At 37.1% G+C, this 144,179-nt stretch overlaps 1 protein-coding gene across 1 annotated transcript; it reads right to left on the bottom strand.

Annotated features, from left to right (window-relative positions):
* Window positions 1–26,876: 26,876 nt before the first annotated feature.
* LOC129739822 (protein similar) lies at window positions 26,877–143,753 on the bottom strand. Its single transcript, XM_055731353.1, has 6 exons — window positions 142,996–143,753; window positions 98,873–99,060; window positions 98,426–98,646; window positions 97,974–98,362; window positions 89,793–89,899; window positions 26,877–27,028 (listed from the first exon to the last, which is right to left on the bottom strand). The coding sequence occupies exons 1-6, from the start codon at window positions 143,466–143,468 to the stop codon at window positions 27,024–27,026; spliced, it is 1,383 nt and encodes a 460-aa protein (XP_055587328.1). The 5' UTR covers window positions 143,469–143,753; the 3' UTR covers window positions 26,877–27,023.
* Window positions 143,754–144,179: the final 426 nt, after the last annotated feature.

The raw sequence follows: 144,179 nt of genomic DNA, 5'->3' as shown, positions 1-144,179 counted from the left end.
CAATGATGATTTGAAAATAATTAATCATATCAAACCGGTAATTTTTTTTAAATTAGTGAATGTTAGTTGGTGATAAGGGTTTAAAAAAAATGAGAATTTAATTTTGCATTTTGCAGCTTAAATCAGAGTTTTTATTTCTAAGAAATTTCTAAAGTCTTCCTCAATGGTTGCACGTGATTGATTACCAATTTTTATTGGAAGATTTTTTGTCAAAAGTGTTGTTCTTTGGAATTTACTGCCGAACTCGATTAAGAATATTTCAAATTTAAGTACATTTAAGAAGCAATGTTCAATGTTATTTAATTAGAACACTGTAAATTGTAAATCGTATTAGGGTAAATCGTTAGAGAAATGTAGATTAATTTTCAAGTGCATTCCATCATTACTATATCGCCATTGTGGCATCATGAAAAGACAATTGTCTTACGCTACTTTTGAATGAATAAACTAAACTGAACTAAACTACCAGAAACTATGTTCTACGCAGACAACATGGCTATTTGAAGATAGTATACTGCTCTCATCTCCATTTTTTTTACACGTTCGAAAGGTTTTGTATTTTCTTTTGAAAAAAATCGAATTTTAGGGGCCCCCCAAGAAAAATTGCCCCGGGCCCCCCGATGGCTTAATCCGGCCCTGCTGCTCGTTCATCCTCTCGCTGTTATTTATTTCTCTCTCTTTGTGCATCAGGGATTTTGTATATTTGACTATATTTCATCTCATTCAGATGCCGATTGAAGCGTTTGCGCTAGAAACACTTAAGCAAATTCTTTTCTATTTCTTATACAAACAATCATTCAATATACTTATGTATTACCAAAAACCACCTTATTCACAACGTTACTCTCCTTCTCTATTCCAAGTTAATATAAAACTATTATTTGAATTAAATAATACATTCTTCCAGACAGACTTCAAAATTACAGATTTTTTTTTGAAATCATTAATCATTCATAGAAATCACATGATTTGATCAAAAATTTTTTATTTATTCTTTCCAACACGCTTTTAAAGTAATCAATATATTTGAAAAGCGAATATTTTATTTAAAGCAAAGATCTTTTGCTTTGATCTCTCGATCTATTTTTATTTTTGTATCTGCATATACTGTTATCCTCATCCTAACTACCTCTATTTATTACGTATGAACAACAAAGACCTCACTTACATGACAAATCAAAAATCCATTAACTCTCCAAAGCTGCTCGGGTCAATATGACCCGAAGCGCTCATTTCAAACATCTCTATCATCATTCCGATATACTTGAGAACTGGGAATTCTGACAGACCAAGTGTGTTCTATGAAAATATTGATCAAATTAACGACAAAATATAAAAAAATTGAGTTTTGATAATCGGTTAATTGGGAAATGATATACAGCTAGCAAAGCCAAAACTGGATGTCGTTTTCTTAAAGTAAGATTTTTTTCTTCCGGAAGATCTGAGATAGCGGTAAAAACTTTCATTGAACCCCAACATATCTATACATTGTCGGATAGATGGATTCTTGACGATTTAAAACATCAATGAAACACCTAAATACAGAAAAGCTGTCAAAAGTTATAAGTATTTTATAAATAAAATTGATTTTTTCGGACTTTTTGCTTTCTAAACCAGTTTCTGACAAGCTGGTAATACAAACTGACTTTATTTTAAAATGTTGAGTTTATAGAATAAAAAACCTACACAATGAATATAATATCATCAAAATTGGTTAACATTTACAGCCAGGAGAACGAAATCAAACCAAACTCAAATTTCCCCGAAACGAATATTTAGCGAACGACTTTGGAAGGTTGAACAACCATTTATTATAATTTCTGAGTAACGTTTTTTATTTTACATCTTACAAACCAAAAAAACTTGATCATTTAGCCAGGAAATGAAAAAAATGTTTGTTTTGGTAACAATATTGAAAAGATATTCCTCTCCCTTACTCTTTTTTTTCTAATATTTGAAATTCGGTTAGAACGGTTATTTTAGATTTCTCTCAATTCAAGTTCAAAATAAGTCTGTGTTACACCGGCCTAGTCATGCTCTACATAGCCTATTATCTACAAACAACTTTTTGTTTCGAGAATGTTTGCCATATTTTTTTCTGCAAGTTTAGTGTAGAGCATGAATATATTATGTTATTAGTATGACGTCGGAATTGAGACAATCCACAAGACAATATAGCTTTCATTGGTTGAATACAGCGAGGGTGGTATTTGATAAATAAAAGATTCTAATTCTCATTTTAAATTGATACCTTAACCACTCAAAAGTCAAAAATTTGTACTGAATATGACGTTGTAGTTAAAAAAAATATTCCAAACATCAGAACCAAAAGAATTTGTACTTAATTCAATCGGAGGCTTATTCATCTGCAACATTTTTCAAATGTCACAATAAAATGATTGTATAATATTAATTACGATAATAATCTTACCAGAAAACACAAACACCGTACAAACGATTAAAAATTTCGAAAATTCACTTTGGAACCAATCCATTTAGCTAGAATACTACACGGAGAAAAAAGACCACAGTTGTTCTAATTATTTCAGCTGGTTATACCAATCATCAAAGCGTAGTTGATTTTTTCGCGTCCAACTATAAATATAATAGACTCAATAACAAACTGATGATTGACTTTACGCAATCAACTATGAATATAATGGATTCAATTAACTATAAATATGAACGATTCAATTACAATTGTGTAATTGATTTTAGGTATTCAACTATAGATATATTTGATTCAACTACAAACTGCTGATTGACCTTACACAATGAACTATGAATATAATAGAATCAATTGTAATGGTATAATTGATTCAATTGTTTATATGATAGATTTAACTACATTTGTATGATTGATTTTAAGCATTCAACTATAAATATAATAGAATCAACTATACATTCCAGGTTGACGTCTCACATTTAACTATAAATACGATAGCTTCAACTGTAAATATGATAAATTTAGCTACAATTGTATGATTGATTTTAGTTATTCAACTATGAATATAATAGATTCAACTATACATTGCTGGTTGATCTCTAACATCTATTATATAAAATTCTCTTGTAACGGTGTTTGTAGTACTACTCCTCCGAAATTACCCAAAAGATACAAGTGAAATTATTTTTAGAATATTCTGTGGGCATGCGAATCGGTTTATATTGAATAAAAACAACAAAAAGTCGCTTTAATTGTCCGTAATCATTAAATTTGTAATAAATTGAATCAAATTAAAGTCATGGCCTTCAATTTTTTCGAGATTTGCTTTACTTTGGGCGCCGGGCGGGCGGTTTGTTTTTCGTCTCTATGGTCAAGGCGTCGCAAGCAAACGTCGTAGGAGGTTAGTAACTATGGCATAGCATACTGTTTAGTGGGAATATTTGGGCGCGCATTTCTCAACCAAGCACAATTTCGATGCATGTGGTGACCACATGAAGCCTAGATGTGTTTTTTCTTCTTGATTCTTAGATCATAATTTGTACAGCACATAGTAATGGATGACGCCTAGATGTGAACCAAATAGAAATTTTGCCGATCAAATCAAAACCATTTAAAGATTAAAAAAAAAAAAAACATTTTCGTGTTCGTGTTAATAAGAGAAGGCATTTTTGTCTGAAAAATATGAATTTAGTATGTACTCATGCAAATGAAATAATAAAATGACTCTTTGCGGACGTTTGAGAAAAGAAAGTTTTTTGAACATTTACAAATGTACTTAACTGAATCGCCATTAAATTTTTAGAACAACAACAAAATCCGATGAAAATGAACCACTTTATCAAAACAAAAAGTGAAGATATGCATTTTTTGGAAGAATTTAGAATTAATAAGTTAAGAAGGTACACCAGACCAAATGCAAAAGTTCAACATTTACTTAAAATGTATCAACTATTTCTTCATTCATAAATGGTTGGGCCCAACTCACCTTTTTTCTAAATTATTCCCCGAAAACTGTTTACAGGTTCCCTGTTTGTTTACACACAATTCAATTACGTACGTAACATGAAAGTGTGTGTTTTGTTTTGCATCTTTTAGCTATTTTGGCTTCTATGAAAAGACATTAGATTCGCTTTTTTGGTAAAAAGTTTTTTTTTGTGATTGATATTCCCGAATCATTTTTTTATAATGACCTGAAAGAAAGTGTTGAAAATAATATTAACTTCTGTCATTTCACACGGTGGCACAAGTACCAACGCTCCTTTTAGCCATGAAACATCTGAATCTGAAGCGGGTATTCAAAATTATTGAATGTCGTTGTTAATCAAGGTCTTTTAGTTTAAGCGTGCTCAGTTAAATTGCAGTACCAAGCAACTGTAGATTTATCAGTGAACGTTGTTAAAAAAGGTAAACAGGAACAAGTATTGAGTTCATTTTAAAGTCTTTATACTGACGCAACTGAAAAAGAGCAATTTTTTTACTTGCACCAATAAATGAGACAAATGTATACTAAGATATTTCTTTTTGAAAGAATATGAAAGTCGAACTGTGACGATATCCGTTTGCACTTGCCCGATGTTTTTTTTATTACAATTTACAATTAAAAAAGAAACTTGATTTTTAAATAAGGTTTCGAGGTATGTTTATATGAAAATTTCCAGAGAATAGAATGAACATTTGAAATCATCGTAGCCTTAACAGATTACTTCTTTTCAATCAATTTAATTTTTTGAAATCTGCTTTTCAATCAAATGTTATTGAATCTTGAAAATATCACCAAAACTGTTCAGGAAATTATGAAATCGGAACACCTCAATGCTTCAGTTAGAAATTTAAAAAAACAATGGGCTAAATTGGACACATTGTCCTTCAGGATCAAAAAGAAAAAAAATGCTGTGATTCGGTTGAATAACAAAAAATCTAAACATATTTCTAAACCTTTTGTTTCCTTGGGTTGAAGTTCAAAGGAATTTAATTTGAATTTTTTGCTGGAATAATAAAAAAAATGGTGAACCTTTTTTTCGGACATAATTTTGGTGGAAATATTGATATCAACTCAAACTGCTTCGGAGGTTGAAAATGGTGAACAAACAGCTGCTTGAAAATATTTAGTAAAAAATCTTCTCATATGTTTTTTTTTTATTTCTTCAGTTCTGAAAAATATACCATCCAAAGCTAAAAGGGTGCTGAAAGTGCTGCGTTAGGCAGATAATTGAGCAAGTACTTCCAAAATTGTCCCGATATTCAAAATTCTTATTCCATTAAGTTTCATATGCAATAAATTCCAAATAATGAGAAACTTTTGATTTCAATTTAAACCTTCAAGTGAACTCGAGCGAAGGAGAGTAATCAACTAAATGGTTTTCAATAAATGAAACATAGATATTATCAACATATAGTTATATTTGGAACAAGTTACAAACAGTGGATTTAGCACGAGGCTTGCCAAGTTCGACAGTTACGTTGAGTGCTGAAAAAAGCGAATTTACAACGGAAAGCTTAGCTGATATCATTCAGCAATATTCAAAAAACCGAAATCAAAGAAAAGTAAATAAAAAAGTATTCATGTAAGATGCATAAAAGAGTTATTTAAGGTAATTGTTTGATAATTTAAGTAAAGACCCGTAGAATCGAGTTAAAATGCTAAGGTTTGATTCCGATATAATTCAGCGGAACAATTCGAGTAAACCGAAAGTAGGTAAAAAAAGCAAGGACATGTTCACGAAAGCGAGTTATTAATACTCAACATTTGATACGTTTTGAAAGTTAAACAGCGAAGAAAATATGGACAATGTTCGCCAAGTTTAAAATGGTAAGACGAAGTTTACCGGGTCTGCTAGTTTAACTATAAATATGATAGATTAGACTGTAGTGGTATAATTGATTCAACTGTAAATATGATAGATTCAACTACAATTGTATGATTGATTTTAGGTATTGAACTATAAATATAGTAAATAAAACTATATTTTTATGATTTATTGTGTGATACTTGAATACTATAGTGTTCATCCGTATTCATCAGCAAAAAAAAATCGTAAATGTGAAACCAGAACGTGTTGGGGATGGGGAAAAATTTTCCTCCACCAGTTCCTGGAAGCAGTTACTACACGACTTGCCGACAGTTCCAGGAATAAGGCATTTCCCCACTTGTCAGACGAACAGCTGATTTCTCTTGTTTACACTTTCTTGGCATATCGTGCTAGGGTAAACATAACAACAACACTACGCATGTTCAATGACCAGATAGTAACGAAACAAAATTGGCGATGAAATTGTAGTGGTTTTGCAAGCGCACCTTGCACCTGAATTCTTTATTTCATTAGTTGTACATTCATAACAAAAAGTTAAGACATAAAGATATGTTAATGATTTTAATAAAATAAGTTTTTAAAAGAAAGCATTGAACAACCTAAATTCTTTATTTCATTAATTGTACATTCATAATAAAAAGTTAAGACATGAAGTTATGTTAATGATTTTAATAAAATTAGTTTTTAAAAGAAAGCATTGACAGTGCTTATTTGGTTGGTTGGTGTTTACATTTTTCAAAACAAAAACAAAAAGTTACCCTACCACAATCTGTCTCAGGAAATACTCTATTGAGAAAGGTACTCCTATTCTAGTTTCCCGCGAAATCAACGTGGGTCTTGATATTCTTTACGTGATCCTGGCAGGATCCCACAGGAAACTAGCATTGGTAAGTCAGCGTATGGTAGATTGATGTCATGATATTGACTGAATTTAATAAAGGGGGTCATCCATACAAGACAAATATTGTTTTCGCGTTATTGACGTTATTTTTCGTCGGATTGTGCTGAAAATTTGCACGTAGAGGTTTCGAGAGATGGGAAATTTATTTCAGGTATTAAATTTTGGGTCAGGGGTCGGCCAAAGGGGTCGTCCATATTAACTCTGCAATGTTTTTGTAATATTGACGATATTATACATCGGATTGGAATGGAAATTTGCTCTATGATATTTTTAAGGAGGGAAATCGATTACCGGTACCAAATTTTGTGTAAGGGGCCAGCCAAAGGGGTCGTCCATATTTCCTGTTCGTTATTTTTGCGATATAGACTTTATTTATTTATTAATAAATCAACGGATCACGTTTTGATCCCAATGATTAAATAGATACAAAACTTTACTTATTATAAATCGGATTTATATGAAAATTGGTACAAGAGAGTTTTGAATGACGTGCAATCGATTTAAGTTATCTAATTCAGAGTAAGGTGTCGGCAAAAGGGGTCCTCCATATTACCTTTTCAATATTTTAGTGATATTGACGTTATTATACATCGGATTGAGATGAAAATTTTCCCATAGGAATTATCAAGGACGGACAATTGATTCCAATCATCCAATTTTGGGTCAGGGGTCGGCCAAAGGGGTCGTCCATATGAACTATTCACTGTTTATGCGAAATTGACGTTATTATGCAACGGATTGCTTTGAAAATTTGCACTCGGGAGTTTTGAAGGAAGAGCAATCGATTTCACATATCACAGTTTGTAAAAGAGGCCACCAAAAAGGGTTTAATTTGTTGGCAATCATTCCGTTTTCATGCAACGATCGTGTAGAAATTTATACACAGGGGTTGGGACGGTCAATTGATTCCTGATTTTCAATTTAGTAGCATACGACAGAAAAAGTGATCGTCCATATTACGTGTTCAACAACTTTGCAATTATCTCTCTTGTACCAATTTTCATCTAAATCCGATTTATAATAAGTAAAGTTTTGTTTCCATTTAATCATTGGGATCAACATGTGATCCGTTGATTTATTACCAAATAAATAAATAAATAAATAAATAAGGTCTATATCGCAAAAATAATGAACAGGAAATATGGACGACCCCTTTGGCTGGCCCCTTACACAAAATTTGGTACTGGTAATCGATTTCCCTCCTTAAAAATATAATAGAGCAAATTTCCATTCCAATCCTATGTATAATATCGTCAATATTACAAAAACATTGCAGAGTTAATATGGACGACCCCTTTGGCCGACCCCTGACCCAAAATTTAATACCTGAAATAAATTTCCCATCTCTCGAAACCTCTACGTGCAAATTTTCAGCACAATCCGACGAAAAATAACGTCAATAACGCGAAAACAATATTTGTCTTGTATGGATGACCCCCTTTATTAAATTCAGTCAATATCATGACATCAATCTACCATACGCTGACTTAACAATGTATCTCGGAAAGGCTTGGCAATTGACATGTATTCAAACTGTTCATTACATATTCTAAATTAAAAGCGAAATGGAGTTCGTATGGGAACAGATAGTAATTAATAAAAAAGAAAACAAAACGTAACCATAAAATTATATCCAGAAAAAAACATCTTAAGATATGATAACTTCCAATATAAACAATCCTTACATTTAAATATTTATAGTTGACCTCATTCAATCAATAATAGAAATAAAATTGAATCCATCACATTTATAATTAAATCAATCATTTTATTAAAGTTGAACCTATCATATTTATATTCAATGAATCATATTATTATAGTTGAATCTATCATATTTATAATCAAATCGATCAATCTAATATAACCAGAGGTGCAAAGCATCGCATCATTTTGTATGCAGCGTTTGACTTTTTCCCGACCACATCAAACTAACTTCATCTTCGGAAGCGTCGGCTTGCGAACATAGCACGCCGACTTTTGATTGCAAATGAACGCATCGCAACGACGCTGTGGCACGATTGGTTCAAATGACTGCATCTCTTAAGTTCATTCCGATGCTTTGCGAACAGTTCGCCTACTGATTTTAAGGCGACGTCAACCAAAGGATCCGTTCGTTTCAATTTATCGGGGATAAGTTCAAACGACCTTATCGAGATAGGGTCGTTTGAACATTCAATTGTATGTTCACTTTTGAACGTTCAATTGAATGTTCGTCTGATGCGTTCGGCAGCCTAAGGCAAGGAGCCGAGCCGTGTTAGGAGGATGGGATGGATTATTGATATGGTGCATGGCTTGCGTGTGGTTTTCGGTCGTCGCTGGACGATAGAGGGTGTCGGGTGTCTTGTAGCGCGCGGATGACTAGGTAAAGAGAATGAGGCGCAGTTACAGTTTCATTTAACGGTCCAATTTTACTGAATAAATGCAAACCGCCCAACTACGGTTGGGCTTGTAAGGCTTGTAAGAGATTGTTTATTCTTTTTCATTCCATGTTAGAACTGAAGCAAACCATCAATATTCGCTAAATTTAATTTCAGGATCAGTATTCATGAATGTAAAAAGTTTGAAAAATCTGTTTTCAGATTTTAGATTTTAGATTTCAGATTCAGATTCAGATTTCAGATTCAGATTTCAGATTCAGATTTCAGATTCAGATTTGAGATTCAGATTTCAGATTCAGATTTCAGATTCAGATTTCAGATTCAGATTTCAGATTTAGATTTCAGATTCAGATTCAGATTTCAGATTCAGATTTCAGATTCAGATTTCAGATTCAGATTTGAGATTCAGATTTCAGATTCAGATTTCAGATTCAGATTTCAGATTCAGATTTCAGATTTCAGATTTCAGATTCAGATTCAGATTTCAGATTTCAGATTTCAGATTCAGATTTCAGATTTCAGATTCAGATTTCAGATTCAGATTTCAGATTCCGATTTCAGATTCAGATTTCAGATTCAGATTTCAGATTCAGATTTCAGATTCAGATTTCAGATTCAGATTTCAGATTCAGATTTCAGATTCAGATTTCAGATTCAGATTTCAGATTCAGATTTCAGATTCAGATTTCAGATTCAGATTTCAGATTCAGATTTCAGATTCAGATTCAGATTTCAGATTTCAGATTTCAGATTCAGATTTCAGATTTCAGATTCAGATTTCAGATTCAGATTTCAGATTCAGATTTCAGATTCAGATTTCAGATTCAGATTTCAGATTCAGATTTCAGATTCAGATTTCAGATACAGATTTCAGATTCAGATTCAGATTTCAGATTCAGATTTCAGATTTAGATTCAGATTTCAGATTCAGATTTCAGATTCAGATTTCAGATTCAGATTTCAGATTCAGATTTCAGATTCAGATTTCAGATTCAGATTTCAGATTCAGATTTCAGATTCAGATTTCAGATTCAGATTTCAGATTCAGATTTCAGATTCAGATTTCAGATTCAGATTTCAGATTCAGATTTCAGATTCAGATTTCAGATTCAGATTTCAGATTCAGATTTCAGATTCAGATTTCAGATTCAGATTTCAGATTCAGATTTCAGATTCAGATTTCAGATTCAGATTTCAGATTTCAGATTCAGATTTCAGATTCAGATTTCAGATTCAGATTTCAGATTCAGATTTCAGATTCAGATTTCAGATTTCAGATTCAGATTTCAGATTTCAGACTTCAGATTCAGATTTCAGATTCAGTTTTCAGATTCAGTTTTCAGATTCAGAATACATATAATTTTAGAATGCCCGAAATTTAGATTGGCCCGTTAGTTCAGAAAGTTGCTCACCCTGGTTTATACGATTAGTCTCCAGGGAGTTAGTCTTCTTAAAGTTCTGAAGGACATACTGAACCGACGATCATGGCCGTTTTGCTATTCTATGCGTAATTCGAAGACAAGTAAATAAATAAATTTCGGACAAGCTTTTGTCGTCATTCTTCAAGTCAACAATCAGCTTTCGGATGTCAACGGGTTTTTTTTTTGTGGAGAGCAGACATTTTCGTGTTAATTTAATCCACAAATTGTTGAAATCTACTGATTTATGCTAAATAAAGTTCATTTTACCGTATTAATCGCTCATACCACTGGAAATTGTCTTTGCTGAGATTCAATTTGCGTTTCTGCGTTTGACAGACTGACACATAACTGTTTACTTGACTTATATTTGACAAAGGCCTCGTTTTTGGGACTTTCTATACAAAATGAAATTGATTATTTTTAAGGTTTAATTCATAAACATTTTTAATACTGATCTACAAAAAGGATTAGTTTCTGCAGCGAATGATGTAATTGTAGTATTTTTATTGACTGAAAAACTGCACTTTTTGATTGTTTGGATCTCAAGGTACGTGCTGTTCGGACAATTTTTTGATACAGTGTATGTTAAACATCAACTCATAATGAGCGGTAGTCCATTTCCAATCTGAAATTTGAATCTGAAATCTGAATCTGAATCTGAATCTGAAATCTGAATCTGAAATCTGAAATCTGAAATCTGAATCTGAAATCTGAATCTGAGATCTGAATCTGAAATCTAAATCTGAAATCTGAATCTGAAATCTGAATCTGAAATCTGAATCTGAAATCTGAATCTGAAATCTGAATCTGAAATCTGAATCTGAAATCTGAATCTGAAATCTGAATCTGTAATCTGAATCTGAAATCTAAATCTGAAATCTGAATCTGAAATCTGAATCTGAAATCTGAATCTGAAATCTGAATCTGAATCTGAAATCTGAATCTGAATCTGAAATCTGAATCTGAAATCTGAATCTGAAATCTTAATCTGAATCTGAAATCTAAAATCTAAAATCTGAAAACAGATTTTTCAAACTTTTTACATTCATGAATACTGATCCTGAAATTAAATTTAGCGAATATTGATGGTTTGCTTCAGTTCTAACATGGAATGAAAAAGAATAAACAATCTCTTACAAGCCTTACAAGCCCAACCGTAGTTGGGCGGTTTGCATTTATTCAGTAAAATTGGACCGTTAAATGAAACTGTAACTGCGCCTCATTCTCTTTACCTAGTCATCCGCGCGCTACAAGACACCCGACACCCTCTATCGTCCAGCGACGACCGAAAACCACACGCAAGCCATGCACCATATCAATAATCCATCCCATCCTCCTAACACGGCTCGGCTCCTTGCCTTAGGCTGCCGAACGCATCAGACGAACATTCAATTGAACGTTCAAAAGTGAACATACAATTGAATGTTCAAACGACCCTATCTCGATAAGGTCGTTTGAACTTATCCCCGATAAATTGAAACGAACGGATCCTTTGGTTGACGTCGCCTTAAAATCAGTAGGCGAACTGTTCGCAAAGCATCGGAATGAACTTAAGAGATGCAGTCATTTGAACCAATCGTGCCACAGCGTCGTTGCGATGCGTTCATTTTTTTCAACCACAAGTAAGGCGTCGTAGCTGATCTTAACCTTTTCTAGAAATAATCAGCTTGCGACTTTTTCTCGACGACGTTTGCGCTGAACGTTCATTTGCACCTCTGAATATAACTATCGTCGAATGTATGACATCAATCGTACATTATAGTTGAATCTATTATATTTATTATTGAATGCACAAAATTATTCATACAACCATAGTTGAATGTATTTTAAATATTGTTGAATTTTCCACATCAATCAGATTGTCTATAATATGTATTGTTTAAATTTTGATAATTATAGTTGGTCGAAAATCTATCAGATATATGATTGAATATAAGTAAATTGTTGTTGGAAATACCATACTTTTTTCTCCTTTTACCTTTGCATGATGTTGCAAATTTGCAAAAAAAAATTATTAAAAGCCACCAAATCAGAGAAGAAAACAAAAAAAAAATCCTCAAATTTTTATCATTATGTGAATGAATGACATTACTGAAAATATGAAAAAAAAATCCTGTTAAAAATATTTCCCAATGTGATTAGGACTAGGTTAAAAAATTTGAAAAATAAATCTTTTTCTATATTCCATATTTTTTCAGATTCAAGTTGATCTCATTTGCACATTTCTACGCTGGAATTCATTTTTCTTTATATAAGGGGCCGTTAAGATACCACGTGGACAGAAAAATGAGATTTATGACCCCCTCCTCCCCCTCCATGGACAAGCTTGGACACATTTGAAAAAGTTTTTATTTTAAATACCTATAATTTGACAGTTAGAAAGCACCACTTTTTGCCTCTTTGTTATAGAAATGGCTGATTTTGTAAAACCGATTGAGACTGTCCTGATATAAAAAAAAACTCAAAATTTAAAATTTCTTTATTATCATATTTATCACTTGCTTTCAAGTAGCTACTAATTGTTTAAACTTAAACTGGAAAAGTATGCCATTTTAAGATTTTGATCTAAACATCTTAATATTTATTCACCTTTAGAAAATATTTTGAAAGTAAGTTTGTCCATCTGGACATGACCCAAACCCCTACTCCCCTCTCCGCGGACAAGCGTGGACATTTCCATGTTGTCCACGTGGTATGTGAACGACCCCTAACTTGATCTTGAAGTTTAAAATATTACTGTCATCATTAATAAAAATTTGACTACATATATAGCTTTAGGCAAAAGTTAGAAGAGCTTTTATTAATTGTTGCAAATTTGTTACCTTATGAAAGAGTTGATACAACCAAAAAAATTACCGAACTTATCCGAACTAGAAAGATGCAGTTATTTAAAAACAGCGATATTTTTAGTGTTTTTTTTTTAATAACAGTTCCATTTGAGGTGACTCAAAGCTCTTTTAACATACTTTACATGTTTCAAATCTGCCTAAAACGATATTGTTGAAAAACTGACTTTTTTTGTTTGCAACTCTTTTAACTTTTTTGGATAAGCTTCTATGATGTTGACGTCTTCAATAAAATCATAACACTTTTGACACTCTAAAAACTTGCCAAACACGTACATAGTTGATCTTAAATGAAAACTCCAAAACAAATCCAATTATCTCACTGCTAGGTGTCTGAATTGCTTTTTTCGAAAGCTCATTTTAAGGTGGACAAAATGTCGCTTCGTTTTGGCGTAAACAATTTGTATTACCTTTCGATATTGTTTGCCTCTGAGTGCGTCCTTTCAAAAGGCTACTGTTGTTAATTTTCCACAGAAGATAAAGCTTCACTCATCTGTGCACCTAAAAATGCATTTATAAACAGAACAGCACAAAAATTGCAGCCCATTTGCTCGAAGCAACCGAGAATACAGAGGGTTGACCATTCTCAATTTCGAGTGTGTTGATCCCTTCCGAGGACTCCGGATTTGTCCTTGAGAGGAACCAAAACAAAAAAAAAACACCTTCCTAATTTCCCGTGCACCAGTTGTTCTACTGTTTTCCTCTCGCTCTGTTACTATTTTTATTCCTCTAAGGAAACCTCAAACACCCGATGGCACGAAAAGTGGCGTTCCTCGTCCATCGAATGTAAGTAAGTATAGCGTGCTTCAAATTTTCCTCTTTTATCGTGTACCCCTAGATAGTTCCCCAGAGGCTCCAACGAGGAACGAAAAAAAAAACAAACAGAACTATTGGGGAGGAGCAAATGAAATTAAATGACTGTCCCTCCCCCAGGGCCGCGACGGGTGAATGTTGTTAGTTGCCTGTGGTAGGAAGGAACCAAAATGCTGCTGCTTGAGAATTTGGAACTCGCTTTGGAATAAAAGCCACCCGCGTTTGGATACATTTTTAATGCCAACTGCTTATTTGATATTTCTTCTTTTCTGTCATTTGAGAAAGCTGGCAGAAGGAACCATTTTCTGGCACCGGGGCCATTTGGAAGCCAATTCCCCGAAGCTTCTGCTTTGACTTAAAGCTAGTTCGAGCGGAATGAAACACGGGACAAAGTTTTCCCTTCCACTAGACTCGCAACTTGCAGATGTTTCGGTGCATTTTCGAGCCAATGTTCACCTTTCGGTGCTCACCTGTAAAAAGGTACTTTTTATGCAAATGCACTTTTCGCCAGTTGGATCTGATTCGCTGTTAGCAAGTGTACATTTTCCATACAAACACCCCGAGCCTTTTGGAGAGAAACTGCTCGTTCAGATTTTCCAAAAACTCAAGCCAAACACACCCGAAACTTTGGTATGCATGGCTTTGTTCGGTTTTATAGCCGCCTGCCATCATCATCATCACGTGTTGGGAGGACAAAAGTAGGTATAAACAGAAGCTAGCTACTCGCCTCCCTCATCAGGTTGCAGCATATTCAAATCAAAAACTGCATCTATGAAAAGTGCAACAACCCGGTTTGGTGACACAAAATTAACCTTCCCCACTATATTGGCACATCGTTGCATGGTGGGTGAAAATTTATAACCTGACATCAAAAGTATATTAATTCAAACATCAAATTTTATCGTGCACTCGATTGAATGATGAATATAATAGAGGATCCACGGGTGATTTTAACCCTTTCAATAGCGAGCGATTGATGAATTTGCAGAGGTTTCTAGATCAGCTTGTAATTAAAAACTAAAGAAGACGCAATATTGACAAAATTATAACAGAGGTTTGATTAAAAAATGCAACACTTTGTTTTGTGAATAACTTCTTCAGGCATGGATAGAAATTGATGAAATTTTTATTGAATCTACCTACTACCTGAAATAATACACTATTTACATGTGCAAATTTTTGTGACGTTCTGTCAAGTAGTTTTTGAGTTATCGTCCAATACAGAGGGTCATTGACTAGATTTTTTGGACAGAATCGCGAAAAATTCAGAAGAACCCTTGTGGGAGACCTAAATCAACCGGAAATCAACTTTGAGCTGATTCATTCCGAATTTTAATATTCATGAAGTGAAGATGAATGATTCCATGAAGGTAAGAAATGTTAGAGATTTTATAAAGAGCAAACCAAAAATTTCGATTAACAAAAACATTTTGGCTCGCCTAGCCTGACTTCATTTCAGCAAGGTAAAAAAGCTCTTCGCCGTTAAAATAAACCAAATACGGTGGTCAAATCGTGCGCAAAATATTGGAACCACTAGCGGGGAGATATTTAAAAATTACGAAACGGACAGGAAAAAAATTCATTAATGGGCACCTGTCTGGTTTTCTGCTATAAACTTTTCTTTGACAAGTCTCACCTGGATGTTCCAGAGAGCAATTTGATGTCTAGAACTTTAGGTGGCTGACGATCTGTGAAAGCTGCAAATCAATCAGTATTACATAATTATTGTCACAATAAATGGCTAAATATACAAGGAAGGCTACATCCAAATTCGACTTTTTTCCCTGAATAACACTCTTATAGGTCCTACAAAGTTGATACTCAGTTCGGTAGGATCTTAATAGGTGCCATACCTCGAAAACAGAGATAGAGTGATAACAAGTCAAATATGATGTTTTTTCTGCCAGGAAACAAAAAAAATACTTAAAAGTAGCCTTTTTATGGAAAATGTGTAGTTCAGTGTATGCATGTAGATGGCGCACGTGGTGCACAAAACACCCGAATACAGTTCCACAAGTCTAGCGAGCGGATTAGGGTTAATTATTTTGTAAAAAATGCGAAAATTTACACTATTTCCAGAAAAAAAAAATGTATCCAAAACTATGTAAAACAAATAAGCACATTTTTTCCGTGTGTTTTTTTTATTTTAATTACCAAAATTATTTACAAGTTTGAGATGACAAAATCCGGGTGTTATCAAACTTTTACTGTTCCTTGATAAAGGCAAACGAACATACCGAAACGTCGAATGTAGTGAGTAAAGTTTTAAAGATTTAAAGTTTTTTTTTTTGAGTCGAAATAAACCCATCCAATTTTTTAAATTCAGTTGTTACCAAAACCGCACTCACTCAGTTCTGACCAAGGTCTTTTGATACACTAGGTTCTCCGACTTTCACAGTAAGTAGGCGAGGAGTGAGCGGGGCTCTCAATGAGTTTGTTTATTTTTTGCTCAGCTTTTCGGTGGTTTGTTGGTAAACAAACTTCATGAGTTCCGTATAGTTGCATAGCCTACATAGCCAAAATGGCTGAATCGGGAATTCGATATTCGGTAACACCTCCTGAATATATACACACCTTGGTTCTGACTAACCGGTCTTTACTCAGAACTGACTAACAACCCTTTTCGCGACTTCTGAGCCTTCTGAGTCGAGGTTACTCAGAATGCTCGAGTGATTTCAAAACGGGTTTTGACTGGATTTTTTATGCTGGAAATGTTAAAACCTGTATAACTGTTGGGAAAAATGATTTATTTCTGATTCAATAAATAACAAGTCGAAAAATTTCTCATAAAGATTTATTTAAAAAGAATCTTTAATGTTGAACCATTTCATTTTTCTATTTGTCCCTGCTGGGTTATACGCCTCCTGTAGGGCATATTCTGCCTAACCGGATTGTAAAATATTTTTAGAAATCATCGCAATTCCCTGTAATATGATCAAAAGTACGTTATTAAAATTAGATTACCGTATAAATTTATCATACAAATTTCCCAATTCTTTGTTGTCGAAAACAAACAAAGTCGACTGACTCGCACAAAATGGTCCAAATATACTCAGTTGTCGCCTTCAAGGACTCGAATTCGCTGAGTGCCAATTTTCGAGTCGTCTGAATAGCCGTTACTCGGAAAAACTGAGTTGTTTTAGATCAAGCGACGGCTGCGCCATACAAAAGGCGATGTCTGAGTAAAATGGAGTCGGGCTCTGAGTATTTCAAAACTAGCGAATTGTAAAATGTAAAAGCGAACTTTGCAAAATGTGTACCTACCGTGACACCATCAAACAATGCGAAGTTTTGATAAGAAAAATGAGAATTATAAGCAAAACATTCAGAACTATAATAAGCTTCATTATTTCCTATTCTGGTTTGTTTAATGTGCTTTAATACAATGTCCAAAGTCACACCGACGACAAGTGAGTAGGTACACCCAACTAAAGTTCAATTTTGGCTGTAAGTATATTTTTGCATCGCTTTCCCCGAAAAGCTGGAAATGAGTTTTTGCCTTTTTTTTTATGCCACAATTTTCTGCCTTTCGGATATCGCAGTGACGTAGATTCGAACTACATATTTATATGGTAGTAGACAAACTTTTAGAATTCTCTTTGTCTGACACTTATAAACTGTGAAATAAAATCTAATATGGCCAAAAAAGTCAATGGAACTTTTATCTTTAGAATTTGCATGATTTTTGCAAAGCTTAGGGCACCCTTATCAAAGGATCAAGTCTTCTTCAATAAAGGATCAAGTCTTCTTAAACTTCCAAACATCACAAGTCCCACGAAAACGCTTCTAGTTCAGATACGGGTCATAGCCACATACCAAATTCTTTGTCCCGCACCAATTAACTGTATTGAAGTAGTACCCAATAGAGGAGGCACTACGTTTTTCGGCGATTGGGTACTACTTCTTCAATACAGTTAATTGGTGTGGGACAAAGAATTTAGTATGTGGCCAAGCTTCTATTTCAAATGCTCTTCGCTCTTTTCACCACCTTAGAATTTTCTTCGGATCTTCTATCCGTCTTTCATTTCAACTCTTTAACCCTCACCGATAAAAGCCGCAAATTAATTTCACAAAACAAATTCACGGTGATTTCTATTCTTAAATTTGTTTATATTTTTCGGGGATTTTTCTCCTTCCGGATCATTCATCACTTAAATGTAATTTATTTCTGTTTGATGTTGAGTATTTTAACATTTGGTTCGTGAGTATAAATGTGAAATTCCTGAACAACAATCATTTTTGCTAAGTTAAATGATAGTTGATTTGATTTACTCCATGATACTACATGCTTTCTCTTACCATTTGGCACAGGTGAATCTACATAGTTGATAATTGAGAATGTTTACCTAAAAAGAAAAAAAAGAGAGATTTTTAAGTACCTATGAAATTTGTTTGGATTTGCCTGGGTGTTAAATCTATTAAATATGTAATTAAAGACCGACCATGCATTTGATCCGTTTAAAGTTTCGTTCTTTTTCAAAACTTTTTCAAGGAAATAAAAAAGTGGTAATGGTTAAATGGTAAATCTTTTCCATGTGTTTACTCTTCTGATAACTATAAAGTAATGTTTTCAATAAGTCTGAAAATTCTGCGCCAATGCCACGGTATATACCCACACAATTGCTAGAGAAGCAAACGAAAAAACGAAACGATGACGAGTCTATCAACCTGTGTATCTTTGGGTGCTGCACGTGCTCGTCCATGCAAGAAGGATCAACTTATAGATTCCCTTTTCATTTGGCTCCGGGTTGAGCTGCCAGTTGACGACAGGTTTGGGTTGCATTCCGAGCACACTTTACAGTTTAAAATAAAGAGAAAAAAACGAAAGAGAAAATATTTGACTGAACAAAAGCGTCCGGGCGAGGTTTTTCTTTTTGAGGAACGGGAAATTCGGATAACCGGTTGCAATCGAGCATTATCGAGTAAGGTTCGGTATCTTCTTTGTGTGGTTCCTCCCCTTATGAAATAGCGACACGACCTACGCTACCCACAAACAGTTTAAGAATGCAAATTTGGATTCCCGAACTGCTGCTACGAATACTTTATCATTCACGATTTAACGACACTATACTTTCAGTATTCTTGAGATATGTAGATATAGGGGGTCCCTATTATGTCTATAGGCACGATAAAAAATGAGCAGTATAAACACCTCTAAGGAGCGAATTAAATGTTCATTTCACTTCCATGTTCTTTATAGTCTTTTTGCAGTGATTCGTATTTTTTTTTTTTTTTTTGAGTAGTGAACTGATACCAAATCTGACCAACACAGTACAGTAAGGTTTATTTTACGCGGTAAAACGTACCACGTAAAAAAATCCGCGTTTATTCCCGAAAATCGCATAACAACCGTGCTTATTGCGGAAAAGCGTGTAAAAAAGACTTGAAGCTGGGGCAGGGAGGATCTGACATGAATGACATGATATGACATTGACAATGACATGACATTGACATGATAATGACATTGAGACCTAAGATATGGGACCTGAGACAAGAGACATAAGACCTAAGACAAAAGACATGAGACTTGAGACCAGAGAGTTGGATAGTACAAGCGACTAATTTAAGTACCGCTAGAATGAAGTTTTACTTCCGGTTTCAACTATTTTTCATCATCTATTTTTTCGTCAACACTATTTTTCTTCACCTACAAGTCAAACCGGAGATCGGGTATCCAACCCCGGTGGGTGCTTTGGTCGCATGCAGTCTGAGAAGGTGGCCGCACACGTATGTTCCCCAGGTCAAGGGCGGCTCAAACAGCATCTGCCTCGCAGCGAGCGGCTGAATTTATCAAATGCGGTTCCCGCCAGCTAAATCCAAGATGGCAGCCCTATCGCGGGATAGGGACTTTAGGCTAACAACCTACTGCTCTTGATTTATCGAATTGTTACAGAAACTGAGAACAGAGATAACCGAGGTTTGGCAACGACTTTTAGCATGAAAACACTGACCAGAGCTGGAACTTGAAATGTTTTGACCCTTGCCCAGCCAGGAAAGCTGGCTCAACTTGCTAGAGAAGCTAGCTGCCTCAAGCTAGAGATATTGGGACTGAGCGAAGTCCGTTGGCCTAACACTGGAGAACACAAGACACAGTCTGGGCAAGTACTGCTTTACTCTGGCATACGAGAAGAACACGCTACTCGAGAACGAGGAGTTCGATTCCTGATAGCCCGCAGGCCCATGCGGCCCTCATAAGATGGGAACCGATAAACGAAAGAATAATCGTAACCAGATTCAGAACACGGGCTAGGAACCTTACAATGGTCCATTGTTATGCGCCAACTGACGTTGCTGCTTGCAGGAGAAAGAGCAGTTTTACAGTCAATTGAACAGCGCGAGCGTGGTTGAGAAAATTCCGAAAGGTGACATTCGAATCCACTTAGGCGACTTTAATGCAAAGATTGGCTCTGATAATCAGGACTTTGAGCGCATCATGAGGCGCCATGGTCTAGGACAGATGAGCGAAAACGGAGAGCTGCTCGTAGAGTTTTGTGGCAACAATACCATGGTGATCGGTGGATCGCTCGTCCCCCATCAACCAGCACATAAGGTAACTTGGGTATCCCGAGATGGCCGAACAGAAAATCAAATTGACTACATCTGTATCAGTCGAAAATGAATAAGGAGCCTTCTTGATGTCCGCAACAAACGAAGCGCAGACATTTGACCATCACCTCGTCCTTGGCGAGATACGACTGAGAGTTGCGCGTGTCCATCGGCGCGAGGAGAAAGTTGGGTGTCGATACGACGTCCGCCAGTTGGAGAATCCAGAGGTGAAAAGGGCATACGTTGAACAGCTAGAATCCCGAGCCTCGGAATTGCCGACAGACGGAACAGTCGAAGAACAGTGGTGTGGAATCAAGAATGCCTTTATCACGACGAGCCATGGTACTCTCGGTAAAGTTTGTGGAAGACGAAGTGAATGGATGTCGGATGAAACTTGGAGGATGATCGATGATCGGAGAAAGGCGAAAGTCGGAATTGAGCAGGCATGTACCGAGTCAGCCAAAGCAGCCGCCCGCTTACGATATGTGGAGCTGGAAAAGGCAGTTAAACGAGCTTGTAGACGAGACAAGAGAGCCTTGACAAACTCCATAGCCGAAGAGGGAGAAAGAGCCTCCGCCACTGGAGATAGCCGATTACTATATGATATTTCTCGCCGCCTTAGTGGTGCAGGGACTAATGGAAGAATGCCGCTGAAAGACCGAGCAGGTCAGCTGCTGACAGATCGAACAGATCAGCTCAAGCATTGGACTGAGCATTTTGAACAACTTTTCCGAGTCACAAATACCGATGGCCAACAGAACCCGCAGCTCTAGGCGCCAACAGTAAGTCCCATTAATGGCGTCAACTCGGAAACGCCCTCGCTGGCTGGAATAGAAGCGACAATCAAGGACATGAAATCCAACAAAACGCCTGGAATTGATTGAATTCCTGCTGAAATGCTCAAAGCCACACCCTGCCTTGTCAGCACAAGTGTGGCACCGTCTTTTCGCTGACATTTGGGATACTGCAACATTCCCGGCCGACTGGATGCAGAGTATCCTCGTAAAGGTCCCGGAGAAAAGAGGCCTGACCGAGTGCGGTAACTGGCGTGGCATAACTTTGATCTGTACAACTCTCAAAGTAGTCTGCAAAGTGATCCTGAACAGGATCCAGGAGAAAATGGACGCTACACTGCGACGGCAACAAGTTGGGTTCCGATCCGGGCGATCATGTGCGGACCACATCACAACGCTACCTATCATACTGGAACAAATCAACAACTTCCAGGACTCTCTTCTGCTGGTGTTCGTTGATTTCGAAAAAGCATTCGACCGACTGAGAAACGAAAACACCTGGACTGCTTTTAGACGATGAGAAGTCCCAGAGAAGCTAGTCCATCTAATCGAAACACAGTACGAGACATTTTCATGCAAAGTCGTGCACGACGATGTCTTGTCCGATCCAATCCCGATAACTGCTGGAGTAAAAGATGTAAGGAGTAAGGATGTATTTTATCACCGCTGCTTTTTCTCATCGTAATAGATGAGATCTTGACTGGATCGATTGACTGTAGATCAAACAGAGGATTGCCGTATAATCGTTTGACAATGGAGCAGCTAAACGACCATGACATGGCAGACGATATTGTTTTGCTCGTCCAAAGACAACAAGACATGCAGAGCAAAATCGACGATCTCACCGGAAGCTCCAAGGAGCAGGTTTCATGAACAATGTCGGAAAGACCTGCTGTTTAAACGTCATCCGGAATGAGCTGGGTTGTATCAAAATTGTGCTTAGACATAATGGGAGACCTTATATTTTTTTAAAACGCAGTCTAACGGAACCACAGGCTCTCAAATATTAAATAATTTATTTTGCAACAATTTTCTACATCCAAAACCTATTGATTGAACTAATTTTGAACCATCATACAACAGTGGTAAGTCAGCGAAAAGCATCCCAGCTGCTTGAAGAATTTATAAAAAGAAAAATGCATCTAACTGAATTCCAAAAATCGCCCGAAGCCCTGCCAAAACAAATAACCAGATGCTGCATGGAATCTGTTCCACGGATCCAGTTTTTTTTCTATTCGTTTTCCTCGTTCGGCGCACTCGATGTTCAAACAACGAACAGTACGTAGGTATCCAAACGATGAAACGTTATACAATTTCATTGGCGCGAATTAACATTTCGAATTCAATTGATTTAATTTTCTTCCCGACACGTTTCGTCCCAACTGATTTCGTTTGGCTGGCTGCTGCTGCACATGATGATGTTTCCCCGGTAATGCTCCGGGTGCACTTTGCTGAGTTTGTGAGTCAACCAACGAGAGTAGCAACGCAGGGATTCTCAAACAAATGTTGACATATTCATTCATCACTTATCTGCTAGGTACCATTACAGCAAAATACATAGTTTTGGAAATGAAAAACGGTGTGTATATATTGTCACGACTCACGTATCAAAGTTGAAGGAATGGATGAAAAAGATTTTACCGTAATTTCTAAAAACACGCAACGCTTGTTGGGTAAGTTGTTCAGAGTTAATCCTTGGAAAAAACGTGTCAAATTTTTGTAAAGAAACCTCCAAGTCTCACGTAAAACGCTATTAACTTTTGTGTATTGATGCAATATAAAAAAAAAATCAAATGGGTGTGTGTGTTAGGAAAAGCAGATTACATATCAAGGAATTGTATTTTGAATGATCGTGCCTTTGTTAACGCGTTTGGAGAAGACAATCTTTTTTCAAGCTGTTCTAAAGAAAGGAAAATTTGGTCAAGGAAAACGCGTGTAAATTAGTGAAATCGTTTATATAAAAAATCAAATTAAATTTCTTTTTCAAGTTTAATTAGTATAAAATTCAGGAAAAATATTCAGTTAGGCTTCCGCTTTTCCAAATCCGAATTGCCGGGCCTCATGCTTAACCCCTGCCATCAGATATTGTACAGCCACCTTGTCCACCTTCTTAGCCGCAGAAAGCCAGTTTGCCTTTAACTGCTGCTCGTCCTTAGCAGATTTTTTGGTCTTCTTTAGGTTCCGCTTGACAATAGCCCAGTATTTCTCAATTGGGCGGAGCTATGGCGTGTTGGGAGGGTTCTTGTCCTTGGGAACCACCTGAACGTTGTTGGCGGCGTACCACTCCATGGCCTTTTTACCGTAATGGCAAGATGCCAAATCCGGCCAAAACAGTACGGAACAACCGTGTTTCTTCAGGAAAGGCAGCAGACGTTTATTCAAACACTCTTTCGCGTAAATTTCTTGGTTGATAGTCCCGGAAGCTATGAAAATGCTGCTTTTCAAGCCACAGGTACAGATGGCTTGCCAAACCAGATAATTCTTCGCGAACTTTGACAGTTTCATGTGCTTGAAAATATCTGCTACCTTTCCCCTTCCTTTTGCCGTATAAAACTCCTGTCCTGGAAGCTGCTTGTAGTCGGCTTTGACGTAGGTTTCGTCGTCCATTACCACGCAGTCAAACTTCGTCAGCATCGTCGTGTACAGCCTCCGGAATCACACTTTGGCCGTCGTATTTTGTTTATCATCGCGATTTGGAGTCATTTAGGCTATGATCATTTAGATTCCGGGCAGTTACAAACGTGTGTATTTTAAAAACTATTCATTTGATCGAAAAACTGTTTATGGAGGAAATGAAGGTGGTAATATGACATTTAATGTAAAAATAAAAAAAAATTATCAATGATTTCAAGAAATATTCTAACTTTTTCATAAAATCTCTTTTTTATCTTTGCACACTTTTTTCAGTCATGTATTGATCTTTTATTTTTACCACAGAAGCAAAACCTTTGCAAAATCATGATATTTTACTCAAACTCACCCAGAAAAAGCAATTGGAATCTGGTTGGAATTTTTTCATGAGAAGGCATCTCGAAGAATTTGATCTCTGAAATCAGGTTTTAACATAATTTTGTTTTGTCCATCAGAACACATCTGTCATATTGCGTAAAAACCGGATGCACAGATTGTGATCTTTGGAACTGATCATTATTATTTATTTACTTGGTGTCTACTAGTCATGCAACACTTTTTGCCTGCCGGAAATGGATTTTTTGCATTATTTAAGGAGTCTGCATTTAGTTATCCCCAATAACCATAGACTTTTTACCATATTTAAGATCAAGGGTTGCACTTCGATGGTTGGTTTGAACTTTGTGTGGATACTAGAGTGGCTCCTTATACTTCTTAATCATATGGTCCGAAAAAAAAATCAGAAAAATCAACAGTTCATGAGCTTTCAAGTCAAGAATGAAGAATTTTCGAGGCGCAAAATGCGTAAAAGGAGCAAATTTGTGCAAAATTATTTTTACCATGTCTTTTTGCATCGTAAATTTCTCAAACACACGTTAACTTAAAAGTCTATTAAAAAAGGCAAGACAGCCTTTTTCATAACCAACACAACGCTATAAAAGTTTTGCATATCCGAGCTCTTTTAAAGTAGTTATCAGCGAAATAAAGTGCCCGGATACAAAATGATCATAGCCTTACCTTCTTGTAAGTCGATAGTCCGGCTCGTTTTTTGGCTTTTACACCCAGCTTATTTGCGGCATCTCGGAGAGAGAGGTTAGGGTTTCGCTTGAAACTACCGGCAACTCTCTTTGTCGTCCCAGCGGCTTCCGGTTTTCGATTTCCCCCCGATCCAGACTTTCTGGCTGTCGACAAACGTTCCCCAAACACTTTAATTACATTTGTAACAGTTGATTTGGCAACTTTTAGCGATTTTGCCTGCTTTGCGTGCGAGTAGCTCGGATTTTCGCGATGCGCGAGCAAAATCTTGATACGCTGCTCTTCTTCCTTGGATGGCATTTTGACAACTGAAGAGTGAATTCCAAAATCAAAATAGGAGCAACATTCTACACACACACACCTTTAAAATGAGGGGTGTTCAGGTTCTTTAAATGCAAAATTGAAAGAAATACGTCAAGTTGATATTGACCAAATTTTGACCGTATCACCCTTTAATTGGTATTCTGTAGGTTGTTTTTTGATTTCAATTTGTAGGTTGATTTGTATTTTTTTTTGCTTTCAATAATTCAATGTTTTATTATTAGCTTGAGAACCTGTTCGGAAAACATCCCGGCTACATCATCGCAGTCCTGCTTCGCCACTGATACGGAGTTTATCGTTTTGGACGTACTGTTCGGTTTTATTTTTCATTCGGGCTCCCACTCTATTATAAGTGACTCGTAACGTAACATCCGTGCTCGGTCGGATGCAGCAAGTGAAGTAAGACGTTCCTTTTTTCCAGTTGATTTCTCGTCCGGGTCGTTCAATCTCACCCTCTTTGTTCTGCCAATTGTGGAAGAAAAGGGCTGCCCTATCTTTGATCTATTGGATTCGATGCCAGGGAAAAAAAGTATAAACGGAATCAACGTCGACACTTTGGAGATTTTGGAGCTAAATTTTTGACAGAACCAAATTGACTGACGTAAGCTGCGCCCGATTGAGATCAACCATTCACAGAACTCCGAGGTCAAATGCTTTCTGGAGATGGAAACGTGTTCTGTTTATGGGTATAGTTAGTAAGTTTCTTCCTCGGGCACAAAGGATTTGCTGTGCCGGCACAAAGGCTGTACGGAAAATTGCAAATCAACTCATACAAATTGCAACCCGACATTGGCGGACGAAAATTTGTGGTCATGACAAAATTTTTCTGTGGACCCTTGAGAATCAGCAACAGAACCAAAAAGAAAAAGATATTTGATAGTCAGTTGTCGGTGAGTTCAGAAAAGAAATACAATTTTTTGAACTTGAAACACAATAGCGATACATATATACATATTTACAATATTAGTAATAATATTTCAGGCGTGTAGGATCACTATTTAATCTAGAAATTAGTTTTAGAGATTTCAACTAAGAAATATTGCTTAACCACCCTTTATAAATTCCAAATACCTACTATTTTAGTTTCTCAATCACAAATTAAAAATCTGTATTAATATATTAGGTACCAAACAATGCAAATAAAAATTGTTCTAAATGCGTACTGAAACTTTCGGCAACCTGTGTGCGATGTTTACCGAATTCTTTCACCTTTAGCTTGACCAAAGTTCAATTTCCTTTCGATTACATCAGAAGATCATGAGATAACAACAAAGACGGGGCAATGACGGTAAGTACTTAAGTATGTTAGGTTTCTTTCTGAAGCTAACGAGTCAAACGATATTGGTTGGAGTGCCTGCATAAATTGATTTATTTCGTAGATCGCCAACAAACTACAAAGCAATCAGCATCTTCACTTCAAAAGACACACTCGTGGGCGAAAAAGGTCCTCAGTTTAAGCTTCCAATCGACCAGAAGCGATTCGTTTGTCAGTGATGGATATTCACAAGCACGAATATTATCAACGATTTGCGTCCAACTGTTGAAAATGTATATGACCTCTGGCACAAACTCGATTCGGATCAACCTGAAATAGAAGAGAAAATATCTCAATTAGAAGTGATATTATCATAGCAGAATAGAACGACTTGATATAAAGCAATGTTTGCAATACAACAAAAAAAAAACAGGAAAAACTAGCACATTTGATAAAAATCAACTTAAACACTCTTCTTTACATGGTTTTGCGTGAAAAAGATTGTTGATAAGTTTTTCCAAATTTCGGCTCTCACCGAAAGCAAAGTTATCAAGTGTGCTCAAGCGAGTGGAATGTGCAGAAACGAGCCAACGAGGTGAACTTAACATAGCAATGTATATCGTGTCGTATTTTGTAATACCGAAATGAGGGTGCATATATAAAACAGTTTTTTTCTATCCTTCTCATTCGTTTATATGAGTGAGTCATAGGTAACGGGAAAAATGTATATTCCGTTTCCCGTAATACGTGAGAGAGACAAACGGCTGAGAGCGGTTTTGTTCTCTTCTTCGTGGGCTTTATTCGTTGTGTCAAGTTTGTTTCCGTTTGTCTCAGTTGGCATCAGTCATCGTCATTAGTCAAATGACTGTGACTGTTGAGCCTATTGGTTCTTCAAACTCAATTGACTGTTCCTTATTCGCCAGTCACTTCGTTTGCCAGTCATTCATTCCCCAGTCATTTGCCGCTAAAAGAATTTCCTAGTCAAGCAATCGCATTCAAACGACCGACGACGTAAAAGAAACGCATTTATTATTATTGTTACTCCTGCCAGCAATTCGAAGACGACCGAAGACGAAAAAGAAACGCATTTATTATTATTGTTGCTCCTGCCAGCAAGCCCGTTTTCAATTTTTTATTGCCATTGTTGCTCTCGCCAGCAAGTCGTTCAAATGGGATTGGGCCTGCTTAAAAGAATAAAGCCTGCTCTTTACTGTTACACAGATTTCCAATAGAATGACAGCTAATCGGAGTGAAATTGGAGTGAAGGCTATTTCTCTCTCTGTTTAACAAACGAGAAATCGTATACCGGGACTGCGAGCGCGCCCATCGCCCATTAGTTGTACCTGCCGTCTTTTTTTTTTTAGTTGATCACCCAGGTGGTAAATCCTTTTTACGGATTGCATTCCAAGGCACGGCGAGCGACCGAGTCCCCCCAGTTTGCTACTCTGGGTCCACCTCGAACTGTTTAGTACACTATCCTTCAATAGTGGGAGGTCTATTCGCGCTAATGAGCTCCAAGGCAATACTCATTAACGAGACCACTTTCAGCAAAACCTCTCATCCTTACGACTCGACGCCTGAACTCTCCTCTAACGACTTGAGAACCGACATCTCCTCGCAATGACTCGGGATTCCCACACCCAAAATTCAGCCTCTGTGCCAATGGCGTGTAGTCAATTTCATAGCATCATTGGTACAAGAAGATAACGCGACCGGCACTGATTCGATTTGCGCCCACCGGCATTAACCTCCCAGCGTAACCGAATTGCGTATGTCTGAATGAAACAAAATAAAAACGTTTTCGCGTCCCTCCCCATCGCATCACAAGCCGAAGAAGGATGGAAATAAATACCGGCCAAAACCAGGCAGCCAGCGAACCGAGCACTGTGCGTGTGAATGTAGCAAAAGCAACAACAAAAACATCCTTCTAATTCAATCAACCGGCAAACACGGCTAAGCTGTGCGTGTGTATGTAGCAAAAGCAACAACAAACACATTCCTTCAATTCACCGGCAAACAACACCGGTCAAGCTGCCCGGCTTCAGCAGCTGTGTATATGTAACGTGTGTATGTAATAGCAGGCAGTAAGCAAAGCACAGTTCTCATTCAATGGGTTTCCCGTTCCTTCACTCCCGTTCCCTTTCCCGTTTCCATCTTAAGACAAAGGAATGCATTGAAAGGAGGCCAAACGCCGGGAAGCCGCCGTTGTACGTTTTTTGTGATTGATCGGTAACAGAAAGCCTATGACAAATATACCTCGTCCTGCATGAAGCTCGAATAGTACACTGGTTAGAATGTCGGACTGGCAAGACGATATAATTGGTGCTGTGAGTTCGATTCTCTCTACAGCGCTGTGGTTTTAATTTTTATTTTCTTGTTTCTGGGATGAATTATCCAATAGGAAGGAAATCCCATAAAATGTTTTTCTTGTTTCGCTTGAATGTAGTGGTCATCATTTTGGTTGGGAGCCGAGTCCTTATGCCAGTTACGGTTTTTCAAACATACCGTCTTCGGCACAGTGCACATTTCAGCGCATTATCGGCACAGAGATTTGCTAAAAAGGCATTGGATTTTTGCAACCTCTTCTATGGGTGCACACAAAGCACTCCTCTTCGCGACTTGAGGCCTGATCTCTCCTCTAACGACTCGAGATCCGACCCCTCCTCGCATCGACTCGAGGCTACCTCTCCTCTGCACGATTCAAGGCCCAATCTCTCCTCTAACGACTTGAAATCTGACCTCTCCTCGCAATGACTCGAGGTGACCACTTGTACCGTTCCTCTTTTTGATAAGGGGGCCTGAAGGAGGGCTCTTACGACTCGAGACCCGACCCTCATCATAAAGACTCGGGGTTGACCACACAAACCTCTCCACCTGAAGGTTTGAGGCCTGACCTCTCCTCTAACGACTCGAGGCCCGACCTCTTATCTCAAGGGTTCGAGGTTTGCCACCTTGCCCGTCGTGTGCCTGATCGAGCAGCTTATCCTAGACTCGCGCCTGTCACGGCACACGCGCGGGACTTAACGCAACGACTCGGATGATTCCCGACGAAGACGTCATCCTACTCCGACTAGAATGGCTCACCCGGCGTCGAGAGCCACTCTAACCCTTTCCCAACGATTTCCACTGCGAAGAAGGTCAAGTCTTATCCCTGCAGCTTATGTCGTTTAGAACCGCCCCATCAGAGACTCCCCGAAGGTGGAGCATCCTACGCACGAACGCGGCGCACCCACGGCATCGGCTACGCAGAAGGTATTGTCTTATCTTTGTAGCTTCAAACCGAGGGGTCGGGCGCACTCTACTCGACAGCCCCCCGTCGATGGGGTCAGTCTACTCCGACCGATGTCCGGTCTTCTTTACCTGCCGTCTGCAGCCGATCGAAGAGTGAAGAGCTTTGTCAGTCACTCTCAGGAAAAATTTGACCATGTGTAGGAGCTTCGCCAGTCGCATGAATGTTGATTGTTGTCGTGCTTTATCCGTCATGCGAGTAGTGAGGGTCCGTCAATTGAGTACGGTGCCGGTCGTTTGATGCAACAAAACTAGTCGGGTCAAGCGTGACGGGCGTGTTTTACCTACCCTGGTTTGTCTACGATGATTGTTCCAGAGAGCGTTAATATTCCACGTAGGTATACTGTTGGATCCACTTTTTGGCACTTGCGTATGTTTTAAAGTTAATGACAAACAAAAACAAACTCAACAGAAACAAGTTCTACAAAAATATAACAAAAACAACTGTTTGTCTTTCTATAGAGCTTGTAGCAGAAAGCGTAATATCAATTTATTCCCGCTATTTATGACTCATACGGTATCAAAGCTGTTGCTGTGAAAAAAGGACCCATTGAGAAAACATGAATATTCCTAAGAGCAAGTTCACTGGTGTTGGGAAAAAGTGGTAGAAATTTTGACATTTTGAAAATTTTGCCATGTAAAAACATTTTCAAGATCTGTGGCCTTCTAGTTTTTTTACAGCACGTGTTGTATTTTCGCATGATGTGATGCAAAAATAGCAATATTTCTATCACATACGGCTGAAATAGAAACAGTGTTGTAAAAAAATACAACGCCCCAAGATCTTGAAAACATTTTTGCATGGTAAAATTTTCAAAATGTCAAAATTTCTATCACTTTTTCCCAACACCAGTGAACTTGCTCTAACGATACTCTAAAATTACACACATACTCTGACAGGCAGATTAGATCATGTTTTGGGATTTTCGATATATCAATGTTAACACGGCGAAAAAACCAAATTTATAAATTTAAGGTCTTTGAGTTATGGGAAGTGTTTTGTTCAATTTGTAGAATTGTATATTATCAGAAAATGTATAGCATTCGATTTGATTTGAACCCCTAGTTATAGCACTTGAGTTATGCTCCTAAGAGTAGCATATTCGTGCAAGGCGAAAAAACAAGGATTTAAATATTCGGTCGTCAATGTTACAATATGAATATAAAAGGAATCGAACACATATTAACTTAGATCTTACAGTTTAAATGAAATATGTGCAAAAAGGAACACTTTCATAGAACTTCGTATATAAGGTCCCACATACATATTTTCAATTGTCATCAGATAACAGTCCGATAGTTGTTTTATTTAAAAAAAATTAATCCCACCCTGCTTGGTACGACATCCATTGAGTGAAAAACAAAATCTTTGGAGGTCTCGTTTGCAACAATGAAAACATAGAAAATTTAATAGTTTACGCATTGCGGTGAATATTTTACAATCTCCAGATGGCTGTTTATGCATTTGTTTGAGTTTATATCATTTCGTGAATCGTTAAAGTCGACCTGCTTCTCATTTGTTTTTTTTTTTTTTTTAATAACAATAAAATAAAAAATTCTATCTGTTTTGTCAAGAAAAGAGACAGCTCCAAATTAAAAGCTTTCGCCCTCAATGTACGTTCGTATGAGGTCAACTCGTGTCGAACCGCATTGATAAAAATACAACCTCATCCCGAAACGAATGCCAAATTTTTCAGTTTTTTTTTTCTTTTTCTGTTTTCGGGTGGTTGTACTAAATAAGCAAAATTTTGTTTACATTTACTTCGTCCCTTGGCTATCGTTATAGGACTGGGCGGGCGGGCGGTCGGTCGGTCGGTGAGATTCTGTTTGAAATACATTGCATTTCAGCTAGCATTGGCCGTTGTTGGCTTGGCAGCAGCAGAAAATCAGCCAGCTGGTAGAGATAAATGGAAAATAGCTGCCAGCTAGCGGAGCAAGAGTAGAAACAAAAACAAACTGAAACCAAACCAGAACCGTCCCTGACCATCGACAACATCAGCTGATGATGGTTTGGTTTAGAAATGGAGCTAAAATGTTGTGTAGGTCAGTTTTTTTGTTTGTACACTGAATAAACGATAATGAAAGCGATACAAGGGGTTATGGTTGAAAGCACGTTTGTTGTTCTGCCAAAATCTACCCCATCGAATTTGGGATCTTTGCAGCGAGAGAGGAACCCTTTCGTTGATTTGAATTTAAGATTCGCATTTTTTTTCACACATTTTTTTGCCAATTTTCAAATTTAAAGCTATATGGCTGGTGAAAAAATGCTAGCATCTTACTAATGGTAACTTGGAAAAGGTGGAAGTAATGGAAGATATTAACTAATTGACTCATTTCAGCATTGCGTCACATCATTTGGAAAAAAAAAACTTTTTCAATAATTTTTGTAATAAAATTTAGGTGTTTAACTTCTAACAGATAACGCCGTGCTTTGCCTAAGTTAACTTTTAATTTGCAACTAATAATTTTTTTTAAACAATGGTTAAAGATAAACCTTTTTCCTCCGTTGCGTCACATCAGACGACTTTTCAGCGTTTTCAAAATTCTTCACAGTATCCAAAATTTTCTGCTCTGTCCAACGACGTTATTTAGCGAAATTTTGTGAAAACATCATTATGCATTGTAAAAAGAATGTAGTTTTTGGTTTTAAATTTTAGTGCGTTTTGTTATTTTACGAGCGATCTACTTTCGTTTCAATTAGACCTCGCATTAGCAATATATAGAGTTTTAATGGTGAACCGGCTTTAAAATTGTAGCAGCAACGCTTTATAAACCTTAACATGCTATGCACCTTACGTTTTATAGTGTTATAGTGGACAATAAAAGTAAGTTTGAAATCAGGAATAATTCCTAAATGATTTTTTTATTTCCAAATAAAGCTTCATGTTGTCGGCAAATACAAGTATTTTAAGACTTTTAAGAATAAATGTAATGTCGTTTACGTACAAGATAAAAAGAAATGGTCCAAAATGGGAGCCTTGTGGAACACCTGAAGTGACAATTTATGTGCAGAAAATGCGCTGAAATGTGCATTGCGCCTAAAATGATATGATTGCTTTTCCGGCACTGGCATAAAGAGTCGAGCTGTCGGACAAAATGATATAAGACCACTAAATACAAACACTCAAGCAAAACAGGAAAAAACAATTTAAGGGATTTTTATCTTAATGGATAATTCATGTTAGAACTAAGAAAATTAAAAAAATTGCTATCAGTGAGATCGGTACCTTTAACTTCCCTTCCTGACAGTTTAACCAGTGAACCACCTCAGCCAGATGGAGAACGAGGGACATTGTTTGTGTTACGATCCATCACCAAAAAACGCACAGTTCCTGGAGGTTTGCTACATATTGTCTCATGATGGGAAAGGGAATTGGAAATAAGAAACCGTTTTTTGCCTTCCTACTGCCTGCTTACATACACACGCACAGTTGCTTACAGCCGGATTTTTATTGCTCTGTAGTTTTTCTAATGCCGCCTTCCATACACACGCACAGCATTGACGGAGCGGATCGGTTCATTCTATGCCAGTGATTATTTCCATCCTCATTTATCTAATGATGGGATAAGGAGGGACATGAAAACTTTTTTATTTTGTTTCCTTCGGTCATACGCAGTGCAGTTGCCGGCGGTTTCGAATCGAATCATCGCCGCTGGCGTTCACATGTTATGCCAATGATGTGAAATGTTTTTTTTTAATTCTTTATTTGAAACGGCTCATACCTTAGGCTTCAAGGAGCCAAACTCGTTTTGTTTGTTTACAATTGTGTGCTCAAATCTAGTTCATCACTTTTTATTAGAATAGAAAAGCAAATAGATAGGGAAATATGAAAATAAAAAGAATTATAGACGAAGATCAATAGCTTTTAGGAAAAGATATTTCGAAGATTCGAAGATATTTCGAATATGTAGTCCAAGTCTATCAGAGCCAGCACATCTTTCACTGGAACATAGGGTGGTTTTCCTCGGGCCCTAAGGGAGTCTATAAAATACGTTCTAGCGACAAGATGGACCTCTCACGACCAAACAATATGCTCGATGTCGTGGTAACCTTGGCCGCAACTACACAAATTGCTGCCAGCAATATCAAAACGATAGAGTATCGCGTCTAAGGAATAATGATTGGACATGAGACGGGAAAATATACGAATAAAATCCCGACTCAACTTTGGGATAATCGAGTGGAGCCACCGACCCAACTCACCTCGTCCCATTTGCGCTGCCAGTTGACAAGAGAGTTTCTCCGAACCAAATAGTAAAATTCGTTGAAGACGATTACACGTTGATACGTATCGCCTTCTATCGCCCCCACCTTTGCAAGAGAGTCTGCTTTCTCATTGCCCATTATCGAGCAATGAGAGGGAACCCAAACAAAGGAGACGGTAAAGCGACGTTTTGATAAAGCACTCAAATGATTCCGTATCTTCTCGAGGAAGTACGACGAGTGCTTTCCCGGTTTTATTGAATGGATTGCTTCAACAGAGCTCAGACTATCCGTTACAATATAGTAGTGTGCAACTGTCCGTAAAGCGACACTGTCCAAAACCCATTGAATAGCTGCTAACTCCGCTACATATACAGAGCATGGTGACTGGAGACTGTGAGAGGCGCTAGATATTTCGTTGAACACTCCAAATCCTGTTGTTTCCTCTATAAGTGATCCATCGGTAAAGTACATTTTATCAGCATCGACGTGTCTATATTTAGCTTCGAAAATTCTTGGAATCAGAAGAGGACGATGCAAGACCGGGATTCAACGAATTTCCTGCTGCAAAGACAAATCAAACTGGACAGAAGAATGATCGTAGTGTGAGGTACAAACGCGAGTTGGAGAATACGAAGAAGGGTTTACCTGCATTGATATGAGGACATGGTATATAGACATAAATCTAGTTTGAAGATTTTGCTCAAGTAAACTTTCGAAATTCACAATCACCAATGGGTTCATGACCTCACACCTGATGAGGAACCAGAGTGATAGTAAATTGAATCAATCTTTAACCCTCATCCGCATTAGGGTGTCATTTTGACACCATTGCAAGTTTGAAGGCTTGTAACTTTTTTCAGAAGCTTCAAAATACAAAAATTTCTTCGGGGACCCTAAATGAATTCAAAAGTTCTTCAATATTGCATCTTTACTTTTTTTATGGACGAACCCTGGAAGCCTGGACAAAAAAACTCCCTTTTCCGACTTTTGGTGTCATTTTGACACCACAAAAGTAAAATCTATTTAAGTCGTTTGAATTATTATGAACTTCATATAAAACTTATATCAATAGAAACCTTGTAATGTCAGTAAAATATGTTTAGAACATTATATACAGCTAAAGTTACAAGTTTTCTCGTTATTCAGCATGAAAGAAAAAAAATCCGAAAAAACATGCCTCACGAAAACTGCTGTAGTTCATATGTTACACGTCCAAAAAAATATTTTCCTTATGCATATGAAAGCTGAAGTTAATGCCTACATCATGAAGACAAGAAATATTTCTAAATTTTCTTTTTAATGAAATGGCCACAAAAAGTTAAAAAAAGTGGTCTAAAAAACCTACTTTTCATTCGATTGCTAGTAAATACTGTTTGAGCGATGGTAGAGTTTTGAGAAAAATATGACAACAAACTTTATTAAAATTCCAACATTTTGCTGTCTTTAGATTTTCGATGCAACAAAAATTGAATTTACTGGAATTTTTCAAAGTTCACTACTTTGCGCAATTTTTTTACAAATTGAAATTTCATCTGTTTTTGTGGTCCACCGTCAGGTTGTACCCGGATTTTCAGTGCTTTTACTTTGTTTGGACCAATCAGTAGAGTAGGTACGGTGGGTGGTGATTTGGTCAGAGAGCGAAGCCGACAGACGAAGAAATGCACGATACGCATCGTTATTTCGTCTGTCGGCTTCGCTCTCTGACCAAATCACCACCCACTGTACCTACTCGGAGAGCAAACAAACACGTTTTGCTGGACGCGGTGCTTGTAGTTTTAGAAATTCAGGAATGATTTTACGTTTATAATTTTCATATTTTTGGGAAATCTCACAGCGTGATTTGTTGCATCTCACTAGAATGTAGATTAAATTAGCTTTCCAATGAATATACTTTTGATTGGTCCAAACAAAGTAAAAGCACTGAAAATCCGGGTACAACCTGACGGTGGACCACAAAAACAGATGAAATTTCAATTTGTAAAAAAATTGCGCAAAGTAGTGAACTTTGAAAAATTCCAGTAAATTCAATTTTTGTTACATCAAAAATCTAAAGACAGCAAAATTTTGGAATTTTAATAAAGTTTGTTGTCATATTTTTCTCAAAACTCTACCATCGCTCAAACAGTATTTACTAGCAATCGAATGAAAAGTAGGTTTTTTAGACCACTTTTTGAACTTTTTGTGGCCATTTCATTAAAAAAAATTTTAAAAAATATTTATTGTCTTCATGATGTAGGCATTAACTTCAGCTTTCATATGCATAAGGAAAATATTTTTTTGGACGTGTAACATATGAACTACAGTAGTTTTCGTGAGGCATGTTTTTTCGGATTTTTTTTCTTTCATGCTGAGTAACGAGAGAACTTGTAACTTTAGCTGTATATAATGTTCCAAACATATTTTACTGACATTACAAGGTTTCTTTTGATGTAAGTTTTGTTCAAATCGGTCTAACACGCCAAAAGTTATAACGATTGTCAAATTGACACCACAAGTGCTGATTAGGGTAATGAAATCTAATGCGGATGAGGGTTAAGAGGAACTATTCCTGCCAAAACTTCGAGACTCATGTTATGCGTTGAGGGCATACAGCCCAGAGCGATGCGGAAACAGCGGTATTGGATACGCCCGAGTTTGATGAGGTGAGATTTGGCAGCTGACTGGAAACAGAAGCTACCATATTCCATCACTGAGAGAATGGTTGTTCGATACAATTTTAAAACATCTTCTGGGTGAGCTCCCCACCAGGTGCCAGTGATTGATCGGAGAAAATTGATTCTTTGTTGGCATTTTCCTTTCAGATACTCAATATGGGCTCTCCAGGTACATTTGGAATCAAACCAAACCCCAAGATACTTAAAACACCTCGATTGAGTGATCGTTCTGCCTAGGAGTTGAAGCTTAGGTTGAGCTGGTCTATGTTTCTTAGAGAAAACAACCAACTCCATTTTCTGAGGGGAGAACTCAATCCCAAGCCCCAAAGCCCAGGAAGACAATCTGTCTAAAGTATCTTGTAAAGGTCTGTGCAGATGAGACTCAGTAGATCCTGTGACAGAAACCACGCCGTTATCTGCAAATTGTCTTAGAGTGCAGCCTTCAGAAAGACAACTGTCGATGTCACTTACGTAAAAGTTGTACCAAAGTGGACTCAAACATGCGGGAGACCCATGTAAAAGATTCTTCTAACTGCAATATCCCCGTGAGCAAAGTTCAGATATTTCTCACAAAGCAAGCTATATAAGATGTTGTTCAATAGTGGAGGCAGACCCCGGGAGTGCAACTTGTCTGACAACACTTCTATTGAGACTGCATCAAAAGCTCCCTTTGTGCCTAGAAACACTGAAGCCATTAGTTCACGTTTTGCGTACGCCATTTGTATCTCTGATGACAGCAAAGCAAGACAATCGATTGTCCACAAGACAACATCGCTATTGGACGGTACGAATTAGGATCAAACGCTGGTTTTCAGGGCTTTTGGATAGCAATGACTCTCACTTGTCTCCACTCTTGTGGAACCATGTTGTGCTCCAAGAATTGATTAAATAAATTTAACAAGCGAAATTTTGCGGCATCCGGAAGATTTATCAACAAGTTAAACTTGATTTTATCAATTCCCGGAGCTGAATTGTTGCAAGAGAGGAGGGCAAGAGAGAATTCGACCATCGAAAAGCTGGAATCCAGATTGCACCTGTCTAGGGTAAGCTTGCCAGATTGCCCGGTTTTATCCGGGTTTGCCCGGATATTTGATGCAAAATTTAGAGAAAGTCCGGTCCGGCCCGGTTGCCCGTATATCGTGAAAAAAGTCCGGATATTGCCCGGATTTTTTCACAATTTTCACGAAGAAACAAAAAAAAATCAAAGTTTTTGAGTAAGTTTCAGCAAAATCGATTAACGGTATGGAAATTTTCAACGGTTGTTTCAAATAACTTCGCTGATTTACTTTTATAAACCTTTAAATATTTAAGTGTTCCAAAAAGTTTTTGGAAGTCTGCAATTACATTAATGAAATATTAATTTCATTTTTTTTTTGAATTTTTTCTTTGCTTTTTTATATAAAAACACCTAAATTTTGCCCGGTTTTTGCCCGGTTTTTGGATTTGAAAAATTGAAATCCATGCCCGGATTTTGCCAGGTTTTTTTGAAAAAATGCCCGGAATTGCTAGGCCCGGATGGGAGTGGAAAAAATTCTGGCAACCTTAGTCTAGGGACATATTCCGGACAATTTTTTTGTTCGGTGTGGAATCGGGACAGACTTTCCGTGCAAAGTTGAATATCCATCTATGTGAATGTTCCTCACTTTCATTTGTTGAAAATCGATTACGCATGTTTCGTGCTACTTTTCACAAGGTGTTCAAGGAAGTTTCTCGTGATAAACCCTCCACGAATGTACGCCAATGTGCTAGTTTTTTCCTTTTAATCTTTTTTTTAAATTGATTTTCAAGGGACAGATATGCTTGAAAATGATCGAGGGTTCCATGTTTTCTAAAATCTTTGAATGCTTTTGATGTGTCCTTATAAAGCTTGGAACACTGGTTGTCCCACCATGGATTAGGAGGCCTTCGACGTACAGATGAATCTGGGATGGGTTTCGTTTGAGCACAAACTGCGCTATCATGTATCAAACAAGCTAGGAAGTTATACTCTTCCAAAGGAGGTAGAACATTCATAGAATTGATGGTCGTTGTAATCGTGTCCGCATATTTCTTCTAATCGATGTGTCTTGAAAGATTTGCTGAAATACATTTATAACCAGAAGCTAAAATACCTTTTTTTTTTTTTTAAATATATCTTTATTAGTACCAATTCATCATTACATTTATATTACATTAATACATTAAATTAGGTGTTCAGTTCAATAATGAACTTTCAGAGCCCTATAGTTTAATAATCACTAAAATTTATTTATTCGACTTAAATTTGCTGAGCACAATCAAGCATTTTTATAAAGGAGAACATCCTGTAGTGAAAAAAAAAATATTTTAAACTAAAAACTAAAGCTATCCTAAAATTAAACTAATTGTAGAGAGAGCGAATCTCTGCGATGGATGACTGCATCGATTTGCCTCTGAAGTTGGAGATGATTTTGTTGGCCATCTCTTCGATAGATTCAATGCCTGCAATCCGATGAAGATCTTCGGTGCTGTGCCAAGGTGGAAGCCGCAAAATCATTTTCAGAACCTTGTTCTGAATCCTCTGGATGGCTTTCTTCCTCGTCGCGCAGCAGCTAGACCAAATCGGAACTGCATACATTATCGCTGGTCGGAAGACTTGCTTGTAAATAAGCATCTTATTCTTCAGGCAAAGTCGGGATTTCCTGTTGATGAGAGAATAAAGAGATTTAGTGTATTTATTACATTTAGATTGAATATCTTCAATGTGATTCTTAAAAGAAAGATTCCGATCAAGTGTGAGTCCCAAGTACTTCACGTGATCAGACCATTCTAAAGAAACCCCATTAAAAGTTATGGAATGATTTTCATTAGGTTTTAAAAAATTTGCTCTTGGCTTATGGGGAAATAAAATAAGTTTAGTTTTGGAAGCGTTAGGAGAAATTTTCCACATTTTCAAGTAATTCAAAAAGGAATTTAAATTTTGTTGCAATCTACTGCGTACCACCCGTAAATTTCGACCTTTGGCTGAAAGCAAAGTATCATCAGCAAATAATCTTCTACCTTTTCCTTCTGGGACATCAGGAAGATCAGAAGTAAAAATATTGTATAAAATAGGCCCAAGTATACTACCCTGAGGGACACCAGCTCTAATGGGTATCCTTTCAGAGCATGAATTTTGATAGCTTACTTGCAAAGTTCGGCTAGTCAAATAATTTTGAATAATTTTGGTGAGATATACAGGAAAATCAAATCGAGCTAATTTAGCTACTAAACCTTTGTGCCAAACACTGTCAAAAGCTTTTTCAATATCAAGAAGAGCAACACCAGTTGAATAACCCTCAGATTTGCTAGCGTTAATCATATTAGTTACACTCAAAAGTTGATGTGTAGTAGAATGCCCATGACGAAAACCAAATTGTTCATCAGGGAAAATAGAATTCTGATTAATGTGAATCATCATTCTATTCAAAATAACTCTCTCAAATAATTTACTTAAAGAAGGAAGCAAACTAATTGGTCGATAACTTGAAGGCTCTGAAGCACTTTTTCCAGGTTTCAAAATTGGAGTTACTTTGGCATTTTTCCATTTATTGGGAAAAATAGCCAAGTGAAAACATTTATTGAAGATTTTAACTAAAAAATTTAAAGTGCTTTCAGGCAACTTTTTAATAAGAATATAGAAAATCCCATCTTCCCCCGGGGCTTTCATATTTTTAAATTTTTTGAAAATCAATTTAAGTTCATCAATATTTGTCTCACAAGAACTTTCAAACACAATTTGCTTAGAAAGAATATCATCAAATTCTAGGGAAATTTGAGCATCAATTGGACTTACAACGTTTAAATTAAAATCATGAGCAGACTCAAATTGTTGGGCTAATTTTTGAGCTTTTTCTGAATTAGTTAAAAGAAGTTTATCCCCATCTTTCAAAGTAGGAATTGGCTTCTGGGGCTTTTTTAGAATTTTAGTTAATTTCCAAAATGGCTTTGAGTAGGGTTTTATGTCCTCTACTGCTTTGGCAAAATTTTCATTACGAATGAAATTTAAACGACGTTTGATCTCTTTTTGAAGGTCGCAATAAATAAATTTCAAATAAGAATCCCTAGTTCGTTGAAATTGGCGTCGACGAATGTTTTTCAGTCGTATCAAAAACTGAAGATCATCATCAATTAAAGGTTGATTAAATTTATATTTAACTTTAGGTATTGAAGCGGCTCTAGCATTGACTATTGAAGTTGTCAAATTTTCTACAGCCAAATCAATATCTTCTATTGAATTCAATGGAACGTTTACATCTAAATTACGTTCAATAAAATTCATATATCGCTCCCAGTTAGCCTTTTGAAAATTAAAAGTTGATTTTTAAGGGTTTTCAATGGGACTTTGGGATAAAGAAAATGTTACTGGAAGGTGGTCTGAATCGAGGTCCGCATGAGTAACTAATTGACTACAATGCTCGCCTAAATCCGTTAGAACCAAATCAATTGTGGAGGGATTTCTAATTGAAGAAAAACAAGTATGCCCATTAGGATATTCAACAGTGTAATAACCTGCAGAGCAGTCATTAAATAAAATATTCCCATTTGAATTTGATGAAATATTATTCCAAGATCGGTGTTTTGCATTAAAGTCACCAATAATAAAAAATTTAGATTTATTTCTGGTGAGTTTTTGTAAATCTCCCTTCAAAAAATTTTTCTGTTCACCGCTACATTGAAAAGGCAAATATGCGGCAACAATTATAATTTTCCCCATAGAAGTTTCTAATTCAATTCCAATTGTTTCTAAGACTTTTGTATTGAAAGAAGGAAGAAGTCTAAATTTGAGACGACTATTGATGACAATAGCTACACCCCCACCTTGTCGATCAAGTCGATCATTTCGTAAAATTTTAAAGAAAGCATTGCTTTTCAAGTTATTGTCTGGCTTTAAAAAAGTTTCAGTGATGGCAGCAATATGTATGTTTTGAGTTTTCAAAAATAAAAAGAACTCGTCTTGGTTAGCCAGCAAAGATCTAGCGTTCCAATTCATAATATTTAAACATCTATTTGGATCCATGAGGGAATCGTAGAGTCATAATAATTTTGTTAGCATAATTAAAAGAAGTTTGGAAAGCTTCAAACATTGAATTTGCTTTCAACATAAGTTGCATCATTTCCATTAAATTTTGATGCAAAAATTTTAATTTTTCCTCAGTAATCTCACCCAAATCAACAAAATTGTTAGAATCAGAAGAGGAAGGAGAAGAAAAAGTATTTGAATTTCGGGGATTATCCCAAGCCTGCGCATGAACGTTGAGACTTGGTTTTTTCCCATTTTTATTAGTTAAACCTGAAGAGGGAAACCCATTTTCAACCACCTCTGAGAACGATAAACAACGAGTCTGGGGCGCAGAATCAGCACAGGTAACATTAGAATCACTTCGGGTATTACCCAGCCGTGATTCCAATGTAGGCCGAGGCTGACTGCGAACAGGCAGGTTGTTTGCCGGTCTGACGTGTGTAGACGAAAAAGAGGAAGGAGGAGAAGAAACTTTTCTGGAAACTTTGGGGTTTTTCCTAGAAGCAACAATTTTTGCCCTAACGGGACAATCTAGAGAATTCGAGGAATGATTACCTGCGCAATTCGCACACTTAAAAAATTCTGTTTTTGGCTTATCACCACCAAAAAGGCATTTAGATTTTTCATGATCGAATGAGCCGCAAAACATGCATCTGGCATTCATTCTACAATTTTTAGTGCCATGACAAAAAGCTTGACAACGACGACATTGCGTAATATTTTGTAAAAAATTGGTATGGGATTTACGAAAAGGTTCAAATTTTACTCGACAATGAAACATAAGACGAGCCTTTTCCAAAATTTTCAAATTATTAACCTGATCCTTTTTAAAATGGATCAAATAAAGTTCAGGAGCAAAACCAACACTACTGGTATTATTCGTGTTGGTTCTTTTCCTCATTTGAATTACTTGAATTGGAGAAAAACCTAACAAAGAATTTAATTCATTTGTGATCTCATCCGGTGTCTGATCGCCGGTGAGACCACGAAGTACAACTTTAAAAGGACGATCACCTCTAGTGTCGTACGTAAAAAAATGGTGTTTTTTATTATTCAAATAATTTAAATTTTTTTGAAAATCATTAAAAGATTCCGCCAATATACGAGCAGTTCCCCTTCGACCGATCTGAAAAGAAATCTTCACATCCTTGACGGAAGTGACGATTTCTTTTCGAAAGGCATTGAAGTCAGGTATCGTGACCGTTATTGGTGGAATCTTTTCGTTTTTAAGAGTATAAAAAGAAGAAGAAGGTTTCTTAGTACTCTTATCACAATTAAATATGAATATTTCCTCATCACCGATGTTATGAAGGACATCGAATGAATTGGAAATTTCAACTTTTTTGGCAGATGGCCCTGGATTAGGTTCAGCAATCCGTTTTCTTCCGGCCGAAGACTTCCCCATGCTGGAAAGAAAAGAGAAAATATGAATAAAAGAAAATGAAAATAATTTTAGCACTGAAAAGTGCTGATTGAAATACAGGTAAGGAAAAATAAATAATGTAAAATGTTCCTGCAGGTACACAGCAACGATACGATGCTCCGGCGTACGTGTTGACGGCTCAACGGTACAGATGGAAGTGAGCTAAAATACCTTTAAAAGAGTCAAGTCATTTCTAAATCAGATGATATTGCATGCAACAGCTATAATTTAATGTACACAACAATTTGCGAAAAAAAAATCGTTTGCATAAGGATTCCACATGATATTTGCACTAAAGCCGAAATAAATTAGCATTCAGTAACGATGTCAAATTCGGTCAATCAAAATACTGCACCTGTCTATGAGAAATCGATGCTTTTCTAATTCTAAAAAAATGCTCGTCGGCAATATTGTTCATTGTTTGCAAATTGCATTTTTGGCCACCGTTTCAAGTCGGCTACATTACACAATTAGTTTGATACTCGAGTATAAACAAAAGGAAAATCGAAGTTTGGTATCCAAATTTCATGCCCAAAATCAAGCGACTCGTGGCCTAGGGCCTTCATTTCTCATACGGATCGCGTAGTATCGGTTTCAAATAGGCACCTCTAGTATTCGGGAGCTTGGATCTGCATTAGCATAAATGGCACTTTGACCGCGCTCAGCCGCTCTCCAACAGCAACATTGTGGTTGTCTAGAGAAGAAAAAAAAACTCACAAGCGCGAGTGGGCAGCAACCTAAAATCATGTTCAGTTAGATTCGATTAGTAGATAAAATTCAAATCAGTTGTCGATTCGACGTTAAGAACTTCTAAAAAGCGGGGCCGGGGCGGGTCAGTGAGTGGGTGTCTTTCAAAGCCTGATCGATCTGAAGTTGTTCCCATGGCTGAAGATCAAAATGTGCGATAAATGTGCAGCGCACGCAAAATGTTCTGTATGTAGAGCGCAACAACGTGACGGCATTCGTCAAGCATGCACCTAAACAAGGTTGACAACATGAAAATCAATTATATATTTTGTTTCTCAGGGAGGTCCATTTTGACCCGAATGTCAAGTGAATTATCGGTTCCACGATAAAAGAGAAGGGGTTTAACAGTAGAATGTATAAATTTTGAGTTAATAATGCATCAAAAAACGGATTATCGATAGCTTCGATTTGATCTTCAAATAAATCATTTTTAGGACAATATTTGAAAAAAAAAATAATCACTGTCTTTTGTGAATAACTTCTAAATGTATGAATAGGATTGATATTGCCAGTTACCTTTACATATTACTTTCACATTTACGTAGTTTTGTGGCAATCTGTCAAGTGGTTTTTGAGAGAGATCTGAAATAGCTCGATCAACCGTTTGACTATAGTCCATGTTGGAAAACTGTTCGGAGAAACCTAGCAGATCTAACAATGAGCTAAAATATAAAATCGAATATGATTGATTATAAAATATATCAGACAAAGAAGGTTGGGGGGATGAGGCGCAATTCAAAGCTTCTAACGGAGTATGTTAAAAATTGTTTTTTTTTTCTATCTGGTGCGTTCACGAAATAATAAAATTTTCTGAAATTCATAGTGATAAGGTAAAAAATCCATCAATAAATTAAACAGAATACGGTTCTTGAGCGAAAATTAGCCTCCAAATTTTGTGGAAATGATGCAACCTATATTGAAAGCAAATCCTGTGTTTGAAACTTTTTTTTATGTTTGCTGGCTAACCAAGGTGAATCCTTTTTATTTTGAAAACTTGAACACATTTATTGCTGTCATTATTGAAACTTTTTTTATGCCAGACAATAGGGTAACGGACCTATTTTGGACCGCTTTGAGAAGTGGCTATGCTATTTTCTGAAATAAAAAAGTACATGTTACAATTTTTTATTGCTTTATCCGTTTATTACGAAGATCAAGACTTTTTCAATCGAAACATATCGTCGTTTGTTGCAATGTAACAAGATTTAAGCCTAAAAACGCGTTTCTTCGATCATCACAATGGTCGGTATTTTGGACCACCAGGTTTCTATTTTGGACCACCCTCTGGACCTATTTTGGACCACCCTTGAAATAAATAAGTTTTTTTTTCTAATTTTGCTGTATTTACGACAACGACTGATGCGCAATTATGCGAATAAATTATTTAATATTTTCCTTCCTTATTCCTGTAGTCAAGTTTTGTTTGTTCACGTTAATTCATTCCTGAACTAACTCTGCCTCTATTCAGGTACACTTGTTTGTTGAATATGTCCTACTACCACTATTTGTTTATTTTTCTACAACTTCTTATGCTTTTAAACAGTAATTTTCGATATATATGTTATATAGAGTGCTTCAAATGTTTTGAAAATTCTGACAGCACACTTCAATCTCGACGAAATTTGTTCAGCAGTGCAAATACTGGCCAGTTGGCTTATCTTGAGGGCCAATTTTTAGAACGCAAATCTCCTTCAGGCGACCCAATGGTAAGTTAAGAAAGTCTTACATTATTAACTCCGCGACATCAATTGATGCATTTTAACATCCAAATTCTTGGATTTGGTTTAGCTTCAGTTTTGTAGAAAACAAAGATTCAAATAGATTAAAACGGCGAGAATTATGCGATACTTTTAACCATTTAAAAGCCAGATATTTTTTCGCTGAAAAACGTTCAGCTCAGTTTTATTTTGAAACAACTTTGTTCTCCGAATGAAAATTATCGTTGAAGTAAATTCTCCAATAGTTATTATTCAAAAATTGCATAACCATAGGGCTGAAAAACTAGATTTTTAGTACTTTTTCGCTTGTTCGTTATTTTTTTCCAAGTTTTGAATCATGTTAAGACTATCTCATAGCTATAGTCGAATATATTATTTGTTAAAATTGTGCTACTATTAACTAAGACGTATCAACTGTTGCAAATATTAAACTCAGTTATATATTTGCGATTTATTGTTTTTTTTTACAACCATGTATAGTTGTAACTTTTAGACGAAACGGTCAATAATTTTTCATGAAGCATCAAAAATAATTACTTAATAAAAAATTGGTGCATTTCCAGTTTTTTCAGGTTTTTAAGATTTTTTAAGCAGTAGCTTTTGACATCTGCTTATAAAAAAGTTGCCATTAACGTAGATTGTAAGATTAACGTGCTTTAAAGCACAGTAAGTTAAAACAATAAATGGCTTGGTTTTATGCCGATTCAAGTGAACCCCGTCTAAAGACGGGTTTGGGCTTTAGCGAGTTGATTAAATAAAATAATGTCAAAATTCCAAGTTTTGTTTATAATAAGCGATTGAAATAGTGTGCATAATTCTTTTCATACTGCCGTAGAACGTTTCATTACGTTCAAGAACATTTAACAGCAAGTTTAATATTCAGGTTATGTTGGGTGGTCCAAAATAAGTCCCTAAGTAATTAAGTAGGACCTATTTTCGACATGGGTCAAATTGCGATTAAAACAAGTTTTTTTGGTTCTTCGAGCTTGCAAACTAGTTTTCAAGTGTTTTATCATAGCTGTGAACATGTTTGTAGTTGAAAACTTCTTGGAAGTTGACTCCAATAATGGCACGTCCTCCTGAAATGGCCTTGATTTCGCCCAACTGTGAAAAATCGAAACTTTATTTTCAATTTTCTATCCTTTATCAGCTAATTTGAATGGAATCTTAGATATGATTAGAATCATACGAAGTAGCTTTAATTATATTTGTCCAAAATTTTCATGATTAACATGATTTATGAGAGAAAGATTGGAAAAAGCTGCAAGGTGGTCCAAAATATGTACCCGGTCCAAAATAAGTCCGTTACCCTATTTCAAGTTTAATTAGTATAAAATTCAGGAAAAATATTCAGTTAGGCTTCCGCTTTTCCAAATCCAAATTGACGGGCCTTACGCTTAACCTGAGGTTGCCAGAATTTTTTCAGCACGAGTCCGGGCCGGACAAACCGGGCAATTTTATATAAAAACCTGGCGAAATCCGGGCATTCGATTTCAAAAGTGACCAGCATAAAGCTGGGCAATATCCATGCAAATTTTTTCGAACCCAGAAATTACTCAACAAAAATCAAGAAAAAAAAAATCAAAAAACAAATTTATTTTTTATCAAAAATCATCGACAGATTTTGAGTCATATTTAAGGCTTTCAAAAAAAGTTTCATGATCATTTTTATAAAACTTGCTCAAGAAATTTCGTTTTGGAGGCGTTCGTTGTTTTTTTTTTGTTTGATTTGCCAAATAAAGTGAATTAATCCGGGCACAATCCAGGCAACCGGGCCGAGCCGGACTGTTCTTAAATTTTGTATTGAATATCCGGACAAACCCGGATAAAACCGGGTAACCTGACAACCTTATCTCACAAGCCCGGTTAAATCATCGAAAAGTAACGGATCCATCGTTGCATCTGCCTGATACTCGCGTAAAAAGGACCCAACAGTCGAAGCGGCTGTAAAAAACTGAATTTTGGTTCCATCAAATAATTATCTACAGATTTAGCAACAATGTTGGATACATTCGACCATGATGGAATCTAGATATGGTGGTCTCACTTTGGGCGGGGGAGGAGGAGGGGGCGAAACACAGCCGAAATTCGATAGCTGGCTGTTTGGCTGGCTGCTGGCTGGCTGGGATGCCAGGTGCTCTGATTTTTTGTAAAACACGAAGTTTTACCAATCATCAAGATATTGCTTATACAATGATTTCGCCTTGGTTTTTGCAAATATAATTCATAGAATCGAAACAAAATCTTCCGGCTGAGCTCCGGGCTGGTAAGCAAAGCTGGAAGAGGTTGGACCTATAAACGACGGTGCCAGCTTTGTCGGTAGCGGTGAGTAACATTAATTTTGCATTACTTATGACAAATTTATGCTTATTCAACTTTTTTTTTCTTTCAAGAGCTATCTAGAAGCAGCAGAAAGTCATCGAATCGGATGGTAACATGGCGAGGCGTTACATTCCATCGTCCGAGAAGCGGCTGGCCCTCTTGCAGGAACATCCGATCTTCATCGAGATGAAGAAGCTGCTTCAGGAGGACCCCCGCCTGTTGCCATCGCTACTCCAGAAGATCCAATCGAGTAATCCGGATCTGATGGGTAGCATTTGGGAAAACCAGATGAAGTTTTTGGCACTTTTGAACGAGGGAACAGATGAGCTGAAATAGGAAAAAAGGCGCAACGTTAGGCGCATGAGCAGCATGACGATAAGTCCGATGAGTGGATTGGAGAATCAGTTCAATCCACTGCCGACTGTTGATTGTCCGGAATGGATTGAGTCCCTGAAGGATTCCTGCAGGTGATGCTGTCCAATTGCTAGTCATCCTCGAGTGCAGCAAAGCTCCAGCTCAGCGCTGCTCGTGGGTGGTGGTGAAGGTAGATTAACTGAATATGTTAATATTAAAAAAGGCTTAAGCAGTATTTACATGATGTTACAGTTATTTGAAAATAAAATTTCGAATCATAAAATCGTTTATCATTTAATCATGAAAATTATCAATAGCAGAATTTATAGCATCCTTTTAGCAGAACCGATTTATTTTTATTTTCATCCAACACTTTTCGATTGGAGGGAAACAAAATAACTCTTTGGATAAGGTAACAAGAATAAGGGGCAAGCAACATCCGGTTTAGGGTTTTGGTTGTTTGTTCTACCCTTTAAGATCCTTTCTATCATAACGGTCAATGAAAAGTTTTTCTTTTTCGGAACATACGGAAAGACCGAACTGTATTGTAATTTTATTAAAAAAAAAAAGTGTTAAGAATACCAATTAGTTCATTGAATATACTCATATCATTGCTAGCGAACGGTAGACAATGTGCAACTCGAGACCCCATACACCCAACCTTCGGGTAGTGGTCATATCACCTCTTGTCTGCAACTCCGATTCTCTAGCTCCCCGTGATGCTAGCTGGGGTGCGAGCAACCTTAGCGGAGATCGGGTACCCAACCCCGGTGGATGCTTTGGTCGCATGCAGACTGAGTCAGGGGGCTTCGTACGCGTCTGTTCTCCATATCAGGGGCGGCGTGCGGAGTGCAAAAACGTCCTGGTGGTATTCGGGACCCAAAACAGCAACATCACGACGGTCCTCCTGCGAGATAGTGGGGTTAGCTGCGGGCCTTGCAAGCCCGTGACTACAAAAAACATAAGCAACGAACAACGAACAACAAATTTCGGATGGAAATCGGCAAAGTCCCACGCGACGAAAAGGGACTAGCGATTGGAAACTTGGAACATGGAACTGCCGATCTCTAAATTTTGTGGGCAGTACCCACGTGCTCTCCAACGAATTGAAGAGCCGCAAATTCGACATCGTAGCGCTGCAGGAGGTATGCTGGAAGGGCTCCACGGTACGAACGTACCCAGATGGTCGTGCCATCTACCAGAGCTGCGGCAACACACATGAGCTTGTGTAACGAATGTTTTAGTTCCCGAAACAGCCAACAGCTTATAGCGCCACTCCCGGAAACCGAGAGGCTGTTGGTGCGCGATTTGTGTCCCGGCTAGAGACTCTGATTCAAGGCGGGCTAACAGTTTTAACACTCAGTCCCACTTAATCTTCCCAACTTACCAATCGAGTTGCGGCCCTAACTTTTTTTAAACAAGTATGAGATGGATTGCACAACAACTATGCGGACAAATCAAAATCTTACTCCCACGCAAACCAAATCAATGAAACCGTCAACGCTTCCCACCAATTTCAACACACGACTTTCAATTGAGCTAACACAATATGTTTAATTGTAGCGTTCATTGTGTTCCTGTAGCCCTGAGTGACGTCACTAATCATAATAGCTCTTAAGATTATTCACAAGTGTCTAAATCTAATCTGACCTTTTCGATTCAGCAAACCAAATTACGCATAGGTAGATTCCAACCTCCAACTAATAACCAGAGGCGACCATGTGGTTGGTGTCTCAGCTAACGCGCCAAAACACGACTCGTACTTAACTAGTACGATGGCTTTTTCAACACGTGGCAGTGGTTGATTCTCGGATGGCTTAGCGGTGGTGAAGCCTTCAATCGACGGGCTCGGCGGAACCGTATGGAGACCGGTGTGTTGATCGTACACCGTGTTCGAGCTCTCCTAATATTGGCAACAATACTACGGTTGTAGCACGTGTTCCACTCCAAACCACCGTTGTGGATACCGTCTTCTTGGCCCCGAGATTGGCAGCGAAATAAGCCCCAACAAACACCCACGTTGAACAGTGGGTTGCCTATGTTCAACGAGATTGCTTAGAACCACATATTGTCAGATTTAGTGTAACAGATCTTACCTGCTGAGTTAGCTTAAATTGCTCACAGCGAATAAAAACCTCACTTGACTTAGGGTCAATGCAAGTTTGCCTAGATTTGTTCACATTAAAACAATTTATTAGATCACGCTAACACTTTACAACTTGTTACTTACTAGTGCAATTTTCGAAGCCACACTAACTGTGCACTAGAGTAGCCTTATAGCTCTATTGCTGATTCTAAATTTACAAAAGAAATTAGCAAATTAAATTAGGTAGGCTTCTAACTATAGCTTGGCACGTTTTTACACTTACGAGCCTTCAAGTGCGGTCGAGCTCGATGTTATTCGCTGAACGGATTTCACCAAAGTGGCTTACGATAGCCGACTAGACTAGCTACGATCCCCCCAATCTAACCCGCGGCAAACGATGGCTTAGCCACCGGCAGTTGTGTGTGTTGCACCCCATCTCATACACCCTAGCTGGTGGGCTTTTATGCAAAATTTCAAGGACAAGGTAACATTTTTTTATACGCCTCTTTTTGCAACCCCGATCAGCTTATTGCAAAAATTAAATGAGTTCAAGTGTGGATCTCATCACGATGCAAAATCGTAAGAAGCCTAACTGTTGTGAATACCGACCAGAAGATGGCGCGTCGAGCGAATAATTTAGCTTTCTATTTCTAAGCACGGTTTTGAGCTTTAGCTTTTTTTATGGGAACTGAAATGCAGTAGCTCACTACTAATCGACAGGGCGTATACTAAATCATTACACTTGGAACAGCTTTTATAGTGATGGGAAAGATGCAAAAGCGCGTGATCGGGTGGTGGCCGATCAACTCACGAATGTGCCGATTGAGAATCAAGGGCCGGTTCTTCAACATCAGCATCATCAACGTGCACAGCCCTCACCCCGGAAGTACCGGTGACGACAAAGACGAATTTTACGCGCAGCTGGAGCGTAAATACGACCGTTGCCCAAAACATGATATCAAGATCGTCAACGGGGACTTTAATGCTCAGGTCGGCCAGGAGGAATTCAAACCGACAGTTGGAAGGTTCAGCGCGCACCAGCTGACAAACGAAAACGGCCTCAGACTTATTGATTTCGCCGCCTCCAAACGAATGGCCGTACGTAGTACCTTTTTCCAGCACCGCCTCCCACACAAGTACACTTGGAGATCACCGTATCACAGATCGACCACGTTTTGATTGACAGCCGGCACTTCTCGGACATCATCGACGTCAGATCCTGTCGAGGCGCCAACATCGAGTCAGACCACTATCTGGTGATGGTGAAGATGCGCCCAAAACTCTCCGTAGTGAACAACACACGAAACCGGCGCCCGCCTCGGTTAAATATCGCGCGACTGAAGCAACCTGAGGTCGCGGCAGATTACGCGCAATCGGTCGAAGCAGCGCTGCCGGCAGAGGGCGAGCTTGATGAAGCCCCTCTCGAGGACTGTTGGGATACCATCAAGACAGCTATCAACAGTGCTGCGGAGAACGTCATCGGTTATGTGGAGCGAACTCGACGGAACGACTGGTTCGACGAGGAGTGTACGAGGGTGATGGACGAAGAGAATGCCGCGCGGGCGGCAGTAGTGCAAAGAGGCACCCGTCGAAATGTGGAAAATCACCGACAGCGGAAGAGGCAGCGGGTCCGAATTTTCCAGGAGAAAAAGCGCCGCGTGGAGGAGGAGGAGCTCGAGGAGCTGGAGCAGCTGCATCGTTCCCAAGAAACACGAAAGTTCTATCAGAAACTCAACGCATCCCGCAAAGGCTTCGTGCCGCATGCCGAAATGTGCCGGGATAAGGACGGGGGCATCCTGACGGACAATCGTGAGGTGATCAAAAGGTGGAAGCAGCACTTCGATGAACACCTGAACGGCGCACATGCAGGAGATCAAGACGGTGGGGGAAGGTACATCGCCGGCGTAGCCAACGACGTAGAGGAGCCACTCCCAACGATGAGTTAAGTTAAGGAAGCCATTCGCCAGCTGAACAGAAACAAGTCGGCTGGGAAGGATGGCATCGCAGCTGAACTCATCAAAATGGGCCCGGACAAGTTGGCCGATTGCCTACATCGGTTGATAGTCCGGATCTGGGACATAGAACAGCTACCGGAGGAGTGGAAGGAGGGGGTAATATGCCCCATCTACAAGAAGGGCGACAAATTGAACTGTGAGAACTACCGGGCGATCACTGTCCTCAATGCCGCCTACAAAGTGTTGTCCCGAATCCTACTCCGCCGCCTAACGCCACAAGCAAACAGATTCGTGGGAAGTCATCAGGCCGGCTTCATGGAGGGACGGTCAACCAGTGCTCGAAACAGTCACTTTCATTGACAGAAAACGGGTTGAATGTGAGAGAAAAAGCTTTCCCTTTCATCTTCTCCGGCAGTCGATGAAATAATCTCCGTTTGGAGAGAGCGAGCTTCTTGTTGACTGTGAATGTCCTCTCTTTTGTTTCACCATTCGTTTCACACTCATTCGTTCCACAAAGTCGTGACAGGATCAAACGTTCAAAAATCATTCAATTGGATCCTCTTTGAATGAGTGAGTCAATCATATTCGCCTGTGCTACTTTGCATGTAGGCCGAAAAAAGTGATCAAAATTAATAGCGGCTAAACGGTAAACGATAGACACTTGATGTCTTCGAGACAATTTATCTACGCAACAGAAACTTTCGTGTTCTATTGAAAAACATCTTAAAAATTCATCTAGAAGGGAAAAATGCCTATTTTCAATCAACTTATAAGAGTTTGGCTGAGTTCGTACAGTTTTATTAATGGATTCATTTTTCAAAGTTATAAGCTCTCAGACGATGTAAGCGCACGAACAATGATTTTCACTAGATGAATTGCAAACTGAGGCGTTTTCACCTAGAAAAAGTCAATAAATGAATGATAAATCACAACAACAGCAATAGCTCAATAGTGATTGAATGTATACAAATAAACTAATGCATTCTAATGTTTCGTTTTAACATCATTGCAAAGCTGATAACTTGAATAATTGAATCAAATAATAAAAAAAATACTCTTGAAGTAATAATTGGGGGCATTGAATTGTATAATGTTCAACAAAGTTGGGTGTTTTAGCAATTTGAACATTGATGTGTATTGATAAATACACTGATTTTCTGAAACTTATTAAAAAAAAAATATTTAACCCTCTAGTGCCAAACCCGCCTTAAGACGGGGTCTACTAAAATCGCCGTAAAATAATTTTTTTTTACTAAAATAATTTTTATTACTTTTTTCGCAGAATCTTTCTAAATATGGTAAGATAAAAAACCATACTAATGCAAATGGTTTGAAAAGCAGGTGTCAAAAGCAACAGCTAAGAAAAGTTAAAAAATATGAGAAAACTAAAAATTGACCTATTTTTCGAAAAATGATCAATTTGGTAGCGTCAGAAATCCTTGGTCAATGAGGATTGATTTTTTTAGAAGACAAATTCCTAAGTTAGGTAGGAGAGATGAAACAGCTAGGTAGGAGATATGAACCCCACTTAAAGGTGGGGTTGGAAAAGTATGACAACAATTCGAAAAATATGTACAATATTTATTTTTGGTATAAGTTGAAATATCTCAGTTATTTGTGGAAAAATTTCAACAAATATTACTTTAAAATATAACTATTGGTCAGGATTTATATATTTCAAAATTAAGGAGAAATTGGTTGAATTTATAGAAACTACAATCGAAAAAGTACTGAAAGTGAATTTCTTTAGCTCCTATGCAATTGTCAAAACTTCTGTCTCATCTTAAAAGTTTTTCGTAGAATAAACCTTGTTTGTAACCATAAAACTAGGCTTTTGTGAATTTTTCAGCGAAAAAAAAATTGGGTTCTAGAGGTTTAACAAAAACTGAAAAATTCTCATTTTATTCTTTAAATTGCTTATAACTTTTTCTGTTTTTTCATTCGATTTCTGTGATGTCCTCGACATTTTTTTTTAATTGCACGATCTACAGATCTATTAAATGAATTTTTTATCTCCCTTCTATGTGAACCAATAATTTATTTTTAAATAGAATGTGAAAGATCTGGTTGCATTAATAAATTCTCTCAAAGACATCAAGAGTCTATCGTTTACCGTTTAGCCGCTATTCATTTGATAGCTTTGCGTCGGGAACAACGCGTAAGTTAAACTATTCTCAAACGGATTCCATTCATTCAAAATCGAAATGACTGAATTTGCATTGAAGCTCACAGTCATGTCCTCGAAGTGACTGTGACCGTAGGCCAAAACGAATGGGAAGATGAGCGAAAGAAAATTGTAAACGCTGTCAGTCAGAGAGAGCTTTTTGAGTGAGAGAAGGCAATGAAGGAAACGAAAACGGAAGACTCTGAATGGAGAGAAATTTCACATTCACGCAAGGCTGTCGACAGTTTTAAGTTCTGCGGTCAACGACTGACCAGATATTCACATTAAGGCAAATCCTCCAAAAATGCCGGGAACACCAAGTCCCTACGCACCATCTATTCATCGACTTCAAAGCCGCATACGACACGATCGACCGTAACGAGCTATGGAAAATTATGGACGAGAACGGCTTTTCCGGGAAGCTGGTCAGACTGATCAAGGCGACGATGGATGGAACGCAGTGCTGTGTGCGGATTTCGGGTGAATTGTCGAGTTCATTCGAATCGCGCAGGGGGCTTCGACAAGGTGAAGGTCTATCCTGCATGATGTTCAACGTGGCGCTAGAAGGTGTTATTCGACGAGCGGTGGGCGAAATGCGGGGCACGATTTTCAACAGATCCACTCAACTTATCTGCTTTGCCGATGACATTGATATAGTCGGCAGATTATCTGCGGCGGTGGAGGAGATCTACCGCAAACTGAAACGTGAAGCAGGAATGATTGTGTTGATGATTAATACGTCCAAGACGAAGTACATGCTGGCCTGCGGATCCGAGACTGACCGAACCCGCTTCTCCACTAAAAACAAGGTCACGATCGACGGCGACGAGCTGGAGATAGTCGAAGACTTTGTCTATCTCGGCTCACTGGTGACCGCAGACACTAACGCCAGCCGTGAGATCCGAAGGCGAATTATCAGCGGAAGTCGTGCCTACTATGGACTCCACAAGCAACTGCGGTCGAGAAGACTTAGCCCTCGCACGAAGTGTAACCTGTATATGACGCTCATTAGACCGGTTGTTCTCTACGGGCACGAGACATGGATATTGCTCGAGGAGGACCTGCGTACACTCGGAGTATTCGAGCGACGAGTGTTAAGAACCATCTTTGGCGGCATACAGGAGAAAGGAGTGTGGAGGCGAAGGATGAACCACGAGCTCGCGCGACTCTACGGCGAACCCAGTATCCAGGAGGTGGTGAAAGTTGGCCGGATACGCTGGGCGGGACATGTTGCGCGAATGCCGGACGACTGTCCTGCAAAACAGGTGTTTGCTACGAATCCGGTAGGAACAAGACGAGCGGGGGCGCAACGAGCGAGGTGGTTAGACCAAGTGGAGCGTGATCTGGCGAACGTGGGTTGCCCGAGAAATCGGAGAACGGTTGCCATGGACGGAGTGAATTTTAGGAATTATATTCGTCAAGTTATGTCGTGAGACGGAATACAATGTAAATAAATAAAATAAAGATAAATAAATCACTACTATATTTCCGAAAACTCAAATTTAATTATAATAAAATAAACTAAGCCCCCGTACGGTTTTAAATCTTCTGATTTTTCGTTTTCGATTAGCTTGTGCACATACACACACTTTTTTGACATCTGATTTTTTTTTATCTCTAACATCTGGCATCCCTGGACCCCATTTTTCGTAAACACTACAGCCTGCTGTCAAAACATTTTTCAATATGGCTGAATGGCGATTTGGCATATGAGATCACCATCCTAGATGCATAATGCATTCGACCGGGAAATCAATGGAAAACTCCGTTTAAAATTTGGATCGTTTTCTTTAACCTTTTTCTCCTCTTGTTTGAAAAAGCAAGTTGAAACTCGTTGAAACCGATCCAACTCGGCAGGAGGATCCGTTTCGATTTGGTAGAAATCGGTCGAAGTCAATTGGAAAAAGACTGGTGATCAACTGTCAATCCATTTCTACTTGTTTCGTCCAAACTTAATTGAACAGACTTTCACAGAGCCAAAAATTCCCGGCTATTCGAAAAAATTCCCGGCTTTTTCCCGTATTTTCCCAGTGGATTTAAAATCCTTTCTTTTCCCCGCATGTCCAACTTTTCCCGAATGGGTAAGCACCCTGCAACGTGCATTCGAAAGTTCTTGCGAGACAAACGTTGATAAACTTAAATTTAAAAAAAAAAAAATATGAAAGTTTCACTTTCAACTTTTTCGTTGACATTCTCGAACATTGTTTTAAATCTGGAAGAAAATGCCTCAGAAGCTTCAATGCATCGACCAATTAGTTTGCTTCTTTGATTGAGTATACTATTTGCGTGAGTTATTTTGAACATAACGTTGATTTACATTAATTAGAATTCTTTCATTCCCTGATGAACACTTTGGTTTTTGCCATGAACAACTTTCAGATTTGCTAGCCTTAATCATATTTATTACACTCAAAAGTTGATGTGTAGTAGTTTTTTTTTTCGTTTCGATTTTAATCGTTTTAGCGTGTTTATGGAATTCTCAACCTTTTTTCAACGTTGTTCGTGTGTCAAACTGTGTTCGATGTGTTACCCTTGTGCTTGAACGAGATTTTTATATGGAAAATTACAAAGCTCTAAAAGATTTATAAGTTGATTAGAAAAAATATCTATATATTAAAATTAATTTATGGCTTGGCTATATAACACTTAATTAGCGTAAACCCAAACGAAGGCGCTTTATAGGGAAATGCTTTGAACAATATTATTGTTACGTCTTGAAAGCTCAAACAAAGTCTAGAGTGGCGTCGATTCGAAATAAATCTTTAGTTTGTTGATAAATCTTTTGAATGAACCAGGATTTATTTTATCACGTGTTATTATCTATTTATTTTACTTCTATAAAACAGACTCACTGGTCCGACAATAGTTCAAAGTTTTGAAAACAATAATCAAAGATAGTTGATGGATTAACTCAAATCAAAATAGTTATTGAAAAAGCTTAAACAATAGGTAAATTCTGCAACAACCTCAAGCGCTCATTAATTTGCTGTTACAGAAAAAGCATCTCCGAATAAAATAATTGAAAAATGTTTGACAAACAAATTTGTTTGCGGCAAACGATGGGTATGAAATAATTGTATCGAGTAAACACCATGTCAAACACCTTTCGACACATTCGAGCACATTACATGTTTGAGAATATTGAATAAACAAAAAATTCTAGTGACATCTCTACACTCACAGTGCCGTTCTGTGAAAGCGAATATAAAAAAAAAAAACAACCCCAAACAGAATGATGATTGAACCAGAAGAAAAATATTCTGTACCAATTTGCCAAACTTTACGGCTGCCAGCGAAATGAATTCTTTCTCCTTGAATACGAAGACGATATCACAAAACCTTCCCGTGATGAGACGATGTTTACATTTTCGCCAAAACGAAATGTATACATTGACATTGCGCCGTTGCATGGCGAGCGAGGCAAATTTCGAGTGCAAAAACTTTCGAAAATGACGAAAGCGTGGAAGCAACTCAACAGTGGAGCAAAAACTCAGGAAAATAATCTCCTTCTGCAGAATGGCAATGCAAGTACAAATGCAATGCTCCGGATGTCAAGGTGGCCAGCAAAGCTGGTTCATCTTTCTTCTCGCGAATTCGGAGCTGTTTTTTCGGGTGACCAAAATATCTTTCCCAGAATACAGAATGAAAACGTATGAAGTTGAACAATTTTAAGGATTTCTTGCTATATGTCGATAACATTTGAATATTTTTTATTCAATGAGTCCATCACAAGATGTTTAATAGTTCTGTTTTAGAATAGAACTGGTATTCAAATTGTCAAATTCGAATCTTTCAGAAAACAATCTAGATTGAATCTACGACTTGAAAATCAGGGATGAAAATCACAGTTGGTATCCAGAACCAGTATTAAAAACTAGCACTACCCTGTTTGCGCCTGTTAAAAGATGAATGATTGATTTTTGTCAAAATTTAAGCCAACCTGATGGCTCAGTTCATGGATAAATACAGTCGGAATTGCATGTTATAAGTTATTCCAATTTATTTTAGAAAGATAAATATTTTTTTCAATATTTTCCAAAAAAAGGCAAGTATATATCTCAAAGAAATTTAGACAGTTAGGGCCAAATGGACCATTTGAAACTCCCGGCTCGTAGTCTGTTTGGAGTTCCAGAGAAAAATGATTAGATGAGACGGGGAGGAAAGACAGTCTCAACGGCAAGAGGATCGGAATGGTTATTTGCCGAATGAGAAAAGGTAACTGTCCGATATACAAATCATGTTTTTTATTACAACGATGGTGTTGTCCGCGCGCTGCTTTCCGTGTGGATGACTGGCACTCAGCAAATCCAAACATATCCAGAGATGAAATGAGATGTAGAATGGAAAAATCTTGGCATTTTCGGTGATTTTTCCTTTTTTCCCTTCAACCGATGGTGGTTATTCGAGAGCAAACAACAATTTTTCTCGAGATGAAAACTAGCACTTTTTTTCTCCTTTAGATGCCACCAATGCTTCACTTTACTTGATTACGTGACGTGTGTAAAAGGTTCATTCCGTGAGACATGGAAAGTTTAAGCGCTACAATGGGAATGTGATTTTTGGCACCTCAAAAATATCTTCGTAATATCGACCGCATTGACCCCATTATGATTTTTTTTTCGTTATCGTCCCTTCCGTTTGTTGACCATGGTCAGGAAAATTGGAAAAGTTTGAACTGTGATCGTTAAAATGTTTTAGGGGAATTCTGCATCCTATCCCGGAATATGACATCCACATAACTTATATATGCAACCATTTTTCGAGTGATGAATTACTAATCATGAACAGAAACTCTTTTCTCAAAAGCTGATTTTATTTTGAATGCACCTTTGGTGATTGTCGAACGAAACAAGAGCTTTACAAAAAATCATAATCAATAGCTACACCCATAGAAGTGTGTAACGGTCCGTAGTAGGCAAAGTGGTAATGTCCGTAGAATTTCCAATTCATAATTTTAACGTGTATCATTTCAGCCTTAATGAGTGTGGATCTTTGTGTACTGGGATGGAAAATTTCGGTAAAATGGAAATTCCACCCATAAGGACTCCGGAATAACTTATCGTTATTTTGACAGTCATCATGAGTTACCTAAGGTGACTTTTCGAGGAAAAGGGATGATGGAGTTTTCTTGGTGACTAAGAAGAAAACCGGAGGGTCTTAGCCATTTTGATACGGAAGTTGTTGAGTCGTTCTTTTGAGCAAGTTGGGAATTATAAAATTTATGTAAGGCGGATAATCTGCTGTCTTCATCGATATTTTATCCATTTAACCCTTCGTTTCATAAAGTAACAAATTTGCAACAATTAATTGAAGCTGTTGTAACTTTTGCAGAAAGCCAAATAGCCAACTTTTTTCTTTAGGGCAATAATATTTCTAACTTCAAGATTACGTTGAATTAAAAAAAATGACTTTCTGATTATACATATAGAAACTAGACCAACGTGAATCTGAAAAATATGAAATATTTAAAAAGGCTTATTTTTCAAAGTTCCTAGTCCTATTCACACTGCGAAAAAAAATTTGTCTGAAAAAAATATTTTCGCAATTTCAGTAATGCAATTAACACAATTGAATACAATTTGAAGATTTTTTTGATTTTTTGTCTGATATAACGGCCTTTAATTAATTGTTGCAAATTTGCAACATCATGCAACGGTAGCACCTTTAGTTAGGTCTATGGGCTACAAGGTGTGCTTTCTAATGTTTCATCGTTTAAACAGTGTATATGTTTCCTGATGAAAGTATTATTATTTTAATGTTATATTATCATGTTGTCGAGATATTTTTGAAATAATGCAGATGAATAAGCCTCTAACTGAACAAAATGGCTGACAACTGAAAAAATATTGAGGAAAACCAAGAACAAATTCTTTAGGCTAGATCATCAACCATGCGTCACATTTAGTACAAATTTGTGACTTTTGAGTAGTTGAAGTGTTTATATTAATAATTTGAATCTTTAATTTTTCAAATGCAACCAACGATGATTTTAAATATAATAAAACCATTTTTAATGTATTTTATCCATCGTTTTTTTTTATTATTAAGGAATAATAATTTTTTTTTTTATTGTAGGTGTTTGAAGAAAAAATGCAATTTGTTTCTTCAACAATTTGTTTTTACTTGATTCTTTGAATCTAAGTATACCATGCATAAAAATCATTTTTTCATCACAGTTTTTAAGGTTTTATAATTCAAACACTGTTGTTAGCCGAGAATGAACTTGTTTCTAGATTGCAGTATATTGCGCTAAAAAAACTATGAGCACGAAGACACCATTAAACTTTTCACAAAAATGAAGTTACTGAAAAAGAACTGAATACAAGTCCAAAGCTTTAATGTTATTGTCAAAATATTGATTTTGACAAGGTTATTTTTTCGAAAAAATTGTATTGGAAAGACGTTTCAGCTTTCCATATAGCACCTTCAAGCAAACGTAATGAATATTATCGCATAACTACCCCCCCAGCTCCCAAAATAATACTGTGCCTGGGAGGTTTAGCCGCTAGCGAATACGCTGGCGCGAGTCTGGTTTTGGTATGCTAGGCGTAATGGGTTCGATTACGGGTATCGGCAGAAAACTTTTAGGTCCAAATCACATAATGGTCAACAGATAAGATGTGCTTCCTTGAAATTCTCATATATAAGAATGTTCAATCAGTTTTCCAGGTCAGCTAAATATACACAGATACCTGAATTCATATAGTAAACTAGCCCACCTGATTGACTTGTTCTTCCAAAATATACTTTCATCAACATAAGTAATACATTTACTCGATAACGATGGCCTGTGGCAGTGGCCTAAAGAATACTGCCACTGGGATACTGGTCCATGTCGTAAGAGGCGACTTATCCAGTACTTCCCAGATACGTTTATCTCATATTTCTGTCTATTGGAAATCAATGAGGCTGTATCTGGGCGGGGGAGAAAATAGGTCAAGGTCAATTATTGCATGCATAGTTTAGAAGTTTTTCAAGTTCAAAACATTGGAAGGAAATGTTTTGAATCTGAATCAGTTTTAAATTCTTGCTAGTATTTTTTGACCTTTGTACGTATTTTCTCTCGAGAAGGGTATGCCAATAGTGCATATGCATTTGCACAAGCTGTATTCTTCCAAATTTTCTCGTTTTACCAATTTGGAATATGATTTTTCATTTAACAAATCTCTTTGCTCTCCTAGTAACTCCGTTCAATAAAATCTCTTCACAAGTGTTCAAATGTGAATCGCAAACGCATCGCTTACGGTCCCATTGTTTCTGAAATCATAGAAGAATATGCTCTAAATTACATCAGTTATATCTGTAACGTCAAGCGCAAAATAAGTGTATTTTCCTTATAATGGACAAGTATTCAGTCCCTTTTATCTTTGGAATGGCAACAAAATTTTGTGGAGGTAAATGTCCGTTCATATAAAGATATTTAATTGTAAAAATTGCATCATGGTTATTCAATCATTGAAGCCGTACAAATATCGTTTCCGTGGAAAAAAAAATTCAAAAAAAAATATATATATATTTTTTTTAGGGTTGCGAAAAGGCTTCAATATTCCCTATTAAATCAAGTTTTTGATCAAAACTTGTACCGCATGTCGCCAGTCATATCTGTTTCACCTAATATATGTCACTTCTCTTGTATTGGCACATGTTCCCTTAGCTTTACAATGGTTATAGTGTTAAGAAGAGTCAAAGCTCCTTTAATATCGTACTCTGATGTTTCGTATCATACGTCAATCCTGGTTCTGGAATCCACTGCTACAACTTCGTGCAGTGTTAATATCGCTTGTTTCAAATTTGGCGTCACAGAAGCTCATTGTAGTCGTCTAACCAGAGCGCTAACTGGTCAGTTAAATAAAAATATTTAAAATCAAGACTTTGTGTTCTGAATATCCTGTATTGTTAAGCTATGATTCAGATTGTACCTATATTTACCTTCCACTTGGTGTGTACATGTCCCTCTTTTGCCCGACTTCATTCTTTTTAATGTATGTCAGAATTTATTAAAGGAAGTTAAAAAAGTCCTTATTTCCAATATTTCGATTGAAAAAAAAAGCTTCATTGCTTAAAAATCCCTATGTGGACAGGCTAAATGCCAACTTTGCCATTATAAAATCGTTTATTCGCCCTCATTGTAGCATCCTGGTTAGAACACTTTCTGATCATTGTAAACTCAAATCTCCTGAATTTTGTAGTTGTGAATCAATAATGTATGATTCTTTTAGCTCATATATGCCTGTTTTTCGATTGCTAGAAAGCTTTTATGTACTCTCGCCCATCCTGATATAAGTGTATCTCTTTCTAAGAATTTAAACTAAAGTAACAATCTGTCATTTTTCACCCAATTTGGTTATAAGCTTCAATGCTTCAAAATTCCTACGTGGATCGGCTTTATGCCCTAAATATTTATTTATTTTCTAATCCTTTTATGGTTTTCAGGTTTCTCAGGTATATGATGAAATCTGTGAAAAAAAGGCTAGGCACAATTTTCCCGTTTGTTTGGATAACGTGCCGCTATCAAGCCTACCCCTTTTCTGATACCTGATACCTGAAGCTGCATTGGAAATTTGTCGAACTATTTGATCTAAATAATGCATGTAAGCACATCCTTAGATGAATCCGTGCACCCATGGTGGATAACCAACATACTTAGGTACTAACCCCAGCTTAATTGTGTCCAGACACTAGGTTTACGAAGTTCTTGAGCTTTAACTACGATTAGTGCTGGATAAATTAGGAATAAGCATTTATTTCTAGCTGTCTTGTATGAGGAACGAAAAGGTATAACCATTTCATGTTGTTGCAAATTTGCAACAATTAATATTTTGGCTAAATCCTCGAAATATGAGAAAATAATATTTTTTCATTATTTTTCCCTTCATGTACTCATCATTGCGCACCATTGAGAATTTTTTCAAGAAAAAATAAAAAATCATGAAATGAAGGGTTAATTGTCCACGAAAAATACGCGCGCGTCATCTATCGAGTCCCTGGTGAACCTGGAAGATATTGGCCTAGCTAATCGGATCCAAATTGAACCCCAATTCCGAGGTAGTTTACTGGCGGTAGCTCGTGTGCAGGTGCAAGGACTATTTTATCGGTAAGTTTCCATCTTAGTTACCTTAGGGATATTCTCATTAAGCATTGTGTATGTTCACTTTATGTTGCGGAATTCTACGGCCATTACCACGGCGACTAAGTTCGAGTACCAACGCTAACACCCTCATTTCGCCAACACCACTTTGTGTAGTTTCCTTTGGAAGCCCACCCCTGGGAAGAAAGTCCGGGTTTTAAGCGACTTCAGCACATCAACTTTTATAGTTGTTGGCGCTTAAGTGCTGTAGTTGAGTTACGCAATTTTGCTAAGAAAAATTTCATTTCCTTTAGCACAAAGTGGGATTCAATCCTGGTTAAAAATCAGTGGGTGTTGATTTTTCTGGAAGTTTATCGTCTTGTTTCGGCTTCGAATACCGAAGGAAAGCGAGACGGTACAAGTGGTTGCAAAAATCCAATGCCAATTTAGCAAATTTCCGTGCCGAAAAGTGTATGTTTGAAAAAACACTACTGGCATAAGGACTCAAGCCCCAAGCAAAATGATTCATGACTACATTAAAGCGAACCTAAAAAAACATCTTATGAGATTTCAATCCTATTAATAAATGATTCATCCAAGAAACAAGAAAATTAAAAAATCTCAAAGCCGTAGGGAAGTGAGAATCGAACTCACAACACCATTTGTATATCTTCTTGCCCATCCGACCTTTTATCCAGTGTACTACCTGAGCTTGATGCAGGACGAGGGACACTTTTCATAGGCCTTCTGTCACCGATCAATCACTTCAAAACGCACAATGATGGCCTCCTGGCATTTGGTTTTCTTTCTAGGTAGTTCTTTGACTTCTGAAAGAAACGGGAAAGGGAATGGATTCCCATTTCATGGGAATTTTGTTTTGCTTAATGTCTGCCTGAAGGAAACGGAAAAAGGGAATGGATTCCCATTGAAAGCCAGGCAGCTTAACCGGTGGTTGTTTGCCGGTGGAATGAAATAAGGTTCAAAGAAGTTTTCAACCAATTGAAGTTACGGTATATTTTAAAGCATAAATCTAACAGTTTTGCAGGTTTCAACAAATTTGTTAAATTAAATCAAGTTTTTTTTAACTTTCTGCAGTAATGTCAGAAAAAAATACCTTATCACATTTTTTCCAAATTTTAAAAACCATTGAAATTACCTTTTTTATTATTCCTTAATTGGATGAAATATAACAAACAAAATCAGAATCCGATTTTTTCTTAAATGTAAGTTTGTTAGGTAATCATTCACTTAAAACTGACACATTTTGAAACACAATATGATCAAAATTAAATGTAATAGTCCTTATTTAACAAAAGATTCGAGTTCAGGACGCTAAAATCTAACAAATCAATCATTAAATGCTTCTCCCTTGAGTTATTAGTCAAATTCGATTAATAAGTTATTATAATGGTATTTAAGACGTGTTTATTGAAAAGAAATCGTTCTTAAATGGTAAAAAACTTGTCTTTTTAATCTTCATATTTTATTTAAGTTTATTAAATAAATTGACCGAATTTTAGATTAGTTTTTTTTTATTTTTGAATAAATTTACCATAAAATTCGGTAAATTTATCTAAATATATAGACATAGTTTGTCTTTCTTAGAAATATTTTAGATACATAAGTTTTTCATGTTTTTCCCTTCTGATTATTTTTTGTTTGAAAAACATATACCTTAAATTTTATTAGTTTTTGGGGATGAATATGCCGTAGACCAGTGGTTTTCAAAGTGGTCCGTACCGCCCCCTTGGGGGCGTATAGAACTTCCAGGGGGACGGTGAACTCAATTTTTAAATTTGGGGGGCGTTGGAAGGGATTAGGGGGGGGCGGCGAGGTCGTTATTAATATTTTCAAAAATCACGAAACATCGTAGATTTTAAATAACGATTAAATTCGATGCAAAACAATGAAATTACGTTACAGAACATCAGGTTCAAAACTAAAATACCGAAAGTTTTACAGAGCTGCATGGAAATTTTTGTTCCAGTAGCTCGTTTTTTTTAAATGTATATAAAAGATTTTTATATATTGTAACAGATTTTGTATACGCTCTACACGTTTTGCTAGATTATTTTGGGTTATACTAAAAAGATTAATTTTAGACGGCAAGGCTTGATAATTTTCAAAATATACTGTCTCAAAAAATCTGATAAACAGAAAAAAAAACCTTGAAAAAAATTGTGTATAAGGTTTCATCTGTGATTCAGTGATGACTTTTTGGAAAGAGAATTTGAGAGAATTTTTCTAGGTCAGAGAATTTTTATTTTAAGTTCTTACTTGTTTATTTCAATCGGTTCAAAAAATCAACTGTGCCATTTGCAATCGATAAGCTTTTAATCTATTCGGTTATCACTAACATTGCTGGGATTCAGTTATTAGAATCTAATTTAAACTTTAAGACCCATGAATGCTGCATAACTTTGAACAGGATACAAATTCAGATATCATGAAATGATACTATTTTTTACGTTATTTCACCGGCTGGAAAGTTATTAGTTTGTATTCAATTCGGACAAAATAGTATGCACATAGAATTAAAAAATTCTGAAAAATCACGAAATATAGTTTGAATATGAAAAATCGTTTGATATTATGAAATTAATATTAACCATTTTTACACTTACAATACCCTTTAGGTCTGAGAGCCTCATATAAATTTGAATGCATTTTGAGTTAATTCTTATAACAACATAAAGCACAAAAGCAAAAAGTTTTTCAAGGATTCAGATTATCACCATTTTAAGGTTTTTTAAAAATTTTTCGTTGAGCTCGAAAATTTTGCAAAGGGGAGCGGTGAGTGAAAAAGTTTGAAAACCCCTGCCGTAGACGCTTAAAATCCCGATTTTATCCTGATTTTTTTTTTTCTTTATCAATACACTACAGCGGAACTTTTCAATTAACCCTTCAGTTGAAAATGTAAAAAAGAAATGTAAATTAAGATGAATCATAAATAACAATTTTTGCTAATTTCTTAACAATTAATCATAATTATTTTTTTACCTGATCTTACATTAAGTTTTTCTAATCAATTGTTTCACTAAAGAAAGTTTTGAGACTCGGTAGGCTTTGCTTAAAGGTGTTGGATGTATTTTTTCTGGCAGCAAATTTTCCAAAAGTGAAAACGTGGAAAATCAGGATTTCAAGTGAAATGGATCGGCCATCCTTAGGGAATTCGTACAAGCGTCATTTGGCTGTGTTTCCGGAAACCTTGTTCCGAGTTAATTGGTCATCTTTGCTGTTTCCCAGAGGCTGACGGAGAACCTGAGTTTTGATAGTAATCGAGCAAAGATAAATCGTTTCTATCGGGACGGAAGACCCCAGTTGAAGACAGTACAAACCAATAATAGGGCTGCCTATAAGGGAGAGAAAGGGCCCTTTGGGTTTAAGGAACCAATCACGGAGTTGGACCGTTATGCCATTCATTGGCCGGAAAGGGCCGCAGGTGGACCCTAGTTAATAGCAAGCAAAATCCCTAGCTATGTTTTTATCTTTTATAAGTTTTCAAAATTTACTCTGTCTCTCTTGTACTTTCCATCTACATTTGTTTTTAATCGTTGGTTTCCAGTTATCTAGGCGCTACAAAAAAGATCGAAATTTGAACCTTTTATACTTTGGTTTCAAAAATTCTGCATTTGTGGCTTTAATCGATAAATTCAATTCAACCACAAAGTAGTTAAATCTAACATATTGCACCATAAGCCACTGATCCAATTTTTATTGATTGATGCATTGATATTATTTTTCAATTTCAAAATTACTTGCGATATGATAAACTCATAGAAAATCCCTGTATGAAGTTTGATTTATAATCGTATCTTCTGTGGCATATTTTTGCATTCTTTGAAGTGCAACTTTTAGTACCGTTTTTTTTTATCTTTCCAACGGCAGGTATCATCGGGAGTTATTCAGTTATCTTTTTTTTTTTTATAAAACCATTTTTTTAAATAACCCCTTTCTTTACAATAATTTCAAAAATCATACGCGCCGTTTTTTTTAATTGATTGTTAAACCAGAAACATGCATTAAAACATTGAAAATAGACACTTGACTATTTGAAATCTTAAGAACCAGCTTTAGAAAGTTTCCCTTTGCGATAAAAGGTTTAGGTATAACACCATTTAATTGATAAACATTTATTTGTATCGTTCTACTGAATCGAAAGATTCGTTCACTCATTTTTTTGCAAGATAAAAATATTTAAAATCGAGTTTTCATTGCGCGTTTATTGCTAGTTGAAAGGCCTTTTAATTTATAACTTATGTTTTGATCATAGAACACGATAGGAGTTTCACTGAGAAACATTCAGGAGGTCAGAAGCAAAGGTTTTTCTTCGACCACATCACTTACCAAGGTGATCTCCATGCCACTTTTCCTTTACCCCCCAAAATCAGCGTGAGATTTGTGGAGTGATGGCGTACAGCCGGTCTCCGCAAAACAACTATCGACTACACGGACTTGGCCAGCGTCGTTATTGGTTCATATTAAAGTCTGAAATTCTCAAAACTGTACAGTGAGATTGTGTTGCTTGATCCCAGCAACTTTTCATTTGGTTCATTGTGCAATGTTGATTATTTCGAACCAATCACGGAGTGCAACCATTATGCCATTGGCCGGGAGGGGCCGTAGGTGGACCGTAGTTGATAGCAAGCGCAAGCTATTTTCAACTGTTTTTCTGTCTTCGTTTTGCGTAGCATCTGTGTAGCCTGAAAATCAATTTTTCCATTTTTTGTATGGAAACACGTAAAACACATCAAATATATGCTTGTTGTGTTCAAATATAAGCGCGTGGAGACAAATGACAACAAAACCAATTTGTTGCACTTAGTTCAAGCTTCAATGTGGTTCATTCGTTTTAAAAATTCACTTGCACGTTTTTGCAATAAACGCTCGTGAAGTTGAGTAAAAATAAAACTTAAAGTTGCAATAAGTTAGCTATAAAACGTCGTAGAATGTTGAAATCTTGTGCAAAACGTGTGATTTGAACGCCCCAACAATTATTTATCTACATAGTATTCCGTCTCACGACATAACTTGACGAACATAATTCCTAAGATTCACTCGGTCCATGGCAACCGTTCTCCAATTCCTCGGGCACCCCACGTTCGCCAGATCACGCTCCACTTGGTCTAACCACCTCACTCGTTGCGCCCCCGCTCGTCTTGTTCCTACCGGATTCATAGCGAACACCTGTTTTGCAGGACAGTAGTCCGACATTCTCGCAACATGTCCCGCCCAGCGTATCCAGCCAGCTTTCACCACCTTCTGGAAACTGGGTTCGCCGTAGAGTCGCGCGAGCTCGTGGTTCATCCTTCGCCTCCACACTCCGTTCTTCTGTACGCCGCCAAAGATGGTTCTTAACACTCGTCGCTCAAATACTCCGAGTGTAAGCAGGTCCTCCTCGAGCAATATCCATGTCTCGTGCCCGTAGAGAACAACCGGTCTAATGAGCGTCATATACAGGTTACACTTCGTGCGAGGGCTAAGTCTTCTTGACTGCAGTTGCTTGTGGAGTCCATAGTAGGCACGACTTCCGCTGATAATTCGCCTCCGGATCTCACGCCTGGTGTCATTGTCTGCGGTCACCAGTGAGCCGAGATAGACAGAGTCTTCGACTATCTCCAGCTCGTCGCCGTCGATCGTGACCTTGTTATTACTGGACAAGCGGGTTCGGTCGGACTCGGATGCGCAGGCCAGCATGTACTTCGTCTTGGACGTATTAATCATCAACCCGCGTACGCGTCTGTTCTCCATGTCAGGGGCGGCGTGCGGAGTGCAACAACGTCCTGGTGGTGTTCGGGACCCAAAACAGCAACATCACGACGGTCCTCCTGCGAGATAGTGGGGTTAGCTGCGGGCCTTGCGAGGCCGTGACTACAAAAAACATAAGCAACGAACAACGAACAACAAATTTAGGAATTTCGGAACGCCCCAACAAATGTTTAGAACATATTATTCATGTAAATCCTCATCTAACTATAGTTAAGTTTGAAAAACTAACTTTTAAATAACTTTCAAAATAAAACCTTAATAACTCTGCTCTGAAAAGAGATAGAGTTTTTATGTGTTCAACAAAGTTCATATTTTCACATGTTCTACAACTTTGTAGTATAAAGTAAAGCTCTATCTATTGAAATAAAAAATTAAGAATTTTCAATTTTTTTATAGTGGACTTTGACTAACTTTTGATGCTTTCAAGTTATGAAGCATGTTTGAAGAAGCAAATTTTCCGAAAACACTTAAATAAGAGATAAGATGAAAGACAGAGGCGCTACGAAAAAAGTTCCACTTTTAGCCCTTTCGGACCACTGTGCCGCGGAGTGATGCGAACAAAAATAAAAAAAGAAGATAAAAAAAACCAAATCTCACTTTTCAATATTTGAAAATGGAAACCCTTCATTAAAAATAATTTAATTTTGGATTTCACTCAAATTCTAGCAAACGTTAGAAAAATAAATTTTGCTAAAATTTAAGCACACAAAGGTATTTGTTTGCTTGAAAATTAATAAACATTCAGTCAGAACACATTTTGCTATTTTGCTAAAATATTAGTAAAAAAAATTGCTAAGTTTTTAGCTGGTAAAATTTTGCTAATTTTCGGTCTCGGAAATTTTGTGTGTACGTTGGAAAATGTTTGCCGAGGTGCTCAGATTCAACACAAAAACTGAACAGCAAAAAGGGATCAGCTAAGCTCACTTGCTAAGGACAACCGAAAAAATGTCATCCGGCAAAAACGATGTTTGTTTTAATTTTTCCTGATCTAAAAAAGCAGAATAAATTTATTTCTAGTATGGCAAGTGAAAGATACTTAGCAGGATTGAATATAATGCAACTATGTCCCGCCAAACGGGTGAGAGGGCTAACAGAATTAGATTGCACCTAGATAGCACACGCGTAAATTAGTGATTTTTCACTTAATGATTTCCCTGTTCAAATAGCGACTTACGATTATCCAATAAAGGTGATCGATGGTTGCGTAAACGAGCAATCTGTTCGAAGCAAAACTAGAGCGAACTCGACACGAAAAACTTTAATTTAAAACGGCGCAAATCAATTTTCACTCCTGCTATCTAACAAGCTTCAGCACGTTTTTTCCTGAATCCCTCCTTTTTTCCTCTTTCTTTCTTTTTACTTCTTCCCTTTCTTCTTCAACCGTCTACCTATCAAAAATCTGTCAATCTGTATGCTGTCATAAATGGGTTCAATGTTCCCCCTAATTTCACCCTCTCAGGGCCGTAGCAACACATCTTAAACCGTTAAGCCCCTTATGCGGGTATTTCAAAGATTCGAACCAAATGAATTGGTCCAATATAAGCACAAAGGACGAGTTTACATTTTTCAAGTGAAACTAAACGAATGAAATGCGAAAATTCAATAATATTTGGCTAAATAAAAGTGACCCATAATTGTTACAGAATCCACCAAGTTCTACACAATCATGGGTCACTTTTTTACAAGCAAAACAAAACATTTCTTGGTTGCTAGCTCAACCCAATTGCCCCTTGAATGTATACTAGCGAAGAATGCCCCTGAATGTTTTCCAGAATCTTGTTGATTTTCATGTTGATATTCGGGTGTTGCCATGAACTTCTAGGTGACTAATAATTGTGGGAAATTTGACTAATAATTGTTACAAGCTACAAATTTGACCCATGATTGTGGTTTTGAAAAACATTGACTGTTTCGGTAAATTATGTTATTTTTTAACAAAATTGAAAATTAATACATACATATTTCAAATCAAAGAGTAAGTGTTTATTGACTGAAATTAATGCAAAACTTGATATTTGGTAAACTAACAATCAAATAAACGAACATTTTGTGGTGAAAGGATACGTTAATTGACTAATGATTGTGGGGGGACTGTATAAATAATTACAATTGCGAAAATCGAAATTTGTGATATTTTCTGCATGCATTAGTATCTTCGTTTCTAATATTGCGTATACAAAACTAAGCCGTTACATTGAACACGTTTTTAACTTCCCGAAATGCATGTAGAACAGCATTAATAACACTACTGGCAGGTGATAAATGACTCTATTCTAGAGTGAACGTCACGTGATACGCTTTCAGCGAGATTATCCAATTAAAATAAAATAGTGTTTTGCCAGTCACGGCTTGGTTTTTTTGTGTGTGATTATTTTAAATGCTTTTTGCGGCATGAAAGACCACCGAGCCCTCTCAAAATCGTGCGAAAAACGCGTGTCAAATCGATACATCATGCCGCTCAGGCGAGGGGGCGCTCTCAAAATGTTCCGATCCAATGGCCTATGTTCTACTATAGGGTGTTCGGTTCAAAATGTGGTCAAACTAAAATGCTAAATCTATTTACACAGATTATATGTTTATTAAAAATCAAAGTAGGGAAGATAGGGGCATAATGGCCACCTCAAGGAAGACGCTTATTTAACCATAGAAAACAGCTATAATATATGAGTTACACTTTTTTGCCGAAAGCTGAAAATCGGTAACTGAAGGTCAAAATGAGAACCACACAAAAATGAGGGGTGTTCAGGGTTTTGATATGAATGATTAGAGAAAAAAACGGCGAAATTCAGTTGACCACTTTTTGATCCGAACACCCGTTATTATGCTGTGCCGCTCCGTGCATTTGAGCATGTTGCAGTGCAGTGCAGTTTAACGAGCCTTTCAGTCAAAACACCTTTTCAGCACCTTCAAGGCTCGCCCCCTCCTTTCTCTCCGTGGGTAGGTTCATTCCATTTCCATAAAGTAGTGACTTGGGCGACTTAAGAGACGCACGCAAACATGCCGCCAATAACAGTGGTCTAGACTTGGTGCGTTGCGTTGCATTCCCTTAGGCAGTATTTTTCTAATATTGACAACCTTCTTTCCTCCATTACCGATCATAAATCATATTTGCCATTCCAGAGGTGAAATATTATCAATAATTTTGATCACACAGAAAAAAAACCCATAAAGACTAGATTGAATTATGTTTTCAATTCTCAACTTTGATTTAAAATTATGGAACCTTGTTTTGATTTTTTTCGCAATCATATGACATCGAATTTTTGACTGTGTCGCTTAGATTTTCAGCTGTAGCCTCCGGATGCAATTGACGTTCGAAGCGAAAATAAAAACGGGTTCTATTGCCTTTAATATGATTCATTACCGAAGCCGGGAGCCGAAACTGATACACTTTCCGAGATTTAATCGCTAAATTAGCGAGTCGATGTCGGCGAGTTTGTCAAAACCGCTGCCGCTGCCATATAGAACCAATATGCGTAACCGCTTGATGATGGTCAGTCGCCGTCAGTCAGCCGCATTCGATTAAATCGGACCACGTCGATAGCTAGCTACATTTATTTAAGCATAACTAGTACGGAGGACGACGACGGTGCAGATTTATTAAATCCGTCTCCGGTTAGCAATGAATACATATTGCATATTTTCTATCAAGATCCAATATTGGCTAACACAAAAAACACCATAAATTAAATACTACTGACTCGAAATGTCGAATTAGATCAGCGACTAGACAATCTCGATCATTATCTGGACTGGGCACGATTCTAGCGCGATAGGCTCCACGGTAGCAAAATTGATGGCTTTCAACGGTCAAATTTAATTAACTGTCTCCCATATGTATTCAGGATTCTGCGTGCGTGCAGCTGCGTGTAAATTGACGGCTTTAAGTTGACTGTGATCTCGATTATCAGTTTTCCTATATTTGGATCCAACAGTTCATTTTCACCTTCCACGATAGGGTGAAAACATTTGATTAATCCCTCTATAAATAAAGTTAACAAAAAAAAATTTTACAATCTAACAACAAAAATGGTTGAATTCGATCATTATTCAGCGAAATGGCATGCATTTTAAATTCAGTGTTCCAACCGAAGCGGTCTAACATTTTGACGCCTTTATCATCCTTAAAAATGATAGCTCAATTTTGAAGCCTAACAACTGTTGTAACTCTCATCGAAATGCGGTTTTAGCTTAGCTTAGCTTAGCTTGATTGACTACTCACATCCACCTTTAATCATTGAATCCGAAATGCCTCATCATTAGATTTGAAAAGATTTTTTAATTCTGGTTCTGTACATGTTGCTGACTTTTTAAATTAAATGGATCTTACGAATATATCTTGATTAATATCATGACTCCGTGATTGACCGAGGCCATCAGTTTTGTACAAAGGTCAAAAGAATGGTACTTGGGATTAGTAGTTCATTCTCATTATACAAAACTGATGCTCTCTCTTTGATCATCAATAACGGCGCCAGCCACGTCCTAGTAGTCAATAGATAGTTGGGAAAAATTTAGAAAGGGATGAAAGATATAACTTTGCGCTTTAGGACCGAGGTCACCTCTGCATCCTAGCAAATAATTTTTCTGGGATGGGGTGAAAGGATATGAGCAGGAGACACTTTTGACTAGTGTTAAGATCTTAATAAACTGTTATTTCTGTGGTTTCTAAAGGAATGTTAAATATTTATAATTGAAATGTATTGTGTTTCGTGTTATTTTCTACAAATAATAAAAAAAAATTGTACTGAATATCTTCTTTCCCTGCTTGAAATTCCTTATTTGTTAACATTATTCAACCAATCCTTTGCATTTGTTTTCAAACGATTTATTATATTTTAAATTATTTTTTTACAAAACACGAAAAAAAAATTTGTTTAATCAATAATTACGTTTTTGATAAATCATAATGCATAACATTTACCAATATATCAATCTGATGTTTCTTATTTATGATAGATTTTTTCAAAGAAGTACAAAAAACCTTTACAGGCTAATATAATCATTACTTTGTTTTAACTTTATCAATCATGAAACAATCTTTTACTTTCCTTGTACCAATGCATTATTGATGTAGATTTAACAAAAGATAATTTGCTGAAGATGGAAACATTTCGATTGCTGCGGTATCATTCATCTCGATTTTGTCAAAGGTAAAAAATTTCATAATCATAATTTAATTTTAATCTCACAATTAAAACAAGTCTCTAATTCAACTAGGAACGCTTGAAATTGTGAATAATTTGATAAAATTAGCATTTTCAAACAATCTCGAGCTATTTTTTGCAATCTACGAAGCTTCCTAATACTACATTGTATTACTTCATTGCACTCATCATAATTTGAGATCATTTTATGAGATAAAATTGAATCAGTTCACTATCCATCATACATTGTCGCTAAATAATTTTGAAAAAAAAACCTACTTGTCGAATTAGCGGGCGAGAAAAATGTGGTTTCAGTTATTTGGTTATTTCAATATCAATGCTCATAAATTTTTTGAGAGAATACGTAGCCATTCCAGCAACACTCAAAGCTCAAAGGAAGGAACTTTCACCATACGGATTTTCTTGGGTTAACTTGTATACAAGATTTATGAAAAGGTTGGATCAGTCGGATGTGAAGTTGAACGAAGTGAAATATTTCAAGACAGGTGCAAAATATTGATGGAGAAAACAAAATCTAAAATACATATTTAAAAAATTGAAACATCTATCCATCTCCTCGTACAACTGGAAATAAATTAAACAATAAATCCACTTAGCTTATGGGTATACATCAGGCGCTTTTTCCATATTGATCGTCCGCCTAGCTGAAAAATAGGCCAGGAAAGATCCGGTGGCGTAGCACTGACCCTTTCAAAAGACGAATTTTGGATTCAAGTCTTTTCACATTTTTTCAACTTTTCATCACTTCACGGGAGGTATCAATATAAAATGCACTTAGTTTTGAATAAAATTTAATCAAACCAGTGAGTATTCAACTTGGAAAAAACGAAATTTAAATTTCTGCTCTCATCGAAATGCGGTTTTCCGATGAAATATTCGACATAATTTAAGGTTTAAGAAAAACCACACCCAAAAGAAATTGGCCGAAGCGGACCAAAGTTATTTATGAAAAACTAGCTGACCCGGTAAACTTCGTTTTACCTTCTAAAGTATAAATCGTAATAAATGTTTAATTTCATCTACACGTCCTTAACTGCATTGTGCTCGCCAATAGATTCTTATGGAAATCGGGACCCTCTATCATCAAAAGTGAGATCCTTGAAACTATTATACAAACCATCTCTGACCCAAAAAACCCTCGGATACCAAATTTCACTTCATTCCGACCGATCATTCATACGTGATGTTATTACAAAGAAAACGCCTCCATTTTTATATATAAGAAGATGTGAAGAAGAGATAACTTTGTATGGGGACCCCCCTTTCATAAAAAGTGAGATTCTTGAATTTATTATACAAACCATCTCTGACCCAAAAAACCCTCGGATACCAAATTTCACTTCATTCCGACCGACCATTCATACGTGATGTTATCACAAAGAAAACGCCTCCATCTTATATATAAAAATGGAGGCGTTTTCTTTGTGATAACATCACGTATGAATGGTCGGTCGGAATGAAGTGAAATTTGGTATCCGAGGGTTTTTTGGGTCAGAGATGGTTCGTATAATACTTTCAAGAATCTCACTTTTTATGAAAGGGGGGTCCCCATACAAAATTATCTCTTCACATCTTCTTATATATAAAAATGGAGGCGTTTTCTTTGTGATAACATCACGTATGAATGGTCGGTCGGAATGAAGTGAAATTTGGTATCCGAGGGTTTTTTGGGTCAGAGATGGTTTGTATAATACTTTCAAGAATCTCACTTTTTATGAAAGGGGGGTCCCCATACAAAGTTATCTCTTCTTCACATCTTCTTATATATAAAAATGGAGGCGTTTTCTTTGTGATAACATCACGTATGAATGGTCGGTCGGAATGAAGTGAAATTTGGTATCCGAGGGTTTTTTGGGTCAGAGATGGTTTGTATAATACTTTCAAGAATCTCACTTTTTATGAAAGGGGGGTCCCCATACAAAGTTATCTCTTCTTCACATCTTCTTATATATAAAAACTAGCTGACCCGGTAAACTTCGTTTTACCTTCTAAAGTATAAATCGTAATAAATGTTTAATTTCATCTACACGTCCTTAACTGCATTGTGCTCGCCAATAGATTCTTATGGAAATCGGGACCCTCTATCATCAAAAGTGAGATCCTTGAAACTATTATACAAACCATCTCTGACCCAAAAAACCCTCGGATACCAAATTTCACTTCATTCCGACCGATCATTCATACGTGATGTTATTACAAAGAAAACGCCTCCATTTTTATATATAAGAAGATGTGAAGAAGAGATAACTTTGTATGGGGACCCCCCTTTCATAAAAAGTGAGATTCTTGAATTTATTATACAAACCATCTCTGACCCAAAAAACCCTCGGATACCAAATTTCACTTCATTCCGACCGACCATTCATACGTGATGTTATCACAAAGAAAACGCCTCCATTTTTATATATAAGAAGATGTGAAGAAGAGATAACTTTGTATGGGGACCCCTCTTTCAGAAAAAGTGAGATTCTTGAAAGTATTATACAAACCATCTCTGACCCAAAAAACCCTCGGATACCAAATTTCACTTCATTCCGACCGACCATTCATACGTGATGTTATCACAAAGAAAACGCCTCCATTTTTATATATAAGAAGATGTGAAGAAGAGATAACTTTGTATGGGGACCCCCCTTTCATAAAAAGTGAGATTCTTGAAAGTATTATACAAACCATCTCTGACCCAAAAAACCCTCGGATACCAAATTTCACTTCATTCCGACCGACCATTCATACGTGATGTTATCACAAAGAAAACGCCTCCATTTTTATATATAAGAAGAGATGTGAAGAGATAATTTTGTATGGGGACCCCCCTTTCATAAAAAGTGAGATTCTTGAAAGTATTATACAAACCATCTCTGACCCAAAAAACCCTCGGATACCAAATTTCACTTCATTCCGACCGACCATTCATACGTGATGTTATCACAAAGAAAACGCCTCCATTTTTATATATAAGAAGATGTGAAGAGATAATTTTGTATGGGGACCCCCCTTTCATAAAAAGTGAGATTCTTGAAAGTATTATACAAACCATCTCTGACCCAAAAAACCCTCGGATACCAAATTTCACTTCATTCCGACCGACCATTCATACGTGATGTTATCACAAAGAAAACGCCTCCATTTTTATATATAAGAGAGATGTGAAGAGATAATTTTGTATGGGGACCCCCCTTTCATAAAAAGTGAGATTCTTGAAAGTATTATACAAACCATCTCTGACCCAAAAAACCCTCGGATACCAAATTTCACTTCATTCCGACCGACCATTCATACGTGATGTTATCACAAAGAAAACGCCTCCATTTTTATATATAAGAAGATGTGAAGAGATAATTTTGTATGGGGACCCCCCTTTCATAAAAAGTGAGATTCTTGAAAGTATTATACAAACCATCTCTGACCCAAAAAACCCTCGGATACCAAATTTCACTTCATTCCGACCGACCATTCATACGTGATGTTATCACAAAGAAAACGCCTCCATTTTTATATATAAGAAGATGTGAAGAAGAGATAACTTTGTATGGGGACCCCCCTTTCATAAAAAGTGAGATTCTTGAAAGTATTATACAAACCATCTCTGACCCAAAAAACCCTCGGATACCAAATTTCACTTCATTCCGACCGACCATTCATACGTGATGTTATCACAAAGAAAACGCCTCCATTTTTATATATAAGATGGAGGCGTTTTCTTTGTGATAACATCACGTATGAATGGTCGGTCGGAATGAAGTGAAATTTGGTATCCGAGGGTTTTTTGGGTCAGAGATGGTTTGTATAATACTTTCAAGAATCTCACTTTTTATGAAAGGGGGGTCCCCATACAAAATTATCTCTTCACATCTTCTTATATATAAAAATGGAGGCGTTTTCTTTGTGATAACATCACGTATGAATGGTCGGTCGGAATGAAGTGAAATTTGGTATCCGAGGGTTTTTTGGGTCAGAGATGGTTTGTATAATACTTTCAAGAATCTCACTTTTTATGAAAGGGGGGTCCCCATACAAAATTATCTCTTCACATCTCTCTTATATATAAAAATGGAGGCGTTTTCTTTGTGATAACATCACGTATGAATGGTCGGTCGGAATGAAGTGAAATTTGGTATCCGAGGGTTTTTTGGGTCAGAGATGGTTTGTATAATACTTTCAAGAATCTCACTTTTTATGAAAGGGGGGTCCCCATACAAAATTATCTCTTCACATCTTCTTATATATAAAAATGGAGGCGTTTTCTTTGTGATAACATCACGTATGAATGGTCGGTCGGAATGAAGTGAAATTTGGTATCCGAGGGTTTTTTGGGTCAGAGATGGTTTGTATAATACTTTCAAGAATCTCACTTTTTATGAAAGGGGGGTCCCCATACAAAATTATCTCTTCACATCTCTTCTTATATATAAAAATGGAGGCGTTTTCTTTGTGATAACATCACGTATGAATGGTCGGTCGGAATGAAGTGAAATTTGGTATCCGAGGGTTTTTTGGGTCAGAGATGGTTTGTATAATACTTTCAAGAATCTCACTTTTTATGAAAGGGGGGTCCCCATACAAAGTTATCTCTTCTTCACATCTTCTTATATATAAAAATGGAGGCGTTTTCTTTGTGATAACATCACGTATGAATGGTCGGTCGGAATGAAGTGAAATTTGGTATCCGAGGGTTTTTTGGGTCAGAGATGGTTTGTATAATACTTTCAAGAATCTCACTTTTTCTGAAAGAGGGGTCCCCATACAAAGTTATCTCTTCTTCACATCTTCTTATATATAAAAATGGAGGCGTTTTCTTTGTGATAACATCACGTATGAATGGTCGGTCGGAATGAAGTGAAATTTGGTATCCGAGGGTTTTTTGGGTCAGAGATGGTTTGTATAATAAATTCAAGAATCTCACTTTTTATGAAAGGGGGGTCCCCATACAAAGTTATCTCTTCTTCACATCTTCTTATATATAAAAATGGAGGCGTTTTCTTTGTAATAACATCACGTATGAATGATCGGTCGGAATGAAGTGAAATTTGGTATCCGAGGGTTTTTTGGGTCAGAGATGGTTTGTATAATAGTTTCAAGGATCTCACTTTTGATGATAGAGGGTCCCGATTTCCATAAGAATCTATTGGCGAGCACAATGCAGTTAAGGACGTGTAGATGAAATTAAACATTTATTACGATTTATACTTTAGAAGGTAAAACGAAGTTTACCGGGTCAGCTAGTTTTTATATATAAGAAGATGTGAAGAAGAGATAACTTTGTATGGGGACCCCTCTTTCATAAAAAGTGAGATTCTTGAAAGTATTATACAAACCATCTCTGACCCAAAAAACCCTCGGATACCAAATTTCACTTCATTCCGACCGACCATTCATACGTGATGTTATCACAAAGAAAACGCCTCCATTTTTATATATAAGAAGATGTGAAGAAGAGATAACTTTGTATGGGGACCCCCCTTTCATAAAAAGTGAGATTCTTGAAAGTATTATACAAACCATCTCTGACCCAAAAAACCCTCGGATACCAAATTTCACTTCATTCCGACCGACCATTCATACGTGATGTTATCACAAAGAAAACGCCTCCATTTTTATATATAAGAAGAGATGTGAAGAGATAATTTTGTATGGGGACCCCCCTTTCATAAAAAGTGAGATTCTTGAAAGTATTATACAAACCATCTCTGACCCAAAAAACCCTCGGATACCAAATTTCACTTCATTCCGACCGACCATTCATACGTGATGTTATCACAAAGAAAACGCCTCCATTTTTATATATAAGAAGATGTGAAGAGATAATTTTGTATGGGGACCCCCCTTTCATAAAAAGTGAGATTCTTGAAAGTATTATACAAACCATCTCTGACCCAAAAAACCCTCGGATACCAAATTTCACTTCATTCCGACCGACCATTCATACGTGATGTTATCACAAAGAAAACGCCTCCATTTTTATATATAAGAGAGATTGCTTCCTCCCGACCAAAATTTCTCAAAATCCCATACAAACTTCAGGCTCGTTGAGCGACCCCTTCCCGTGGTCCGATCTAGCCCAAATTTGGCATGGGACCTTGTACTACGCCTAGAATCAATTTTAGCCTGCAACGCATAAAATTACATAGGTTTAAAATTTCCCATATGAATTTGAGGCAGTCTACACTTGCAGTGATTCACTTTCAGTTTGTACATCGTACGTTGATCAATGCAGTCTCGTTTGTACCAATCCATGATAATAGCGTTTATCTTCGTTATCGTTATAGAAGGAATGACGTCGACGAGCATCAAAATGATGCTAGCATCGGAGGGCCTACCTACTGCTCCTGACCACCTGCAGCGCATCTTTACAGAAGTACATCAGGAGTTCGGGGTGGGCGCGGCAGACGCTGTTGCTGATCTACAATCCTATCAGCGATTTTTGACCAGCGAGCGGACTCATCGTCTACAACAACTTCGCGAAAGCACCAATAAGTTCCACACTCTCCCTTCAAATTTTCGCAAGTAAGGACGCCTTCTACGGAAGTAGAATTAGATACGAACACTTTTGAAGCAGATGCACATTCAAAAAATTCTTCCGAAAGACAGAGTGCGACTGAAATTTTGATTTATTGTCAAAATTTCAATCGCATGAAAAGCTCAGCCAAAATGAAGGATATTTATAAAAATGTATTAAGCTCGTCCTTCTCAGTCATTCTAGCAACTGAGACTAGCTGGGATGAAAGCGTTCGCAGTGAAGAAATTTTTGGAAGTGCATTTAACGTATTCAGAGACGACAGAAATTTTCAAATGTCTCAGAAGAAGTCAGGTGGCGGAGTTCTTATAGCCATTTCTAATAGCTTTAATTCTGAAATAATTCCAACCCAAAAATTCAATGAATTTGAGCAGGTTTGGGTGAAGGCACACATAGCAGGTGAAACACACGTGTTTGCCTCAGTGTATTTTCCACCAGACCATGCTCATAAAAATACTTATGAAAAATTCCTCATCACTGCAGAAGAGGTAATATCTCGTCTATGTGCTGAGGTTAAAATTCATATCTATGGGGATTTCAATCAACGCCACGCTGACTTCATCGAGGACTCTGAAAATGAAAGCATATTACTCCCAGTCGTTGGGGATAATGAAACTTTGCAATTCATTTTTGACAAAATTTCTAATTTGGGATTGAATCAAATTAATCACATAAAAAACCAGCAAAATTGCTATTTGGACCTTTTACTAACAAACATTTATGAAGATTTTTGCGTTATTGAAGCGCAAAACCCTTTATGGAAAAACGAGGCGTTTCACACGGCGATTGAATATTCCATATTTATACATGAACATCAAAGACCCAACGATTGCGAATATGAAGAAGTCTTTGAATACCAATCTGCAAATTATGAAAACATTAAGAATAGATTAAACAGTGTCAATTGGCAAGAAATTTTTAGGAATGAAGGAAATATCGAAACTGCTGCTGACGTCTTTTACAAAATTTTATTTGGAATTATCTCACAAGAAACACCATTGAAGAAAAGAAGACGTCACCGAAACTCTAAGTACCCGGTCTGGTTCAACAGACAAATCATGAACTCAAAGAATCGGAAACAAAAAGCACACAAAATTTACAAAAAACACAATACTAATGAAAATTTAGCATCGTATTTGAACTTATGCGATCAACTGAACTTGGTCATTAGCAATGCACTTGAAGAATATAATGAGAAAACTGAGCTTGAAATAAAGACTTGTCCAAAGAAATTTTTCAACTACGTGAAAACGAAGTTGAAATCTGGGAATTTTCCGTCAAGAATGCACCTTGACGAACATGTCGGTGATAACTCGGAGCAAATTTGCAATCTTTTTGCAAATTTCTTTCAAGAAATTTATACGACATTTAATGAAGAAGATCGTGATCGCGATTATTTTTCATTTTTCCCAGAATTCTCAAGGGACATTAGCATTAATCAAGTTCATGTGCAGGATATTCTGCAAGGACTAAAAAATCTAGACGCTTCGAAAGGTCCAGGACCAGACGGGATACCTCCTGTATTCATGAAAAGTTTGGCAATGGAACTGACAGCTCCATTGTTTTGGCTTTTCAATATGTCATTGGAATCAGGAAATTTTCCTAAAATTTGGAAAAGCTCATTTTTAGTGCCTATTTTCAAATCTGGTCGAAAGTCTGACATTCGAAATTATCGCGGGATAGCCATTATCTCTTGCATTCCCAAGCTTTTTGAAGCAATTATAAACGAAAAATTATTTTCCCAAATTAAGAACCGAATAACTGACAGGCAACATGGCTTTTTCAAAGGCCGTTCAACCTCAACTAATTTAATTGAATTTATAGACTTTTCATTGAATGCAATGGATAATGGCAACCATGTGGAAGCTCTTTATACAGACTTTAGTAAGGCATTTGATCGCATAGACATACCAATGCTTCTTTTCAAATTACAAAAAATTGGAATAAAATCTAAACTCCTGAAATGGCTTGAATCATACCTGACGAATCGCCAACAAATAATAAATTTCAATGGAAAGAAATCGCTCCCTATTCAAGTCACTTCAAGAGTTCCGCAAGGATCTCATTTAGGACCTCTACTTTTCATACTTTATGTAAACGACATTTCCTTTATTCTCAAAAATCTTAAAATGCTCATTTATGCCGACGACATGAAGCTCTATTTGGAAATAAGAAATGAAGAAGACATCAGCATATTCCAGAATGAAATTCACATTTTCTACCAGTGGTGCAAAAAAAGCCTTCTGAAGCTCAATGTAAAAAAATGCAATTTTATATCATTTAGCAGAAAAAGAGCAACACCAAACATCACAATTACATTAGGAGATCAGAATGTAGAAAAATGTGAACGAGTTAGGGATTTAGGAATTATCTTAGACTCTAAACTTACTTTCACAGACCATTACAATACTATCATCCATAGGGCAAATAACATGCTGGGCTTTATTAAGCGCTTTTGCTTTAATTTTCAAGACCCATACACAATAAAAACACTATATATTGCCTATGTAAGGTCTTTACTGGAATATTGCAGCGTTGTTTGGTCACCTTATTCAATTTCACACGAAGAAAGAATAGAATCAGTACAAAAGCAATTTCTACTATATGCTCTTCGTAAATTAGGTTGGACATCATTTCCACTTCCATCATATAAAGCGCGCTGCATGCTCATTGACATACAAACACTAAAAGAACGCCGTGAATATGCAATGGTTTCATTTGTAAACGATATTGTTTCGCAGCGTATTGACTCAAAAGAAATTCTATCAAAATTAAACTTTTATGCACCTTCTCGGCAACTCCGAAATCGAAATTTATTTTTCATTAATAACTATCGCACAAACTACGCGAAAAACGGGCCAATAAATCGCATGATGGCCTCTTACAATCAACACTGCGAAACCATTGACTTTACAATGTCTCGGCAAAAACTCAAACAATATTTTAATCGAAGAAATCTAAACTCTTAAGGAGAAATTGTAAAGCAGACACTGCTTAAACCTAGTCTTAAGGAAATTCACATGTATCAAACTATGTAGTCTACGTTACGGTTGACGAAATAAATAAACTAAACTATTCTCTTTTTCAGAGTTGAACTAGAAGTATCCTTCTCAAGGCTAATATAGTGCGTGTTCAAATATCGTTGTGTTTGAGTTGGTAGGGGCAGAACAAAACCTTCTCAACTTGACGTTTCCCATACAAAACGCGTGTACCAGTGTTTTCTGGTTCTGTCTAATCGAAAATCAAGCTACTTAACATGTCGAAAGGACGCATACTGAAATATGTTTTCTTTAACTGATGTCACTGATATTTTCAGCTCAATTATATGCAAAGTGAATCTGATTTCAAAAGTTTGGTCCAAACAAACCAATAGGACGTTTATTTGTGTGTCCTTCGTTAGGTCTGAAACTTCTGGACTGCTTAAAATAATTTACTTATATCTGGCAGTACCCCTTCCACCGAAATTATTGAGAACACTCGTACGCAATATATGTAAAATACAACATAACCACAACAATCACCAAGTGATTTTCATAAACTGCAATGCGTATGAAAATTTTCGAATGACAAAACAATCACATTTTAACCCTCGAGCTCAATCGGTCACTTAAATGATTTTCACTTGACGGTCACTTAGTTAGAAGAATTCACATGAATTTACGTATGCGCAAAATTCACTCCAGATGGCACTTACATTATAGCTGAAGTGTATTGAAACTTATTTAAAAAGGTCCTTAGAGCCAAAGGGGTAAAAATGCAAAAATGATCGATTTTGAGTTAACATATTAAGTCGAAGGAATCTAAGCCCCAAAACACCAGAATTTGGCGTTCTCTATGTTAGACACGACTGGATCGAATTCTACAAATCCGGAATTTTCGAGTTATCGAAAGTATTGCACACAATTATGTAGACAGGGTGGACACTCAAAATCAATTTTTGATTTCCCTCATTTTTCCCGACTTTTTCCAGAAATTCCCGAATTTTATATAACAGAAAACCAAACAAAATTGCGAATATTTATTTTTGAAACCATAAAAACGAAATCGATGAAGCTTTCTTTTACTGGTAAATGATCTATCAATGTTTTTTTCTTCGATTATTACCAATTAAACGACAAATCATTCGATAGATTATGATACGCAGGGTTTTTTTTAATTTTTAACACTATGTAAACAAATGAGATTGTTTATAAAAGAAAAGGGGTAGGGGATATTAAGGGCATAATGGCTACCTCAAGAAGGGCGTTAATTTAGCCACAGAAAACAGTTACTTCATTGTTTCGTGTTCAGACTACTAGATTCTACTACAAAAATGCTCATCGTGCCCGATCAATGATGCTTTATACGCCTCGAGTCAACAATTTAAAGTAAAGACGCATTTAAAAATTGATTTTAGGGAAACATCAAAAATGTAATGATGGTGCAAATTGAAAAACAATGTGTACATCATGTTGCAGTACGTATCTTATAGATCAAGATGATTTGACGATCATAAGAGCTTATTTTCCGGTGCACAAAAATTATTATATTATCGTCACTTGAGAACCTTGTAGATTTTTTTAATATTTCTGTAATTATAATAAGGAGTTATCTTTTTTGCTGAAAAATTAATAGTATAGAAATAACAAAACTGTTACTCATAAAAATTAATTTGAGAAAATGCGTACTTTCGTGGAAAAGGGGAGTGTTTACTATGCCTCGGGTGCCCGTTATTTCCTTATCTCCCCTAAATTAATTAAAATTTGTTTGATAATCGTTTACCACTTTTTTAGTTTCTCAGAGATTTTGATTTCTTAAATATTTTAATTTTTCTCGTCCATCAAGCTTGCCTCTCTCTGAGCTTTGGATAGCACCTTTAATTTTTTCGACTCCAATTCCTTTGCCTCTCGCTTCTCTGTTTTTGCAATAATATTTTATTACAGATTCTTCTCCATTTTTTTTTAGGTCTCGACATACCTCGAATAAGAATTGCGAGCATAATGTATTAACGGTTTCGTTACGGTTATTCCCATCGTTCAATGAAGCAAGTTGAAACTAGTCGAAACTAATCCAACTCGGCAGGAAGATCCGTTTTCGACCTGGTAGAAATCAGTCGAAGTCAACTGGAAAGAGACTGGTGATCAACTGTTAATCCATTTCTACTTGTTTCGACCTATTTCTTTGAGCAAACTTTCACTGAGCCAAAACATTCCCGACTTTTAGAAAGAATTCCTGACTTTTTCCCGCATTTTCCCGTTTGATTTTAAATTCCGTCTTTTCCCCGCATTTCCCGCTTTTTCCTAATGAGTGGCCACCTTGTGTAGAGTATAGTTTTTTCATCAAATGTATCACATTTGAGCTATGCTGCTCAGTCAAGTGCATTCGCGTCAAACGAGAAAAAAACGAGATATCTCGTATTTGATCCGCAATGTGTTAATAATTCAAATCGATTTTAAATACTTTAAACTATGGGTGATTTTTTGGGATTTTTAGAATATTATTTATATACACTTCAGATCGGGCAAAACAAATATTCGAAAAATACATGGAAAATGGTCAAAGCTAAGGCCGTTCAAATATTACGAAACGTAATTTTTGGGCATTTTTTTTTATTTGTTTGATTAATCTAACCTTTTTTCGTTTTTCTGAACACTTCACATATTTACTCTTCATATGAAAAAACTATGTATTCTTCATTTTTAAGTTTGGTAATTCATTTGGCTTTTAAAGCCATATGGAAACAAGTGCATAAATGTTACATCCGAGAAAACACAATCTGTCTACCTGTTGCGTAATTTTTCATATATTTTTCAAAGTGTTGTGTTTCGTTAAATGAAAACGGTGTGGAAATACATATGATCTTTTTAAACTTATCTTCCTATTTGAATGAAAAAAAAGTTGCACTAAATGGCTGCAAAATGTCTACTGCCACAGGAATCAGCATATTCTCTATGAGTTTTGTACGACTACACTTACAAAAAGAACAATAAGAATGGTTCCGGAGGTTATCAGGCTTTTCCAAAGAAATAATTTCATACATATCGAGAATTCCCGGGAATGAAATTATGATTCCCGGGAGTCGGTTATTCCTGAATTTTTCAAAAATCCCGGGACGAACACTCTAATCCAAGGGTCTAAAATGCATTTTTTTTAATTATTCTTTCCCATTGCGAATGCCTGAATCATAACGATAATTTATAAGCCGAAACATAGCTTAAAGTCGAATAAAAATTATTTGAAGAAACTCGAAAATGCTGCAAAAAGTTGTGGTAAAACTCTTAAAATAATTTTCAAACTCCAACGCAATTTCCTTTCAAAATCTACAACATGAGCCCATACACCTCCAGAAACAACGATAAGGTGAATTTCTTCAGTCAGACAGACATAAATTTTATGGGCCCGAACGAGAGATAAAATTCGGATTAGGTATAGGTACATAGACCGTTTTCAGGCTGCCGTGATTTCTTGGTTTATGGCTCTATTTGTCGGCGGAAATACAAGAAAAACCAACAGCACGGACCCATCGAAAGGTAAACGCATGACGACGATGGCATGGAACGGGACACAGCCCCATCAGAATCGATTGCCTCCTCCTCCTAGCTAGAGACTAGAACAAATCCCAAACGGCTCCGTGTCTGGCTGGTCGCGCGAAATACAAAACGAGAGGCTGGGTAGGTGTAGCTTTGAGCCTGCAATTCGCTGCATGCATACCCTTTTGCAATCATTCGGAACAAAACGATGTAAGTGTCGTAAAATGATATCGTCTTACTAACTTTTTCGAACAATTTTTTCATGGTTTTGGCATTTGTTTTTTTGTTATGTGTTTGTATGGACTTCTACACGGAAAATAATAAAAAGGTAAAATTTACCGAGATAATATGGTAAACGCTTGTGGAAGCCAAAAATGTATCTTCTGCCTCTTTGAGATGAAACTAACCTTACAGCAAGGTAAAGTTTACCTGAATCGAGCAGAAAAAAAGGTACCATTTTACCGAGAAAAAAGGTAAAACTTACCTCGAAGCGAAATGAAGACCTGAGTTGAGCTAAACAAAACGGTACAATTCATCTCGAAAAAATGTAACTATTTGTCGAACCCGTTTATTGAGGTTCAGCTGTTTTGTCATTTAGGAAAAAGTTTCGCTTCGTGCCCAATATGTGAAAATCGGAACAGAACGGCAAATGTTTTCTTAGATTTCATTTAGTTGTGCCGGTACTCGTCACAAAACTTTGTTTATGTTTAAGATTTGTCCACAGAACTTCGAAGTGTTTTCTACGCCAATCCGGAACATCCCTAATATATTAATCCGGAAAAGCTGGACCTGACCGGATTAGTCGAACGGAGAAGGGCATGAATGTGTTAACCAACGCAGATCGAAGATCACTTATTGAATTGTGGAGCAAATCCACCTTTGTGAAATATTTTTAACTTCATTCGGCTTCGCATACAACTAAAAAAACAATATCTTGGCCCACCAAGTTTGATAGATTGATATCATAACCTGTCAATTGGATCAATATGTTACCTTTTGATATACAATAAATAATAATATTGGCAAACTATTACCATATAAATGTATGTGCTTCTTGAAACTCTAAAATCCAACTAATATTATCAAAAATATTTCTGATTTCTGATAATATTAGTTGGATTTTTTGAAGCCTACTCCATTCGGCTACTAATGAGGTTTTTCAAATTGATGTTGACCACATTCTGGAAATTTTATGTAACAATCATTGATGCTCGTTATAACTTATTTAAATTCTAAATTTTAAGTCAAAGTGGAAGGGTTCAAATATAACACCATTTTTTTTTTAATTCAATTACTCAATTCAATAGCTTTTGGACACTTGCATTCATTTATAATTTTTCAAGAATCTTGAATTAGGATCGTCAAGATTTCAGAAACAATATTTCAAAACAGCAGTTGTAAATGTCAGCTCCAGTAAATGTCAGATATTTTATGACCCATAAAAAAAATTCCAAACCTTGCATTATGGCCAAATCTAAAACCACATCCTAGAAAGTAGGTATGACTACGTATTCGCTGCTCCTTTCACGAAAGCCGTTCCGCAAATACCGATCCGCATGTGCTACGCAAAGTTTGAAAAGTGTCCTTAAAAATAACACCACCTACACCCTACACCAGCTGCTGTTTGGTGTAATTGAAGCTAGATGCAAGAAAAAAAATCCCTACACACCACCACTGACTGTTAGCTTACGGCATAAAATTTTACAAGCCGAATTTAATTTCAAAATTATTCGTGATTTGCGGCACTTTTTGTGCGCTTCGACGACGATTTTATGCGAAAAATGTTAAAGAACAGCCAAATGGACTGGTGCTGAACAAGTGTTTTTTCCTCGCTTCGTCTCTCCGAAAAGACTATACTTAGATAGGTACATTATATCGGATTCAGTAAAATATTTTTCATAGCCTAAGCTCAATTAAGCAATCCAGTGAAGGGAGAAACAAAATAACGCGAAAAGTCACAAAAAGCGTCACAAGATGCTTAGGTGTCGTCATAAAAAAAATCTTTAACGAAAGAGAATTTTACATGTCTTTCATTTCCAATAAAGGATTTACACTTGGTTCATCATCATTGCCGAATCATGGAAGAGGGTAATGACCTAAATTTAATGCATGTACTGTAGACTTACCGTTCTTGAAGGTTCCCATGAGATGTTCCGAATCGATGCCGTGATGACACTCGTACACAGGTTTACCCATCAAATCCGACGGGTGGTAACCGAGCAGCGAAAACATCCTGCGGAGAGAAATAGGGATTTGTAATAAGATAGATCTATTTTGTATAGGATTAGACTAAATTAGTGATTATAAGGTCTAAGGTAACAACAAAAAATTGAACAGAAACACAATTAATTAATCAGTCAAACTTTTACAACATTGAATGTTGTCTGCTACTTATTGCATTTGAATCTGTTCTTGTGATGTTTTCTATTTCAATTTCAATTTCACATAATTTTTTATCCTTCTTTTTATACTCAAAAACCTTTTGTATTTCTCCATTTTTTTATTGTAGTATTCTATTTCTTTGATTTTCTGTATTTCACGTTATTTATCAATTTTCATCTTTTCTTGTTATCCGTTACTGGCTCTTCCTTTTCACGTTCAATGTATAAATAAGCTTCTTTCATTCAAGCTTTCGTAACATTTTTTCGCCAAAAGTAGGTAATTTTTTTATTTCTTTTCCGTTCTCTGTTTTTCTTCACATTTGTGTGGAGGTTAGTGTTCACCTATCATGTTTTTTTGTGTTCCTCGTTATATCATTTTAATAATCATTTTTTCACGTCCTAAATATTTTGTTAAACTGATTTATGTATGTTTTATTTTTTCAGTCTCCTTATTTGTCTAATTTCCGCATTTTTATATACTTTTTTCTATCTTCTTCCCTCTTCTTCTACTGAATTAATTTTCATTTTTTTTTTTTCTTTATTTAACAATTTTTTTTCCGGACCCCGGTTTTGTCCTCTGTGTTACATTAATTCTTTTCCCATTAATTGGAATATGTATTCTGTTATTTCTATATATTTTTTACTGATTTCTTACCTTAGGGGAGAATGAGGATACTTGATCCCTGGGGATACTTGATTCCTTAGCTATATCTCGAAACTGGAATGTCTTACAAAAATCAAATGTTCTAGAAAAATGTGCCAAAATGAGTAAAATACCAATGCTTGTAGTTTAAATTTTTTTAACAAAATAATTGTTTGAGTAATTGAACTTTGTTTGAAAAATTTCACAAAATGTAACTTGAAGATCTTTTTTCATCACTTCAAAATGTTCCTTACATGGGAAAATTATGAAAAAAATATTTGCTCATGGAAATCTCTCAACTTTTTTCAGAAAAAGTTTTCTAAAATGTTGATTATGGGTACAATTGATCCCCTAGAGTTGGGTACAATTGATCCCCCTTCCAAACGGCATATTCTTCTTCTGAATTCATCATTATGATTGTTGATTACGAAATTACTAATATTTATCCAAAAACTAATATTTATCAAACAATTGTCTGAAGAAAAGAGCAAAAATAATTAATTTTCTCTTAATTATAAAAAATAGCGCCTTTAAGTATGCAATGTTATTAGCGTTGAGACAAAGTTATAGAATTTTCTTCTTATATCTGCTATAAATTGTGAAATGAGAACAAACATGACCAAAATAGTCAATTAACATTCTATCTTGGGGTTTTGTTTGATTTTTATACAAGGATTAGGGCTTCCTGAATAAAAGATCAAGTCTCCTTCAATAGGGGATCAAGTCTCCCCTAACTTCAGAAAAATCGCAATTTTTTTACGCCCACGAAAATGCTTCTAGTTCATCAACGGGTTCAAGTTTCGTTCTATTTTTTGGAGCATAGAAACTTGAAGTTACAAGCTGTCGGAAAATGTCAAAGACGGTGAGTTGCTAAATTTTTCCAAAAAGATATGGTGAAAATAAGAAAAGGGGATCAAGTATCCCCACTCTCCCCTATTGATTCTCTTGTTTTTTTTTTTTTTTCAATCAAAATGTTTCTTTGTCTCCTATTGTAATTTACTGTTACTTACGTTTTAAATTTCTTTTATCTTCTTTCTTCGCTTCTTCTTTTTGGTTCTTTTTTCATTTTTTTACATTTGTTGAGATTTTTCATCTTATTCTATTTTGCAGTTTATTTCTTATTTCTCAGTTTTTTTTATGCAGGATTTTTCAGTTTTTTTATCGTTTTTTCCTTCTTCCTTATTTGTTTTATTCACTTTTTTTTGTTTTTTTTTTCTTTTATATTCTATATTTTTATTTTTATTTCTTCTATTTACATTATTTCACATTTTTTTTCTTTTTTTTCTATTTTTTATGTTTCTTTCTGTTTTTTTTTTAATTTTCTTCTTTTATTTTTTTTCTAACTTTTGTTTTATATTTTCTTAAATCTTTTTTTCCCTCTTTTTTGATTTTTTCTTCTATTGAATTTTTAATTTTTCTTCAATCTTTTTAATTTTTTCTTCTATCTTTTATTCTTTTTTTTTATTTTTTCTTCTATCTTTCATATTTTTTTCTATCATTTATATATATTTCTTCTCTTTTTTTTATTTTTCTTTCTATCTTTTTTTTTTATTTTCTTCTAACTTTTTTTATTTTTTCTTCTATCTTTCATAATTTTTTTTCTATCTTTTAAATATTTTTCTTCTCTTTTTTTATTTTTCCTTCTATCTTTTTTTCTATTTTTCCTATCTTTCTTTTATTTTTATCTATCCATTTTTTATTTTTCTTCTATCATTTTTCTTTTTTCTTCTATCTTTTTTCTATTTTGTTTCTATCTTTTTTCTATTTTTCTTCTATAATTTTTTTCTATTTTTCTTCTATCTTTTTTCCTATTCGTCTTCTATCTTTTTTTTTTTTCTATTTTTCTTCTATCTTTTTCTATTTTTCTTCTACCTTTTTTATTTTTCTTCTTACTTTTTTTAGTTTCTTCGTACTTTTTTATAAATTTCTTTTTTTATATTTTTTTTCTATCTTTTATCCATTATTTCATCTATCTTTTTCTATTTTTTCTTCTGTCTTTTTTGATAATTTTTTCTTCCATCTTTTTGTTCTTCTATTTTTTCTCCTATCTTTTTTTTTATTTTTTTTTCAATCCTTTTTTTCTATCTTTTTATTATTTTTTTTCTATATATTTTTTTATCTTTTTTTGTTTCTTATGTCTTTTTTTTTCTATCTTTTTTTTTATTTTTTCTATCTTTTTTCTATTTTTTTTTCTATTTTTTTCTTCTGTCTTTTTTCAAATTTTATTTTTCAATATTTATATTTTTTTCCATTTATTTTTTATTTTTTCTACTTTTTTCCACTTTTTTTTATTTTTCTACTTTTTTTATTTTTCTACTTTTTTATTTTTACTACTTTTTTTATTTTTTCTTCTATCTTTTTTTCTTCTTTCTTCTATCTTTTTTCATTTTTTCTTCTATCTTTTTTCCATTTTTTCTTTTTCTTTTTTCATTTTTTCTTCTATCTGTTTTCATTTTTCTTCTATCTTTTTTCATTTTTTTTTTCTAACTTCTTCATTTTTCTTCTATCTTTTTCATTTTTTCTTTTATCTTTTTTCATTTTTTCTTCTATCTTTTTTCATTTTTTCTTCTACCATTTTTTAATTTTTTTCTTCTTCTTTGTTTCTTTCTTTTAATTTTTTTCTTCTTCTTTGTTTCTTTCTTTTAATTTTTTTCTTCTTCTTTTTTTCTTTCTTTTAATTTTTCTGCTTTTTTTATTTTTACTACTTTTTTTTATTTTTCTCTTCTATCTTTTTTTCTTTTTTCTTCTATCCTTTCATATTTTCTTCTATCTTTTTCATTTTTTGCTTCGACCTTTTTTTCAATTTTTCTTCGATCTTTTTTTATTTTTTCTTCTATCTTTTTTTTTATTTTTTCTTCTATCTTTTTTTTTATTTTTTCTTCTATCTTTTTTTAAATTTTTTCTTCTATCTTTTTTTCCATGTTCTTTCATTCTTTTTCCCCTTCCTTCTACGCGTTTTTTTTTTGGCTTTTGTAATTGTTTTATAGTTTTTCATAATTGAGACCCCTAACTATCAGAGGGGGGTAGGTGCCACAATCAGCGATTCTGAGTTAAGTTTACCCATCGATTCTTCTTATCCTCATCTATATCTCGTGCAAAACTCAGTTTTTTTAACACTTTTTCGATTGAGTTGAAACTGTTAGAATTTTAAAAAAAAATTATCTCGAGTGAGCTTCCAATACGTCGTATGAAACACCTTAAGAATTCACAGAAAACTGCTGCAAAAGTTATTATAACAACTTTAAAATTTGTATTTTTTATACAGCCCGGGCACTTAATGTAATGCACTATTTTTTTTTTTTTTTTCGTTATTAGTTTCTTTATAAGAGAGCTAGAAAAGGTGGTCCAAAATTGGTCCTGTGGTCCAAAATAAGTCCGTTACCCTATGTTGTCCATGTTACAAATTACTCAATTACAAGAAATTGCGACTAGTTTATGTCAGTTTTTGAATTTTTTCGTGATAAAACTGTTTGTTTACATTTTGTTTCATACGACGTAATGAAAGCTCACGCGAGATATATGGAAAATCGATTATTATGATATCTTTAGTATGTTCCTCGCCAAAAAAAAAATCTCGAGAGATGGCAATAGAAAGAGAATCCTTTGTATTTGAAATAGAAATGATCAAAATTCCACAATAACTACACAATTTGCAAAAATTTGCAAAAATTCGCAGAATTCTCTCTCTGAGCCCTGGTTTCTCTAATTTTACTTCAAATTCACTCATTTTTCACACAATTGGTCAAATTATACACAATTTCAATCATTGACTGCAAAGTTTTGTCGTGATCATTGGCGTATCTTCTCTTCTGGTCCCATGACGAAAAATTTGTCGAAGCGCGTTCTCTCGAAACTATCATTTGGGCACTTATCCTCATCTGATTCTGAGAGACTTAATTCTTTCGTTCCATTTCTGCCTTCCTATTTTATTCTTTTCTTGCCTATACGGTTTTTTAATTCGATTTTTTCTTTTGCATTGATCGCTTAAGTTTTTCTGTTTAATTCCTTTATTCTTTCTTTTTGTTCATGTCTTTTTAGTGTTTTAGTGTAATCGTTTTCTTCCATTTTTCTTTGCATATTTTTTCGCTTTTTCAATCTCCAATCTGAGTTCTTCTCCTTCTAATTTTCTTTTTTTCTACATATTTTCCTCAACCTTCCTAAGCTGTTCGGGTCAATATGACCCGAAGCGCACATTCAAACATCATAACTTTTTGAAAAAAAAATTCGCTAAAATTTGACTTTAAAAACCTCCCTGGGAATCATAGTACTTTGAAATATAACAGGGAAGGCCATTGCGCTTAACCTCATTTGGCAGCTCCGTGTATGTACACGGCATTCCTACTACAAACAAAAATAGTTATGAAATATTACTGGTTTTCTAAGGAATAGAAATCAAAATCGGTAATTTTGTCTTTATTAGCCGTTTGTTTCTTCTGAAAAGTGCATGAAATCAAAGATTGATTCTCAGAGATCATATGAAACGGTAAGTTTGCAGTTAAATTTCTTAGTTCTAAAAATGGCTTAACCTCTAATTCTAATACATAGCCGGCCAAGTGTTAAATGGTAAATTGAAGATTACATGTCTTTATTACAATTAATGAAAAAATGTTTGGTCTTTAACATCAACTATAGATCAGGTGCGATTCGTTTTCCAGCAGAAATTTCCAAATAGGCCATCTCATCTGTTCAAAACTGGGACAGCTGGACAAATAGTGATCCGGATTGGCATTAGTTGCTCCACAGTTACAGTTTGCACTTTCAATTATACTGTTAACTATTTTCGTTTGTAGTAGGAATGCCGTGTACATACACGGAGCTGTCAAATGAGGTTAAGCGCAATGGCCTACCTGTTTCAAAGAACTCTGGTGTTGGTCTACTTATTTAGTTATTTACAAAATGTGTGAAGTTTCACACACTAATGTTTCGAACGTTTTGTCAGTGTAGGCTAATTTCTTTTAGTATCAAAAATATTTTTTTGTGAACACTCGTAACTCAAAAGTTTTACGCGTTACCGGGATAATTGGATTTTAATTAGTGTTGTTTTGAAACAACAATTAAAGGGTTAACAGAATATGTAGGCATTTCCGACGTGAAATTTGGGATAAAGCTGCATTTAAAGTCGAAATTACGGGAGTAGTAAAATAGACAACGAAAAAGTTGAAGAGGTTGTATAGTACACTACCGTGATCGTAGAATTACGATAGGATTGGCGTTTTGTGTCATTTTAATTTTATATTGAACACCCAAACATTTTGATCCTGCAATGACCGTTCTTTGAATGTTTCATTTTTGCGTTTTCTTCCCCTGTGTACATTCGTAATTTTTGTCTCAAAGACACCTTTCAGTATCAGATTTGACATTTTGTCATTTTGTCATATGCCATGTCATCTTGTGATATAATGTCAAATTGTTTCGTCATGTTTTCGGATTCAAGTTTGATCGAACCATTCCGATAGTTCAACTTCACACAGTAGGATAGGGTTATATGAAGGAAAAAAACTTTGCAAAACAACATAAATCACCGCTCGCTGCAACCGCACGAGGCAATGCCCAACGAACAAATAACACTCGAGCGCTGCAATTCCGACTTTTTATAACCTTCTAACTTGTCCAACACGATATGGGTAAAAACCCACCGTGTTCCACAAGTTGAAAAGTTATAAAAAGCCAGCAGCTGCAGCGCGCGAGATTCATTTGTTCGTTTGGGCCCATAGTACATGGAAAATAACAGGTAGGCCATTGCGCTTAACCTCACTCGAAAGCTCCGTGTAAGTACACAGCATGCTTGCATACCAACAAAAATAGTTATGAAAATTTGGCAGTTTTATATGGAATAGAAATCAAAATTATTAATTTCTCCGTCGATAGCCATTCGATTCTTTTGAAAAGGGCTTTAGATGAAAGACTGATTCTTCAGGATCATCGGAAACTATTTTTTGCTTTGGATTTTCAAATTTGAACCATAAATAATGAGCATTCAAAAGTAATTTTCATCGTTGTCCCTCTTTTTGGAGAGCAAGCAATGTAATATTTTCTTCTGTCTATGTTTAATATTTGATAAATGATTTAAAATACTTCGTATTTCTGTGATGAGAATCAATTTGTTTGAATTTTTATTCAAATCACAAAGGAAAAAGGCCACACAAGGCGAACATATCATCAAATTTTAGTTTTAAATCGAGAAAAAGCCCATTGCATATTTCATTTAGCGGTGTTGAAAAGCCAAATATTGTTCGTTACATTAAAATGCATCAGTGCATATTTTTCTCATAATTTTATTACTTGCCAATTTTAAGAAAAATGTGTTTTTTTGATAAATTCCATACATTTGTCAGTTTTTTCCATAACTATTTTTCGGGGCCTCTTACCAATACGTCGAAAGAGAGCGGAATGGCCTACCTTGTATATTTCAAAGTACTATGGTTTGGGCCTCGTCTTGTGTGGTCGCAGCAAGCGATGGTTTCTGTTCGTGGTGAAGCAAGTTTGACAAAAATTAGCAGCGAAAAGCAAAAAGTCTACGGGTTTTTGGAATTTCTTCTCAGCGCATAATTTACAATCAGCATTTTATTATTTATTTAAGCTTCCTGAAACCAAATGGCCCTTCCACTATTTTTTTCATGGAAAGAGTCTTCTAGAATTTTAAAAGAAGCAAGAAGATATGCATACAAACTGTTCTCTCTGCAATACTCTGACATAAAATATAACCAATTCGAATGCCCGTTCGTCGCGAGCCGGACTGTTGTTTCCAGTTGGTCGCACCCATCGCCTCATGCATTTGTACCGAACGTGTGGGTGGAGGATCTCCGGTTTACCTGGCGGTTATGGAATATTTGGCCGCCGAAGTCCCGGAGCTGACCGGTAATGCTGCTCGCGGTAACAAAAAAAACCCGCATCGTTCCCCGGCAGCTTCAATTGGCCAATTGTAACGACGAGAGCTCAACATGTTCAGGAAGTTTTGCTTACTCAAATCCGTCTCAAAGCTGAATGTGAATAAAATTTAAGGCTTTTTTTGCGAGGAATTTACCACTAGGTGGCATTCTTCCCTAGAAATTTGAGGCAGCAAAAATGTTTCTTTTTCTACCGTCATGAGGAAGATTTCCGTGCCCACCATATATTCGCTGAATTAGTATTGGTGTACCGACGCAAAATGATGTTCGGAAAAGATGTCCGTTAAAGAGGCATTTTGCGTGACGCGAGATCCGTTCGTGAATTTCAATTCAAATGTTGCCGTAAGACGTAATTCTACGTCAAAACTTGATAACAAGAACAACGAAAATACTCACTTATCATCCACATAGGAAAACTTCATGTCCAGCGAATGTTTGCTCAGAAACGTGCTCGAATCCAGCGGCACCTCGATGTTGGAGGGATGTGGCAACGGTCTGGCCACAGCCACCAGTTGGCGTTTGCGATTTTCCTTGCACGCAATGTGTCCCGTCATGTGGATAACCTTGTACGAGGCGCTCTTGATGTTAACGCTCCGGCCACGGCTCGTCAGGGTGCACTTCAAGCGCAGAAAGAAGTCACGATTTTCCAACGGCTTGCAGTCATCGTTGGCCACCCCATTGACGAGCTCCGACGGGCTGTGATCACGCCCATTCAGAGCCTCCCGTAGTTCATCGTGGTCGCACTGGTGGCTGTAGTCCCATATCGGTTGACCCATCATATCGATCTGGCGGGTTTTAAATTGAAACATGAATAACAGTTTAAAATTCACTAACAATCCGAAACAAACCTGGGAAATGCCAAGATATTCGCAAACGTTCTCTGAAACGAACGTTATCTCGCCATCGGCCGATAAAACCAACAAAAATCCGTCTAACGTTTGCAGCGCAAGATTTTCATTTTCCATGGCCAAATCCTCCAAAGATAGTTTGGTGTCGAGACGCTCGTCAGATTCGTTCGTTTCAATTTCACCAGCATGATTCAGCTTCTTATTACCGACACTGGATGGAACTGAAAAAGTAACGAAACAAAAGCTTTTTAGTACAATATTGTTGCGCCATCTAGTTGTCAACATTCAATTTGCTTTTTAAAAGCTCTATTCAATCCACGATAAAGCTTGCGACTTGAATGTGTACTAAAACAAAATCCACCTGTTGATTTTGTTAGAGTGGTTCACCACGAAAAGAAAAATAATTTATATTCGAACATCAGAAAAAAAAATAAGTTCGATACTTACACAATTCCAGCATTTCGCGAACCTTCAGGAAGGCAATCGACAGGCGCATCACCGAAGCCTTATCCAGATGATCGACGTCTTCCTGGCGCATCGGAAGCAGCCCGGCAAGCTCCTGGAAAATCTCCGTTTCCCGGGACCGGCGGCAACGAGCGGCATCGCGGGATTTTTCTTTGCGCTTCTCGTTGTTCCTGTCAATCAGGAAAAGAAATAAGAAAAAAATGTAGTTTCCGTAACGATTTTAGTTGAGTTAAGGGAGTAAAGCGATAAAGCAAGATCAGTATAAAAATTGAACGCAAATGAGAGAATTGTTGAATTTCATTTAAACACTAATAAACCAATTTCAAGCTTCAAGATTGCAAAAGTGACCCAGAATAGGAATTAAAAAACTAATTATGCGTCGATCAAAAAGAAAAAAAGTTATGATTTTATAATAAAACTTAATGTTTTCAATCTTCAGCGAGGATTCTATCTCGTTTATTCACCGTGAAAGATGAAATTCGGATTTTTTTTTCTAAGGCCATGTAATCGACCTTTCCAGAATTCAACGTTTGTTGTTTGTTTTGTTGTTTTATTTGAAATTTTAAGCCTCTTGGGTTTATTCATCCGATAATCCAGAATTCGGCTTTGATTGACATATGCCCAAAAAAAGGATTGGTTGATTTTGCATCGATCTTTTTTCTACTGTTTTAGATTTTTTGGATCGACTTTTTAACTTTGGAAAAATTGATAAGATCGGTTCAGTTGCGCTTCGATCTTTCGATTTTATTTATTTTTATTCTGTCTTAATATTGCGGGATCTTAGATCTCATTTTCAGCAGAATTTTGACATCTGTACTATCCGAAAGAGTGTTTTTCAAAGCTGTTTCCTCCAGAAGAATCTATACCGATTTCATAACAAATCAGTAGCACGTTTAACTTTTATTTTTGTCTAGACTTGCATATTGGGATAATTTTTTGAAGATCGAACAACCGTACACTAAAAGCCTTCATAAATGAGGAACTGCAGGAAAACAGCATTCATATTGGGTAATAAACGGTGTTTCAACTAGCAAAACCATGTCTATAAACTCACTGACATATCTCAGACTTATTTTGGAAAAAATATCGTGTATGCACTTGTCCTCATCAACGAGACAAGTTGAAATCTAGAATTTTTCTGACAACGAAGACTTTACTTTTTGCAAACATTTTTAATTTTTGATGAAAATAATTTAATCACTGGTTGTCGTTAAACTTTTTAAACTTAATGATATTTCTCGGTGAGTAAAACAGCAAATTTATTTTCACGTGACGTTTCGAGTTACTTTGCTTCACCCATCATCAAATGTCTACAAATATTTATTACAATAAAAAGTTTTCGAAATTACTAAATTGAAAAATTACAATACTTTTTTTAACATTCACTTACAAAAAATAGAAAGAAGCACATTTTTCCTCCTAATCAGCTTATGGTAGACTTTTAACTGTGTCTCCTCTCAGTTTAGATATAAGACCATTGTACACTGTAATTTTTTGCCTCGATTTTCAGCAAAAAAAATTGCTGGAAACGTTCAGCACTCCAAATTTTTGCTGAAAAATCAGCAATCGGTTTTCAAATTGCTGGACTTTCCAGCAATTGACCTAGTTTGCTGGGAAATCAGCAATCGAGTTGTCAATTTGGAGTTTGGTTTTGTTTCGTACGCTGAAGCAAGGTGAGAATCTAATTCACGAATTTTGGTTAAATTGATATAATTGTTTTATTTTCCTCTATATTCTATCAACCAGTTAACAAGTCAAGGGTGAGTTTTTCTTGGACAGATTCTCTAAAATATTCTTATCAAAGCTATTTTTACAGGTGGCGGATGATCAACACTTTGACACAAAGCTGCCAACCCAGAGCCGGTGTTATAGAATATTGAAAAAAAATATCGGTTTCTGGAAATAAGTATATCCCTTTATTGAAAAAAAGGGAGGAAATAATTGTTTAATTGCTTGTTATATGCACAGCCAAATCAACATTTAATTTTGAATTAAAATATAAATTTGATACTAAATACAGCCGGTTGTGTTGAAAGAAATAGCTGGTTTCCAGCTATCTGGAATTTGCTGGAAACCAGCATTAACGTTTGCTGTTTTTCCAACAATTAAAATTCTGCTGGAAAGTCAGCGGGACAAAAACCAGCAAAAAAATGCTGGTTTCCAGCTTAAAAAAATTTGCTGTAAGGGTTGCCAATTTCCCGATCTCCGTTTGTTGATTGGCTGCTCTATCCTTTTCCCCTAATCTGTAGGGGAGAATGAGGATACTTGATCCCTGGGGATACTTGATTCCTTAGCTATATCTCGAAACTGGAATGTCTTACAAAGATCAAATGTTCTAGAAAAATGTGCCAAAATTAGCAAAATAACAATGCTTGTAGTTTAAAAAATTTTAACAAAATAATTGTTTGAGTAATTGAACTTTGTTTGAAAAATTTCACAAAATGTAACTTATGTCCCGCTTTTTTGTTGAATGTCCCACTGTCCCGCTTTTTCCTCAAAATGTCCCGCTTTTTTTTCTGGGAAAACTTTTACAAAGTTCACTGACTTACACTGGAAAAATCAAACTTAAGTCTTTATTCGAATTCATTGGTTCAACACAGAAAATCTTTCCAATATGTATTTTTCTCAAAATAAACAGCATTTTTCATAGTTTATATAAGATCCTAGCATTACAGTAAGATTCTGTTTCAGTTAAACCTTCTTGGAGCACGTTATACCATTGTATAAAGAACATATGGTCTAAGTCACCTTTTTTTCGACTCAGTTGTCTTAAGTTTGTAAAGATGGATATTTTCTTGAGTTTTCAAATTTTCAAACAAATTACCAAACAAACAAATTTTTATACAAATTACACAAAGATTTTTTACGATGTATCGAATCTGCCGTTTACATGTACGACTTTAAATATTTTCCTCGAAGATCGTGTTGATTCGGGAGAACTGTGAAAAATTATGGTGCATATGGCAAAAAAAACGTATAAATTAATAAAAGTCATTTGAGAAAAAAGGAGCAAAATCAATTCACGTTGAAAAAATCCTTAGTGTACTTTCTATGAACAACTTGGACTAATGGTATACGTATATGTTTGCCTATACAATTAAGCTTTTATAAGAGTTTCTTAAATGTCCCGCTTTTTTCGGCAATGTCCCGCATTTTTTCGTAAAATGTCCCGCTTTTTTCTGAAAGTATCTGGCAAGCCTACTTTAAGATCTTTTTTCATCACTTTAAAATGTTCCTTACATGGGAAAATTATTTTTTTTTTGTTTCGATTATAGTCGTTTTACCATATTTATGGCATTCGCGACTTTATCAACGTTGCAGTTGGCGGACAGTTATTGAAAAACTTATCCGGTACAACTGTGTTCGATGTTTACTCTTGGGCTCGAACTCACGGACATCGGCTCAGGAGACAACAGACTTGCCAACTGAGCTATATCACAAGCCATGGGAAAATTATGAAAAAAAATATTTGTTCCAATGTATCGAGCGTAAAATGAACTTCATAATGCCATATTTGCAAAGCAATGGAAAACTCTCAACTTTTTTCAGAAAAAGTTTTCTAAAATTTTGATTATGGGTACAATTGATCCCCTAGAGTTGGGTACAATTGATGCCTCTTCCAAACGGCATATTCTTCTTCTGAATTTATTGTTATGTTTGCTGATTACGAAATTACTCATATTTATCCAAAAACTAATATTTATCAAACAATTGTCTGAAGAAAAGAGCAAAAATAATTAATTTTCTCTTAATTATAAAAAAATAGCGCCTTTAAGTATGCAATGCTAATAGCGTTGAGACAAAGTTATAGAAATTTCTTCTTATGTCTGCTATAAATTGTGAAATGAGAACAAACATGACCAAAATAGTCAATTAACATTCTATCTTGGGGTTTTGTTTGATTTTTATACAAGGATTACGGCTTCCTGAATAAAAGATCAAGTCTCATGTGGCTCATGTGGCTCATGTGGCTCCCACGAAAATGCTTCTAAACAATAGAAAACCGAATGAAACATGTTTGAAACAGATAAATTATGATAAACAACACAACACAAGCAAACCCAAGATTGAACATGATAAAACTCCATGAAAAATACAAAACAAGATAAAAATAAAACAATTCAAAAAATATATAAAACAAAGTTTAACAAGATCAAACAAAACAAGCAGAAACAAGGTAAATCATGATGAGACAACGCATGACATTAAAAGAGGCAAGATTAAAAAAGACAAAAGAAAACAAAATAAATTTTAAACAAAACTCGGCTAACAAAGATCATATAGTAAAATTAGTCAGCATTACTACCGAAAATTTAAAAAATTAACCGCTTTAGCTGAATCTTCTAGTGGGAAGGAAACAGAACGTTTGAGAGAAAGAAAGACTGAGAAACAATATTTTGACAATTTCTTGCGACGAGTTGTTGCATCAGAAAGAAAGCAAGAGCAAAAAAGTGATGATTTTTTTTTAAATTGTAGCTTATAATACGTATCTCTTAATTATTTTGATTCATATTAAAATAGAGTTCTACAAACTATAATTAACCACTTCTACTAAAACAATTCAAGGAATTCAACAAATCCGAGTTTTTTAAATCGGTTCAGTGGATCAACAAGTTATGGGGCTTGAATTTAAGAAAAAAAATTCTTGCCGTTTAGTGTTAAATGAACTTCTAAGGTTTGACGTTCAAATAGCCTAGTTGGTTCTCAAATTAAATGACGTATATGGCAAGCCATTCTCCTCCCAGTGTCAATGAAACCTAACCGTACATTTTCAAGAGATTTCGATCAGAAAGCGAACGAACGGTTAGCTATAAATCAACCAGATCAGTTATCAGCTACAAATAGGCACTTTAAAGTGTCACCGATACGCACAATCTCGACGGGTCAGTGCATACATTTCGGCATATCAATCACTCGCCACAAAAACGAATCTACCGTGAAATGGTTTTGCAAAAAGAATATTTTTGCAGATCAATTATGAACCTAGTCGAAAAAAAAATGGAGCCGCCACCGCCCGCAAGCTATCATGCCTAGATTGTGAGGTGTTACCGAAGGTGATTTATTGCAAGCGGGCGGCTTCTTGGACAGATGCAAGTAATTAGACCCAGTTTTGACAATCGAATTCATTCATCATGGAGTCGTTGTCTCTGGCAAGGGTTGATACCACACTGTCAGAAAGCTATTTACCTTATCAATTTTGCGATCATCACTATTTAATTTCACAATGCAAGTTATTATGAGAGCAACGTTATGATATTGGCTGGATCATTCGATCTAAGCTTGTAATTTTTTTAATTACAAGATGGAAATTTGACTTCAAACCATGACAGCCGGGTGTTTACTGCCATGTGTGGGTTCATCCCACTAAAACCACCTTGGGCTTCGTGTGCCAGATGTGCCCCTTGGTTTCACCCTATGATACTACATCAAGGGGTAGGCTGTGCTCATGCCACTCCCGCAGGATTTCTAACCACCAAGGCATGGCCCATTGAGGAACTACCAAGCTAGAATCCCGCCACGACCACCCCGAATGGAATCTCCGCTTCCATTTGCTGCAGGAAAGATCGTAGCTGAGTACGTGAGACCTTTTAAGTTCCACCGCACATATGAGTCCAGATTAGGGTTATACCGCGCCCTAAGATCACGTTGCTTTTGAATTGTAGTGTCATACGAGGCCCAAGACCTTCCATTAGCTTGTCAAATTTGGTTGACCATCTCGTTCTCTCCGTTCATCATTTTTCCTCATTCTTATTAGATATGATTTGCGAGATTTCGTCGACTATAGCACGCCACGACTGTTCGTCGCGATACCTTTCACTCACAATATTTTCAGCGTTTAAATTTTGAAGTTGTTGACGCCTTGAAATGAACCTGGGGCAGACAAAGATAGCATGTTCTGCCGATTCTTCCGTATCTACGCATTCCGGGCAATACACGCGAGCTGATAAGCTTAAACCGATGAAGGTATTGCTTAAAGCACCCACGACCCGAAAGGAACTGCGTCAGGTAGAAGTTGACCTCTCAATACTTCCGATTTACCCAGTTTGAAAGTCGCGGGATTAACCTATGCATCCATCTTGCGTTGTTCCTGCCACTTGAGCATTGAGCTGCATCTTTTTTTGGCTTTCTTACAGAAAGGCATAGGGAACGGTCAGTTGGGGATATCATTAATTAAGGGTCCAAGACCCCACTTTATAGGTACCAATCGACTCAGCTCGACGAGTTACGATGATGTCCGGGAATTTGTATGTTCCATAGAAACGTTCTTAACACATTAACTCCTATTCTAGGTTTCACGATTTTGATGAATTTAGTATCAAAAAATTGGATTTTTTTTCCTGTAGGACCTATCTCAAAACCAAAAAAAAAACAAAATTGTTTAAAATTTTTCTATTCCATAGTAAATATCATGCTTATGTCGGCTCCAAAAAAGGTAGCCATTTGCTCAGCAGCAGTAGCCAGCAATCGCTAAATTAATTACAAAGGCGATCAAAAATTTGACAAAAATTTCATAAAACAGCAGAGAATCGATCCCACGCCATCTAGCATGAGAGTTTAGGAGGTTAACCCCTTGACCACTAGTGAGCGTCGAGATATGTGGCTCTCAAACTTTAACAGTTTGAATTATTTGGATTATAAATGAACTCGTTGAATATAAGTTCGTTTATCCTCCAAAAAACGTACTGGGCACCTTTTTTTATATTGAGTTTAGTAATTTTTGCTATCGATTTTCTTTAATCATAATCTTTTTTATAGATTAATAATATATAATTCAGAAATAAGGAATCCATTATTGTGTCATTTATTTCCAAAGATAATTGAGATAATTGAGATAGCCTCCAATCCACTGATAAGTGTATTAAATCGGGTTTTTTAGTTGGTAACCACAGATGGTAAATCCCGGTTTACGGATTGTATTCCAAGGCACAGCGAGCCACCGCGTCCCCCAGTTTGCTACTCTGGGTCCATGGATACAATGGGAAGACTCATGATATACTCCGTGTATATCCCCTACTCCCTAAACTCCACCTGGGGTCGCAGACTTGGTTCCCACCTCAAACTGTTTAGCACACTATGCTTCAATAGTGGGAGGTCTATTCGCGCTAGTGCGCTCCAAGGCAATACTCATTAACGAGACCACTTTCAGCAAAACCTCTCATCCTAACGACTCCACGCCTGAACTCTCCTCTCACGACTTGAGAACGGACATCTCCTCGCAATGACTCGAGATTCACACACAAACCTCTCAAGTGTTGGAATCCGCACACATCCTCTATACAACGTTATCTGCTGTCGTGTCGGGCCCACAGGCGCAAATATGGAAGTACGTACCGCCGCCGGACACACAAACACCACATGCTCGGGTGTTTCCTCTTCGTACCCACAATCTGGGCAATATGGCGAAGCCACATGTAGAAAACGGTAGAGGTACTTCATGAAGCATCCATGACCAGTCAGGAATTGCGTCATATAGTAGTGTGCGGGATCAGACGATAGGTCCACCTTCCTCTCGTTGAGCTGTCCCACAGCTGCTGCCAGTTGGACATCGAGTCCTCATTGGCGAGATCTCGTGAGCTGCATCTGCTGATATTGTTCTGTATACACAGGAAATTCGCATGGCTACAGCCGATGTGTGCTCCGTAATTTGGATCTGTTGCGCTTTACCTCTATCGCGGAGCATCAGGCCGCTCCTCCGTAGTTTCGACAGTGCTACGCTCTCAAGGAAACGTTTCTTGCTACCCTTTGAACCATGGCAGTTCGGCATAATCCAGGCCAATGAATCTATGACTTTCAATGCACTATCACAACAGTATTTGACATGCGCACCAAAACTTAAGCGATTGTCGACCACTACTCCAAGGTACTTCAGCTGCTGTTTCGAAGATGTCGTGTGCCCTCAAACAGTAATCTCCATGTGCGGCACAACTCTTTTATTGGTTACCAGCAGAACTTCGGTTTTATGTTGAGTTATCTGAAGCTAAACTCCCGCCATCCAGATGCCAACCCTTTTTAGGGATAGCGTTGCAAGGTCTTCTACCTCCTCGATTGTTTCGCCGTTGATCAAGAGCACGATATCGTCAGCAAATCCGACTATCTGCACGCCTGCTGGTAGTTTCAGCGTTAACACCTCATTATACAAGGCATTTCAAAGCACAGGTCCGAGTATGGAACCCTGTGGAACACCCGCTGTTAGGGCAGTAAACCGTAACCCTGAGTTTGTAATATCTAATCCTGCCAACGCTGTTTCTAAACGGTGTCCCCGATAAAATTGCCACACACAAAATTGATTCGCAAAATTCGAGTTTTCATCCGATTGCCATAATTGAAAGTAACTATTAAACTTCATTTTAGCATTATACTCGTATTTTATTTACAGTCCATACGCAAATGCCCGCACCTTGGCCTTAACCTCGGCCATGAGATTCTGCACAACCTTTGAATCAATCGTTTGTAAACCCATACTTTTTCAGTTGCTCGACTGTCTTCACTACATTGGGTCGTTTAAGAAGGTGCTGCTTCATATTCGCCCAGTACTTCTCGATGGTGCGGAGCTCCGGAGTGTTGGGAGGGTTGATCATTGTCGGTACTAAATTGACCTTATTGTCCGCATACAACTTCAGAACGTCCTTGGAGTAGTGGCATGAGGCCAAATCCGGCCAGAAGATTGTTGGGACGTTGTGGGCCTTCAGGAGAGGAAGCAGCCGCTTCTGGAGGCACTCTGCCATGTCCAGGGGAGCAAATCGAGCAGATCTGATAATGATAACTGGTTTATCACTTGTTCAACACTTAGCGATAAATATGAGAACAGATGACTCGTCATCCCTTTCCAAAGCCGATCAAGATAACTCGTCCGAAATTATTTTCTCTCAGTCAGTTCTAGTTCTGAGAATATTCTCCGACAAAACTGGAAGCGATCAAAAGAACAAACGCACAGAGAGTAGAGTGCCTTTTCTAGCTATTTACGTCTATTCTGACCCTCCGCGCCCTTAACTCCAATCAAAATAGTGAGAAACTTTCTCTCGTCCGGGAGGGAGAACTTATCCTTAACGTTACAAGAGACGATAAATTTGAATCGGAATACAAAACTTATCGAGAGCAAAATCGAGGTTGATAAGCGCTAGTATAGTGTTCTTGCGGATGAAAATCTCTCCCACGGGTGTTTTGATCGGCAAGTTCTATCGGAGGATAACGATTTTTGAATTCCCTGGCCACCTGTGCGTTCATCGTGTCCTGGGTCACGAAAGGTGCACTCCGCTTCCCACATGTGCAGATGGCTTGCCAAACCAGGAGTTTATTCGCAAATTTTGACATCTTCTGAGTGCAGACATGCTCCGGAATGCTGACCTTATCCTTGGCCGTGAAAAACAGGTTGCCGGGGATCTGTTTGAAGTCGGCCTTCTACCCAACGGTTAAAAAATTAGAACATTTTCATCGTGTGGCAATATCATCGTGGACACCCTTTAACTATGTCCTTAGAGCGAGTTCACTGGTTGAAATGGAGCTGGAAATTTCGAAGGTTTAAAACTCATCACAACACTTTTGTCGTACACTGGTATTGGAAAGATCCGATATTCTGTCTGCTTCGTGCTGAAAAATGTCTATCGTATACCTAACACTTTTTGGCTGAGGGTGGTGAAAAAACACGATATTTTGCAACATCGAGCCGACTGATAGAGCCGGCGTTGCAAAACAGTATTCGTGCGTGAAACTCTTCGGTGCTGCCACCTTCGTTATATTCGAAACTTCGGTTAAGGTGAAAAAATGAAATTGAGCGATTTCAGGATTTTTATATAAAACTATCTGACCCGGTGTGCTTTGCTACACCTTCTTAAAATCAATAAATTGTGTGAAAATAATTTCACTATAAATAAATTTTCGATATCTTTACAATGAGACTTTTCACATCAAATTATTATTGGAATACAAAGATTTTTTTTTCAGGGATTTTCATTTTATTGGATGATTCATCCAATTCCCGTTTCTCCTCTGAAATCCTTTCATTGAAAAAATGGCTTCTTTAGCTTGAAAAGTTTTAAAAACTATGCGATAAAACCTCCTCCATTCCTGGCTTTGTACTGTATGGAATCTCTCCTTAAAAAAAAATAGAAACATTTTTCGCACTCGAATACGGTGGATAAGTTCTCAAGTTATACTAAACTGTGCGGAACTCTTTTTCCTCTCTCTTAATCCCAACTGGAAGATGAAAAGGGTTTTTTAATAACCACAAAATCATTTCTTGTACCCTAATACTCTCCCCTGTAAAATTTAGTTAAATTTATTTGATGAGCTCTTGAATTTATCAAAAAAAAAGTATGACACCTTTCTTCTCTTTCCTATCCTGTGAGGGGAAACAAAGCATTTTAAAAATATTTCTTGTATTTCAATACTCTTCCAAATTTGCTACCATCTGTATTGGCATCGGTAGTGGTATACAGCTACACCGAAAAAATTCTTCACATGACCGCTACGTGAAAATGTACATAGATTTTTGCCACCATGAAAATCATGTGAAACCTACGTGAATTTCAGGTAGCAAACAGAGCTTGCGCAGCAAGCAGAATTCACGTAATTTTCATATGAGTTGTACGTGAATTAAACGTAGATCGAATGTGGGTAGGGATTCATTCTGCTACGTACACTCAGCCGAAAAGGAAACTTTAAATTCACCTAGATTTTCACGTAGGCACTCATTACGTGAATTTTTGCTTGGTTTACGTGAAGCACTTGGAAGCTAATACGAAATCACTTAATCCTTACGTGAAATTCCCATAGTTGTCATGCTTCAAAACAAAGACACGTTCGATTTACGTGAAAATCCAGTGAACCGCCAATCACAAACGGGTTTGTTGAATTTTATGTGATGTTCACTTAGCTCTTTGCGTAAAATCTATGTGAAAGAACAAAGGTATCTAATATGGCGCGCGTGAATTCAAGTGCTATCGACTGTCGTAAAGAGCAGTTTTTATTGCGGTGGAGAAGCTGTATTTTTGTAAGTAGTAATATCATTCTTTGGTTGTTGTTTACATATTTTGCCATTTCAACAGGATGCGGAATTGGAGCAGCTGGGAATATCAGCCAATCGCTAAATGAAATACAATTTTTTTGGAGACTTTGTGAAGTGAAGAAATGTAAAGTGAAGTTCAATTGTGAAAAGTTGTGTATACTTTTTTATGCGGGTAACTAAAAAGTTATTGTGATGTGATATAAATTCCGGTAAATAAAATCTTTTTTCCGAATAAATAATTTATTATTTCATTGATGCGACAACAATACAACACAATACGTTCATATTTTAATTAAATCTACGTGAAAAGTATGCAGTAGATCGATTCCTTATTCACATCCAATCTACGTTATTTTCCCGTACGCTTCACTTACAACTCATATGAAAATTACGTGAATTCTGCTTGCTGTGCGAGTTCTGTTTGCTACCTGAAATTCACGTAGATTTCACGTGATTTTCATGGTGGCAAAAATCTATGTACATTTTCACGTAGCGTTCATGTGAAAAGTTTTTTCGGTGTACAATTCACGTAAATTTCATTGTAATATTAATGTAGGGAGGTTTTTTTTTCGGATATTTCAAATAAAAATGTTTTGATTTCGGAAGTAAACTTTATTATTCGACAAAATAACATATTTAACACTTGAACTTGCATAACACTTTTAAACTGACACTTTGTAACTCCACTCAATTCATTGAACGAAAATTCGTCGAAAAATGGAATTTGTTCTTCCTCTTCAGCGGTTGCTTGGCCGTTTCAGCTGCCTCAATATCAGATCCTGTGGAAAAAAAAACAAAGATGTACATAACTACTAACCACAAAACATAATTTTATTACTTACCAAATGAATATCAGCTTCTCGATAACCCAGTTTTTTTTTTTGTCTTTATACACCAACTGTTGGATCTGCGCCATGTTGAAACTGGTATTCCTTCACAAAGATTTTACGTGAATGAGTCGTTCAGGTTTACGTGAACATCACATAGAATGCACCAAATCCCTCAGTACTTGGCGGATCACTGGATTGTCACGTAAAACGAATGTGTCTTTGTTTTAACGACATCTATTATATAAAATTCTCTTGTAACGGTGTTTGTAGTACTACTCCTCCGAAATGACCCAAACGATTCAAATGAAATTATTTTTAGAATATTCTGTAGGCATGCGAATCGGTTTATATCGAATAAAAATAACAGAAAGTCGCATCAATTGTCCGTAATAATTAAATTTGTAGTTTTTTGAATGAAATTAAAGTCATGGCCTTCAATTTTCTCAAGATTTTTTTTCCTTTGGGCGCCGGGCAGTTTGTTTTTCGTCTCTATGGTCGTCCAAGGCGTCGTAAGCAAACGTCGAGGGATGATGGTAACCAGGGCATAGCATACTGATTAGTTGAAATATTTGGGCGCGCATTTCTGAACCAAGCATAATATCAATGCATGTGGTAGCGATATGAATCCCAGATGTGTTTTTTTCTTTTTGATTCCTAGATCATTTGTACAGCACACAGTAATGAATGACACTTAGATTGATATTTTGCCGATCAAATCAATATCATTTAAACGATTTAAAAAAAATAAAACTGTTTTGTTGAAATTGTTGTCTGAAAAATATTAAATTAGTACTGATGCATATAAAATTATGGTATGACTTTTTGCTGACATTTGAAATAAAGAAAGTGGGAGATTAACATACAATTTTATAATCCAATTCCCCTAGAAACATTTTTCGAACATGTACAAATGTGCATGACTGAAGATGTTTCGGGTGCCTTTAAATTTTCAGAACAACAACAAAATCCATTGAAGATGAACAGACACATGAACTGAACAAGAGCCTGTCCTTTTAAAAGGATTATATAGGATTGATGTTAATTTTAAGGCCTAATGCAAAGAACTTTTCGATTTTTTGCAAGCATAAGTGAAAGTTATCAATAAAAATGAAAGAATTTTCAGTTAAAAGATACACTAGAGCAAGTGCAAACATTAAACATTTACAAAAAATGCATACATTATTCATGTATACATATTCACATTATTTCTTCATCTATAAATCGTTAAGCCCAATTAAAAAATCTGACTAAATAAACTCAACTTTTTTTTCTAAATCATTCACCGAAAAACTGCTTACAGGTTCACTGTTTGTTTACACAGAATTCAAGTACGTACTTAACATGAAAGTGTGTTTATGTTTAACATATTTTGGCTACATAGAAGAGACTTGAGATCCGCTTTTTTGTTGAAAAGTTTTTCTGTGATTGATATTCCAGAAGCATTATTTTTTTTTGATAGCAGAAGCAGAATTTTTTTGATAAGTTTTTATTATGACCTGAAAGTGCCGAAAATGATATTAACTCCTGACATTTCACACGGTGAAACAACTGGCAACGCGCCCAAAATTATTAAATGTCTTTGTAAATGAAAGTCTTATGGTTATTCAGAGTTCAGTAAAATTGAAGTACCAAGCATTTTTTTTTCTGGAAAAACTGCAGGTATATCAATGAAAGTTGATAAAAAAGACAAACAGGAAAAAGTATTAAATTTATTTTAAAGTCTTTTCACTGACGCATCTGAAAAAGAGCAATGTGTATTCCCTTGCATCGGTAAATGGGACAAATGTACCTTTACTTAGATATTTCTTTTTGAAAGAATATGAAAGTTGAACTGTGATGATAGCCGAAAGACAATTATATGTTTTTAAAGGTTTCGAGGTATATTTACATGAAAACTTCCAGAAAAAACGAATGAACTCATGGAATCATTGTAGCCTTAACAGATTAGCTCTTTTCGATTTATTTAATTTATAAAAACCTCAATGCTTCAGTTAGAATCTTACAAAAAACAGTGGTTTAAATTGGCAGATATGTCCATTAGAATAAAAATGCAAATGATATTGCTGTAATTCGGTTGAATATAAACAAATCTTAATATATATTCCTCCTTTCAAAACCGATCGTTTTTTTTTATTTATTGGGTAAATGTTCAAAAGAATCTAATTAGCATTTTTTTGCTGAAAAAAATAATAAAACGGTGAACTGTTTTTTGACATGGTTTTGATGAAAATATGGATATTATTTAATCACCACTGCTTCCAAGGGTGAAAATAGTGAACAAAAGCTGCTTGAAAATGGTTAGTAAAAAATCTTCAATGTTTTTTTTATTTCTTCAGTTCTAAAAAATATACCATCCGAAGAAACTCGGGAGCTGAATGTACTGCGTTACGCAGAATATTGAGCAAATACTCCTAAAATGGTCCCCAAAATTCTTTTTCCATAAAGTTTCATAAGCAATAAATTCTAATTAATGAGAAACTTTTGATTCCGATTTTAACCTTAATGTGAACTCGAGCAAAGCGGAGTAAATCAACTAAATGGTATGCAATAAATGAAACATAGATATTATCAACATAAAGTTATTTATGGAACAAGCTACAAAGAATGGATTTTTTAAGCATGCTGCATGAGGCTTGCCAAGTTTGATCGTCACGTTTAGTGCTGAAAAACTCAAATTTTCAACGGGAAGCTGATACCTGACACCATTCGGCAATATTTAAAGCATCCGAATCAAAGAAAATTAGATGACAAGTTTTCCTGTAAGATGCATGTAAGATTGATTGAAGATAATGTTTTGATAATCTATGTAAAGACCCGTAGAATTGAGTTAATTTTTTTAGGTTTGATTCCAATAGAATGAAGCGTGACAATTCGAGTAAAAGGAAAAGAAGGATATGTAAAAAAAAACCTAGGACATGTTCACGAAAGTGAGACGCCAAGTTAAACATGGTAAGACGAAGTTTACCGGGTCTGCTAGTTCAACTATATGAATTTCACGTAAGAATCAAGTGATTTTTTATTAACTCCTAAATGGTTCACGTAGACCAAGCAAAAATTCACGTAACGAGTGGCTACGTGAAAATCCAGGTAAATTTAACGTTCCTTTTTCGGCTGAGTGTAGGAGAGAAGTGGAATCGGCAGCGGCAGGAGGACGACCCGGTAAGGACCTTTTGGAAGTGCGTAGAGCCTGGTAACCGATTGGAGGTGCGTGAAGCCTGGGACCGTTCGGAGGCGTCGAGCCGGGAATCCATTCGGAGGTTATGATACCTGGAATCCGATGGATGGTGGTCGTGCCTAGAATCCGTTCGGAGGTGATCGAGTTTGGAATCCTTTCGGTGGCGTCGAGCCGGAAAACCATTCGGTGGCTTCGGAGGTCGTGCATGGGATCCAATTGGAAGATGGTTCAGCCTGGTATCCAATTGGAAGGAAGTCGAGCGGGAAATCCGTCTGGGGGTGTCGAGTCTAGAATCCGATGGAAGGTGGTCGTGCCGGGAATCTGGAGAAGGTCGCGAGCCGCTGGGAAGGGCGTAAAGCCTTGAGGAACGCCTTCGAATTGCAAGAAGGGCGTCGGACCAAAAACCAAAGTGCAGGTCGTTCAGCTGAAGGTGATGGTTATGGTCCGGCGTGGTGCTTCACTGAGCGTGTGTTGAAGAGGAGTGTTGGCATTCCCCCGATCGGGGTGAATGTAAACAACACACGTAGGTCAAACTAAACGCTAAGAGATTTTTGTGTATAAAAAGAAGCCATTTAGAGAAAATAAAGTCATTCCAGTTTTAACTACAGAACGTGTTGGTTGTTTTTGTGCCTCTCCTTTCCACTCCGAAAGTGCTCCCTGTTGCTGCTGTCTAACATACATTAGCACTCGAATTATTGAAAAAAAAATTGTATGGGAGCTTCTCTTCCCCCTTCCTATCGAATCAGTGAAAGGGGGAAGAAGCCTTAAACAATCATAGCAAAAATAAATTCTACTCGAATATCCGCTACTATTTTATTTGAATAATTGTAACGGAAGTAGTTGTTCCAGCAATGTCAACAACTTAAGGCGCCACTTCCAAAATGGAAGGCTGCTGACACAAAGTCACCGACTGGCTAAAGACTCCCTCCCACAGCGGGTTTCAAATAGTGGCTCAATCACTTCGTCAATCTTACCAACCCAAATGACGTTTTCCAAGTTAAAGTTCAGGGAAAATAGGAAAGGATAGGAACAAGACCTGCTAAGAAAACCGAATCTTAAATCCAATTCAGCAACATAACGATAAGGAAAAAACTATCGCGATCACTTCGAATGAGAACACCTCATAGAAAAAGACGAAGTCATATCTTAGTGCTCATGTACTTATTATTGCGTCTTCTTTTTCTTAGGGGCCACATAATTACGTTTCAATTTTCCAGGTAGATTTTTGGTTTTTTGGTTTTTCTGAGCTCACCGGTTGTCGGCTACGAACGACCTTACCGAACTGCAAGCGATCCACGAGCCACGTGGCGGCCGGAAATGCTTAGGCCAAGTGCACCTCGTCTCGACTGGGCCCACACTTGGACCCACGATTGTGTGGGTTTTAGAACCTGGACAACGTGGTGGTTTTTACTAAGAGTTCTTACATTTAGCTTCAAAAGCGTCTTACCTGAACTGCTAAGTTCTATCCTCCAGTTGGCGACTTTTATATCTAGCTGTAAGTCCTAGCCAATCACTGTATATGTCAAACAAGAGAAAGTACATGTAATGAATTTATCTACCTAGACTAGACTAACTCTAGTTAAACTCACGTTAAGTGATCGCGCCAAAAAGCACTAGCTACGATCGTACCGAGTGATGTCACTACTTGTGAGCACCTTTTTTTAAAGAGGACACTAGCGATACAACCCGCCTGACCTACTCGGTGTTCCATTTGGAAGTAAAAACCTCATTGTTTCAGAGGCCAAACCAAGCCACGGTGGCATTAAAAGCTCCCAAGGACGAAAGAATTTGTTTTTTGCAGGCATAGGGATGCAGGAATTTATCGGTGGGTTGAACTTATACAGGCATCTTCCCAAGACAAGTATATTAAGCTATCGTGCAACAGGTGGCGCTTTGATTGCTAAAAAGGCTGTCAGTTATAATATCGTTAGACTGGTTATGGACTGAAGTCCCATATAATCATAGAAACCTTTCTCGTACCCAAATAACCACCCATGTCAAATTTGGTTCGATTTGCTTGATTAGTTCTACTCGAGGCACTCAGATTTGTAGATCTCGCCATTTACTGTGCCCTTTATCACGAAAGGCTCACTCCTCAATCCACAAGAGCAGATGGCCTGCCAAACGAGATAGGAACTTCGGAGGAGGCGAACTTCGACATTTTTTCTTCCTAAATTTGTCGTCCACATCGAACTTACTCCAACCTCGGAATTTGCTTAAAAACGGCTTTTATATACGTTTCGTCGTCCACACACAGCAGCCATATTTGGTCAGCATCTTCTCGTTGAGCTTCCGTGCCCGAGTTTTAGCCGTCGATTGTTGCCGCTCATCACGATTTGGGAAGTTCTGTACCTTGTATGTATATAGTCAAGCTCTCTTCTTTGCATTCTGGACGTAGCTCTGCGACATGCCGATCTTTTAGCAAAATCACGGCTTTAGACGTTGGGATTTGCTTTAATCATCCGCTTCACCTTTCCCACCGTCTTTTTGTTCTCCGGTCCCGATTTTTTTTCAAGCTCCTTTATCGTGGTCCAATGTCAACCGCTCCTGGAACCGCTTCAACACTCTGGAGACGGTTGAATGGTGAATGTTCAACATTTTTTCCCAACTGCCGGTGCGACAGGTCAGGAAATTCCAGGTGTTTAGAAAGAATTTGTTCTCTCGACTTGCGTTGGTTCACCTCCATTTTCGTTGAATCGAAAAACACGACTTCGACAGCATATAAACAATACACATCAATGAAAAGAGTGCACAATTTAGTTGATTTTCCCCCAATGGTAAAAAAGTTATGTCTTGTTGAATGTGTCGAAATAATTTCGTGTTCGCCCTTTATGAACTTCGCACAAGTCCTTTGAAAGCCGCATGATAATAAGAACTCAGATGAAGAAGTTGGGGGCTGAAAGTAAGTATCTATAGCTTAAAAGTAAGCCATTATAACTACCAAGGTTGCACTCTCATATCTTTTCGGAAACATAAGACAACGAGGGCAATCATCTTTCGCCAATATTTTTCCAGAGAAAATCAATGACCACCGTTCTTCTAATAAAATGATTCGGCAGCCGATATCAGACACTGGCAGAAGCACGTAGAGATTAAGTTTATGATCGGGAGACGAGATAACAAGAACGATTCTCGGCCGGCCAACGAGCTCACTCGATGTTCGATTTTCAAACTGCTGTATTCGGTGGCGAATTGTGGCCGAATAAAAATCAATTTTTATTGAACGAAGATGGCACCTGATGAATTGTCTGTTGCGTTTAACAGTTGAATGATACCTGCTACCTACTGATAATGGCCTTTTGGCTCAGCAGACGGTGATATCGTTTATTCTGGAATAATTTCCTTAATACGCACGGATTATCCGCAGTTTGTCGACATGCAAAAATCAAAACAACTAACGGGAACACAATGATCCAGGAATACACGAACAATTGTGTCAATTAATTTCCGAATGTCATAATATTATTAGTTTTAAAATTATTGTGTTTTATCAGCTTCGTTGGATACCTTCTTTGTTATACTAGTTTGCAAGTTTTATAAAATGCACAAATTAAGCATTAAATTAAATATTAACCTTCCTTTACGATTAAAAAAAAAGGACAACTAGCTGCTTAGGGTCATTTAAACCCTGATAACTATTCTGGCTGTATCTTCAAAGCTACTGAACCGATTTTCCTATTTAATTTTTTTCAACCGATTTTCATAAATTATATTAATTTGGAATTGTTTACATGTCCACTACCTATGTACGAAGAAAAAAAATTATATGATAATTTTCGGAGCGTAGTTTTTGACACAATTGTTGCCAGAGAATTTTCCAGCAATCCCAATATATTGGAAGTTCATTGCCATTGCGTGAGAACAAAATTTTCGAAAAAAAATTTAAAAAAAAGACACTCTCCTAATCATTTTTTTTGCGTTTTTCCGTTCAAAATTTCAAATCCGAACCCGGGTATCCTGATCTCATTTTAAAAATCTGCGTAAATTCATTCGTTTGTTTCGACCTTAAAGAAAACTTTTCAGACTACAGTGATTTGGAAATTCGGAAAAAGTTGCAATTCAATTCACCCTAATATGGCAGCCACTTTCAGCCAACTTCATGAAAATAGTAATAGTCCTGCAGGTGTGGTTGGGATGGTTATTCGGCTGATGGTACACTCAATTATTAACAGCATAGTATCCGATAATCTTCCTAGCGCCGATCTGGTCTAGCGGATAGGCTGGCGCGAGTCTGGTTTTGGTATGCCAGGCGTACTGGGTTCGACTCCCGGTATCGGCAAGAAAACCTATGAGTTCGAATCCCATAAGTGGTAAGATGTGTTTTTCTTATAACTGACTATATAATAAGAATGTTCAATCAGTTGCCAGCTGGCTCACGTATATGCGCGAGTGCGGAATACCTGTCGTAGATTCATAACACTGAAAGTTTGATGAATTTTAAACGGGTGCGAAACTGATTGTCTGTGTTCTCGTATGTGACTCACACATACACAAAACACATTCATTACATGACAGTTCACACGAAGCCATGGTGTCGGGTATGTGGTGATTTGCATTGAAGATTAGCCAAACTCATGATCTAAAGAATGCAATTCAGCGCATACGTTGGCGAAACTGCGGTGAATCCGTGCACCCATGGTGGATTATATACACACATACATACATAGTATTCGATAATCTTCCATAAAAAATACCTAGTAGTCCTCTTTGCATAAAATTGGTGGTGGCGGATTCTGGTTTAACCCTTTCAAACTGTTCGCAAAATATCCGTTTAAAGGAAATTTGGCCTGTAGTTTGTTAGCGTTCTCCTGGTCGTATGTTTTAGCAGATTATCTGTGGATAGTTCCGAATTAAAACGTAAACTGGCTGAACATACCTATACTTTTTGCTCAAGATCTTTTGAATGATATCAAAAGATATGCCATTTGTCATAAGTTGGTTGAGATATTGGCAATCAAAATTTTCATGATTTTGAACCGGAATCGCAAGCTTTTGGCAGGCAGTGTAGGTATACTAACTATTCTAGGAAAGAATGCCTCCCGTGTGCGTAATTCTGGAAAAAGTATTCCGACTATAGTTAAACAAAGTTTTCATGAAATTAGACCGATACAAAATTTGGCAATTTTTCTAATTCAAAATTCAAACTCTTAATAAATTTATAGTCCTGAGAAGGGCTGTTTTTGGTTATGGTTGATATGACGAACTGGCTTAGGAGCAGCAGCAGCAGCTTTTTTAGCCATCTTGTGACAATTCACTGACTGATGCTTCTTGCAGCTTTCCTTTTCACCTTTGCTGCGGCCTCGTCGGGAGCTCTTGGTTACTTGCGTTTTTCGAGTGAGCGGCGGCAGCTAGAGCCGGGAATGCAGACACGCACGACAGCATCACAGAATTTTTTTCTACGACTAAAGCTCGGCCTTTTTTCAGGGATTTTCATCCTATTGGATGATTCATCTCAACTTTTACTAGGGACAGATGGGGTAGAGTGATGTTTATATTTCTTTGTAGATGCTGCTGCTCTGGAGCAATGAGAGGACCTTTTCCTCTTCTTCAGGGTCGTTCGACAGGATCTGTCGAAGGTTGTCGGCTAGGTCGCAGTCCGGACGGGCTTGCTGATGTTTAGGACATCAGGGCTGTGTGGCAGCGGCCTAAAGAATACTGCCACTGGGATACTGGTCCATGTCGTACAAGGCGACTTATCCAGTACTTCCCAGATACGTTTATCTCATATTTCTGTCTATTGGAAATCAATGAGGCTGTATCTGGGCGGGGGAGAAAATAGGTCAAGGTCAATTATTGCATGCAGAGTTCAGAAGTTTTTCAAGTTCAAAACATTGGTAGAAAATGTTTTGAATCTGAATCAGTTTTAAATTCTTGCTAGTATTTTTTTTAACCTTTGTACGTATTTTCTCTCGAGAAGGATATGAAAATAGTGCATATGTAGTACATGCATTTGCACAAGCTGTATTCTTCCATATTTTCTCGTTTTACCAATTTGAAATATGATTTTTCATTTAACTAATCTCTTTGCTCTCCTAGTAACTCCGTTCAATAAAATCTCTTCACAAGTGTTCAAATGTGAATCGCAAACGCATCGCTTACGGTCCCATTGCTTTTGGCTATCTGTTAATATTAACAGATTTGAAATCGTAAAAGAATATGATCTAAATAACATCAGTTATATCTGTTACGTCAAGCGCAAAATTAATGTATTTTCCTTTTAATGGACAAGTATTCAGTCCCTTCTATCTTTGGATTGGTAACAGAATTTCTGGAGGTAAATGTCCTTTCATATAAAGATATTTAATTGTGAAAATTGCGTCATGGTAATTCAAGCCGTACAAATATCGTTTCCGTGGAAAAAATTTCAAAAAAAAATATATTTTTTAGGTTGCCAAAATGCTTCAATATTCCCTATTAAATCAAGTTTTTGATCAAAACTTGTATCGCATGTTGACAGTCATACACTGCCGGCCAAAAGTTTGGGATCACTCACTAAAAAACATGCAAATTTTGATCGTTCATATCTCAGGCGTCTTAGGACATATTGAAAATCTTCTGATCTCATTTGAAAGATAATGAGCAATAGCTATCTCGGAGGTATTTTGCCCAAATATAATGTTTTAGTTTTGAACTTAAAACTTAACCTAAAGTTATAACATTTTCAAAAAATCGCACTCAATATTCAAAGCCGATCATCTCGGGATAGGGTGGACCAAATCTCAAAATTTGAGTGGCATTCGAATTCCTGTTCTTTACTTCTCAAAACACAATCAAAAAATTTTGTGAAAAAATTCAAAAACGTATTTTTAATCAATAAAATAGACACTTGAGTTGTCGTCCAAAAGTTTGGGATCACCTCTTTGTATGGTGAGTTTGGGATCATTCTTATAAAAACATGCAAATTTGTTTTATTCATATCTTTCTTATCTAACATCGTATTGAAGATCTGAAGGGTTCATTTGGAAGCTTAGGAATTGTTGTTTTTTAATAAATTTATTCAAAAATTATATTTTAAGGTGAGAACTATAAAAAAAATCTGGGAACTTTCAAAAAAACAATAAATTTCCGGTGATTTTTTTATGGTTATCACTTCAAAATATAATTTTTGAATGAATTTATTAAAAAATAATAATTCCTTAACTTCCAAATGAACCCTTCAGATCTACAATACGATGTTAGATGAGAAAGATATGAATAAAATAAATTTGCATGTTTTTATAAGAATGATCCCAAACTCACCATATAAAGAGGTGATCCCAAACTTTTGGTCGGCAACTCAAGCGTCTATTTTATTGATTAAAAATACGTTTTTGAATTTTTTCATAAAATTTTTTGATTGTGTTTTGAGAAGTAAAGAACAGGAATTCTAATGCCACTCAAATTTTGAGATTTGGTCCACCCTATCCCGAGATGATCGACTTTGAATATTGAGTGCGATTTTTTGAAAATGTTATAACTTTAGGTTAAGTTTTAAGTTCAAAACTAAAACATTATATTTGGGCAAAATACCTCCGAGATAGCTATTGCTCATTATCTTTCAAATGAGATCAGAAGATTTTCAATATGTCCTAAGACGGCTGAGATATGAACGATCAAAATTTGCATGTTTTTTAGTGGGTGATCCCAAACTTTTGGCCGGCAGTGTATCTGTTTCATCTAATATATGTCACTTCTCTTGTATTGACACATGTTCCCTTAGCTTTAGAATGGTTATAGTGTTAAGAAGAGTCAAAGCTCCTTAAATATCGTACTCTGATATTTCGTATCATACGTCAATACTGGTTCTGGAATCCACTGATACAGCTTCGTGCAGTGTTAATATCGCTTGTTTCAAATTTGGCGTCACAGAAGCTCATTGTAGTCGTCTAACCAGAGCGCTAACTGGTCAGTTAAATAAAAATATATAAAATCAAGACCTTGTGCACTGAATCTCCTAAATGGTTAAGCTATGATTCAGAGGTACTATTGTATATTTACCTATATTTACCTTCCACTTAGTGTGTACATGTCCCTCTTTTGCCTGACTTCATTTTTTTTTAAGGTATGTCAGAACAAAGAAAGTTAAAAAAAAAGTTCTAATTTCCAATACTATGATTAAAACAAAGCTTCATTGCTTAAAAATCCCAATTTGGATAGGCTAAATGCCAACTTTGCCATTATAAAATCGTTTATTTGCCCTCATTGTAGCATCCTGGTTAGAACATTTTCTGATCATTGTAAACTCAAATCTCTTGAATTTTGTAGTTGTGAATCAATAATATATGATTCTTTTAGCTCATATATGCCTGTTTTTCGTTTGCTAGAAAGCTTTTATGTACTCTCGCCTATCCTGTTATAAGGGTATCTAATTCTAAGAATTTAAACTAAAATATCAATCTGTCATTTTTCACCCAATGTGGCTACAAGCTTCAATGCTTCAAAATCCCTATGTGGATCGGCTTTATGCCCTAAATATTTATTTATTTTCTAATCCTTTTATGGTTTTCAGGTTTCTCAGGTATATGATGAAATCTGTGAAAAAAAAAGGCTAGGCACAATTTTCCCGTTTGTTTGGATAACGTGCCGCTATCAAGCCTACCCCTTTTCTGATACCTGATACCTGAGGGCTGTTTTTGGTTATGGTTGATATGACGAACTGGCTTAGGAGCAGCAGCAGCAGCTTTTTTAGCCATCTTGTGACAATTCACTGACTGATGCTTCTTGCAGCTTTCCTTTTCACCTTTGCTGCGGCCTCGTCGGGAGCTCTTGGTTACTTGCGTTTTTCGAGTGAGCGGCGGCAGCTAGAGCCGGGAATGCAGACACGCACGACAGCATCACAGAATTTTTTCTACGACTAAAGCTCGGCCTTTTTTCAGGGATTTTCATCCTATTGGATGATTCATCTCAACTTTTACTAGGGACAGATGGGGTAGAGTGATGTTTATATTTCTTTGTAGATGCTGCTGCTCTGGAGCAATGAGAGGACCTTTTCCTCTTCTTCAGGGTCGTTCGACAGGATCTGTCGAAGGTTGTCGGCTAGGTCGCAGTCCGGACGGGCTTGCTGATGTTTAGGACATTGCGTGAGGATGTGTTTGATAGTGATAGTTACGCTGCATGCAGGGCAGATGGGAGGGTCCTCTTTACCCATGAGAAAGCCATGGGTTGATCTTGTGTGTCCTATGCGTATTCGGTTTAGGGCTCTCCGCTCAAAAAAGGAATTTCGGTTGTTCCATGTATAGGTGCAGTTTTTGACCTCCCTCAGCTTGTTTTCGGTGATGTTGTTCCAGGTGTTTGCCCAAGAGAGGAGAAGGTGGTTTTTAAGCCAGTGGAAGACATCTGAGGGAGGATGGGCGTATTGGGGGGTTCTAGCTGACTACTGTTGGAAGCTAGTCGATCTGCTGCTTCGTTGCCGGGAATCTTGGAGTGAGCAGGAGTCCAGCACAGAGTTATTTTCTTCGCAGCTGCTATGTTTTAAAGGGCAATGATTCATGGGTGTGTGGTGTTGGCTGCCTGGACAGCTCTCAGCACGCTTGCAGAGTCGGAGAAGATGACTGCGCCGGTAGATGGGTAGAGGTCCTGGGCTGTTTTTAGGATGGCGAATGCTTCAGAGCTGAAGACGGAGCATTTGGATGGTAGAGCAAGGACCACACTGTCGGTAGTGCTTAATATGCCACATCCAACATGGCCGTCAGTGGACTTGGAACCATCAGTGAAAAACTTGGGTATTTGCTTGTATTTTCGGTTGACGAACTGATGATAGTTGGTCAGGGCAACGGTTGAGCTTCCTCCGGCTCGTACCGCGGAAAGCAAGCTGAGATCGACTTTTGGGACAGGGGTATTGAATTTGCGAAGTCTAGGTTCAGGCCGGGTTGATATTTCAGGGATAGATGTTTGATACTTTTGTAGGTAGTTTTCGGTACGCTGGACCATAGGTAATTCGGGGTTTCGGTTGTAGGATAACCAGCGAATCGTTTTGCTGGAAAGATTCCTTGCGATGACGTAGTCAAAAGGGATCTGTTCACTTTCTGCCATGAGAGAAACGATTGGGCTGCTCTGGAAGGCGCCGCCGATTATGCGAACTGCTTGGTTGTATATTGGCTCCAGTTTTTCGTTAATGCGGTCGCCACCGCGACTAAATAGGCCCAGTCCGTGAAGCATGGTAGGCATCAGCCATCCATGAAGGAATCGGAACAGTGAAGAGCGGGAACCGGCGCTCTGAGCGCTACATAACTTTTTAAGGATGTTGAGTTTGGGTGAAGCTGATTTTCGAACTTGGTTTGCATGGTTGATGAATTTGAGTTTATCATCCACCAAGATTTTAAGAATACGGGATGCGTGAACAATAGGGATAACTTTAATGCCCATTAAAAGTGGGAGAAGTTTGTTCAGCTTCTTCTTCCTGCTACTAAGATGCATGAGTTTTGACTTTTCTGGAGCGAAGGTGAAACCCATGGAAGGTGCCCAGTTGTCTACCCTATTTATCTACGGCTATTTGTAGTTGCTTTCTGGATAGTACTGAGTAGGGAGACACGGATATCAGGGTTATGTCGTCGGCATAGGCCAGAACATTGACGTCCTCTGGAATTATGTCAAAGAGTGATTGCATTCCAATAAGGAACAGCGTTGGGGCCAAAACAGAGCCTTGGGGAACACCGTTTGCTATGATGTGGGGGGATGATAGCTTTCCATCGATGTAATCTCTAGCTTTACGTTCAGTCAGGAAGCTACGGATGAAATATCCCATTCTGCCCAGAACACCCCATTGTTTTAGCCTAGACAAAATTTGATGACGGGATACTCGGTCAAAGGCCAAGGGTCCAAACATAAGCACTCCATGTGTTGGCTGTCACCTATAGCGTCGGCAACGAGATTTTCAAATGTGGTGAGGTGGTCGTCGGTAGAGCACCCAGGGCGAAAGCCAAACTGTCTTGTGTCGAGAAGGTTGTTGGACTCGAGAAAGGAGACTAGATGTTGAGGCAAAGAACTTGCAGCACTAAATTTTGCAGATCGAATTTTATTCGCTTCAAAGCTAGAATGTAACAAACAAATTAGTTTTCTTGGATTTGTTAAAGTTGACTGTCACTTACAATTTAGTGCAGAATTATTTCGCTTCGCGGTATTAGTGGTTATCGATCGAGGAACACGGTGTTTGCCCTAGCTAGATAATTTCATGAATCAATTATAAAACCACGTGTGATCATAAGAACATTGGTTACCTGTTTGTTAGATGAACGATAAATATTGCCAAAATGTTCGCACTACCTTTCTAGCTATAGTCGCAACTATTCGTCCTAACTGTAGGTAATTGAAAGTAGTTATTAATTATCTGATTTAACAATTTATGCTTATTCAACAAACCGAATGGAACTGAGCTTGACAACTGTAACTCTTATAATAAAAGTGGCAGGTTTTTATAAATATAATGACTCGTTAGCGGAAGTGACGTATATCTTATTTCTGTCATTGTTCTTATGATTCTGATGATGACGTTTCTCATTAATCATCGATAGGCGCGGCTACAGGGTTGCCTGCTGCGTTAACATCCTCCCCCGGGTGTATCTCGGTGGACACGGAGACTACACTGTCGTTTGAAACATCCAATAGCGCCAGGTAGTGTACGGCACGACGAATAGGGCCATTAGCCGTATCTACGACCACCCTACGGACATTCCCATCAGGTGCAACTATCGTTTCTCGAACTTTACCACGGATCCATCCATTGCGGGTCTTGGAGTCGATTACCAATACCAGGTCTCCCACCTCAACCTGTCTCGTAGGTGCGAACCATTTGGTTTGTCGTCGGATAACTGGAAGGTATTTCTTGACCCAGCGGTCCCAGAATATGTTCAACTCGTGTTGGATAAGGTCCCAAGAGTCTCTTAGACTTCGACGTTCCTCGATAGGGACCGGTGGCTGCTTAACCCCGTTGGAGCTCCCCAACAAAAAGTGATTCGGGGTGAGAGCTTCGAACTCTTCAGAATCTAAGGGAAGGTATGTCAGAGGCCTTGAGTTAACTATTCCCTCGGCCTCCACAATCAAAGTAATGAGTCCTTCATCATTTAACTTGCCCTCGCTATACCCGTCATTCAAAGCTACACAGTTAGAAAAATCCTTGTAACATTACATGCAACTGCATGGGTAGAAGGGAATCGGGTATTTACATGTATCAATACGGCTTAATTCATGTAAACTTCCCATCGTCTTCAACTGATTTGTTTACTGTAAACTTGCATTTCCAATAATTCTTTTTGGTATGGTTGTTTATCCAATAAGAAAAGCATCGATATTTGTCGATAAGAAATTTTAATATCTTACACATACATTTTATTTGATCCTAACAAGAAAAATTGGTATTCAATAAATTTTCACGAATACCAGTTTTTTTTGGTGCTGTTCCCCTGACGACGGCAACGGAAATTGACACGCTGGTAGGAAAATAAGTTGTCATGCACTTGGGGTAGCCCGAGCTTTCGTTGAATTCAAGTGGTATTTTTTCTGGAACAAATAAAATTGACCTTTTGATATACCACAATAATTAGAAGGGTATTAAGTTTTATTTTTTACTTACTTGCTTTAAAACTCAGCATGCACCACCTCGATTCGAACAGAAGCGAACAGCACAAGAGCAGGTACAACAAAATACGGTCGAACGTTGCGAACGCTAAGTTTTACATGAAATTGCAAGCTAATTGATGAAGCTCGCCTTCGTCGGGAATCCAATAGGAACGAAAACAAAAAAAAGAATTGGCAAACTGACGTTGACGCTGAATTTCGCATGCGGTGACATGTAAAGTTCATCTTAGCCTTAAAATGTTATACTCTTTTTCATATTTTTCGTGGCGATGATGTGAAAACGTGCAATGTAAGATTACATTTTTCTTTCTGTGTACTTTTACAGACCGTACAAGTCTTTCCCAAACGCCCCCCATATGGGGCGCTCCCGATGGATTGAAATGCCATTTTGTGGAACAGTTGGTAAAGGTGTTTATCATTTTTAGACGTATTTGTTCTCGCAATATGTTCGATGCACCTACAAAATTCGTGCCGTTATCGGAATAGAACTCAGCCGGAGCCCCTCGTCGGCTAACGATTCTTTGAACGGCGAAGATACACGAAGCGGCAGATAGAGAGTAAACTACCTCTAGATGAATTGCCCGTGTGGTGAGGCATGTAAAGAGTGCGATCCACCTTTTCACTCTGGAGCGGCCAACTATAACAAGAAGCGGACCGAAATAATCCAGCCCAGTGAACGTGAACGGTCGTTGTCGGTCAGCTAGTCTGCATGGTGGCAAAGGTGCTATTGGAGGAGGAGCAGGTTTAGCGTTGCGTAGTCTGCACATTTGGCATCCTCGGCTCACCCTTTTAGCTAGTGAGCGAAGTCCCGGGATTGTATAGAGTTGACGCACTTCGTTTACCACAGTTTCAAAATTTGCATGCTTGTAATGACGGTGGTACCAATCCACGACAAGGAATGTCACACGATGTTTGGTTGGTAATATTATCGGGAAGCGAGTTCCAAACGCTACTGATTTGGAATTTCGAATACGGCTATTCTCTCTGAGCAATCCATCTTCAGCTAGAAACGGTGCATACTTTCGGATGGTACTGCCTGAGTTGAGAGTTTCTTTGCTGTTTTGTTTCAAGGTGGTGAGTTCTTGAGGAAAGGTTTCTAGTTGAACTTGTTTTAATATCTGCTGGATTGCGGTCGCTAAATCTGATTGTTCCAAGGGGTCTGACAGTTTGTCTATATGCTTTGGGTAGTATTTCAAGAATCGTAAAACGTAGGCTATGGCACGGTAAAGTCGCTCCCAACGTGAAAATCTTTCGTACACAATAACGGGTTTATATTCTGCATGAAGGAAAACAGAGGCACGTAGTTCCTCTTCAGTTGTTAGAATTCGATCTATTGGAGCAGGCCAGTCTGGTTCTGGCAAACGGAGAAAGTCTGGCCCGATGAACCAGCATGAATTATTTGTGAAATAGGGTCCTTTACCCCATTTAGTGACTTCATCGGCGGGGTTTGATTTAGAAGGCACCCATCGCCAGTTCGCCGGAGTGGTGTGCTCTAATATTTCTCCAACTCGATGTGCAACAAACGGGCGATAGTTTCGAGGGTCCGAATGTATCCATGAGAGCGCAGTCCGTGAATCGGTCCAGAGAACGGTTCGAGAAATGAGAATGTCATGGTTGTTTTTAATAAAGCTCATCAGTTGTGCTCCTAGGAAACAGCTCTGGAGTTCCAATCTTGGAATGGACATGGGTTTTAAAGGGGCGACTTTTGATTTTCCCGACACAAGACTAAGGTCAACAGATCCGTCAGCTCTTACGATACGTATGTAGGCAACGCACGAGTACGCGACCTCAGATGCATCCACGAATATGTGAAGTTCGGTGTTGGTATAAGTGGGTTTCGTGGCTTCAGCGAAATAGCAGCGAGATATACGTACAGACTCGATGTGTTCGATCATTTTGATCCACTCGCTCCATCTTGTAAATAATAAATCTCCCACTTCCTCATCCCAGCTGATTCCTGAACGCCACAGATCCTGGATCAGTACTTTCCCATAAATGAGAAATGGGGCCAAGAGGCCTAACGGATCGAATAGCGACATAACGCATCGCAAGATCTGTCGCTTCGTCGGTCTGTTTCCGGATTGTAGTAGGTCTTTAACGTCATCACTCATGTGCGTAGAGAATCCTAACTCGTCAGTGCTTGGATTCCACAGCATTCCTAAGACTCGTTCTAGTTTTTCGTCGTTCTCGAATTTGAGTTCTTGCGTGGTTGAATTCGGCAATACTTGAATGTGATTTAGCACTCCGATGCTGTTTGACCTCCAGTTATGGAGAGTGAAGCCGACATTTTCCTGTATTGTCCGGATGTCTGCAACAATCCTTCTAGCCTCATTTTCGTCGTCAAAACTTTCAAAATAGTCATCCACATAATATCGGCTGATTATAGACTTTGCTGCATCGGGATACTTCGTTGAATGTTGCTCTGCATTTAGGTTTTTAACAAATTGTGCCGACGCCGGTGAACAAGTCGACCCAAATGTTGCTACATCCATCAGGTAGATATCTGGCGTTTTTGACGGATCTGATCTCCACAGAAATCGTTGCGCATTTCGGTCTTCCGGTCGGATCTGAATTTGGTGAAACATTTGCTGAATATCTGAGCTTACGGCCACGCGAAAAAGACGGAATTGAAACAGGATGCCGGGGAGGGATGAAAGTAGGTCTGGTCCCTTAAGCAGATTTTTATTTAAAGACACTCCTGAAACCTCTGCGGCTGCATCCCAGATAATGCGTATCTTTTCCGGCTTTTTTGGGTTAATTACGGCCCCCAACGGAAGGTACCATACACGATTAGTGTCCGCCTGTTCTAGCTCATCATCTGTTGCCTTATGGATGTACTTTTTAGAAACGTATTCTGCAATCTGTCGGTGCAAATATCCTTCAGCTTTTTATTGCGATTCATTTTGCGTTCGAGACATTCGAGCCTTCTTAGAGCCATGTTGTAGGCATTTGGAAGAGCGACCTCGTCGTGGGTCCATAAAAGACCGGTCTCAAAGCGATCACCTACCCGTTTTGTGGTTTGCTTAAGGATTGACATAGCGCGTTGCTCTAGCTGAGACAGAGGTTTGCTAACTGTAGAACTGATGTTGTCAATGTTGAAACTAAGTTTGACTAATTCGTGAAGTTTATAGTCTGTGGTACTTTCGCAGACGTGAAAACTATGAGAGACGTTGGCTTCGTGTGAAGACGTCCCATAAACGCACCAGCCCAATCTAGTTTTCACCGCAGTAATGCTGGATTCCATTCCTTCTCTGACCTTTAGGGGGACAGCTAAACGCAGATTGTCGATTCCTATCAGCAGGCTTGGTTTGGCGTTGGTGTAGCTTCTAATTGGAATACCTCGTAGGTGTTCGTTCTGTGCGGCTGCATGTTCTGCGTTAAAGTTTTGCGTTGGAAGATTTAGACAGTTAACGGTTCTGGCATTTACTATAGTAAATCGCTTTTTTAGTCCCACATCGGAAATTTCAAGATTGACTATTCGAGATTTCTTTTCAGTTCGAATAGTATTGGCCGTCCACCGGAGGCAAAGAGGGTGTAAGCTACCTTTGAGTCCTAATTGCTCTACAATATCGTTTTCAATTAGCGTCAAATCAGAGCCTTCATCTAAAAAGGCGTACGTTTCTACTAAGCCGCTTGGGCCGTGAAGAGTTACCGGGATAACTCGAAAGATTGTTGCAGAATTGAGAACTCGGTGTGTGTGTATCTCTGCCACTTGCCTTGTATTTTTCTGGTTATCGTTGTAGGAGAGGATGATGCCGATAATCACAGCCTTGGATGTTGCACCTTATTCCGCTTCTGCATGCGCGTCTTCCATGACTGCTCAAGCAGCAAAAACACACATTAAGTAAGCGAACCTGTGTCCACCTTTCTTCAACTGATAAACCTTTGAATTTGTAGCACTCCTTCAATTTGTGGCCGATCTTGTTGCAGAACATGCAAGTAACAGTTTTCAGCTTTTGTTGATCTTGTAAGTCTGAAGGATCGTAATCTTCAACTAGCTCAGTGTGTGAATTTACGAATCCCTTTGAATTAGGTTTCTCTCGATTTGCGCTTCTGGGATATGGTTTAAAGCTGACTACACTTGAGGCGTCTCGAGCAATTATTGCCATGTAATCCCCAAAAATTCGTAGATCAATGTCTTTAAATTGTCGGCGATACTCAGCCCACTTCATTTTTTGATCATCCGGCAGCTTTTCAATAAGTTCTTGGAGAAGTTGAGGATTGTAGAGGTGGGCATGTTCATTGGCGGCTTCGATGTGATCACATAACTCCTGAACAGCCTCCCCGAACTCGATGAGACCTTCTAACTTGACGGATTTTTGGACCGGTATGGCGCGCACCTTTTGTAAGAGAGAGTTAATAAGAAAATCGGGTCGCCCGAACTTAGCGCGAAGCGCTTCAATAACTTGTGGAATAGCCGCAGGGATGACTAAACGGCTTCTCACTGTTTCCAGGGCGTATCCTTTCAGGCTTCGCTGTAACCTGAGCATATTCTCTCCATTAGTATATCCGCACACGGCAGTCGTGTATTCAAAATTTCCGATGAAGATAGGCCACTCTGCAGGATCGCCTGTGAAAGGTGGCAACTCACGTGCAAACGATTGGCGGGCCGCCAATTGTTGGGGCGTTAATTGCACTGCGTTCATAAAGTCATTCGACGTAGCATTTCCGTGCTGATTAAGTTGATTCGAACGAATTCTGACACGGGAAGTTGACTGGGGAAATTGTGAATGACATATGGGCTGGTTGGTTGGATGAGCATAGCGAGACCACGAGGGATCGGGTAAGGTCGTCGAGCAGTGAACAGCCTGTGGCTGCCGAGACTGATTACTCATCCTTGGATTATGCATAACATTTGGGTATGATGGGCGCGCGGGTTCTTGACGCAGCTGCCCAGATTCATAGATATTATTGATTGTGGGGCGATTATTTTGGGCCAATTGTTTCATAGTTGGATAGGCTTGACAATTAAATGGGGGAACCGTACTTTCCACGCCGATTTGTGCAGCTGGAGCCGCTTTCCTCTTTGCGAATTCGTTCGCGTCCGTAGGCTGTGTGGCTACTGTATTTCCAACGTTGACCGTCTTGGGAGTAGCACCGGTTAGCTTTGCACAATGTTTTCCCGTAAGAATCATTCGCGTTGATTCGGCGTCGTGTTCCATCGAAGAAAGAGCAGCCAGCATTTCTTGGCATTGCTGCAGTTGTTGTTGAAACTCGACGAGCCGATTTTCAGTTATCGCCTTCCCTTGATACTGCTCGAGCCGGTGGTTAAGTTCCGTCAGTTCCTTGCTGGTAGCTATATGTAATGGCTCGTTAGACAACGTTATTGAAGAAGCAGGTTCTTTCCCGCTATTCCCTTCGTCGCTGTGGATACTTTCGACCCACTCTTTCGTACGTTTATCAGCAGCGATAATACTGGCACTCGCACTGGGTCTACTTGGAAGCTCTGGAATTCCTCGGCGTTAATAAGTGCGTACTGTTCGTCGAGGAATTTTTGTCGTAATTCAATGTCAACACGCTGGCGTTCGAGCTCTTGTCGTTCCCTCAGGCGCTGAAGTGCAGAGCCAGAGCTTGACACTGATCGATGACTGTTAGTAGAGTCGATGCAGATCCGGCAAATCCAGTTTTGACTAGAAATCTACGCGTTAACTCCCACGCAGTGGAAGTGCCACCAGGTTAGGCAACGATCACATTGAACCATATCGTCAAATGTGTCATTGTGGTCACAAGCTTGGCAGTTTTGATTATTCGTTTCATCTATACGCTCCTCAGCAGCCGGGGCACTATTTTCCTGATCGAAGTTATTCATCGGGACCATCTCGTTTAAATTCTTTGAAGTTTGTTGAGGCAAAGAACTTGCAGCACTAAATTTTGCAGATCGAATTTTATTCGCTTCAAAGCTACACTGTATCAAAAAATTGTCCGTACAGCACGTACTTTGCAATCAAAACAATCAAAAAGTGCACTTTTTCAGTCAATAAAAATACAACAATTACATCATTCGCTGCAGAAACTAGTCCTTTTTGTATATCAGTATTAAAAATGTTTATGAATTAAACCTAAAAAATAATCCAATCCATTTTGTATAGAAAGTCCCAAAAACGACGTCAAAAAATTGTCCGTACACTGAGGCCTTTGTCAAATATTAGTCAAGTAAACAGTTATGTGTCAGTCTGTCAAACGTAGAAACGTGAGTTGGATCTCAGCAAAGACAATTGCCAGTGGTCTGAGCGATAAATATGGTAAATTGAACTTTATTTAGCATAAATTAGTAAATTTCAACAATTTGTGGATTAGATTAACAGGAAAATGTCTGTTCCTCAGTAAAAAAAATACCCGTTGACATCCGGAAACTGATTGTTGACCTGAAGAATGACGGTAAAAGCTTGTCCGAAATTGCAAGTAAATATAGTAAAACGGCCACGATCGTCGGTTCAGTATGTCCTTCAGAACTTTAAGAAGACAAACTCCCAGGAGACTAATCGTATAAGCTGATGGTTGATTTAATCGGGTTTTCGGGTCAGAACCAAACAATCATATTTATATTCCTGTAGACGCGTAATATGACTGATAAATCTATTTATTTTTCTCCGTGAATGAATGTCAAATTTTCAGTGCCATTTGCGCTGAAAGCACCCTACACCACTACATGGCCACCACCGTGCTTAACTGTCGGTCGCAAATTTTTCGGATTCAATTCAGTATTTGGATTACGCCATACTCTTACATGTCCGTCAGACCCAAAAATATTAAATTTGCTTTCGTCAGTGAATATGACGTTCTGAAAGAACTTATTCGGTTCCAGGACATACTTTTGAACGTATTCCAGCCGCTTTTTCTCATTCTTAGCAGATATAAACGACTTCGTACGAGCAACGCGACCTCGGTATTTTTTTCTTATGAAGTATGTTCCGTACCATTTTAGGATTAACCTGTATGTTTCCAAACTTCTTCAGGCTATCAGCTTGTTTCGAGGCACTGATTTTAGGATTCTGACTGATTTCCCTGACAATGATGCGATGGTGACGATCCGTAAGCTACAGTTTGCGGTCTCTTCCTGGAGTAGTCTCCAGGGAGTTAGTCTTCTTAAAGTTCTGAAGGACATACTGAACCGACGATCGTGGCCGTTTCACTATACCTGCAATTTCGGACAAGCTTTTACCGTCATTCTTCAAGTTAACAATCAGTTTCCGGATGTCAACGGATATTTTTTGTGAGGAGCAGACATTTTCCTGTTAATTTTTGTGGATTAAATTAACAGGAAAATGTCTGCTTCTCCCAAAAAAATACCCATTGACATCCGGAAACACGAAAATCTACTGATTTATGCTAAATAAAGTTCATTTTACCATATTTATCGCTCAGACCACTGGAAATTGTCTTTGCTGAGATTCAACTCACGTTTCTGCGTTTGACAGACCGACACATAACTGTTTACTTCACTAATATTGGACAAAGGCCTCAGTGTACGGACAATTTTTCGACGTCGTTTTTAGGACTTTCTGTACAAAATGAATTGGATTATTTTTAAGGTTTAATTCATAAATATTTTTAATACTGATCTACAAAAAGAACTAGTTTCTGCAGCGAATGATGTTATTGTTGTATTTTTATGGACTGAAAAGGTGCAATTTTTGATTGTTTGGATTTCAAGGTACCTGCTGTACGGACAATTTTTTGATACAGTGTAGAATGTAACAAACAAATTAGATTTCTTGGATTTGTTAAAGTTGACTGTCACTTACAATTTAGTGCAGCATTATTTCGCTTCGCGGTATTAGGGGTTATCGATCGAGGAACACGGTGTTTGCCCTAGCTAGATAATCTCATGAATCAATTATAAAACCACGTGTGATCATAAGAACAATGGTTACCTGTTTGTTAGATGAACGATAAAAATTGCCAAAATGTTCGCACTACCTTTCTAGCTATAGTCGCAACTATTCGTCCTAACTGTAGGTAATTGAAAGTAGTTATTAATTATCTGATTTAACAATTTATGCTTATTCAACAAACCGAATGGAACTGAGCTTGACAACTGTAACTCTTATAATAAACGTGGCAGGTTTTTATAAATATAATGACTCGTTAGCGGAAGTGACGTATATCTTATTTCTGTCAGTGTTCTTATGATTCTGATGATGACGTTTCTCATTAATCATCGATAGGCGCGGCTACAGGGTTGCCTGCTGCGTTAACACTAGACGGCGTTTACCCAGGCGTTCAAAAATCTTTCCTGCACAGTCTAAGAGGGTGATGGGACGGTAGAATCTTGCCGATCAGTGGGAGGTGTTTCAAAAGGGGATAACCAATCTCGTCTTGACCAGCGGAACGTCCTTTGACCTTACTAAGGGCAATGTCAAGTTCTTGTAAGGTGAAATCGGAGTTGTAATCGATGTTTGAACCAGTACCAAAGTCGATAGCGTTTTCGTTGTTAGGATTTGGGTCCGCAGAAGAGACTGAGGAGAAGTGTGTGCAGAAGGATTCAGCGAGCAATGCATTGTCGTCAGAGTATTGTTGACCCAGCAACAGATGGAAACGGCTGGTGCGATTGGAGCCATTCCGGTGTTTGATTTTATCCCAAACTTTGGCGGATGGAGTTTGGGGATTGATTTCCTCCACAAAACCCCTCCAACTATTTCTTTTTGCGGCAGCCTTAGCGGCAGATCGTGCAACTTTGTACTCTCCAAGGGCGAAATTTTTTTGGGGGTGATCATTAGGGAGGCAACGTAGGGCTCGGAGTTTTTTACGGCGAAGTTTGATGGAGTTCCGAACTTCTGGGCCCCACCATGGAACGACTCTTTTACGTGGTACCCCAGTGGTCCGCGGAATGTACAGATAGGCTGTGTTTAACAGTAGTCTGGTGAAGGAATCATAGGTGTGGTGGGAATTGCTTTTCAAAGCTAGCTCAATTTCGGATTGATATCCGACCCAATTAGCATCCTCGTATTTCCACCAAGGTCTTGTAACTACTTGGGGGGTGGAATGCTCGAGAGAGACAACGATTGAGAGGTAACTAAGTATACATCGCTGAAATATCCCGCAAATTTTTCTCGTATAAGCTTAAAATGTTGCCTAGCTATGACCATTAAAAACTAGCCTCCAACAACAATTGTCTGCTAGTTCCAGAGCTCGTAAGCTGTATAGCCGGTACCGAGGCAATGGGACAGGTGATTTCTGATGGACGACAAAACTTATGAAAAACCCTATTCCAGCAATTGAATCCTATAAGATTTCTGATCGTTGCAAGGCCCCATACAGATTAAAGTATCAGCAGTTTTGTAAAAAATATAATGATTTTAAATTTGAATTTGAACAATTTTCAAAACAAAAAATATGTTTTTTGCTGTTTTTAAAGCTTAAAAAAGTATTTTTGTATGTATAGTTCGCAACCTACGATCTTAACTAACCAATTGTACTTGAAGTTCGATCTCATGATGGTTTTGCTTCGTTTCTGTTAGATTTTGCCAGCAGACATTCCAGTAAAAACCTTTTTAAGAGGAACAAAAATAATGAAGTTTTGTCAATTCTGAAACAGCTGAATCCACCAAATTGCCTTTAGTATCTTTCAAAAGAGGAGTATTGGGCCAAAAAGTAGTGAAAATTGAAGGAGGAGAATATAATTACCCAGAATACTGAATTGACGACGCATAAGTAGGAAAAAGTGATCAACAACATGAATGAAAAAAGTGTTCGCCAGCGGATGGCAGATACAAATAATAAAGTAGAAATATTTCTTACAAAAAACGATAAACGTTTTTTTTCAAATTTTTCCATGAATTTTTATAAAATTACCTTTATTTCCTACATAGAAAGTATTTCGAACAAACGAATGTTTTTTAGATACACGCATTCGTAACTGTCCCATTTCTAAATTAACTAAGCTTTGGTACAAGATATTTATCATGCCAATTTGGGCCAGATCGGATCACGGGAAGAGGTCGCTCAACGTGCCTGAAGTTTGTATGATATTTCGAGACATTTTGTTCGGGAGAAACTAAAAAAAAAAAACAGTTTTTCATCAATAATTTTGGTTAGCTTCGGTCAATTTCTCTTGAATACATTTTTTTCTTACAGCCCGAATTATGACAAATATTTCATCCCAAGACTGCATTTCGATAAGAGTTAGGATAAAGAAGTTATTCGGCTTCTGGACTAACCTTTTTAAAGATGGTATTCATCGCTGTTAAATAAAGAGGCGTCAATATGTTCGACAGCCCCGACTCATTAACAGTGATGAATACCATTCTTAAAAAAGTTAGCTCACACTACATGTATGTTCACACATTAAAAAATAGAAATAAGGGGGTATCCATAAATTATGTAACGCTCCTAGGGAGGGGAGGGAGTAAGCTCGAGCGTTACGAGTTGTTCGGATAAGAAAAGAATCCTCAAAGCAGCCTTTCTCTAGTGTAGCAGCTTGAAGCTAAATATTTCATATTTTATTAATTTAGAGTAATAAACAATTGTCAACTGAAAACTTACATTTAGTTTTCTTCTACTCGGGCTCTCACACTTGCTCGCACTTGTTCGGATCGGCGAATGACTATCGTTTTTAATTTCCGTTCGGAACCTTAGTTTTAGGAACATAATTGTTAGGATAACTAATTTAGGATACAAGTTTACTACTTACGATTTACAATACAGTTGATTGGATATAATTAAAGCTGATTGAAATCGTCCTGAACCTAGTTTGTAGGTTAATTTCCTCGTACGTGACCTATGTGTTTTTAATTAAATTTAGCAAACAATTTCTTCAGCGGATTCGTTTTGTACTCACTGTTTCACCTTTTAGAGGTTTGAATAATTATAATCAGTCACTCCCGTACTACTAGTTTTAAGAAATATCCGTACTATTAGGATTAGGAAATACTTTTAAGTTTTAATACTCCGTACTACACACGCTACAAATTTCCAAATATCTCCCGCTTGTTTTTGTTTATGTTTTTTTCCCCCGTTCGTGATGGCCTATCTCACGCACACTTTCTAACAAGGGCTGCCGAGTCGCGCAGTTTTTACACGCTCAACATGAGTTGTGACATAGGGGAGGGAGGGAGGTATGCTCATCGTTACGTAACGATTTTTTCCTTAAAAATTTCATCGCAGCTTTTTTGATATCAGCATTTTCGCAGAATGATAAACATACCAAAATTTGCTTAAAATTTGTATGATGATTGAAACTGGTTTGTAACCTTTCCCCTTTAAAGATTCTGAGATAGATTCCTTAAAATGTACATTAAATATCCGTGAAATAACCGTTGGAAAATCGAATATTAGATACATTTACCACCAAGAACTCAATTCAACCTAGAGACGGAAATTTTATTATTTATTCTCAATTGATTCTAAAAAAATGAAATTTTGATTATTCCGACAAATATTCTTAATTGGAGTGTATTTTGCATCAAATGTTATGCTTCTTTAACAAAATAATGTAAACAAGGTAGATCATCAGCTAACAAGCACAGAGCAACTCGTAATAAGACAATCAATTTATTTTATCAGAGAGCTATCATCAATGAGTACTAAGAAGCGATTTGGATAGATATAAATTGTTTTGTAAAACGTTAAAAAATTTATGTTAAAACCTTTTTTTGATCTTTGAAAATCAGTATTTTAAAACATGAGAAGAAGGGAGGGGGGGGGTTATATCAGAGTTACGTAATTTTCAAAGGGGGGTACGACGAATCGTTACGATTTGTGACATACGGGGGAGAGGGGGTCAAAAAGGTGCCTTTTTTGCGTTACGTAATTTATGGATGCTGCCTAAGACGGTACCAAACACTGAGCTTTATAAAATTTGGAAAATAACGAAAATTCTCAAAATAAAACCTGTACTGGGAAACAAGGCCGTGCGAACGGGGGGCATTTTAGGGATTTAACACCCCCCCCCCCCCCCATGAAGATTTCTTCCAAGTAAAATTTTCACCGTAGTATTGGAAAATAACTTGATCTTAAATAAGTGTTAACAAGCAAGTAAAAAATTTTGCTCGCCTCCGGCGGAATTTAGTCTTAAATCACCCTTGGCATGAGACATTTCATTCTACGACACTTCATGACGTTCACAATTCGAAACTAATTTTTCATAGTACATTTCGATTTTCATTTCAATTAACCTTTCGTATTGAAACTCTTAAATTGACATACAAAAACCCTTAACTTCGTCTTAAAAATGGATTTTTATTAAGAACTAGCTGACCCGGTGTGCTTTGCTACACCCCCAAAAATTATTGAAATTTGTGTTAACTTGTTATTTAAATTTTCTTTTATTGCAAAACAATTTTAATACAATTTCAGAATCATTCAAATGTTTTTCAAAATAAAATTGCAATCTTTTTTTTTTTTTAAATCCGTGTTCGAATCTTTTTTATGACTCTGGGTTTCTTTGCTTCAAAAGTTTATAACTTATGCCAACATATTTTTCATATATGGAATCTTCATTGTCCCGTCACGGGACACCTTTTTGACCTATTCGTTCTCGAATCAAAATACAAATTATGAGAGTGACCCCCTCCCCCATTCCTTTATCTTTAATGGAAGGAAAGGGGGGTCTTGTAACATCAGAACGTACCCTCTCATGACACTACCTTCATGAGTTGTTCGTTCGCTTCATTAGTTGTCGAGTTATACTATAAAATTTGTATCGGAGTCCCACTTCCTATCTATCTTCTACCTGGAAGGAGGGGATCAAGGTCAAACATTTCGTGTATTTAAACACACTCCCTTGCCAAATTCTGTTCCATTTAATCGATTGTATGATTGTTTCCATGTCATATTTGGTGTGTGTTTGTGTAAGTTCTTGGTTTGTGAAAAACAATCGAATGTGAGCTCCCGTCTTCCCTAACTGTATCTCCAATACCATTTTACGTATCCAAATGCTTTCCCATTCCAAAATTGTTTCCATAAGCTCTATTAGTTCTCAAGTTAGCCTCCATCTCCTTCCTACCACCCCTATGGAAGAAGGCAGTAGTACCAAATATTCACAGAAATATACCTTGAGCCTAAATACTCTCCCAAGCCAAATTTCGTTCCATCTGCTGGGTAAGTTCCCAAGATGTAAGAAATTGTATGGGAGCACTCTCCTCCCTTAAGATTTTCCTACTTAAAGAACGGAGGGTTCTCAAAATATCATAGAAAAATTTTTCGTAATCAAATACCTTCCCACGCCAAATATGATTACATTTGCTTGATTATTTGCCCAATAATGCTGAAAATAGGAAAGCACCCCCCTCCCCACTTTCTATCTTCTCACTGGAAGGAGGGAGGGGCACCAAATATTCATAGAATTATTTATCGTACCCAAATACCTTTCCAAGCCAAATTTGGTGCCATTTGCTCGAAAAGTTTTTAAGTTATACAGTGACAAAGAGGTAACCCCCCCCCCTTTCCTGTATCTCCACTGGATGGAAGAAGGGGTCTGAAATAATCATAGAACCATTTCTCGTATTACGCTACCCTCCCATGCCAAATTTGGTTCCATTAGCTTAATTAGTTTTCCAGTTATGTTGAAAATTATAAGGTTGGGCCCCTCCCTCCTTCGTATCTTACCAGTGGAAAGAGGGAGGGGTACCAAACCATCATTGAAACATTCCTCGTATCAAAATACACTCCCATGCCAAATTTGGTTCCATTTGCATGATCAGTTCTCGAGTTTATTATCACTTTTATTTATATGACCCCCTCCCCCCTCCACGAAGAGGGAGGGGTCCCAAACTATTATAGGAACCTTCCCCGGCCTTCAAAACACCCATCTGCCAAGTTTCACGCAAATCGGTTCAGTAGTTTCCGAGTCTATAGGGAACAGACAGACAGACAGACAGACAGACAGACAGACAGACAGACAGAAATTCATTTTTATATATATAGATTGTAACTAAACAAGAACAGAGTTTGAAACTAACCATTTTAACTTTAAAATTAATTTATCGAATACTAATTTTATACATCGAAAAGTTGGATACCATGCAACACGTACAATGATCAACAGAATTAGCAAAAAACAAATCTAAATTCTAATATCCTCTACCTTATTACTTAAATTTTGATTTAATAAAATCGTTTATGTCATTAAAAATGTTATGCTGATATGAAATATTCTTCAAGAAACCAATTTCAGTCTTAATTTAATTTTGTATTTCTTGTTCTTGCTCAACATCAGATATGAAAAGGTTTTGATAAATTACACAAGACCACAAAATCTTAATTTTTCCAAGGTTAATGAATTTAAAAAAGTAATTTTGTCTTATTTGAGTGCCCTGAATCTAAATATGCAACGTTTCTATCGGCGTTCAACTGTTATTGAAATAACTTTTCCAAATAGGTTAAAATCTTTTAAGGAAGTTCAGGACTTTTTTTGACAAAACATGAAAACACAAAAAACATTTTGAAATAAATTATTAAACAATTTTCTTCAAGATTTAAAGTCTAATTTAGAGTTCCGTGAAAAAAATTATAGTAGATTTCTATTTGATTATTTTTCTTATTTAACGAATTTTTAAAGAAGTTTGAACCAATTTTGTCATACCTTTATGCAGCAATGTCAAAAATACTTGTATGAATCTTTCCAAATTTTCAAAAACGGTCGAATTTTACTTTTTAAAGCCATGCATCATCATCATCATCGTCTCAATCTTATTTTTTAATTGAATGAAATTCTATAAAAGAAATCAGAACCAGTTTTTTTTTCTCAAATGTAGGTTTGTGATTATTGAAAAAAAAAATCTATTATAAAAGTATCTTTTTTTTCTCAATATTTTGTTTCAATTTTTAAATGAATTTATCAAATTTCATAGTACATTTTTTTCCATTTTTTGAATAAAGTTACCAAATTTTACAGTAAAGCTAAATTTTTATAATTTTTTTTTAATGAGTTTGTCTATGTTTTTCAATTCTGAATTTTTGTGTTTTAAAACATAAACCTTTAATTTTTTTTTTCCTAATCAAAAATTCACATTTCAAATCGCGATTAATTTTTTTTTCATATTCAAAATACATTAACGCTTGAGTTGAAAATGAAGAAAAGAAATGTAAATTAAGATTAGTAATAAATATCAAATATTATCATTTTCCTAACAATCAATCATGGTTAGTTTTTCACCTGATCTGACATTTATTTATTGAACATTATCTGTGTTTTGGAAATATTAACATATTTCAGTTTTGAAAAAAATGGACTGTTAAGATATTATTTTGAAGCAAATTTCTAGTTCAGAGTAAGGAACATCATTTTGAAAAATTTATCAATGGCTGACCAAAAACATCATTGATTTAAAACTTCCATTGTGATTCGATTGATTTATTTTATCACTAAAATTTATTATTTTTTGAGTTCGTGTGAAAATTATAAGTAGGGAAATGATGTTAGAAATCAATTTCCTTCTTTATTGTGTAATTTGATATTGTTATTATTTTCAGCTAAATTTGAATTTCGATAACCCCCCCCCCCCCCCCCCCCCCCATGGAAGGGTCCTTCACACGAGCCTGCTGGGAAAAACTGCACCACTCTCGTTTTCGTAGATGACGGAAAAAATTAAAGAAACATAAGCCGTAAATATCATGAATTTTTCGAAAAAGATACAGGACTTGAACCTGCAATCTCCGCTTCAGTACAACGGCGCCTTAGCCAATTTCACCACGGTAAACGTGATGAAACCGGCGAACCCGATCAATCGAGCTCTGCCGATCAACTGCTGGACCTTCTATCGAAAACACTATGTATATCCCGCATGTGATCTTTCCCGCTATTGATCTCTCTTGTTTCTTTCGTTCTTTGATAGCTTATGTTTCTTTAATTCTTTCCGTCATCTACGAAAATGTGATTATTTTCAGGTACAAAGATGTACCAAACGATTTCATAACATCAGTATTGATTGCACCACTCTCTTTTGTGAATAACTTTTGATTGTGTGGATGAAAATTGATGAAATCTTCATCAAAGTTAGATAGTAATGTATTGCTTACATGCGTAAAATTCGTTGACAAACTGTCGAGTGGTTTTTGAGATAGCCCCCAAACAAGAAGAACAAAGAAAAAAAATTTAATTCTCGGTCATTTTAGAAGGATTTTTTCTATTTCCTGGAGCCTTCCTGAACCCACAATATTCTTCCACTCTACTCAATCGGGAATTTAAATGGTCCATAAAATATCAAACTACAACTTTATTATCAAAAATTTAACAAAGGATATAAAAATTGTGATGTAACTGTATTGGACTAAATTAAACATACCACTTTCGGTAGCTCATAGATACTAAATTTATGGAATTGGGTCAGTTGTTTTTTAGATAAGTTTGCCAAATTTGGTGTTTCACAGCTTAGATTTCTTCGTGGTCCTTAATGTGTTAAGGACGTTTCTCATTGTAAATAAGCCCACGTCTAAACGTATACTCAAGAATGGGACCAAACCGCCAGCAGATCAATCGTATCAACTCTTAAGATAGCTGCTAACCAATCGACGGTCAACCATTTACAACCACGATTAAAACCATTATCAAGTGGTTGGAATACCTTGTTCCGATTGGTCAAATGGAGTACATAAGACTTACATGAAATCTTCCATATCAATGACATCGACATACGGGCAAGGGGCCTCTCCGTAGAATCCATAGCAATAACCGTAGTTCCACGGTCCTCCCGGTGGCCCCTGGCATGGGGCATAGTTAGGCAAGGGGTAGGGTTGTTCCATGAAAGCCGGAGGAATCATTACGTTCACTGGCTGTGGTAGTGTTTGCTGAACATATGGCTGATAAGATGGCGCCTGATGGCGAGCTTCCTGCTGGTAGGAGAACTGCTGCATTGGCCCAACTTTTGGAATCATGTCTTGTTGTTGGTTGGAGAACATGGGTTGAGGTCCCGAGCAGAATTGAGCCGTTTGATAAGGTGTTTCAATTTGACCCTTATTGTATCCAGCGGTTTGTTCAAAATTGTTGCTCGGATAAAACTGATTTTCCAGCCTAGAGTACATGTTAGCACTATCGCCCCCAAACACTTCTCCCGGACTGGACCAATTTGAAATCATTTTAAATTACAATTCCTGTCTCACTTTTCTCAACTTCAAAAGCCAAAATTGAAATTTTAACACCAATTTTACACAATAAAACACAAATAAAACGTAAATGTTATCGCGAAAGAAAAAATTTCACCCAAAACCGTTCAAATGTCCGAAACAATCACACACATCTATCGAAAAGACGTGCATCCGAACCGTTCGAAATAAAATCCGCGAATGATTAATGTCCGAAAAATGATCCGGGGTCTTACTTTTCGTGGCTAATCAGTCCAATTGGTCAATTTATGTTGTAGTACAACAGCAGCAAATGATAAGCGCGATGCGATAAAAAAAACCTACATCCTACAGTAAGTGGATGACAGTCGCTACCTGGCGCTAAACTGTATTTAGCATCCAATTGATGTACTTATGTTTGTCGAACAACGACGACGGCTTATCATCGAACGAGACGTTTTGACAAGATACCCTTTCCTTGGAATTACCTGAGCAAGACGACGATTAAAAACGGCGTTATGATAAGCAATTGACAGGTGAACTCGAGGAGTGACATCTGTGGTGTTTTTTTGAAAAGTGAGAATACAGAAAGCTCGCAGTGTCGGTCTTCCTGTTGAAACAGTGAGGCAAATGTTAGGTTTAATGAAATTTAAAACGGCTTCAAAACGGCCTATAGTAAAGGGTGTCCCAATTTGCGAACGTTGTAGAAAATTAGCCATTTGGTAT

Source organism: Uranotaenia lowii, chromosome 1 (genome assembly GCF_029784155.1).
Source record: "Uranotaenia lowii strain MFRU-FL chromosome 1, ASM2978415v1, whole genome shotgun sequence".
Classification (NCBI taxonomy): domain Eukaryota; kingdom Metazoa; phylum Arthropoda; class Insecta; order Diptera; family Culicidae; genus Uranotaenia; species Uranotaenia lowii.
This window is presented reverse-complemented; position numbering and strand designations above follow the sequence as displayed.

Bases quoted from the DNA above. Each gene is read 5' to 3' on its own strand.
- LOC129739822 (XM_055731353.1), bottom strand. From the start codon at position 143,468: ATGATTTCAAATTGGTCCAGTCCGGGAGAAGTGTTTGGGGGCGATAGT. The intron at 98,647-98,872 runs GTAAGTATCGAA...TTACTTTTTCAG, and splicing joins TCGCGAAATGCTGGAATTGT to TTCCATCCAGTGTCGGTAAT. The intron at 89,900-97,973 runs GTGAGTATTTTC...TTCTCTCCGCAG, and splicing joins TTTTCCTATGTGGATGATAA to GATGTTTTCGCTGCTCGGTT.